General features: G+C 38.8%; 3 protein-coding genes across 3 annotated transcripts; 1 reads left to right on the plus strand and 2 right to left on the minus strand.

Moving 5' to 3' along the window:
• Window positions 1-6,150: 6,150 nt before the first annotated feature.
• Window positions 6,151-54,680, minus strand: EFHB (EF-hand domain family member B). Its single transcript, XM_024566246.3, has 14 exons — window positions 54,260-54,680; window positions 49,314-50,473; window positions 42,077-42,139; window positions 40,612-40,755; window positions 39,486-39,666; window positions 37,231-37,341; window positions 29,769-29,898; window positions 25,555-25,638; window positions 24,664-24,731; window positions 21,086-21,240; window positions 14,956-15,163; window positions 12,258-12,464; window positions 10,331-10,512; window positions 6,151-8,022 (listed from the first exon to the last, which is right to left on the minus strand). The coding sequence occupies exons 2-14, from the start codon at window positions 50,244-50,246 to the stop codon at window positions 7,849-7,851; spliced, it is 2,640 nt and encodes an 879-aa protein (XP_024422014.2). The 5' UTR covers window positions 50,247-50,473; window positions 54,260-54,680; the 3' UTR covers window positions 6,151-7,848.
• An 86-nt stretch (window positions 54,681-54,766) lies between these two features.
• Window positions 54,767-84,223, plus strand: RAB5A (RAB5A, member RAS oncogene family). Its single transcript, XM_024565764.2, has 6 exons — window positions 54,767-55,176; window positions 59,027-59,281; window positions 76,187-76,338; window positions 76,673-76,795; window positions 78,331-78,424; window positions 81,067-84,223. The coding sequence occupies exons 2-6, from the start codon at window positions 59,119-59,121 to the stop codon at window positions 81,180-81,182; spliced, it is 648 nt and encodes a 215-aa protein (XP_024421532.2). The 5' UTR covers window positions 54,767-55,176; window positions 59,027-59,118; the 3' UTR covers window positions 81,183-84,223.
• Window positions 82,704-98,715, minus strand: PP2D1 (protein phosphatase 2C like domain containing 1). Its single transcript, XM_024565920.3, has 3 exons — window positions 98,570-98,715; window positions 91,767-92,827; window positions 82,704-83,494 (listed from the first exon to the last, which is right to left on the minus strand). Exons 1-3 carry the CDS (start codon window positions 98,713-98,715, stop codon window positions 82,704-82,706), a joined length of 1,998 nt encoding a protein of 665 aa, XP_024421688.2.
• Window positions 98,716-115,055: the final 16,340 nt, after the last annotated feature.

The following is a 115,055-nucleotide window of genomic DNA, read 5'->3' on the forward strand; positions in this document are numbered from 1 at the left end:
CACATATAAGTTCTTTGGCTTCTTCATTTCCTATACTATTCTTAACCTCCCCCTGTCTCTTTTCTACCTACCATTTATGCTTCTTATTCCCTGTACCTTTTCCCCCATTCTCTTCCCTCCCCCTCCCCGCTGATAACTCTCCATGTGATCTCCATTTCTGTGAATCTGTTCCTATTCTGGTTGATTGCTCAGTTTGTTTTTGTTTTTGTTTTTTAGGTTCAGTTGTTGATAGTTGTGAATTTGTTGTCATTTTACTGTTCATATTTTTTATCTTCTTTTTCTTAAATAAGTCCCTTTAACATTTCATATAATAAGGGCTTGGTGATGATGAACTCCTTTAACTTGACCTTATCTGGGAAGCATTTTATCTGCCCTTCCATTCTAAATGATAGCTTTGCTGGATACAGTAATCTTGGATGTAGGTCCTTGCCTTTCATGACTTGGAATACTTCTTTCCAGCCCCTTCTTGCCTGTAAGGTTTCTTTTGAGAAATCAGCTGACAGTCTTAAGGGAACTCCTTTGTAGGTAACTCTCTCCTTTTCTCCTACTGCTTTTAAGATTCTCTCCTTATCTTTAATCTTGGGCAATGTAATTATGATGTGCCCTGGTGTGTGCTTCCTTGGGTCCAACTTCTTTGGAACTCTCTGAAATTCTTGGACTCTCTGGAAGTCTATTTCCTTTACCAGATTGGGGAGGGTCTCCTTTGTTATTTTTTCAAATAAGTTTTCAGTTTCTTGCTCTTCCTTTTCTCCTTCTGGCACCCCTATGATTCAGATGTTGGAACATTTAAAGTTGTCCTGGAGGTTCCTAAGCCTCTTCTCATTTTTTTGAATTCTTGTTTCTTCATTCTTTTCTGGTTGAATGTTTATTTTTTCCTTCTCCAAATCATTGATTTGATTCCCCATTTCCTTCCCTTCACTGTTAGTTCCCTGTACATTTTCCTTTATTTCACTTTGCATAGCCCTCACTTCTTCCTCTATTTTATGACCATACTCAACCATTTCTGTGACCATCCTGATTACCAGTTTTGAGCTCTGCATCTGATATGTCAGCTATGTCTTCATTGCTTAGTTGTATTTATTTCTGGAGCCTTGATCTGTTCTTTCATTTGGACCTTTTTTTTTTTTTTTGTCTCGACATACCTGTTACATTGTAAGGGGTGGAGCCTTAGGTATTCTCCAGGGTGGGGCAACCCACATCACTGCATTGTGGAGCTGTATGTGGGGGAGGGGTCAAAGAGGGAACAATGCCACTTACTTGGTTCTTGGCTGGCTTTCAGTCACTTCCTCTAACACCCACAAGCAAATTGGGCTCTTCTGGTGCTGATTCCAGGGTGAGTGGGTTTGTGTATGTTCTAGGACACTGTGGGTCTGTCCAACGAACTCTCCTGTGAGGCTGGCAGTTTCTCCCACCATCTCAACCTCCACAGGTATTTACAGTCAGAGGTTTTGAGGCTTTATTTCCCTGATCTGGAACCCTGGGTTGCTTGGTCTGTCTTGCTCCTGGATTTATCCACATGAAAACGTGGGACCTCCCATCCACCAGCCATAGCCTTGCCTGCCCTGGTCCTCTGGCTGCTGCCTTGCCACACATCCTCTCCACCTCAGCTGCCTGTCTCTGCCCCTCCTACCAGTCTGGATGAGTGTTTCTTCTTTAACTCCTTGGTTTTCAGACCTCCATACAGTTTGATTTTTCTGACAGTTCTGGTTATTTTTTGTTTTTAAATCTGTTGTTGTCCTTCTTCAGGTTATGCAAGGAGGCAAAATGTATCTACCTATGCCTCCATCTTGGCTGGAAGTCGTATGTAGCTTTTGTTATGATTTCAAAGGGACATGTAACCAGGATCACTCTCTCTGTGTTAGTTTCTCTGTTATCTTTCTTGGTAATGTCAACATTCATGCAGGTGATCCTTCTACTTAACAACTGTCTTCTCACTTTTTGAATTCCTCTCCTTCAATGATCCTGTTCTCCACTTACTTCAGTCACTCAGGCACATTGTCAAATCCTAAACATTGCTATTACCGACAACTCTGCCACCTTCAGAATCTCACTTAGGAGAATTCCACTCTCTGATCACCAACTCTTATTTTTCTAGCTTTGGGTTTTTGGTTTTTTTTTTAATAGTACATCTTCACAATTCTTTAACCCAAGGGGATGGTTCAATCTATTGACCCTGGCATTTTTCAGTACTATTTCATTTTTGAACTTCCTCTTAACCCATCTTAGTTTCCATGATACATCACTAGAATCACTTCCTCACATGCACTTGTCTCCTTTGTCCCTTCTTCCCACCACCTTATTCACCAGGTGAACTTCCAATGCTAACTAAATCCAGATCTCCACTTACTCCAGATCTGAAGTCCAGCAGGTGCATATGAAAAAAACTAATTGAAGAAAAATACAATATGAAGGGATACGTCTCACTTTCAATTTATAATTGCCAAATTCAAGAGAATTGGCAATTTTATTATAATTGACAAATTGGACTTCAAATATTTGAATTTCTGTTTTTTTGAAAGATACTGTTAAGAAAATAAAATACTAGCTAAAGACAAGAGAAAACATCTGCAAAACACATATATGATAAAGGACTGGTATCCAGAATATATAAAGAATTCTCAAAACTATAATAAGAAAACAAGTCAATAAAAAAAATAGACAACATATTTGAACAGATGCTTCACCACAGAAGATATGTGTGTGGTCAGTGATCCCATAAAGGATGTTTAACAGCATTAGTCATCAGAAATGCAAACTAAAACCACAGTGTGCAATTACTGCAGCCCTACTAAAATGGCTAATATATATTTTTTAAGTTGACAAGCCCTGGCCAGTGTGGCTCAGTTGGTTGGAGCATCCCATTAACCAAAATGTTGCAGATTCTACTCCCAGTCAGGGCACACACCTAGCTTGTGGATTAGATTCCTGGTCTCTGTGTGTATAATCCCCAATTTGGGCACATATGGGAGGCAACCAACTGATGTTTCTCTCTCACATTGATGTTTCTCTTTCTCCCTTCCTCTCTCTCTAAAAAAGCAATGAAAAAAATAATCTCTGGTAAGTATAAAAAAAAATGTTGACAATACCAGGATGCACTAGAAATACTAGAAGCCTCATAAATTCCTGGTGAAAATGGAAAGTGATACAGCCATTTTGGAAATTTCTGTTTCTTATAAAGTTAAATATATACTTGCCATATAGTTCAGCAATCTTATCCTTAGCTGTCTTCCAAAGGGAAATAAAAACTTATGTTTATACAAAACTTATATCAAGTGTTCATAGCAGCTTTATGCAAAATTGCCAAACACTGGAAACAATTCTTGACTGGTGAATAGATAAACACACAGTGGAACACAACTCAGCAAAGAAAGACTTCACTACAGTTCCTCGTGATGCCATGGCTGCATCACAAAAACATTGCACTAATTTAACAAAGCCTGTCCCACAGCGCTAGCTACTACATACTCCATGGTTCTATTTAAACACTTTGAAAAAGGCAAAACTATAGGCCCAGAAAACACATCCGTGGCTATGAGGGGCTGGAGTGGGAGGGGGAGATGTTTACTGCAAAGGGCACAAGGGATTTGGGGGAAGCGATAGAAAAGTTCTATATTTTGCTTGTGATACTGGTTACACAACCTGTATGTGTTTTTCAACACTCATGAAATTGCACACTAAAAAGTGTAGAATTTACTGTATATGAATGATATCTCAATATATCTATTTAAAAATCAATACAATTTGTTAGAACATCAAAAACAACAAATACCTAGGAATAAATCCAACAGAAGGTATACAGTAACTCAAAATGGAAAACCATAAGCATTACTGAGATAAACATTATAAAAATGTCAATTCCCCCAATACCCCCAAATTCCCCCAATTTCCCCCAATGAAATCACAATAAAAATCCCAGATTTTATGTGTGCATCTTAAAAAAAAATAGAATGAGGAGCTCTGCTCAAAGCATAAAGAAGTGATAGACATGCCATGATAGGTATTCTAAATTACCGAAAGCAGCAAGCCCATGGGAATTGTCAAATCTGCCAAAAATCAACAATGGACACCCAATTAAGAATCATGAAGATAAGGGCAAAACCAAGAAAAAGCCAATAAAATGAGTAAATGGAGAATGAAATGGTCCTTACAAGTGGGCGGGCTGAGTTATGACCCAACTAGGCCGTTGATTAGTATTTACTGAGCTAAGATGGTGCTAGGTGCTCAAATATCCATTACCTCCATCACCATCAGAAGCACCTTGCCAGGTGATAAGGAAGCCACTGTTATTTCCCTTTCATAAATAAGAAAACCACAGCTCTGTAAGGTTAGGTGTCTGTCCCAAGATCACAAGTCCAGTGAGTGACAAGATTTGTTATACAAATCTAATGGTCCCAGTTCGCTTCTCAGCTAAGGTATGAGTGGTTAACCAAAATCGCTGAGCTTCATGACACTTCGTAGCCAGACTTCATGGAGCATGGAGACCCAAAGACTATGTCATGCTAGGGACTATGATACTTGCAAACCAGCACTGCATAACTGATGCGGTACAGTTTGGGGCAAATTGTGTCATTGTAGCAAGAAGTAGAAAAAAATCTAAATAATGAATTAAAAATCTTTGAAGGTATGCAACTTGATTGAGATTATAATTCTTCGTGTTTTATGAACATAGGCAAAGAAATGTAAATCACAAGGCATTCATGTTCTACATAAAAAGAAAGTTATGTACCTGACAGCATCCTGAGCACCGCGAACAACCATGCACTGTTTGGTTTCAGGAGTCTATGTGCTACAGTGCAGCTGGTTTCACAGGTGGACCATCTGCTTTTTGCTGGGCAGCAGGAAGAGATGGCTGCTGCTTAGGGCAGCTTGGTCCACAGGTTAAAGTTGGCTTCTTCAGTGACAGGACAGCATATGCAAATGACATCAAGCAAACAGAGGAGATGCTGGCCTTAACTGAAGATAAACTGGAAGGTTTCCCACTGCTCAGACCTTAGGAAAGGCAACTTTTATAAAACCACAAGGGAGCGTTGGTGACACCATAAGCCGTGGAGGGGTTCTCAGGCAGAGGTCTGGCAAGCCAACGCCAGCCAACAGGCCTATACTAGGCAGAAGCAGCCTCAAGGTACAGCCTGCTGCAGTTTGATGTACATTTCAGTTAGAACGCGCTTGCTGTAGTTATGAGAGGCAGTGACCTCAGCCAATAGCAGGTTGCCAAGATGCAATAAGAAGCAGCTAGGCAAGGATTCAAGTACAGAAAAGAACCTTTCCATGTACGTAAACCCTTTTGAATATTAGGCGGTGAAACTTCTAAACAGTAAGTCAATTCAGACGCTTTTATGCTACAAAGCTTGGTAGTCTGGCTCTAGCTTTTTTAAGTAGAGCTTTACCCAGATAGGTATCACTATGTCCATCACCCCGAAGCCATCCTGCATTCAAAGCAGGGAGCAAACCATCAATCAGCTTAACTCGGATTCATGTAGCTCAAAAACCATCCCCACCACATGCCCCACTTTGACTCTAGGTGATTTAATTTATAGGAGAAAGAAATCTTCACAGGAGGTGAGTTTCTTAATCCTAATCAATTCCAAAGCAAGAAGCAATTGAAACAGCTCCTGGGCGCAGGAGTGAGAGGCCCACTCACAAGAGAATATTGACAATAGCCTGTGAAGCAGTGCATTCACTCAGTTCAGTGCCTGGAGGCTTGGATAACGTCAATAGGCATGAAGCTTAAAAATAAAAGCATTGTTTCAGATTACCAGAAACTAAAGAGACGTGACAACTTAATGCAGCATGTAATTGTGAGTTGGATCCAACCTAGACCATGAAAAATGTGTTTGCCATAAAGGACAACATTAGTATGATAAAGGATTATTGGATAAATTTGAAAAATGTCTGTAGATTAGATAATAATGCCATAGCAATGATAATTTTCTGACTTTGGAAATTACACTATGGTTGGTAATAGAATGTCTTTGTTTATAGGAAAGAGGAAATACACACAGGAGTGTTTACGAGTAAAATATGCATGTGTAGATTGGTGGGTAGGTGGGCAGGTGGATGGATGGATGGAGTTAAAGAAAACAGAGCTGGACAATAGTTAAAGCAGTATAACAGAGATTTTATTTACAATAAGGAAAAAGCGATCTCAGTATAGAATTAGGCTCAATTCTGAATATAACAAGGAAAAATGGGGATTTGTAGCCAAGATTGGGACAGGTTGGTACATAAAAATTACTAAGAAGAGACATCAAAGGTAGAGGGTGTTCTTGCCAAACAACTTAACAGGAGTTCTTGCTAAAGGTAAGCCAAGGTTTCACATATAGACGATGAGGGATGAGCAATTTGATAGGACATGGTGGAGGGTAGTAGGATATCAAGGGTGAGAGGATTCTCTCTAGACTTAGGAGGATTCTTTCAAAAACTGGGCAATGTAGGCCCAGTAAGGACAAACACAGAAGTCCAAGGTCAAGTCCTAGTCGAGAAGAGGGCTCATAGGAGCCTGATTAAAGTTTGATCAATGAGTCTGTCTTTGTCAATGAATGGAGAAATGGATGGATGGATGGATGGATGGATAGATGGACACACAGACGTAGATATGCTTGTAAATGTTTAACAACTGGCCCTTTTGGGGGGGGAATCCCTAATCTGTAACTTTGTTGGTTTCCTTAGTAGATACTCCCACTATAGTTAGTTTCACGCTGCCAAGGTGGGGTCACTGGACGCAGTGCTGGGAAGAACTGCTGGACTGTGAGTGGCAGGCTCCAGCACAGCCCCGTGTGATTCTCTGTGCTACCTTTGCAAATCTTCTGTAAGTCTGAGGTCATTTCAAAATAAAAAGTTAAAATTTTTCACACATATATAAATTCCCTAGATCATAAATCTATTAGAAAATTGTTTTTCCAGAGATTGGGTACAGCAAGGTTTTAAACCGTAGTTCTCTTTATTTAAGTAATGGTAGACTACAGTCTAACCACAATGTCTAAGTTAAACAGTACTTTTTCACACTAACAGACAACAAACAACGAAAGGTTAAGGTCCATCGCAGAGAAATATTGACAGAATTCACACTATGGATCATTTAATTAATCAGGTTATATTGCTGGTAAAGAGCTTCAGGCATGGATTTAACCCATGACACAGAAGAATCGCACTGTGCTGAGATCACACAATGCCCATCCTTGTGTCATCCAGGATGGGCATCACCTGTGTGTACCAAAGAACGGGGGCATGAGGGATGGAGTGATTCGGCACAATTTGCTGCTAAACACTCTCTAACGCTACATCGAAATGGTGGGTCAGCTGTGTCCTCTTCAGTTTCTTCAAGGACAGCATCATTTTCAGGCCACAGAAAGATATTAAAAACCAAAGGTCTGATGTCATTGCTGGAACTCAAGTTTTTGCTCTCTAAATTCTGCTCCTTGTGATTAAGTCTGTTTCCTCAGTTGCTCAAAAAAATCTAAAAGTCCGCTAGGCTTACATTTTTATAGTGACGCCCAAAGAGAAAATTAACAGAATGCGGAAGGCAAAAATTTTGTGAACACAGACCAGACTTTCAGACAACCAACTAAAATGCAATGAATTCTTAGTCACACCAAACATGACGAACTTCTAACGTCATTCCAAACTACACCTTCGGTGAAGCGCTTGTCAAGTTCTTTGGTGCTTTATAAAATAAAATAAAATAAATTTTAAAATCCGAAATCTAACTTATTAGCAATACACACAGGCATATGAGCCCTGCCACAGTGATCACTGATAACATAGTAGCTAAAACTGGAATGAAATGAACATTTTATATGACCACAGATTTAACAATTCTTTTATTTAAGTGAATAAACTCCAAAAATATCACATGGTCACTTTACACTTGATCCGGTCTGCATGTTGTAGCTCATCGAGAGCATTTCTAATGTTCTCAATACAAACTTCTCCTCTGTGATGTTTTTTGGATGCAAGATTCCATACATTCTCAAATTCTTCATCAGAAAGCTGGACACCAATGTTACATAATATCTGTGCAATCTAGAAGAAAACATGGAAAGTCAAGCCAAGATTTATGTTTATAAATTTGTATTTTTGCCATGTTTGTAACATGTAAGACTACAAATATTTACCCAAAAGAAAAGGTATGTGGGGGGAAAGGGAGGTAATTTGTGTGTATAGGTGTACTTATTACATATAAAGAGCAAATACCAAAATTCCAGGACTTTCATTTCAGGAAGAATGTTGTGAAGATGAATATGAGGGTGTTCAACTATAATAGCCAACATATAAAATTACTTCTTTCAACTCTAGTGTTTTTGGTTATTTTAAAGGGAGGCAGCCAAATTCCAGCAAAAAGAGTTAAAAATAGAACACCTGCTGGATTTGAGTTCCATCTCAGTCACTTCTTGTCACTACAATCTTCTGTCATGTAAGCCCCTTGAAAATTAGTTTCTCTTCTTTAAAATAAGAACGTGTATAAAACACCTCTAACGGGCCTGTTGCAAACTTTAGTTCCGGGGGTGCAACCGGCCGACAGATTGCGCATGCACAAGCAACTGAGCAGACTGAAATCTGAGCATATCGAAAGCCAGCAAACTTGGTTATTAATAACCACTCTGCAATAATAATTATTAAAAGAGATAAAGGAAGAGGGAAAACATGCTTCTCATGTCCCAGAGAAAGTATAAGAAAGGAAAGATTAAGAACTAGCAGTGAAAAGAAATGTTAGAATGAGTAGAGGCTATAAAAGATTTGAAACAAATGAACAAAAAAGAAACTAAATTTAAAAGAGGAAAAACATTTACTATAAAGTGTACAGGGGGGAAAAGAAAGCAAAGAGGGAAATGAAAGGTTAGACAGGGAATAGGGAAGCCAAAGAAATAGAATAGTTGCAGAATAAATCTATTAAACAGAATCTGAACAACAATTAAAAGACCCCCTGGAAATGAGGTGCCCTTGTGGGAAATTAACAGTATAATCAAATACACTTGAAATTCTGAAGAGCAGCTCTTCCAGCAGCTGCAGCTACACAGCAAAAACAGCTCAAGGTCCCTGTGCAGGGCTAATATTTTCCGGTGGCCAGCGGCAGGTGAACGCTGCGTGGTCTGAGTCAGCCTCGGGCATCCCAGAGCTCTTCCGCTTCCTTCCGCCTCCCCAGGAGGCAACCCTCCCAAGTTCAGCATTCCAATGTGTATTGATTAGCTAATGTAACACTGTTACAGAAACCCACATCTATTCCCAGGTTAACTCCAACCAGGCCTTTGGGTCTTCCTTTTCATCTCGAATTGTGAAATAAAGGACGACTTCCTAATTAAAAGAATTTTAGGCTTCATAAAACAAGCAGATTTTCGTGGGGAATTTTGTTTGTTTCTTCATTTGGCAACCCTGACCTTCAGCATCACGGGCCCTTTGAAGTGAATGAAGGAAGTGAAAATACAGACGAGGCGTGTCTCTGACCCCCTGGGAAGGATCCTGAGTTCCGTCTTTGTTACCAGCCAGGAGGTGTGGTCCTCTGAGCTTCTCCCTTCCTGTCTCCCCCACCTCAACAGAGTGAATCATTACAATGAATCCCTTATTAATTTAATATTTAGTAAGTTTTCAAGCCATCGCCCCTTCATCCGAAGTCCCAGAAGGCTTCATGTGTCTGTTCACATCATTTCTACCTCCAGCTCAGAAGGTCCTGGGGAAGCAGTTACTCGCTAGATCACCGGTGCAGTGCTAACCCCGCCGGTCCGACCAGGCGCTGCTGTTAATCCTAGGCCCTCTGAACCCCAGTGACTCACTGGCTGCTCCTGCTTTATTATCCATCTAGAAAGAAAATCATCTGGGACACGAGGACCATGTTTTCTGAGAATAAAAGAAAAAAGAAGAAAAACAAGACCGATGGGCTGGCACATAGATGGGACCCAGTATTTCAAATCAGCGCTGCTGGAGATCCCCGGAGCCTGGCCCAGCGCTGGCTCTCTGGTTCTAGAGGTGCAAGGACTGACACACAGTAGGGCTGATCCTTTTTGCTGCCTTTTTCAACTAAGAATGATGTTGAACGTTTTAGGAGAACATTTTCCTTTTTATCACAGGTCTCAGTGAATATATGACGTGAAAGTGATGCTTGCTATCCTAGACTAAATTCTACTTCCAGCATCGCACCAAAATGTCACAACCAGTTTGAACATCACCCTCGAGCATCATTTATTTGGGGATCCTGATGACTTCTGATGGCTAATATAAAAGCTCAAGTTTTATAAAGTCTCATAGTAAGTAGTTGTGGATATATACACATTCCTACATTTATGTATTGATGTCAAGCTGACATTTCTTTTAACCCTTTTGAAATAATACGCTGTACCTCTTTTTTTGATCTGGTCTGGAAGAAGTCTCTTTCAAACACTCCTTTCTGGCCGAAGATGCTAGGATGTAGTAATGAATAGGCATTGCCCTCTTCACCATAATCAATTCTATCACTGATACGGCGAATTCGGGGGGCAGGAATATCCGACCGAACGGTTGGAACACCATGGATGGGATAACCTAGGACATCGGTGAGGGAGGAAAACACACTTTGTGAAACTGAGCTGTAGAATACAGTAGCCAGCAGCCACATGCGGCTATTTCAAGCACTTGAAATGTGATTGAGATGTGCTATAAGTGCAAAACATACGCTGAATATCAAAGATTTTATACCAAAAAGTGAACTATTTAATTAATCACTTTATATCGATTACCCGTTAAAATGATAATGTTTTGGAGGTAAATATTATATACAAAAATATACATACTATTAAAATCAATTTTACTTGTTTTCTTTTTCTTAATGTGGCTACTGAAAATTTATAAGCACATATGACTCCAGTTATATTTCTATTAGACAGCATCATTCTATTTTTTTTAAACATTTTTTATTGTTGTTCGGGTATAGTTTTCTGCCTTCCCCACCCCTCCTCCCCTCCATCCCAGCCCTCCCCACCTCCCTCCCCTGTTTCTGCCCCCCCCTTGTTATTGTCCATGTGTCCTTTATCATTGTTCCTGTAAACCCTTCACCCTTTTCCCCCATTATCCCCTCCCCTCTCCCTTCTGGTCACTGTCAGCCTATTCTCAATTTCAGTGTCTTTGACTATACTTTGCTTGCTGAGTATTTGTTGATTAGATTCCTGTTAATGGTGAGATCATATGGTATTTGTCTTTCACCACCTGGCTTATTTCACTTAGCATAATGCTCTCCAGCTCCATCCATAGACAGCATCATTCTAAAGAACAGCAAAACCTCATTATGCCAGAACGTATAGCAAGTCTATAAAATCCAGTTACAAAAAATATGTAAATCCTTAATCATGTCCTTAGTCCAAAGAAGTGATCTTAACCAGCATAAAATAGTCTTTCTAATAACCAATGTTCATCATACTTGATATGGAGAAGTAGAATATTATGGGCTAAACTCTATCTTCCCCAGATTTATGTGTTCTATCCCCTAGAACCTAGAATGTGACCGTATTTGGAAATAGGGTCCAAATAGATGTAATTAAGATGAGATCGTACTGGAGTAGTCCCCTCATCTATTATGACTGGGATCCTTAGAGAAGGGGGCATGTGGCCACACAGACACTCACATAGGAGAACACCATGTGAAGATGACGGCAGAGATGAGGGTGATGAAGCAGAAGCCAAGTTGTGCCCACTCTGCCAGCAAACCACCAGAAGCTAGGGGAGAGTCAGGGAACAGATTCTGCCTCACAGCCCTCAGAAGGAACCAACCCTGCTGACACCTTGATCTTGGACTTCTAACCTCCAGATCTGTGAGATGGTACACTTACGTTGGTTAAGTCATCCAGTCTGTGGTAGTTGTTATGGCAGCCCTAGCAAACTCATAGATAGAGAATGAAGATAGTGAGAATTGTTTTGTAAGATCTCTTCAAATATTTGAAGGCAAATCTGAGTGTAGCTAAGAGTCATGTGGTTTAAAAGTCTCCTAAAGCTCGGTGACATCTGAATTCCTACAATGTATACCATTCAGTATTCTGATCTATGATGGTTTCAATTTCATTAATATAGAGAGAATCCTTTCACTGGGATCATCACCAACAACCGTTCAGTTCAGCCTAAACTTAGTGAGACCCTCTGGGTGCTTGGATACAGAATTAAATGAAAGATCCTAGACTTTGAGAAACTTACAGTCTAATGGAAAGAGGCTGGGGGACAATGCAAAGACAGATAAAGGACACGTCACTTCCACATTTGCTGATCATTTTAAACCTCAGCAAATACGGTGACATACTCACAAATGGAAGGAACGGCTCCTACAACCGCACTGATCTCAGAAGAAGAGGTCTTATAGTGACTGGAAACTTTATCGCTCGGCCTCAGAAGTGTCCGGAGGGTTTTTTCTGAGCTCCCACTTAAGACAATATCTTCAGGCTTTATCAGGAGAGTTGGTTCAGATTCTTCCACATTAGCCTCAGCAGAGTTTGCACAATCTGGCTTTCTACCTTTAAGCAAAGAGGGCAAGGGGAAGAAAGTACAGGAAGAAGTTACTACTTGGTTCTTCCAACTCGCAGCAAAATCATTTTTCCCATTTAGTTTCTTCCTGCTGGTGGAAACTGAGCTGGGGCTGGAGTAAACCCTCCACGGATGCCAGAACCCCCGTGTAGAAGAACAAGTTCAGGCTAACGTCATATACTAGGAAATTAGAACTTAGTCCAATGTTTCTTTTCTCCATTCCACTCATTTGACTCCAGAATAAAGCTTTTAGATCTAAAAGAATGAAAACGTAGAACCTATTTTTTTCTTTCTTCTTATTTTTAATCAGTGCTTATTTTCATATTTTACTTGAACTACAGGATTGCCAGAGTTGCTCCTAAGGCTCTGCCCTAGGAGGATATAGGAAAAGACATATTTAGAGTTGTAAATTCCACACATACCTGACCATGGAAGGGGAGCCCCATATGTTGCAACATTTGGAAAAATGATGAGAACTCACTATGACCTCAGAAGCTGATTGTAAATAACTTCCTTAAAATCAGTCTATAAAAGAAAACCCTGAAATTATAAGATTGTGGCCTGTTTTGCAGATTAGCTTTGCTGAATCAATTCTGAAATTTAAGAGTACATTCCTGACATTGTTTCAAACAGAGCTGCTAATTTGACAGCTAGCACAAGAGGGCGCTGTGGTCCTTCACGCTCTACAGGAACTCGCAGTCCTGAGAAAGCCCAAGCAAGCTTTGCCAAAGGCAAATGGTGCCCCAGTATGAGAGTGAGGTGGGAACCGTGGACAACCAGAAGACAAGCCTCGGTAAAGCCTGCACTCCCCATTCAGCACCTAACAATTCTTGCCCTGGAAGCATTCAGGCCCATTCCAGGTCCTCAAATCCCCTCCTCACCTCCACCACCCCCCATACACAAAAACCAGAAATCTGTTCAAATATGAAAAAAAAGTTCCTCAAAAAAGTGTTTGAAAGCCACTGTCTTAGAGTACTTACCCACCCCTTCACCCTTCCTCCAGAAGTCAACAGTAAGATAGAATTTGGTATAAGACAATCCCTGAGCCCCTTCTGACGCCCTGGCCACTGTCTTAGAAGATAAAAAAAATCTCAAGAATTCCATGGAAAATGGCTGACAAAGTCAGGACCCAAAATCCAGAAACGATTTGAAAGACTTGTGTGTAAACAGGCTTCTGCCTTCCCCCCACTACTCATTAGTTGTGCCAAGAAGAAAAAAAAAAACACACCCATATTTCTGAGAGCTTAATTAGGTAGAGAAGATTCCCCCGCTTCCCTAGTGGATAGACTAGCAGGCCCTTGCAGAAAGCCGCGACCAAGGAACACAAGTGAAAACAGTAGTATCTTCACTTTTTAGAAGAGAGAAAATAAAAATGTAAACAACCTTCTTAAATAGTCAATCCTCTCTAATAATCGAGATTCGAACATTAAAGCAAATGATGGATCGCTATATACCAACCAAATTAGAGGACTGTTTGAAAGAACACTCAGTGGAACATGGTTGCAGTAAAATTGTCTCCCAGCCTTGGCTGAGAAAGTTGCAAATTGGTGAAATCATTTTGAAAAGCAAATATATATATATACACACACACAAAGAGAGTTAACTTCTGGGATAATAATAACATTCATAAGAAGTGAGATATGATTAGAAACACAAAGCTGTTTGAGAGTTAATAATCATTAAAGCATTACCCATATTACTTTAAAACTGTCTGGAAACAACCTAAATTTTAAAGAGTGAAGAAATAGTTTCATAATTTATAATACAATAGCCTGAGGGAACTGAAAATGAAGTTTACAGAACACATAAAAGTATCTCTTCATTCCATAGAAATTTGAAAGTTAAATTTAAAAAAGAAAACAAATGAAAATGGTACATTCACTGTGAATTTAGCTATGTTTAAATATGTGCATATACACATACAAATATGTATATAAGTATATCTATATGTGATTAGTGATGTGGGAATGTAATATGGAATCATGAAAATATTTAAGTAAATGTAAAGATTATGGTTTTCTTTTTTTTTTAAAGATTTAAAAGATCAAATTTTCCTTTGTCGAATTCTACTTTACTTATTGACTTTCCCTGATGGAAGAAAGCTAATTACAAAAATGATTTTCAAACAGCTTTCTGTGGAACTATATATCCTATTTTGTGCTTCTGAATAACTTATTTTGCTTTTAATTTTTTTCTCTTAAAGGACTAATACATGATTCTAAATTCAAAAGATGCAAAATATAGATTAAACACTGAGTCTCACTGTCCTTCAGCTACCTAGTTGCCCCTCCCTGGAAATAGAAATGATATCAAATTCTTCCCTATCCTTCTACAGATATTCTATACATAAACAAGCAAGTAAATAAATATGTCTATAAGTGCATATTTTAAAATATATATTAAAGTTGAGAAGAGATGAGCTCCTAGAAAAATGAAAATATAAAAGTCCATTTAAGAATTCAGGCAAGTTTCAAAAATTACCTTTAATGACAACCCTCTCTTCATACTCTTTAAGAGGCATTTTATCTTTCCAGTTAAGAAAATTTGCAAATTCTAGGTAGTTAATCAGCCCGTCGTTATCCACATCACAGTAGTCAAATAGCAAGTCCAACAGCTTCTCATCCAAGTGCAGGAGGGCCTGATCACAAGCTTCCTGAAGCTCAGCTTTATCTATCACCCCGTCTCCTTTCTGTTAGACGTGAAGCAAAAAAGGTGAAGTGAGCATTGCCTTCCAGAGCAGAGTGTGCAACATCTATTATTTCATTTAAGAAAAAAAGAAAGAGTTCTATCATATAAATTCAATGAAGTGGTCTTATTTTTCACAAACAAGGAGTCAAATATTAAGTGAGATTGGTCTTCATTGTGTCAACCTAATATGTGCAGTGGTTTCAGCCCTGGTCGGAGCAGGGTGTGGCTCAGAATCTCTGTGAATTCTATGTAATAATGTTTTAATTTAAATCATGCTGTTTGCACTGTGGCAGAGCAAATGTGGCCACAATTCACGCTTGCCATTTCATCTGACCGATGTTGTGTACTTTTGACAGCTCTCTACAATGTTTCGTGCTTTCAAAGTGTTCTGGTGTCCCAATGGGGCAGTAAGTGATCCTCCACTTCACTACCTGGTAATGAGAAGAAATTGGGGAAATAGCAGTGAGCCAAGTCCAGGGAAGCAGATTCAAAGATAGTTGCTTGCTTGTTGTTAACACTCCTATGGGCAAGAGGGACCTGTTACCAATTTGGTGGTCAGCCCAGGAGGGGAAGTTTCCACTCCCTTTCAGAGAATAGTTAAATATAGGAGCACCTCCGCTGAGTGTAATAGAAGGGAAATTTATGCCGGCTCTATGGCTCTGGGCAGAAACTGGCTGATCCACCTGGGAGATGAGGAGGCAGAGCACATAATGCTTGTTAAGGAAGAAAAGAGCTGGAATGTCTTATAGCTCAGCCGTTCCTGTAGTCTCTGCAGCCAACCTTAAATCCATTTGGAGATGACAGTAAAGGATCTGAGTATATTTTAAGTGGGTCCTGGCTGTTAGAAGGGGGCTATGACCCTCTCAGAGAGATTTCTCTGAGACAAAATATAATGTAAACAAGAAATAGAAGAAGAAAAAGAAAAACGGTAAGAGAAAGGAGAAAATATAAACCAAAAAAAAGAGGGAGAGAGATTTCTCTGAGGCAGACCAGGGAAACCATAAATGACTCACTGGCTAGGGTTCAGCTCGTGTGCCCAGGATTGGATTTACAACGATGAACATGATCCCTGGAGACCAAGAAATGACCCAGTGGTTCTAAATAAATCCCCGTTGTCAGCTCTGTGGGCCTGGAAAATGTCCCTAGCCCTTATGTTGAAACAGAATGAGAATTTAAAACATACTCTTTTTTTTTTTAATGCATCTGTTGCTATTAAAATGTATTATCTTAACAAGGGAGCTACAAATGCCCTGGATTAAAGCAGATTCCTTTACAAAAGCCTCTGCAGCAAACCCAAGTCAACCAAAGACGCAAACCCCGCAGCCCCGACTGAAAAGCAATGTGGGCTGTGGCTGTTGATTCAAGAGGTCTTCAAAACTGAAATAGATGGTGTCACTAATGGTGACCTTGCGGCCCAGGGTGGGGCTTTGTGTAGACTGAAAACATCGGTGGTTTTTTCATTTGTGTGGCCTGATAACTTTGGTGGTTTCTTCCTTTGAGCTGTCTGCTGCCACCATACCACTCAAAACTGAAAGCATGTTTCTTACTCACTGGTGCAGAGCTTCTCTCCCCCTCTGTACCCTTGATCTCTCCCTTCCCATACCCCAACCTCAGCAGCTCTAAAAAGAAGGATGACTAAATGTGGGACTAAAGTCTCCCTGTCCCCAAGGGAGATCAAAGGCCACACACATCTACCCAAGTAGGCCGTGAAATTCAGTGGTGCAAAGACTCAAACTTTTGTGGCTTCTTTGGATACTGGTGCCAAAGTCATCATCCTACTCAGTCTGCAGGGTCGGGGAGAGGTCTAGATGCAGCTGGGGCGGGGGTGGGGGGGCGGACAGGGGCAGGGTTTGTTTGAAGTGGAGAAGGAAAGCTAGCAAGAGTATATTTCTGTGGCTTCTAATATGAATGTATAATTGATATAGATACTTTGCATGCCTGTACTGTGAATGTTCTTAAGAGCCAGGGCACTTATGATCAAGAAGAGCCACATGTAGAGAATTGCTAGTATCCATACCTAGGCGACCCCGCAACCCAAATGACCCCTTTGAGCTACAAGTCTCCATGACTAATGATTTTGCCACTTGGAGCCGCTGCAAATGAGAGGCAACTTCCACTTGGAAGTGCCCCTTGAGGTTTAAGACTCAGGGCTCCCTTCACCCCATAACCACATGGACACCTTTTGAAAAGCAGCTATTAGCCTGCTACTGAGCTCTTGTTGAAACTAAACACCTGACCCACGGAGGCCTTGTGACTTGCCAGACTGATCAACATTTTGAAGTGAGCTAACTTAGACTCCATGATTAACAAGGTAGGAAGGGCCTAACAAGCCTCAGTTGGGAAATGGTAATGATATATTCAAGAAGGCAGCCGGCCTGACCCGAGTAACATCTCAGCTTTACATGAAAAAGGGCAGCAATCCTTTGGGGAAAATTTCTGTTCATCTTTGCTACCTAAAGCAAAAGCCACTGGCTCAACAGGACCCTCACCTCAGTTCACAGAGGCTCTCCAAGTGCCGGGGCCTTATTCACTAACCTGAGAGCTAATGGTCTTCACTGGGCTGCTGTGGCTTTGAACCTCAGTGAAGCTACAAAGGACCCAAAATAGACATGGTCGCTCCACTCAGTGAACAGAACTCAAGGCCACTCTCAAGGTTCTGGGCAACACTCCCTTTGATGAACCCATTATAGTTTTACTGACTCTTGGACTGTTGCCAATGGCCTGCCGGTTTGGTTTGCCACTCGGAAAGCTATAGACTGAAAGGTAAAGACACTCCTTTTTGAGTCTGAAACTATGGAAACAAATCACGGTTACTGAATGAGCTATCTGGGTAATTCATATAGATGACTGTGAGAAGGGTCCATTCTCTAATGAGAATAACTGGAATCCAGCTTCTGATTGAACCTGGACCATCCAGATCGCCACCATTGCCGCCTAGATCCATCGTTGTACCAGACATGGCAACACAGCCACCCTAACGGACAGGGCATGAAGTAAAGCACCCGGTGTTTCTGGTGCAGAGGCTACCACTGTGGGCCAAACTGTGACTCCCGTCAAAGGCTGACCCACTTGATGAGGGAGGGTCTCATGATGAGGCAGGCACATCACACACGACACATTGCTCCACGCTCCTAGAAGGCTGACTACATCGAATCTTTTCTCATCTCAGAGCTGTTAACCGTGTTTTACCACTGTTGACACATTTTCAAGTTATGGAATTGCTATTCAATTCTAATCTGCCCGCTCCTGTATGGCCCATGAAATTAATCTGTCATGTGCTTTGCTTTCTGGACCATTTTCAGTCTGACAGTGGTGTGTGCCTTATAGCACAAAAGCTACTCAGCAATGAGTTAAGCAAGGTATTTAATGAACCTTCCCTGTCCTCAACCATTTACAGCCATCTGGTATTACTGAGCTCTGGAATAGCCTTCTCAAAAATTGACTACCTTCCTTATCAGCTCCTGCTCATACATCTTATAGTAAAGCAGTTTTGTCTCTGAATGCAGCTGTCCCCCAAAAAGGAATCCATTCATCTCAGCTACTTCCTGGATAACAATCAGAATAAGAGGAGTGAGAATTATATAAACCTATTTTGAAAATTTGGGACTCTGTAGTGACCATTCTTGGACACAATGCATTATTTTCCCCTCTAGATGTTAAGCTCCCTAAGTGGAAAGTCTACACATTATTCAGAATAACGTTTGACGGATTGTGAGAGTTCAATAAATAGCAGAACGAATCCTCTATTGTATTTGCTCTGTTTTGTTTTGTTTTGCCGTTAAATTAAAAATGGGCATTCTGCAATGTAAGATTCAAATAATCGAGAATTATCCTACAGCTGCAGTAGGAAGACCACGTCTTATTACTCTCAGAAAAGAAGCTCCTCAAGGACAGCGAGCGTTACATTGTGCAGATTAAAAGTTCACTATTTAAAAGGTGTATCGGCCTTAAATAATTCTCAGTAATTTCCTCCCTGTTTAATTTAATTTTATCATAAGAAATACGCCTGCTGGTTCACTAAGATAATCAACAGCTATTGAGATGATCATCTTGCCTATAATTACATTTAAAATGAAGATTATTTTAAAAGCAGAGCACTATCTATTGTGGTAGGTTTTCTTATTCATACCACTGCTATATAAATTTCCCTGGATATCATCTTTGTAAGACAATTGGATTTGAATTAAGTTTAAAATGTACTTATTTTAGCTTTTAATTCTGAAGAATCCTTTTTAAATTACCTGCAAATAGCCATTGCGGTCTATTAAGAACCAGAGAAACAGTTGAATACTTACATTTTCTTTAAACACAACTTTGTGAAAAATGTAGTTAATGACTGATCAGTGTGTCTACATAATTACACATACTTAAATGAGAATATTAACCCACTTTTCATTCATTAGTACTGCACAGGTACACAGGCCCTAATCTAAAAACAAATAAAATAAATGGACTTAGAATTAATTAGCCAATGAGTGATCAAGATTGTTTTAAGATAAAAATACAATGTGTAACTTTTTCAAAATTGTACTCAATAGTGGAAGAGAAATAGGAATATTATGTTTTTTCTTTCTGAGATAAGTTAAAATTACGCTGCTCTCTTTTTCTTCTCATATCAAGATTATGATACATTGCATCATCACAGATTTATTTATAAGCTTTTATTTGTTTATAGGAGAGTCATTCTAAAATGGTTCTGAGGCTTCCTAGGAAAATAAATACAATTGATAAAAGTAAAAATAAGTACAAAATAAAAACAGAGCCAAAACAAAAGTGAGGAAATCAGGGCAAAGAGAATACAGGATGGAAACAATTAAGATAAAACCTGAATAAGAAGATGATACAACATGTATGCCATGAGATCATGTTGACAAACTAGATGGGTTACCTTGAATTGGCTCTGAGCTTCCTGGTTGCCAAGTCAAAAAGTTATGGGCAATTATTACAAAATTCTTGTTGTTCTTGAGGTAAAACAAGCCAAATTCTTAGATTAAGCACAGTTATTTCCTGTAGAAAGAACTAGATTTCCTCACACGTAGGATGCACATGACAAAAATAAGTGGTCTCATGGGCGCACTCACAAAAACGGGCCATGTTTCACAAGCAGTTTATAAACAGTGTTCCTCAGTGTAGCCTAGAGGCATGGAACTTGATAAAAACAACCCTGTGATAACCTACAATGCTGTCAGGTAATTATGCAGCTCTAGACTGATCTGACTTTACCAAAAGATAAAATTTAGAGTGGCTTTAAAACTGAATTATTGTATATTGCCTTCTCAAAACCACACCCTGCTCCTCCAGGGGGAGAGAGAGCCTAAGTCTGATGGGGACCTAGGTTGACAGTACTACGGGTACATATTCAGATTTAGGTACAGGTTGTCTCTACCTCAGAAGTCTTCTTCAGGGCCACAGTACTTCCCTCCCCCTGCTCCCAGCAGACTATATTGAATCATGTACAACAGTGGTTCTCAAACTTGAATGTGCACCAGAATCACTTGAAGGGCTTGTTAAAAGCACAATTGCTAGGCCCCACCCTAGAGTTCCTAATTCAGTAGGCCTGGGGTGGGCGTTGCAATGTGCATTTTAAACACATTCCCAAGTGAGGCTGATGGTGGTACCAGAACCATACTTTGACAACCACTGATCTACTGCAAGAGTCAGCCAACTTTTTCTGTTAAGGACCAAAAACATAAATATTTTGGGGTTTGCAGGCCATGCAGCCTATGATGCACTACTCCGTATTTGTTATGCCAAAACAGCCATAAACAATACCTAAAACAAATACATGTAAAACTATTTACAAAAACTGGTGGTGGACTGGATTTGACCCACGGGCCATAGCTCCCTGACTCCCTGGTCTACACCAGCCTGCAGGGATCTGTAGCCCCATGCACAGACCAAAAAGCTCTGCTCTACTACTGGCCTTGTCATAGTGCCTGAAAGCTGCCAGCAAAGTATCGAAGTTTTGGTAGTTCACGCTCTTCAGGTGATGACGAACTGCTGCAACCAGGGCTCGCTGCCTCTCCTTGCCTCGCCGATATTCACCCGGCAGTCTATTATAGATGAGATCATCAGCACCTATTGAAGAGGAGGCAAAAAGTCTTTTATCTGAGCTTCAGTTTTGTCAATAGTCTTCCCATACTAAAGAAAGGGGGAAAGTGTGATTGAGCAACTTCTGTGAATGAAGACCTCATACCTAACTCCAACACGATAAAATCTTACATATAGGAAAGCACATCAAGTAATTGATAAAAATAATATTTCTGTTTTATGTGATTTCTCTGTTCAATGAAAACAATCTGTGAGATAAATTGTGTGGGGGAATCATTAGCCCTACTCAGCTGTCAAGTGGTATTCTTGACAGTGAAGGCCTGACTGCCTCTCAGCAGACATCTGTCTGCCATGCTGAGGATTGGAAAGCTGGGGTGATTCCATGTGGGGGCTACTCTGGATGCCTCGGAGTTGACTGCACCTCTGGAAGCCCTTGTAAAAACTGGGCTCAAATTCCCTATCCCCTCCTAATATGTGTTTCTAGTCTGCCTTCAGTCTGCAGATCAAGTTCCCATTTCTCAGCCCCGCTTCTCCCTGTACCACTACCAGCAGCACTACCCCACCCACAGCTCCATTAAACTAGAGTCCTGACCCATGATGACCCCCTCCATTATCTGGAAGTAATGACCTCTCCAATCCACCTGCTACACCACCCCCATCCCTGGCCATTGCTTCCATTTACCCTTCATGACTTAAAGGACCTTCCCTGAATTGTGACACAAAGAAAGTACAAACACATGCACAGCTTCTAAACCCATTCCGTGCCATTCTCTTTTGGAAAACATTCTTTGGATGTCAATGTTGACAGAAATCAGATTAGAGTTGACCATGCTGCCTCAGATGTGGTGGCTTGGTGCATGTCACCAGAAGAGACCTTCTGCCTCTGTTCATTTCCCTTTGACCTACACCCCTCCCCCTTCCTGTTTATTTGCAGTAGGGTCAGGCTGGCAGTTGAATGTCATACCCTGGATAGATTAACTTAAATCACAACATTGGCTGCAGTTCAAGGCAACTAATACTTACACCTACTCTGTACAAAGCTCTATATTAGGCTCTGTCAAGAGTCTCTTGTAATAGGTATTCATAGCACCTCTCAGTTTCTTGTTATAAAATCAGAAGCTAATCATGCATGCTCACCTATACTTAGAGTATAGGTGAGAAGCCCACAGCTAATGCTGGTTCCAGGAACTGGACAAGTGCATTAGACCAGGGACTTCTGCTATGGGATTGGCTACCATCGGACCACCCTGAAGAGTACAAAACACAAGTAAGGCTCTGCGAGAGTAAATCGAGATGGTTAGAGGTGATTTTTGACAAATAAGCATGGCTTCCTTTCCTTCTCCACACTTCTTTCCCAGATGTAAACCCTTTGGGTAACTATTCTGTATAAAGGAGGCCCTCGCTCTTCTATGAGATGGATCTTGGTTGCACATTTTTTATCTTCAGAGGCCTTCCCTCTCCATTAACATCCAAAGATAACCATTAACGGTTGTTTTTCCAGCTCCTCTCAGGTTTCCCACCACAACCCCAGCAGGTTTAGTTGCCTGGTGAGTGAGACATAGATTAATACCCGCTTCGGGCCTGGCTCTGAAAGAATGTTTATGAAGTGCATGTCAAATCACTTGCAATTACTCATGGGCCATGTCTAACAGCTGAAATGAGGAATACAAACTTCGGCCCTAAGAGAGAGACCCATGTCCCAGCTGTCACGCACGGCAGTCAGAAAAGCTGAGCAAGTGCCTCAGTTGTATTCAGCCTACAAACAATTCCCATCCTGCACCACTGTGCACCTGCCCTGGATCCCCCTTTATGCTGCCTCTGCCCTGGTGCATTCCAGAAGCTGCCCGCAGCCTTCGTGCCCTTCCTGCAAGCATCTTAACCAGTGACTCCAGATGCTAGAAAGGAGGCATTCTTTGTAAGGCTGCCTTTATTTGCCTAAGGAAGGATAAAGGAGAAACCCAGGCCTACTAAAGAAGCAAACATATCCTGGAAGCAGGCAGACCCTGGAGCTTCCCAAAGAATAAATGCTGTTTGTTGACCATAATAACAGTCACAAAATATTAGAACCTAGAGTAAACCGTGTCCATCCATGAGCTCCAGAAAAAGTTCAGAGAGGGCACAGAGTCCCCTTTCCCACTTAACATTACACGGCACCAAGGCTGGTACTATCCTTACATATTTTTTAAATTATTAATGTCAGTATCCTTCCTTTTCACTTTATAACACCATCTTATCATTCCAATTGTAAGGATAACATCGATCGGGAAATTTGCCAATGTTGTCCAAATGTCAGATTGATTCATACTACAAATTTTGGTGAAAAGTGCACTGCGTGCTAGATCCGGAGGGCCCAACAGACAGCAAGCCAGATGCACATGCAGCCTGCCCTCAGAGTTTGCTGCCACTCCCTACTTGGTTTCAGGCTAATTGATGAGCTTCTTAAATCATCTCTGTCCCCCTCGACAGGTGTCAAGAGCTCTAAGATGAACAGGCATCCATTCAACATACAACAGTTCATCTAAAAACAGAACCAAAACACAATCTCCTAACGTCGCAATTTATGATGCCCCAAAACTGTGTTGCATAAGGTCACATAAAGATAAGTGTTTATTTTATGAGTGAGTGGAATTTAGCTAAAATAGTTTCAGTAGTAGTCCTTAAACTTTAGTGTATATAAGAACCTACTAAGTCAGGCTAACTGGGCATGGGCCCCAGAAACCTGCACATTTAGTAAAGGCCCAGAGTGATTTCTGCAGGCTATTTTTTGAAAACCACTGATATACAGCCCAATCCTGGTCAGCTTTAGCATAGTTTTCCCTTTGGATGTCTGCGGTTTACATTGCTTAGAAATAAAGACAAAACCCTGGTAAGTTTCTAAAGCCACTTTCTGTATTGATTAATTGGTTTGCTGGTGGGGAGAAAGTAGCTCTTAATCATGTGATTGTAGAGTCCAGTGCTTTCTCGAACTTGAGTCTGCCTACAGTTTATCTGGAAATACTGTTAAAATGCAGTTTCCTGATGTGGTAGATCTGGGGTGGAGCCTGAGAGTTTGCATTTCTAAGAAGCTTGCAGGGGACAGGGGACACCGCTACTGCCAGGCTGCAGATCACACCTTGAGGAGCAAGGACCTAATACGACATTTAGTTCATTAAAAGGCTGCTTCACCTCACTTTGGCTTATTTAATACAGGCCACATTCACTTTCTAAATAAATATGTGCCCCTCAAGTGACTGGAGGTATTTGTTGCAACGGCTTTAATCTGTGCCTATCTCAAACATAATGTGAAAACTTTTTTCTTGTGCTACAAACTTTTCTCACTGATATTCACGTGATATCTTAAGCCTCTAAAATTTGAAGCTTTGAGAAGACAAGGTGAACTTAACTGCATACCACTGGTGGGGGGGGGGGGTGTTGTTGTTTGTTTTGTAAGGAGAAAGTCGGTATATTTACCGTAGTCCTCAGGACGGAGACAGGCTCCAAATGTGTGGTCTGGGGGAACATTCATTGTTTCTGCAATGCTATCAAAGCAAACAAATCCTTCAGTTAAAAAAAAACACTACATGCCATCCATGGAATTTTAAATGTTTGCCATATGTTTTTAATAGCCAGTATTTTCTCCCATAACCAAACTATGAAGATCAAACAAAGTTCTCACAGATCTTTTCTCTAATCTTCCACTTGCATGAACAATGGCTGAATGCTCTCACTGGCTTTCAGTAGCCCGGATTTAAAAAGAAAAAATGCAGGACATATTCAAAGCAGATTTATGGAAGTATAGAGAGAAAGACAGCCAGAGACCGGGAAGAGAAAGAAAAATGTAACACAATAAGTTAAATTTCTGAAACCCCAGAAATAAAGCTTTACACAAACTATAACCAGAGACATTGAAATTAAGAACAATCTGACAGTAACCAGAGGGGAGGTGGGAGGACATAACGGGGGGAAGAAGGGATGGGTTTTCAGGAACAACTATAAAGGACGCATAGACAAAACCAAGGAGGGGGATGGAATCAGGGGAGGGAGGTGGGGATGGCTGGGGTGGGGGAGGGCCAGTAGGAGGAAAATGCAGACAACTATAATTGAACACCAATAAAATAAAAAAACAAAAACAAAACCTCTCCCTCCCTCTTCTCTAAATGCCGTCTCCATCTCAGAGAAATCAGCACTTCCCTGGAGTCCCAAAATCTAAAGAAGCTGCTAGAGTTCCCTGACAGACACAAAAGGGTGGCTTTCTTACTTAATGGATGGGAACTAATAGAACACAAACCAACATTTACTTCTAGAGTACTTTTTAAATGCAACCCACAGACACCGTCAATTCAAAGTTAATTGTGAACTTACGGGTCTAAAACTTTTCCAAGCTTATGTTGAAACTTTTCTTTGAAATCATCAACTCTCTTGGATACAATCTTAGCTCCTCTTTTCCTAGAAAATTAGAAAATTGTCAGGTATCCCCACTACCTAAAGTATTCTTGGCTGCCAAATACATACACGGTAAGGAAAATACAGTACAATTTGAGCCATCAGAAAAATGAATCCAGTTTCAAAAGAAATTACATGCTAAAAAAGAAAGCTCTGTGCTCATTCTCCCATCATTCTTATATTCTATTATAACAGTAAGTTTGTAATAGAATATAAACTTTTGATAAAAGTATAAGACAAGCAGACTTAAAATTTTTCTGTAAACAAAACCAAATTGTTAATATTACAATATTATTATAAATGTAACTTTTAAAATTGCTAAAAGAAAATTAAGCACTGATTAAATAAATAAATAAATAAATAAAGGACATAAACAAAAACATCTAGTAAGCAAAAATATGGAGAAATTATAATACTGTCTAGTAATGAAAGAAATGTAAAATATAAAAGTGACACTTTTAATGTATTATATAGTACATAAGCATATATATATATATATAGAGAGAGAGAGAGAGAGAGAGAAAATATCTAAATAGGCCAAAAGTATAGTAAAACACTTGTAGATTTTTAGTGCAAATTGCTATAATCCTTTTGGAAATAATTTAGTAATATGATTCAAAAAGCATAAAAATGTCCATTCCCCTTTATACACATCTGGGAACAAATCATAAGAAGATACTCCATATAAAAATTTTAAATGTGGAAAAGTTATATTTATAAAAATGTTTGTAGCATCACTGACTAGAATGGAAAAAAGAAGAGAATCTCAATGTTCGATCATGAAGGATGATTATATTATGTCATATTAACAAGAATACACAGCCTGCAACTTAAATGTTGTTTATAAAGTGTACACAGCAATATAACATTATTTAATGTTAAGTGAAAAAGTATATAAAATGGAATTGCACTAGGATTTAACCTATGCAAAAATCTACACAGGAAGCCACACTAGAAACAAATACATTTCAAAGATAATAATGGTTGAATTAAAGTGACAAGATTACCGGTGATTTTATTTTGCCAACTTTCTGTAATATAATTTTGTTACTTCCTTGTGATTAAATGAATAAGATTTCTTTTGAGAACGGTAACATTACAAGACTACTATCTAATAACATTAAAATTAATAAGTTCTCTGTTGTTTTGCTAAGATTGAAAACAATGAACACGAAATTCTTAAAGTTTGTTTTCTTTTAAAACTATTCCCTGTGCTATAGAAATCTGGAGCTGAATAAATTCCTGGGGAAGAGTGACACTCTGTGGAGAAACAAAAAATGGACCATAAAGTGAGTCACCTCTCGTTTCTTCATTTACATTTCACTAGTTCAAAAAGGAGAGAAAGAAAAGAGTATGGGTAAAGTTAGAATAATTGGAACAAACGAAGCTGATAATCTAAAAACCAGCTCCAAGAGACATAATTAGGAACATGGGAGGATGATAAGGATTAGGACCTAAATCACGGGGTCTACGCTTTTCAGTTTAATACTGTCTGGAGTAAGTCTGTGGGAGAATCAGGAAGTATCTGTGAGTAGCCACGTATGTCAGAGTATCAATCACTGTAACATCATTACACGACCTCACGGCATTTGCTAAGCAACTCAGAATAAAGTCCTTTGTGTGCCCGTGACTTTTTTTCATCCAGAAACACACATACACACACCCCTATTGTTTGAAGATCCTAACGGATTCTTCAAACCAAAAGTCATAAACAGGATATAAAGAGACGCAGTTTTACAGAGGAAATGTATCTCTTAAAAGTTAAGAGTAAGCCAAATTTATGTTAAAATAGTAAATATCAAATTCAGAAGCCTTAAAATGTAAACAAACATGCTTAGCTCCAAGTTTATAATAGAAATCACACTGAATAATAAAGTAGTGAGTTCTTTTATAAAATCCAGCAAAATGAAGGGATAAACAGTATTATTTTAGCAATAAGTTTCCAATTAAGCTTCAAAATCCAAAATTAAGATCAAATAAAACACTGTTCCATAAACAATGTGTCCTTGGGGGTAGAGACAAGTTGGAAAGAAATGCACCATGCATATTGCCTCCTTTTATAAATTAAGTGTATCTTTATTCAGGTATAATTAACATATAGCATTGTGTTAGTTTTTGGAATACTCAGTGTATTTATCTATGACTACCCAAAATCAATGATAAATATGTCTTTATCAATAATCCAAAAGGCTCTGCCCTTAGGACATTCTTAGGGACTACATTGTTGTTAACGTGTTTATTTCATATCTTTTATAAATGGATAGGTTTGGATATCTAAGCTTTCATAACTGAATAAACCATATTTGTCATCTCCCTTTGAGTATTAATTTCTGTATTATAGTTAATTATAAATATCTATAATCCTTAAACATTTAAATCAGTTTTTCATGTTTTCCTTTATGTACAGTTTAACTACTTTAATAATGATAAATTAATGAATATTTGTTATACAAGATTTTCTCTTATACCCAAAAGAAAACTGTTTCACATGGGTTTACTATAACATTGTAAAATTCATTTTGTGTTTGTATGTCAGCATTACTGTTTTGAATAATGCAAGTATCAGAAACTCACAATTAGGGAGTAGGAAAGGAGTGGAAACCACTGTCTCAGGTCTGTGATCACAGAATCGAGTGCCCGATGTAAACCTGAAGTGGTGGTGAAGGGCAGCCCCTTAGAGCCGCACTGCCTGGGTTTCATTCCTACCCCTATTACTTCCTACCTACACGCTCTTGGGAAAATGATTTCATTTCTCTGTATGTCAGTTTCTTCATCTGTAAAATGAGTAAGATAAAAATTTTAGTACACCCACCCCATGGAGTTGTCAGTAGGATTAAATTAATAATAAATACTTAGCACTTTGCCTCCATAACTGGGAGATGATGTTTTCAGAGACCAGATGGGCAGGCTGGGTCACAAGTTGTGAAAATGCAACTTTGTGCCCACACTGGAGCCTGGACACCTGGAGGGCCGGTGTCTGCTTTAAAGAGGGCAGCAGGCAAAACAAATCCACTCCCACCTGGATGTGTAGAAGTATAGGCCCAGTATATTAGTTTTCTGTGGTTATTGTAAAAAATACTACCACAAATTGGTGGCTTTAAACAACAGAAATGTATCCTCACACAGTTCTGAAAGCCAGAAGCCTGAAATCAAGTATCAGCATGACTACATCCCCACCAAAAGTTCTAGGGGAGAATCCGTTCATTGCGTCTCCCCACACGGGGGCTGCTGGCATTCCTCGGCTTTCCTTGGCTTGAGGCCACATCACTCCAGTCTCCTCCTCCACCTTCACTTCGCTTTCTCCTCTGTGTGTCTTCCCTTCTGTCTCAGATCTCCCTCTGCCCTTCCCTTATAAGGACACTTCTCATTGGATTCAGGGCCCATCCAGAGAAGTCCAAAATGATGTCTTCATCTTAAGATCCTTAATTTAATTGCATTTACAAAGACTTTTTTCCCACAGAAGGTAACATTCAGAGATTCTGGGAATTATTTGGACATAATTTTTCAACCTACTAGACCAGTATTCCCAATCTTCTGACTTTATAAATATAGTAAGAAATATGGATTTTTATGGACCATCTCTCATTGTTTAATCTCCCACTGTGTAATTGTTAGCTTAGGTGTAAAATATAACACAGGTAATGAAAAACTAAGGAAGCTTATTTTAGTTTTCTAGGAAAGTCATCATATATAGAATGAAGGCGTAAAAAGATCAGTTTACAAGAGTTAATCAGATGCTCAGGTGTCCAAATAACTCTTAAACAAAACTGAATGATAAATGACAGGTCAATTATACGTGACATGGTTGTCTTTGTAGACTTTGGAAAGGCCATCGGCTTTAAGAAACATCAATAGGGTCGATCCCATAGATTAAAAACATGCGGACATGTCTTTATATTTGCTTGTAAAGGGAAAACGTAACTTTAGAATGATACGTATGCACATGCACACAAAGTATCATGATTATCTCTGGGGGAAGTGGACAGTTTGGAAGACAACATACGGTATATCTTTCTATTAATTTTATGTTTGAAACATGTCACTGTATTACCTCTTCAAAAAATAAACTTTTCTTTTAGTCCGTATGCCATGTACCTAACACTTGTCCCAGAATACAGTGTCATCAAACTTACATTTGTCGTTCGTGCAGCCAGTATGTAGTTTTTGCCATGGTTCGTCCATCATTACAATGTGGCGTTGGGACCCCGTACAGGTTAAACCTATGGAAACTGGATGGGTCATACTTTCGGTTCTTTGCTTCCCCTGTGGAAAGAAAGGGGAGATGTCTGACTTACGTGACACAGGTGACCTTGTCTTGAAGGAGGCACATTATGTTCTCATTGACAATGAAAATGAGAGTGGAACAAAGCATGAAAACTGTAACAGTGCAGGGACCTGCACACATTTGGCTGCAGATGATAGAAGCATTCTCCCATGAGAAGTGGGACACTGGTGGGACCGGAGTTCACTGTGTCACTGCTTGAAAAGTAAGTAGGGAAGTGATGTAGCAGAAAGTCATATTAATGATGAAAAATGCAGGCCCGATTAATGTTGCACAAATCCTGAAGGTCAGAGAGGTACGGTGCTGGGATGCAGCAGTCCTTTCTACTCCGCTAGGATCTGAGAGGTAGGTGTTTTGTAATTGCTTTCACTGAGATGTGGTGACATCATCAGAACACTGCAACCCTCATATTTCATGAGAAATAAATAAATCATGTGATTTTAATGAAATAACTCATGTAGGGCAATTGACAGTTGAGAAACCAACACGGAAGTCTTTGTATTTAAGACCTAATACCATAGGTTCTTCTTTGAAGTTGCAAATGGCCATTAGTTTCCTATTTCTAGATAAGAAAATGAGACTGGAACCAGAGATCAGTTCAAAGGTTAGGATATAATGAAGAGAAGATATTCAGCCTCACCAATAACCCAAATAATGTAAATAGAAGCAATCATGTGAAATCATAATTTGTCTCTCAGTTAAGTAACAAAAAAGAAGATTGACAAACTCACTATAGGAGAAGACATAGGGGAGTGAAAACTGTCATACTCTGTGGGTATGAGGGTAAATTGGGGGAGCTCTTCAGGTGGACAGTTAGGCCCTAAGAGGGAAAATTTCAAATGCTCAGAAATATAGGAATGTACCCTAAGGAAATAGATAATATTCACAAAGATATATAAACAATATTTTTTTACTATTGAAAAATACTGTATTGATACTGACATGAAAAGACAACCAAGACATTTCATATCATGGGTGTGTAGGAACAAACAGAAAAAGAAGTATACACAGTGGGGAGCAACACACACACACACATGAACAAAGAGAAACATCCATGATAGTTTCATCTACAGAAAATTGGTAACTGTGGGAGATATTCATTGTATTTTATATATTTCTCTGTAGCTTGCATTTTTAAGTATATTTTGTTTATTATGCTATTATACTTGTCCCAACTTTTTCTCCCCTTGGCCCCCCTCTGTCCAGTACCCCACTTTCCTCCAGCAATCCCCTGCTTAATTCATGTCCATGGGTCATGCATATAAGTTCTTTGGCTTCTCCATTTCCTATACTGTTCTTAACACCCCCCTGTCTATTTTCTACCTACCAATTATGCTTCTTAATCCCTGTACCTTTCCCCCCAATTTCCCCTTTCCCCCTCTCAGCTGGTAACCCTCCATATGATCTCCATTTCTGTGATTCTGTTCCTGTTCTAATTGTCTGCTTTGTTTGTTTTTGGTTTTGGTTTTGGTTTTTAGATTCAGTTGTTGATAGTTGTGTTTGTTGTTATGTCAATGTTCATAGTTTTTGATCTTCTATTTCTTAATAAATCCTTTTAACATTTCATATAATAAGTGCTTGGCGATGATGAACTCCTTTAGCTTTATCTTGTCGGGGAAGCACTTTATTTGCCCTTCCATTCTAAATGATAGCTTTGCTGGATAGAGTAATCTTGGTTGTAGGTCTTTGCTTTTCATCACTTTGAATACTTCTTGCCAGTCCTTTCTTGCCTTCAAAGTTTCTTTTGAGAAATCAGCTAACAGTCTTATGGGCACTCCTTTGTAGGTAACTCTCTGCTTTTCTCTTGCTGCTTATAAGATTCTCTCTTTATCTTTAACCTTTGGCAGTCTAATTACGACATGTCTTGGTGTTGTCCTCTTTGGATCCAACTTGTTTGGGACTCTCTCTGCTTCCTCAGCCTGTATGTCTAATTCCTTCCCCAAATTAGGGAAGTTTTCTTTCATTATTTTATAAATAAGTTTTCAATTTCTTGCTCTTTCTCTTCTCCTTCTGGCATCACTATGATTCGGATGTTGGCAAGTTTGGAGACGTCCCAGAGTCTTCTTATTCTCTTCTCGTTTTTTTGAATTCTCATTTTGTCATTCTGATCTGATTGACTGTTTATTTCTTCCTTACATTCCAATTCATTGATATGAACCCTGGGTTCCTTCCCTTCACTGTTGGATCCCTGTGGATTTTTCCTTTTTTTTTTTTGAAAGATTTTATTTATTTATTTTTAGAGAGAGGGCAAAAGAGGGAAAAGAGAGGGAGAGAAACATTAATGTGTGGTTGCCTCTCATGCACCCCCCACTCGAGACCTGGCCTACAACCCAGGCATGTGCCCTGACTGGGAATTGAACCAGCAACCCTTTGGTTCACAGCCTGCACTCAATCCAGTGCGCTATACCAGCCAGAGCTCTGTGGATTTTTCTTTATTTCACTTAGTGTAGCTTTCATTTCTTCCCTTATACTTTTGCCATACTCAAAGAGATCTCTGAGCATCCTTATCACCAGTGTTTTAAACTCTGCATCTGATAGGTTGACTATCTCCATTTTGCTTAGTTCTTTTACTGGGGTTTTGTTCTGTTCTTTCATTTAATCCATATTTCTTTGTCTCCTCAATTTAGCAGCCTCCCTGTGTTTGTTTCTGTGTATTAGGTAAAGCTGCTTTGACTCCCTGTCTTGGCACACTTGCTACTTTGTATGGGCCTTAGGTAATCATCAGGGTGGGGCAGCCTGCTTCAGTACTTTGTGGCTTTGTATGTGGGGGAGTGGTCAGAGAGGGAACAATGCCGCTGCCTGACCGCTGGAGGCTTGTTCAGCACTTGCACTGTTGGTGGGAATGCAGACTGGTGCAGCCACTGTGGAAAGCAATGTGGAGATGCCTCAAAAAATTAAAAATGGAACTGCCTTATGACGCAGGAATTCCACTTCTGGGAATTTATCTGAAGAAACCTGAAACATTAATTTGAAAGAACATAAGTACCCCTATGTTCATTGCAGCATTATTTCCAATCTCTAAGATATGGAAGCAGTCCAAGTACCCATCAGCAGATGAGTGGATAAAACAACTATGGGACATTTACACAATGGGATACTACTCTTCTGTAAAAAAGAAGAAAATGTTACCCTTGTGACAGCATGGATGAGCCTGGAGAGCATTATACTAGGTGAAATAAGTCAGTCAGAGAAAAACAAATACCATATGATTTCACTCGTATGTGGAATCTAATGAACAAACTGAACAAGCAAAATAGAGACAGACTCATAGAAAGCAGGCTGACAGCTCTGGGGTGGGGGAGGTTAGGGAGTGGAGGGATCGATCAAAAAGGAGAAAGGACTCGTGGACAAGGACAACAGTGTGTTGATTGCAGTGGGGAGGGGGTATAAGGGAGATAAATGGTAATGGAAAAAATAAAATAAGTAATTTTTAAAGAGGTTATAGATATATATTTATTGTTATCAAATAGTGTCCTTGACATATTATTTTTTAAAATATATTTATTGATTATGCTATTACAGTTGTCCCATTTCCCCCCCCCCACTCCACTCCATCCTGCCCACCCCCTCCCTCCCACATTGTCCCCTATAGTTCATGTCCATGGGTCATACTTATAAGTTCTTTGGCTTCTACATTTCCTACACTATTCTTACCCTCCCCCTGTCTATTTTCCACCTATCATCTATGCTACTTATTCTCTGTTCCTTTCCCCTCCTCTCCCTCTCCCACACCCCTATTGACACCCCTCCATGTGATCTCCATCTCTATGGTTCTGTTCCTATTCTGGTTGTTTGCCTAGTTTGCTCTCGTTTTTGTTTTAGGTGTGGTCATTAATAACTGTGAGTTTGCTGTCATTTTTACTGTTCCTATTTTTGATCTTCTTTTTCTTAGGTAACTCCCTTTAACATTTCATATAATAAGGGCTTGGTGATGATGAACTTCTTTAACTCGACCTTATCTGAGAAGCACTTTATCTTCCCTTCCATTCTAAATGATAGCTTTGCTGGATACAGTAATCTTGGATGTAGGTCCTTGCATTTAATCTTGGGTAATGTAATTATGATGTGCCTTGGTGTGTTCCTCCTTGGGTCCAGCTTCTTTGGGACTCTCTGAGCTTCCTGGACTTCCTGGAAGTCTATTTCCTTTGCCATATTAGGGAAGTTCTCCTTCATTATTTGTTCAAATAAGTTTTCAATTTTTTGTTCTTCCTCTTCTCCTTCTGGCACCCCTATAATTCGGATGTTGGAACGTTTCGAGATGTCCTGGAGGTTCCTAAGCCTCTCCTCATTTTTCCGAGTTCTTGTTTCTTCATTCTTTTCTGGTTGGATGTTTCTTTCTTCCTTCTGGTCCACACCGTTGATTTGAGTCCCAGTTTCCTTCTCATCACTATTGGTTCCCTGTACATTTTCCTTTGTTTCTATTTGCATAGGCTTCATTTTTTCATCTGTTTTTCGAACAGATTCAACCAAGTCTGTGAGCATATTGATAACCAGTGCTTTGAACTGTGCATCCGATAGGTTGGCTATCTCTTCCTCACTTAGTTGTATTTTTTCTGTAGCTTTGAAGTGTTCTGTCATTTGGGCCTTTTTTTTTTTTTTTTTTTTTGGTCTTGGCGCTTCTGTTACTTTAAGGGGCGGAGCCTTAGGTGTTCACTGGGGCGGGGTAATGCTGGTCGCTGTGCTGTGACGCTATATGTGGGGGAGGGGCCGAGAGGGAGCAATGGCGCCCGCCTCACTCTCCTCCGGATTTCAGTCTTTCACTCCGCTACCCACAATCAAACTGGGCCCCTCTGGTGCTGGTTCCCCAGTGGGTGGGCTTGTGCACACTCTAGGCCCCTGTGGGTCTCTCCAACGACCTCTCCCATGAGGCTGGGAGTCTCTCCTGCTGCTGCCCCAACCCCCAGGGGCGTTTTCAATCAGAGGTTTGAGGCTTTATTTCCCGGAGCTGGAGCCCTGGGTTGCGCAGTCTGCTTCACTCCCCACCGTTCGCCGGGTTTATCTGTGTGCAAATGTGGGGCCCTGGGGTGCTACCCACTGCTCTGCCTGCCCCGCTCTCTGCCACTCTGAGTCTGGCCCTCTCGGTTTATCTGCACAAATGTAGGGTTGCAGGGTCTGCTCGTGCTCGGACTGCCTGCCCCATTCGTCCCACACTCCGCCAGTCTCAGTCCCGCCACGGCTCTGTGAGTCCTCTCCACCCCGATGCCCGTCTCCGCCCCTCCTACCGGTCTGGATGAATGTTTATTTTGTATTTCCTTGGTGTTGGACCCCCTTGCCGTTCGATTTTATGTCAGTTCTGGTTGTGCAAGGAGGCGCAGTGTGTCTACCTACGCCACCATCTTGGTTCTCCCTACATATTATTTTAAGCTAAAAATTTTTAATGTATATGGCAGGTTCCCCAGAATCATGGAGAATATGATCACATTTAACTAAAGATAGATTAGTGGATGCTGGGTTAGAGAGATGTTTAATGTATCTCTGGTGAATGGCGTTTCAAGGTTACATTTACTTTTTATTCATTTTTTAACATTTAAACTCTGCACAATATTATGTATCTTTAAAATAAAAATTAAGTATTCTCATTATGAGAAAAATTAAGGACAACATTTAAAAGATTGGATTTCATGATTTTTCAAGTGGCTAATGAAACTTCTGTAAAAATCAGCACATGAAGTTAATTTCAGTCATGTTGCAGTCCATTAAAGCTCTTCAAAATATTGTTTTAAAGTTAACATTCACTTACCTCCAATTGCTAAGTGCACATAAGATACCTCATTGTAGGTTGGCTACATATATTCATCACATAGTTCTTTTTAAAACAACTAAAAGACATTGGATTAGACTGTGTGATAGATGCTAAACTTTTTTCCAAAAAATGAATAAAACATTTTCACAAGAGAGGGTGGGAAGGAAGGAGAATACAAGGAAGGGAGGACTAGAGGGAGGAGAGGGAGAAAGGGAGGGAGAGTCAAAAAGTAAAGGGGCGGAGATATGGAGAGAAGTCAAGGTTGTGAGAAGGAACGCGGTGACCACGTGGGTGGGAGCAGCGACAGTCTGCACGGGAGAGTAGAGACAATCTCAGGGCTGAGATCATTCGAGAGTGTAGGGAACCAGCAGAGATTGGTCGTGAAAGAAGAGAACAGCAGATTCCAGACAGTGAAACAGTGGGTATAGGAGACAAGTCCTAGCTATGAGCAAAAGTTCAGAAGGAAGAGCATAGAGAGGGAGTAAGCTGTGAGATGGTGGTGGAGGAAGAAAAGTAAGGAAATAAAGAAGGTCTCTGACTGGTGTGGCTCAGTTGGTTGGGCATCGTCCCACAAAGCGAAAGGTCACCAGTTCAGTTCCAGGTCAGTGCACATGCTTGGGTTGCAGGCCAATGTTTTCCTCCCTCTCTCTCTCTCCTTCTTTCCCCCTCTCTCTAAAAATACATAAATAAAATCTTAAAGTAAAATATAAAATATTAAAAGAAAAAGAAATAAAGGAGGAACAAGGGAGAGAGGTGTCTTAAGTTGCAGTCAAGGAAGAGTCTTGTTTCTCACTAATGGAGATTGAGTTTATGAATCATTCACAATTCAGCAGCTTTCTGGGACATATATCAGAGTCTAATTTTCAGTCCTCTATTATATCAAGACTCTACTTAACATCAACACATCAACGATTAAGTTGTGTTTTACAGCACTGTCAACATCTAGTGCCTTTTAGCTGTGCTTTAGAATAATTCTAGTAATAGGCTACCATTAATCAAGATGACTTAATACTACCATTAATAGTTATTGAGCCCTTACCATATTCCAGGCACTATGCTAAGCATTTTGCAAGCACTCACTACATCCTCACAATATTATTATCCAATTTAAGAGACAAGAATAGATGGTAATAGAATAAGTAAAATACCCAAGATCTAAAAGATGAGCTAGAATTTGATCCTGATAAATCTGATTCAAAATTTGTTCCCTTAACCACTACCCAATCAATATTCCTCATACAAAGCTAAGCACTTGGAATAATCCTAACATTTGAAAAAGAACAGTATTTTAAAGCCTAAAACCACTAAAACAAAATAACACTAACATTTAATCTCTCTTACCTGTTTTTTCATTTTAGTAATACATATATTTCCACATTTTATATACAAAACATGTTAGCATGTGTGTTCCCAGCTATTAAGGTTTAGGACCTTATAAGATATCACTATTATTATTGATCACCCATTACAAGCCAGGCACTTAACCTTATGCACATTATTTCTTTTATCCCTCTTCGCAAATCTGAGAGTCCCACATCCTTGGGCCGATTTTACACTAGAGGACACTTACCCACATAATAGTCATTGTGAGAAATAACATACAGATCATGGCCTTCCTTTCCTTCTTTAAATACTTCTTCATAGGATTTTGGTGGGTTCACCACATTGCTAGCGGATATTTCTGAAGAAAGAATTAAACACATCAGTTTTAAGGTATTTTGCATCTATTTATATTTGAATTAACTAGAGCAAATGACAATCAAGGTAAGCTGATAGAATAAGCTACATAGCGACCCTAGCAGAACACAAAGACAATATAAATGAAGATTTAGCAAGACAGACAGGACACAGCATAGGGGTTACTATCCTCATTTGACCTGGCTCACTCCCTAGAATTCAGAAGAAGAGCAGAACTCTGTATCAGTTAACCATTTAAGTTGTGCTGAGCCACACTCCAAGCCTGGTTAAATTCCCGATTCTGAGAATCTCTAGACAATTTTTATTTTAGTTTGTTCCAAATTTCTCACCATGATCTAAGCAAATTTTAATCACAGATCAGTCTCAGAAACCCTGATGCCCTATGGGGTAACTTGGTGCAAATTTTCACAGCTGTAGACTGGAGCACACACCCTGAGTTTGTTTCGATCTGAATATCCATCTTCAAAGTAGCCAAAAGTACCAAGGAAATTACTGCATCAGAGCTATAACATGTTTGTTTAGCAGGTATTTTCCCAGGTTGGTCCCCAGTCTCCTATCCGGTGAATTATTTTGTTTTCATTGTTCTACATGATGATTTTTAAATATAATTCCACTTACAATTCCACTCTTCTCTTTCAACCTAAAAACATAGGTGAATAATAACAATATATAATAATATATAATAATTAATAATAATTGATATATAATTATATTAACTAAATATATAATTATATTTATTATACATTAAATATATAATTATTCTTATAATTACAAACTATAATTCCATTTATAATTTCACTCTTCCTTTTCAACCCAAACTTGTTTTCTTTCTTTCGGATTTTGCCAAGAACTGAGTTCTGTAAACAGTTAAGAATACCAGAAGGGGGTGAATATGCCAGGGACTCAAAATAATCCTGTAAAATCCTGTAAAGCAGTACTTCTTTCTGATAGATGAACCACTATACTTACAAATACATATATACACATTTTGGAGCATTCTTTCTATTCTATATTTCAATGAAGTACACCTAGACAGTACTTTCCTCATTACATGAACTAATCATACACAAACCTAAGATATTAATTGCTGTAATGCCATGTCTACATAAATACAATTTATAATCCTATTAAAGAGAAATAAAAATATTTTTATCTGTTCTAAAACATTTCCATTTTTAATTTAAGAGCTGATACAATACAGTACTACTGCAGATTTTGCATTCCAAGAGACAGACTATCTGTCTCCAGGGTGGATGTTACTATGTTAAGGAAAATAATCTAATAGACTTTTTGGTGAAAAAAAGTCCTGGAGCAGAGCCTTAATGGGTGCAGAAAGACAAAGAGAATTGAATTTCTCTGCAGGATAAAGATAGAATTTGAGGTCTCTTGTAAGGCCCTGGAGACGGGGTAGAGACCCGAAAAGGACAGTGGAAGATAAATGTGAGAAACGTGTAAAGAAAGGCGCCCAGCGACATGGCAGGAGGCTAGACTTCAGAAGAAATAATGGCGTGTGACCAATTACATTACACGTTGCTGTTTGGGGAATGATGCGCTCCACTCCCTCACAAAGTGAGAGTGCGAGTCTGCTCTGTCCACTGCCTACACTGGGTTAGTGTGCGGGTAGACTCTGTGGGTCAGCAGGAGGGGAAGGAGGTGCTGCGTTTGCCAAATTTATTTCTTCCACGGTTTACTTCATGAAAGAGTTTCATAAAAGGTTAAGAGTTGGGTACTCACATCCTCCGACAACCACATGAAAAAAAAGAGCTAAAAGTTGTGAATACACCAGGGACACTGGTGAAAATAAAACCCAGGGAGAAGGACGTCCAGGGAGAAGGAATTGCAGGCTTCACAGCTGGTCCCAGAGTCCACTTTCCTGACTCTCTGTCCTGTCTTTCTATCATTTCTACTCTGCTCACCAAATCTCCACTCCAAAGCTTGAATTTCTACTGCTTGGCACACATACACTTTAAGCATTCTGGGTCTAAGAGTAACTTTGTCACTATGATCCCGTCTTTCATTCTTCCATCATCATTGGCACCATCACCAAACACCACTCCAATGGGGTATTTAATCCAGTTTTCTAGGAATTATTTTACCATCCCTCCTAGCCCCTTATTTCTTTACTACCTCTGACGACTGCCGTCCCAAATGTTGTATTGAGTACATCCAGGCCTTTCGGTAATCCTGGAGATTGATCATGAGATCTTCCTAATGGTGCTCGTTGATTACTAAAATATATTGATTCCTTTTTATCTTTAATTTTCTGTTGAAATGTTGTAATAGGCTGTGGGTTTATCAATTCCTTTGCCTAAAGAAATTACACAAAGCACTGATGTAAGAACAAAAAGAAGTAAAAATCTGAAAGCTGACACTCTAATTAACAGCTAGAGAGAAGAAAATATGATTGCAGAAAAATAAGGCCTCACCATTGCTTTGCTCTTTCAAAGAACTGTCCCAGTTGGGGCTATGAAGGTTAAACATGCCTACACATGAACTTTCAAAGGGGTTAAAGGTTTCAATAGGGTCAAAAGATTTATGAGAGGAGCTCCCAGGTACTCGACTTCAATATCCCAGAAACATGGGAATGGCCCTGGCTGGTGTGGCTCAGTGGACTGAGTGACACCCTGTGAATCAAATGGTCTCTGGTTCAATTCTAGTAAGAGCATATGCCTGGGTTGTAGGCCAGGTCCCCGGTTGGGGGCCTGTAATAGGCAACCAATTGATGTTTCTCTCCCTCTCTTTTTCCCTCCCCTCCCCTCACTCTAAATATAAATAACTTTAATTTTTTTTTTAAAGTGGGAATCACAGCAGAAGAACCACATGACTTCCATAAGCTTTCTTCTGAATCTAGACTGTCTATTCAATGAACAGCAAATAACTTTCAGGCCCCATCTCCACTCATTCAATGTATAATGTATCTAAGCATTCTGGCACTTCCTGATTTTTTTTTTCAAACTATAAAAGACAGTTTATTTAGAAAGTCGCTGAAGTAGAAGTGAGCTGTAGAAGAAATGGGATCAGGATACAAGTTACAGAGGCAAAAGGAAGGCCCTTGGAGCTTATGAGAGAGAAAGGTAAAGGGAACACTCCTAGGGAGAAGAAGAGGGGAAAGGAGAGACACAATTTTTTTTTTAAGTGTTCAAGATTGAGGGTGAAAAGGAGATTGGGACTGTGATTTCACTAATTCCTCATTTTTGCATTTTTATCTTGGTAAGTTAGTAGTAATATACATGGAAAAAAAGAAAAAAGGTACCGGTACTGAAATTTTAGAACTTATTCCATGTGTCAAATAAGGAGCAATTGGAGGATCATTTGCTCTTCCATAAAATACTCTCTCAGCTCCAGCAGGTGGATATCTGAAGTTGAAAAATTTTTTTGCCTCAGGTGGAGTAATTGGCTACAAACAGTGAGACAAGAAAATAGAATTAAGTACAGTTTTAAAAATATTAGGAATGATCAATACCAGCAATTTTCAATAGCTATATACTGCAAGAATTTTTAAAACATGCAATACTTGACTATTTAGTCAGGGGCACTGACCTGTTTTCCCTTAGATTGTCAAATAAAAAAACGACAATAGACAACACAACTGTAGCTATCCAAAGTGAATGAATCAAAATTATACCTACCGTATTTTTCGGACTATAAGACACACGGGACCGTAAGACGCACCTAGGTTTTAGAGGAGGAAAATAGGAAAAAACCCTGCTCCACCACTGCATCCCCCCCACCCCCCACCCCCGCCACAGTGAGCCAGGTAAGCTACATTCAGACTATAAGATGCACCCCCATTTTCCTCCCAAATTTGGGGGGCTGCGTCTTATAGTCTGAAAAATACAGTATTTTTGTCAGATTGGCAAATTTTATATATATATAGTGTTATATATATATAGTGGTATGCTGAGGAATTTTAGTAATTAGTTTATGTGTGCCATGATACAAAAAAGGCTGAAAATTGCTGATCGATACCATTCAATGAACAGCCTTTATTGCATGTGTATAGCAAGCACATGGGGACCTATATTTCCAAATAATTAAATTTTCTGAAATTTGGGGGTTTTTATAGAAGTAAACAATTTATTTTAAAAGTTATATTTAGCCCTGGCTGGTGTGGCTCAGTGGATTGAGTGCCGGCCTGCAAACTGAAAGGTTGCTGGTTTGATTCCTGCTCAGGGCTCATGGCTGGATTGTGGGCCAGGTCCCCAGTTGGGGGCATGTGAGAGGCAACCAATGGATGTTTCTCTCACACATCTATGTTTCTCTCCCTCTCTTTCTTCCTCCCTCTCCCTCTCTCTAAATATCATAGGAAATCACAGAACTGGAATTTTCACTTCCTTGAACAAAATCAACAAAAGACCTCAAAATACACTGAAGAACCCTGGCTGGTGTGGCTCAGTGGATTGAGTGACAGTTTGTGAACCAAAAGGTCCCAGTTAGGGCATGTGTCTCGGTTGCCAGCCAGGTCCCCAGTTAGGGCCATGGGAGAACAACTGGTTGATGTATCTCTTGCACATCAATGTTTCTCTCCCTCTCTTTCTCCCTCCCTTCCTCTGTCTAAAAATAAATAAATAAAATCTTTTAAAAAATACAGTAAAGAATACAAATCCACATCCAATGGATTTAAACAACTTTCGTAAGAAATGTTGAGAGTTGCCCATCTTCTAATGTTCACATGCAAGGCAAAAATATAAACACAAATGCATATTACAAATGCTCACCCTGGGAAGTTTTTCAGTCAAGCAGGTTGCAACTCTGTATCCAATCGGAGGAACTTTCCCTGCCTGAGGGGGGAAAAAACCATAGTTGATCATGGGGGGTGCGGTAAGGGAGGGGAGTTTGTTGGGAACATTTTGAAGATGCAACCTGTCACTCATGGCCCAGTGAATGTCCTTTGTTCATTTAATTCTAACTTGGATCTTATCTGTCCTTCTTTGCCCAAGGCCAAAATTATAACTGTTCATTCCCAGAAATGTACTTCATATCTATTTCTACTTTATCATTTCAAGGCAGCTAGTAGTCTTCGATCTCAGCTGGCTGCTCTTTAGGTCTGGTGCAGAGGTCTTGTCCTGGGAATTTTTCCTTTGCCATTCTTCAGGGCTAGGTTGCCCATTGCTCCCACCTATTCCTCCTTTTGGGTTAATTCCCCATTTCACTCAAGAAAACTCTTTAGTCATTTCTTAAGAAAGAATGCATATAAAGCCAATTTTTGATTCCTTACATCCTTGAAAGGATGCTCCAAGGGGCACGTGTGGGCAGGCTCCAAGGAGGGTATGCCCGTTTCCTAATATTTCTTATCTTTTTGTTTTAATGCCTGGGAAATATCTTTGATTTTCATCCTCCAATGCCTTTTTGAATTTTTATTTAGATAATCATGTTTAAGTGATGGGGAACTCAAGAGTTGGAAAATTTTAGTTTAGATAATAGTTAATAAGCTTTGTAATCAATGCATGTAACATGCTATTGTTTCCAGAACTGAAGGTATGACCCTCAAGTTGGAATCTGAATTTCCCATTAAAGGAATCCCATGTTGGGTAAAAAGGGTCCAGTTCCAGTATCCCTGCCATGGTTAGTCACTGGAGTGTGGCCTGGTAAATGCCGGGTAGATCCACAGAGGCAACAGGTGGGCATGAAATCAGGTACACTCCCCAAAGCATGTCTTCTTAAAGGGAGATGAGCCAGATACCTCCACAGCCACCACCCATGTGTACCATTTACTTGTCATACCTCTTTTGGTCGGGAACGGTTCTTAGTACTTCTTTGTTTTTCGTGACTGTGTCATTTTTTGAATATAAGCCAATGATTTTATAAAATAACTAATGTTTTCTTACCAAAGTTACACATTTTTTTTTGGTCAGGGATATCACAAAAACAGTGCTGTGTTCTTCTATCGGGGAGCGCACACTGTCAATTTGTCCTATTACGAGTAGTGTTAACTTTGATGTCTAAAGGAAAGTAAGGTCTGCCAGCTTTCTCCAGCCTAAAATTATCTTTCCTTTGTAATTAATAATTAGTCTCTGTAAATACCCAGTTTCTCACTAAACTTTTACCTACCACTGATGATTCTTATCAAAATCACTAGCACTAGATAGTTGCCAAACAGTGACTTTCTAGTTCCATCATTCCATCTGCATGATTACTTGGCATTACACTGCAAGAAAGCATTCTTTTCTTGCCATGTACTCAATCCTTCCCGTATTTATATCAGTATGGGCTCATGGATTCCTATTTTATTAAATAGTAATTTTACTCAATGCCCAAAGGACAATAGTGCGAGCCAGCAGCAGCCTCTTCAAGCTCGTCCCTATGCCTCTTGGACATACCTGTACTATTCTTTAAAAAGTTTCTTTTTGGCTCTCAAAGGTGATCCAAGTTGAAATACAAACTGCACCAGCCCTAAAGTCAGCCATGGCCCCAAAGAGTCCTGATTCCTTTTAATAGAGAATGATATTTAGAAATCAAAATCTGCATTTGGGTGTGCTTACTGTTACTAGAAATACACTGTTTCTAGGTCCTCTTAGAAGATAGAGTTGGGAAATGCATGTGTGTATGCAGAAATGTGTATCAATTCCATAATGTTGTGTTTAATTAAGTGTGTGTGCATACATATATATGGGTTTTGACATGAACACAGGCATAGACATAGACATAGCATGAGTTTCCACCAATACCTCCAATTACTATCCTGCATAGAAAAATTACTTCTATTCTTCTCATATTTGTAGGGTTTTTCCCCCTCATTGAGAAGCCTGGCTCCTATTGTCCTTGACATATTTACTTATCTGCTTAGGCCTCTATATGAAACCACTGCACTGACTACCTCCTTGCTCAGCCACATCCTTGCTCAATTCCTAACCACACCAGTGCCTCCTAACACAGCCACCTCTTCATTAGCCCCCAATGTTACAGCTTCTGGTGACCTGTTTTACTTCTCCCATGATTCGCTTCCAAGATTGAAGTCAACTTAGGAAGGCCGATACAAGAGTATTTTTAGCTGCTGAAGACCCACCCACCCACAATCATTATATCAACTTCTACTCTCCAAACTCAGTGTGGGCTAATATTATGGTTCCATCCTCGCACTGGGCCTTGGCCAAGACCACTGAGTTTGACCCATAGATACCCCTAATTCTGAATATCTCAGAGAAAAAACGTTAGGTGCGATAGCATCAATTTCTTTCTGCCCAGAAGGCCCTGAACTCATTCAGAAAATGAAACCACCCACTTCTCAGAATTCTGCAGTTTGGCTCTTTGCAAAATCAGACAAAATAAAATTCTGCACCTTTTTTTCCCCCAGTACTAGGGCTTGCATAACTAGCAGGTTCTCACAAGAATTACCAGTGGGTGACTCCTTTGCTTCCACCCATTCTCCAAATAGCTATCAGGTTTCCTTAGTATAGAACAGGAAAAAAAAAATAAGTCATCCCTTTGCATGAGTTTTTCCATATTACAAAATCATTGCTTTATTGGTCTAGACTCTCTAGACTCTAAGTTCTTTGAAAGCAGACACCATATCATTTTTCATCTTTGTAGACACAGTGACTAATCTAATCTCTAGTTGTTACAGACATTATAATTTGTTAACCTTTCTTTGAACCTTTTCTTCCTTCTTCATCTTTGTACTTCAAGGCTCAATACCATTTACCAATGTTCTTTGTAAGGTTCAGTTATTTTTTCCTGAATAACCCAGGGCTTCTGCCAGAGTCAGTACATTAATAGAGATCAAAGGACAGTCTCCAAGTTTCTTGAAGAAATGAGCATTATAGAGATTTTGATGTCCACCAAAGGCCCTTTCAACAGCTACCAGGCTTTCACAAAGAAAGAACATTTTTTACCAGACTCTTTTTAGTCCTTGAAGAGTACTCCAAAAATCTCCCCTCAGGCCACTATTTCTTGGAGACTTTTCCTGAATACAGATCCATGTTGCTATACCAGACTGTTTTTATTAAAAGGACTAGCAGGATCAACAGGGCCTCATAAATCCATCAGAGCAGACCTTCCCTTGCAGTTCAACACCAACTTGGGCAGCAACTTCAAACCATAGGAGGAGTATCCTTACGATGAGATGTGCCTGCTTCCCTTCTCCCAACATTGAATAGGCCTCTCATTGGGATGAGCTCCCCAATTCAGTGAATGCACCTTGCTGCAAAGCAGTTGTCCTCAGAGGTTGATTTTAGCAGGATCTTCACAATGGGAATTTCCATGTGAACTCTCCTCACATCATGCTTGAAACTGGGCTTTGACCTTACCCAAATGCACTCCCTCCTCTAAGATTGGATGAACTTAAGGCCATCAAATACTTCACCATCCCATCCCTTGCTCAGGATGTTGGAGGATCTCCTGCCCTTCCCCTTTCAGCTATAAGTTCTATGAAGCCTACAAGCAGTAAATACACATAATATAAAAATTGTTGCAAGTATAAATCAAATTGAAAAGATGGAAGGCTTCCCAATTCTTTGTATATACTAGCATTACCCTAATGCCAAACTCAGAGAGAAATAGCACATAAAGGAAAACCATGGTCCAATCATACAGAGGATCATAATGCAAAAATCCTACTAAAATACTGGCAAATCAAATCCAGGAATATATAATAATAATAATATGACCCAACCAAGTTGGGCTTAACCCAGAAATATAAAGAATGGTTCACTATTAGAAAATTAATAATTTCATTCTGGAGAAGATGGGTTTCAACAAATGAGAGAACTTTCCATATCTCAAGGTCTATTCCTGATTTGCAAACATTCTTAACAAACTGAGAGTGGATATAGGTGTCCTTAGCTTGATATATCAGAAATTTTCAGCAAAAAAAAATTATAATAATACTCAATAGGGAAGCATTAGAATCATTCCCATTAAAGTCAAGAAAGAAACCTTACTTTCAGTATCATATTATTGATCATAGGCAATGCAATGATATATAAAACAGAAATGAGGTATATGTACTAAAGAGGGAAAGACAAAAGTGTCAATATGATTGTTTACATAGAAAATCCAAAAGAAATAATGATAAGCAATTAAGACAGTTGACAAAAAATGGGGATTCTATCAAAAGTAACCTAACAGGGTTGGTCATAGTGGGTAGTCATGCCCCAGGCCCTTTTATGCCAGCCTTGTTGATTGTTCTAGCATATCTAGGTTAAGACACCTTTGAAATATTAGAAGTCACCTTGGCTGGTGTGGCTCAGTGGACTGAGTGCCAGCCTGAGAATTGAAAGGTCACTAGTTTGATTCCCCATCAGGGCACATGCTTGCGTTGTGGGCCAAGTCCCCAGATGGGAGTAAACAAGAGGCAACCAATCAATATATCTCTCTTGGACATTGATGTTTCTCTCCCTGTGTGTCTCCCTCCCTTCCCCTCTCTCTAAAAATAAATAAATAAAATCTTAAAAAAAAAAAAAGAAATACCAGAAGTGATACCCCTTCTCTAAGGGGGTGTAACCCTCAAGAGAACACACAGTCTTAACTATCTTGTAATCCACTCCTCACCTCCATGTAATTCTGCTTTGATTTCAAATGCATAAAAGAAGCTGCAAAACTGTTATTGTCAGGAGCATATTTCTCCCCAGCATATGTCAGTTTGACTCAATCTCTACAGGTTTGGACATTTCTTACATGGACAAGACTAACAAGAGTTCAGCAAGATGATCAGATATAAGAAGAAGAAGAAAATAAAACAAACATCTGTGGCAATTTTCAATCTCATTATAAATAAAATAAAAGTGAATTAAAACAATACCTAATAAATCATTATCAATTTTTAAAATGTAGTGGTACAGTCTTTTAGGAAGGGATTTGGCCACAGGAACTAGAAAAAGATCCATCTTTTGGCTTCTGCTGAAACTCTGTCCTAAGGAAATATTTCAAGACATATACAAACAAATACACATAAAGATGTTCATAGAATCTGAATTCTCCTTCCATTATGCCCTTCTAATAATGTTGCTAATTTTCTTACTGTCTAAAGCTAATTAATCTTTGTTAATCTCTTGTTAGAGATGTTTTAACACTGCTAGTCACTTTGTCCTTGACTCCCTTCCTTGTGTATCTCATGTAGAAGGTGGTTGTGAGAGTTAGGAGGAAGCAGAGGTTTTGGAATCACCCATGTTGGAAACCGGAAGCTCTTATCTGCTCGGGTGTGTCAGGCCTGAAGCCATAGACTGCAGAACCAATCCAGAAAGAAGAAGCAGATGTGGTCAAATGAGAAGAGAGTGGCTGGAGAAATCCAAAATGAGGACCAGAAAGCAAAGTGGGTCAAAGACACCCTGAGTCCCAAGAGGAACAAAAAAGTCTATAGCACAGACAAAATTCTTCAGAATCCCTGTGATTATTTCAGCTGAATGGTATTCTCAAATCTCAGTGTGCGGAATCTTTTATTCTCAGAATATCTTAACTATGCTTCCTTTATATTCCTCAATACCACTCTCTCAGACTCACCTCTTTCTTCTCTGATCTTTCTCCCATTTAATCATCCAGCCTTCCTTCCATTTATCAGATAAATATTTACCAAATAACCACTATAGGCCAGGCATTGTGATATGCCACGAAGCTACATAAAAATAAGATAAAATCCTTTTCTTCTGGAGCTCACCTACCTGACATTTCCTTCCCTGACCACCTCATAAATGTGTTACCCAAGATTCTTGCCTAGATTTCTTCTCTTATCCCCACCCATGGCTCCAATTGCCTCACATTACCGACTATTGTCATCCTGTAGATAATTCAAACTCAGGATAGCCAACCCCAGAGAGTCATCTGCCACCAATATGGAAGAGATCATCATCAACCTAGAAACTCCTAAGTCATCCATCAACTTCCTTCTTTCACCCATAGAACCACAACTGGATTGCAATTGGTAACAATATCATCTCCTAAAAAGTTCGCAAAAACTGCACACTCCTCTCTATTCTTTCCAACTCCACTTTAATTTCAGGCAGGTATTACTTTGCAATAGACTTCTAATTTTTTCCTGTCACCCAAAATCTCCCCCTTCCAACCAGTCCAACATTACTACTGATAGCAGAAATATCTTTCTACAAGGAAATTTTCTTTCTTTCTTTTCTTTAAAAAAAAAATGTCTTTTCTTATTAAGATCCACCATTGTTTCTGTATCCATATGTCTCCCCCTGCATTTTGGACCTTTAGCTTTCCTCCACCTATTTCTTCATCGTCAGCTCTTAACACCATGCGGGCTAAACAAAATTGCTTATCTCTCCCAAACACAAGAAGCTTTGGTCATGCTCTACACCTTTCTTTGCCCAAGATGCTCTAACCCTTTTCTCCATTTGACAAATACTGGCATCTTTCAAGATTAAATCAAATAGTGCTTGGTTTGTGAGCCCTTTCCCATCTCCTCCACACAGAGCTGTCCAATCTTTCTCCTTGGCTCTGTGCTTAGAGGTACACTTCTATTAAGGAAGAATCACATTCGTTTCCTATTCATTTTGAAATTTAAATTTGTTTAGTTAGCTGTCTCCAAATATTGGAGTGACTGCCTAACCCTGGAGGGTAGGGATCTTGTGCTTATTGCCCTGCACCCAGCATAGTTACCACCACAAGTCTTTGCTGAAATAATGAATAACTCACAGAATAAGTGATGAATGGAAAAAGAAACATGAATATTAGGATACAACATGTATCTCAGTGAGAGGACTGAGAAATGCAGACTGAGGAATGAAATGAAGGTCACAGGAAGAAATCAAGAGGAACCAACGGTGTGCACAGAAAACAAAGCTGACATCAAGGAAGGAAGGCAGAGAATCAGAGGAGATTGGACAAAGTAACGGCTGGACGGAGTCCAGTGGGACAAGGAATATCAGAATCCCAATAAAATCATTGCAATGTGACTCCACACTCCCCAAAAAGTCTCATCAGTTTATCATCTCTATAAAGATATGACTATACATAGTTCCCAGGGAAAATACTAAAATAAACAAAAACAAAAACAAAACTCACACTTGGCCAGCAAGGCATCCGATCAAAAAATTTCCCAGAGTAGATGGGTCTGATGCGATCTGGAGGTTCCACTCCTGGTTCAGCGTTTTCAGCCTCCTTTTTATCTCCAGGTTGTTGGGCAAACGGGCACTCAGGAGGTTCTATTACCAAGCCCATTTGGGGTTCTGTGTTCATTTCAGCTGACTCCTCTGGTCGGCGCAGCCCAATGTCCACCTCCACGGAAGGCTTCATCTCTGCACTGGGCTTCATCACCTCACAGGTCGACTCTTTTTGCAGTTCCTGGCTAGGTTCCACACCCAAAGCCGGCTGCTTCTCCACCGAAGCCCCTAGTCCTCGAGGGGCAGCAGCCACAGGATCTCTCCTGCTCCCTAGAGCCTGCGGACTTTCACACACCATGCCCAAGGGAGGCCGTGTTATCCTGCCAGAAGGCCCTGCCAGAAGACACTCATTTTCCAAACCCACTCTTTTTGGCAACATACCCAGAGAAGGTTTTGTTTCCTGTGAGGCTGAGACCCTGTTGACTCCTAAGTTACTCCTCCCCATGAGGGTCCCAGAAACATTCTGTCTCTTTAATCTTATTTCAAGCTCCTCGTTCAATGGAGATTTTGTTTCTGATGATGCCATCCTTTCCTCGTATTTATTACTGACCAAACGGCTCTCCCTCGATGGCGAAGCTTCTTTTCCTAATCCCACTCTGAACCCGAACCCCGTGGGAGATTTTGTTCCCATGAAGACACTCCTGTCTCCTAAATCGGCCTTTCCTCCGTGGGTTAAACCGACCTCCACGCTTAGGGGAGATTTCCTCTCAGGCACCCTCATTCCTCCTACCGCACCCGTGTCTAAGGGGACCCCTGTTCCTGGTTCGATGGAAGTTCCCAGTTCCTTCGGGGGGCCCAATCCTTTGGGGGACTCCACTCTCACGAAAGAGCACATCTTCGCTCCCCACGGCTTCCTGCCTACCACTTAACACCTAGCGAGTTCTTGGAGCCAAAGGAGGTGGAGATCTGTTTACCTCGTTACCTGGGAAACAGGGGCGTGGCTTGGTGGGCAATTCTTTCTCAGGCCGATGCTCGCCCATCTCTCCCTCTTTCTCGGTCTTGGTTTCTCTCCCTCTCTTTTTCTTCCTTCCTCTCTTATTCTTCCCGCTACCCACTTCGTTACTAGATTTGGAAGGCAAGAAAACTTAAAGGATGTGGTCTTGGACAGTGCATCAGAAGCTCACCAATTCTCTTTGGTTTCCCAAGCAATATAGTCCCTTCAGGACAGGATCCGCTTTGGGCTTCCTCCTAGTCGCTGGCCTACTCATTTTACTGGTGATCAGGGAATAAATAACACAGTTTCTGGTGGTGATCACTAATTTTAGGTGCTTCCTTGCACAAGTACATGCACACTGCATTTAGTTCTTTCAGCGCTAAATAACTATTTTAAATTATTATATTAAATTATTCACTTTAAGTTATATTGGGCATCTGCAGTATAGAAATATCTTGAAGTCTTTGAGAACCCTCACACTTTGATAACTAGGCTTTAAATCACATTTAAAGTGAATACATTAAATTTTGAGATGTGCTACACAATGTGCTTATTTAATTTTTAAGTGTTGTGGCAAACTTTGTTTTCAAGTATGCTTTTCCTTTAAATTGGGCTTACACTCTGTCAGGTTTTAATCAAAGTTTCAATATTCGGTGAATGTTTGTCCTGTTCTCCATATATAGAGGACATAGAACATCTAGCTTAGAATTTGAATGTAATTCCTAGGATTCTAGTCTTTTTAAGAACTCTATGAAAAACGTGTGAAGTCAAAACAAACTTTAAAAAGTGATTAGGGGATAACATTTGTAAAAACTGTTTACCATAATTTTCTAGATAGTTAATATATTCTTCTCCCCCTAAACACTTTAAATGACTTGATAATGTGTAAATCAAGGTATGTTGGTATTAAGTGTTCATTCAATTCTTTCGGTTTACAAATATCTATTGAGTCTCTACTTCGTGTCAGTGTTGGGAATGTAATGGAATATAAGCCAATCCCTATTTACAGAATTTATACTTTAGTGAGTATAGATAACCACCAAATAAATCAATAAATAAGATCATATCACATACTGATAACTTGTGAAGAAAACAGAAAGCTTTGATATGGAGGGAAGATACTTTATTTTTTATTTATTCATTTTGAGGGAAGCTACTTTAGAATTAATAGGCTTAGAAGTCAACTGATGTCAATTGGTCAATTAGTAAGTGACATTTGAGCTTGCATTATGCCCTGCAAAGAAGCAAGCTTTTTAAAATGATTAGCTCAAGTTTCCATACCCTTTCTCTCACTGCCTTGCCACCACCCACAAATCCTGGTTATAGTGTCTCCAGGCAGTCCAAGTTAAAAGTAAATGTTACCATTCATTACCGCCCATGCAAAGGTTTATTTTTCAAATACACAATGGAGGAATATACTCTGGAAGAAGAGGCAGAATATACAGGGTACTGCGGATGATTGAGAGAGGTGCTAGGAATTGTGAGTGTTTAGAGGGTTGAGGGCGGAGGGAGCACTAAGGGCAGCGTTCACCTCTTTATGACTGACTTTATTTCGGGCCCACCCGCTTTGTAGTTCCTTAACAAACTCTATCAACTAGTAGGATCCCACGTTTGATACTAAAATGTATATAATTATAAGTCCTCCTCAATTATCTGGGGTTAGGATTTTTTTTTAAGTATGGTGTGAATGGCATTATAAAAGCAAAACTTTGTCCTGACCGCTGTGGCTCAGTTGGTTGGAGTATTGTCCCATACACCAAAAAGTTGGAGGTTCGATTTCTGGTCAGGGCATGTACCTAGGTTGCAGGTTCAGTCCCTGGTCAGGGCATGTATGGGCGGCAACCAATTGATGTTTCTGTCTCTCTCTCTCTCTCTAAAATCAATAAACATTAAAAAAAAAGCTTTACTGTGGCATTTCTTTCTCTCCAAAATTACCACTGGATCTTAGAAGTGCTGGCCACTGGAGCAACACTCCCCCACGCCAAAAAAAAAAATAATAATATATATATATATATACACATATGACTAAACTATAAAATATTGTGGAATGTATCGGAGGAGGTGAAGTAAAAGACAAAATGGGTAGAAAGAAATGAAGAAGCAATATCCTAGAATGATGAAATTAATGAAACGGGAGTTCCTAGCAATTTATGTCAGCATTCATGTGTTATTTGTGAGGTCTGTTCGAGTCAAATATTCATCATTTGAAATGTAATACCAAGTTCACAAATATTTTTTTATCTCCCTCTTTTTCCTAAGTTCCAAGCGCTCTTCTACTATCTTTGTAACTTTCTAAATAAACTTTCACTTATAACTGTTTTACTTTTTATTGATTTTAGACATTGATTTGTTGTTCAACTTATTTATGCATTCATTGGTTGTTTCTTATATGTGCCCTAACCAAGGGATTGAACCCACAAGCTTGGTTCATTGGGACGATGCTCAGTCCATCTGAGCTACCTGGCCAGAGTCACTTCCCCTTATAATCTGAAAAAAAAAAAAAAAGTCCTCTGCAAGGAATTGAAATGATGAGTAAATTATGGTCTTGGCCCTTAAGAACTTTGAAATCCTAACGGGAATGAAAGACTGAGGAAAGTCTTCATTCCCTAGATTCTAGGCCCTCCTAACTGTAAAATAAAGCAAATGTCAAAACGATTATAGAAGTAAAACAAAGTATCGTGAAACTACAAAACAGAAAAGATAACTGAATCCTGGAGAAGTATCCTCAGCCACTGTCCAGGGAGTGGGCATCCTGGCCAAAGTAAGACCTGCAGCGATGGGTGGTAACGGCGCTCCAGGTGGAGAGAGCAAAGTGATCAAAAGACGCCCGGACGAGGACAGACAGGCCACTTTCTGGGAACACAGAGTAGACTGGTGTGATTGGGGGACAAAATAAGAATTTGGGGAGAGGTAGGCTATAGAAATAGCATGAAAGAAAAGTGGGTTAAGTCTAGAGCTGAAGATTTCTTGGCTCTATTTAGCAAGTAATGAGATACCATTGACCATTTTTCAAGTGTGACTGGTTGAAACGTAAAGAATGAACTGAAAAGGCAAGCGTGTACATTAATTTCGGTTTATTTAAATGCTATCCTGGCTCGGGTATAGGGATTAGATTTCATGTTGGGGATTAAAGAGTTTTCGGTGCTGGGATGAACAATGGTTCACAAGAAAAAGAAGGAAGAGCTGAAGATGACTCTGCCCTTCCCAGCCCGGGTGACTGGGAGGCTGGCAATCTATTTCCAAGCAGAAGCAGGTTTGTGGTGGCCTAGGTTTGATTTTGGACATACTGTTGACAGGCCAAAACTGATGTGACCTAACCTATTTCCTGATTCTTCCTGGGATTGTGTAAGAGGTATTATGTAACATATCCTATCTGAACAACCCCTCGGGGATAAAGTGCCACAGATACTATTTACCTGTGACACATTACACTCTTCTGGTTAGTAACTGGGTAGTTATCTGAAAGACTGGCTGTTTAAGGGCTCAAATCATCTTCGTTGCCTAACGTAGACTGAGCGCCCACGGAATACCTTCTCCCAAGTGCACATCCAAGACATTCACTATTGATGTCCTCACAGCAGAGCTATAAATGGTAAACTACATATGAAAAGTAGCCATTACCCTGAGTGAAAAATCAATTAAACAGCCTACCAAATTACAAAACGCCTTTTTGTTTTGTTTGGCTCTGCTTCAGATGCCTGGACAGACACTGCCCATTGTGAGATTTAACCAAAGGAACCTGTCTTCCCTGGGTCTGCGGTGGAGGGTAATGAATGTGTTCGGTTGTTTCTCACTAACTAGAACCGGGCCTCAGAACTCAGGTTCTTTGGCCAGCCTGCATGTTCAGAATTTCATCACCAACTCCCTGTTGACTTTGGACAAATTACACAATCTCTGCGCCTCAAATTCTTTACCTGTAAAACAGGTACGCCTCATCCAGTAATTCCACAACCACAACTGAAGACTGCTGTCTAGACTGCCAAAGTACCACTTAACTGCCTTTACTGGCCCACCCACCCCCGGGGATATATTCAGGGGCTCTCTCCTGCTAGACAGAGTCCGTAGACCGGTCGCTAGGGTTGGGGGGTTGCGGGGTAGGCGGAGAGGGACTGCGAGTTAATATCCACCGCCCCACAGAGGCTGGAGCAACAAACCCAGCTCTCTCCCACTGTGCCGACAGCAAGGAAGCAATGGAGTCGAGCCAGCCCGGGGACACTGGGAATGCACCACCGACGCCCAGATAACAATGGCGCCAGCGAAGGCGGGGCGCGCGCGCCGGTGGGGAGGCTGGCGGTGGTACTGCGCGGACCACGTGACACACCGAGCTCCGCCCCGCGAGCTCGCGCGGGGAGGGCTTTGAGAGGCCCGGACGGGCGGGTGCACAGGTCGGCCTGGCGGCGGCGGGAAGTGACGTACGGGCGCAGTTCGCTACGTGCCGCGACGTGGCGGCGAGGCCGGCTCCGGGCGGCGGAAGTGGCTCCCGCGCAGGCACTGGAGTGTTTGTGTTTTGGTTCGCGAAGGATCCCGCGGCTGGCCTGAGGGGAGGAGGCAGTGGAGGAGGAGGAGGAAGAATTAGTGGGAGCTCTAGCGCCGGCGGCGGCGGCGGCAGAGGAGGAGGAGGAGAAAGAAAAGAGGAAGGCGGAGCGGAGAGAGGCGGAGACCCAGCCCGACGGGGGCGGCACCGCGGAACAAGCCCCGCACCGTCCAGTTTGAGGGGAGCGGCGCGAGGAGGAGACGCCCCGCCGCCAAAGCCACAGCCTTTTCCCGGACTAGGCCTGGGACCTGCCGCCCGGAAGCTTCCTCCCTGCGGCTCTGCGTGCTGCGGTCTAAGGTAATGAAACCATCGCTCCGCGTGCCCGGGACGGGCTGGGACCCCTGCTTATCCGCTGTCCCCAGTCTGTCGGTGGCCTTGTCGGCACTCCGTCCCCCACCCCTTCTACCTCTCGCACGCCTGTGCCCTGGTCCAGAGAGCTGTTGAACCCGGCGTCTCATCCTGCTCTCCCCGTTGGCTCATCCTTCGAGAGGCTATGGGGGACTGGGATTTAGGAGCTGGCTAAGGGAGCGACGGGTGTCACTCTCTTCCCTTCTCAAGATGGCGCCGTGAAAGCGCACTGGAGGCCGCGGTTTCGCCGGCCCCCTGTCCTGGCACTCTTAGGGGGAGGGAGGTCCAAGCCAGAGCCAGGCCCGATTCGCGGGAGAAGGGCCGGAAAGATGATGGCCCAGGGGCCTGGCGGGCCCCGCTTGTTCCGGCGGTCGGAGTTTGGTACCAATTACTCCGGTACTCTTTCCAGAAGGAACCGGGGCCTACAGCAGGTGTGAGTTTGGGGAGCTCCGCCTACCCTCGACTTCCAAAGACCGGGTAATGGAGGGAGGAGAAGGCTCGTCCAGATAGGCTGCTTGGAGATTCTTGTCTCATCTAAAGAGGGTGGTGAACCTCAGCGTTACAGAGCTCTATAGACAACTAGGCCGCCGAACACGCTCACTGGGTAGAGACCATTAAACCTGCTCTGCTGTTCTGGAAGCCGGTTACCTCCGAGACTCAGACTTTAAGCTCTGAACGTTGTAATTCACATACTTGGTTTTTGTCTTTTGTTTAATGGAGTCAGAATGTTGAATCATTTGCCTTTCACAAAACTAGTAGGAAAAGAAACGTGTACAACGCAGTGATAAGGGACAGCTCCAAAACTTTAATGGAAGCTAGGGGCAATATTGGGGCAATAATATTGCCCCTATTACAGCTCAGAGTTGGTGTAAGCAAAAGTCATAGAATAGTAAGGCCCAGTAAATATTGGCTCCTGTTATTAAAACAGTTTTTATTAACTCTAGAATAGCAGTTATTTTCAAAACATTAAAATGCATTTTATGCAAAATCTTTTGTTTTGCAAGAGCTTCAGTAGTTAATAGTAAATGCACATAATTTTTCATCTTAATATTAAGCTAACTGTATATAATTAAACTTAGTTATTTTTCTGTTTGAAAGCCTCTGGGGAATCACAACCCATTTGAAGGCAAAGCTAAATCATAATTTTTTTAAATGGGAATGTGATGTTTTTCCTGATACTTTGGAAGTACAATGGAGTATGTTTCCCTTGATGAGTAATTTAATTTGCTGTTTTGTAAGGTAATTAGACAACCGGGAAGTATTTCAATTGATATTGTATATTATAACTGAAAGTGTGTTGGTGCATTTTCCGTCTATGATATTTTTTTTAAAAAATTTGTATTTACTGGTTTGAGAGAAACATTGATTTGTTCTACTTATTTATGCGTTCATTGGTCAATTCTTTTTTTTTTTAAGATTTTATTCATTTTTAGAAGGGAAGGAAGGAAGAAAGAGAGGGAGGGAGAGAAACACCAGTGTGTGTGTGTATTTTGCACCCCCCAGGAGCTGGCCTGCAGCCTATGCATGCACCCCTAGTGGGAATGGAACCCACGACCCTGTGCAGGATCACAGGCCTGCACTGAAACCACTGAGCCACACCAGCCAGGGCTCATTGGACAATTCTTATATGTGCACTGACCAAGGCTGAAACCCAAAATTTGGGGGAATCAGGACAACGTTCTCACCTACTGTGCTACCCGGCCAGGGCAGCATGATATTCTATTGATACATGGCCATTACCTCATCAAAAGGCCTCTACCAGTTTTCAGTCCCTACTCTGTGCCACTATATTAGAGATTTTTTTTTAACATATATTTTCTAATTTAATTGTCACAGCAGCTATGTAAGTTAGGTATTCTGGAATTAGAGACTTGGAAATGAAAGAACTTGCTCTGGCAGAAATTGGTATAGCTAGCCAGGTTAGATTCCAAATCTGGTATAAATTTAGGGTAGTGGAAGGGTTGGGGCATTTTTTTATTTTGGAAAAAATGTTAAATACACAGAAGTAAGGAGAAGAGTCTAAGAGAACCCATCACCTGGCTTTGAATCTCTTATGACCAGTCTTATTTTGTTTACATCCCCATTATTTGGAAGCAGTTCAGACATATTTCATTTGTAAATATTTCAGCGTGTGTTACTAATAAAGGACTTGGAAGCTGCTATTTAGATAAGGCAGAGGTGATTTTATTCTCTCAAATGTAAGGTCTTTCTCCGATGTGTTTATTAATGAATTCATTGTCAAGAGAGATTCTTATGTTAACTCATTTCATGGGGAAGGCAAATTTCTTAGGAGGTACCTAAATGAAATATGACAGTGATTCTAGGGAAAAAATTATCAGATTTAATAGTATTAGTAAGGACATGTTAGATTTTTGATTAAAGGTGGGAGAAAAGGAAAATTTAGGGTTGATTTGTGAGCAGATTGGAGTTCTTTAAATGATTGTTAATTTCTTTGGGATTGAAAATTAGAATTATTAGATAATAAGAGAAGACAAAAGTTACCGTTCAGGCTAGTTTTTTTTTTAATTATTAAGTAGAAAGTAATGACATTTAATTGTTAGGCCCCAAACTACAGGAAGTGTTAGTAAATAAGACACTAATAAGCTCACCATATAGAGAACCACAGTTAACACTTCCATGTATGTGTACTTGAGCATGTGAGGAAACAGTTTTAAGTCTCTTAGCCATTAGACACACAAACCTGGGAGCCAAACATACTTGTTGTTCAAGAAATGAAGAAGTACAAATTGGCAGGTAGAAAATAGTCATAGGTATGTAAAGTACAACATAGGGAATATAGTCAGTAATATTGTGATAACTGTGCAGTGCCAGGTGGGTGCACTAGAGTTAGGAGGAAGGGGAACACTTCATAAGTTATATACATGCCTAATCTCTATGCTGTATACCTGAAACTAAAATAATACTAAATTTCAACTATAGTTAAAAATTAAAATTTAAAAGAATTGTTGCTCCAAATCACCATTAATTAAACAAAAAACATGTACAATTTAACAAAGACCTTTACATAATAACAGCCAACATTTATTGAGCTCTTACATTCTAAGAGCTTTCATTTTATTAATATTCCTTAAAACTATTTTAACCCAGGTACTGTGGTTCCAGAACCTGAACTCTTGAATCACTTCTTAGTTACCTGGGTTTGAAACTCAGCTGTGTTGCAGCTCTGTCATACTAACTGTGTGACCTCAGTCGAGTTACTTAACCTCTCTCTGCCTGTTTCCTCATTTTTTAGGATTGTAATAGTCTAACTTTATAAGATCGTTGAGTGACTGACTATGTTAACTACCTGGCACAAAATTAAGGGGGTTTTTTGTTTTTGTTTTTTAAGATTTTATTTTTAGAGAAAGGGGAAAGGAAAGAGAAAGAGGGAGAGAAACATCAGTGTGTGGTTGCCTCTCACATGGCCCCCACCGGGGACCTGGCCCACAACCCAGGTATGTGCCCTAACTGGGAATCGAACCGGTGACACTTTGGTTCGCAGCCCTTGCTCAATCCACTGAGCTACACCAGCCAGGGCCCAAAGTTGAGTTTTTAATAAAGTTAAGCTTAAATTTTTTTTTTAAGTTCTGAAACTTTGCAGCATGATTTTAGGCTCAAATCTTAATGCCTTTACATTACTTTATTACAAAGGATTTAATGAATTGAACTAAATAGCATTCAGTGCCCAGTAGAGATTATAATTGTCATATAATAATATGTTATAGGCAAAATTTACTGAATGGATTCATATATTTATTTTACTTACTTGGATATTTAATTCTTTCTTGTTTCTTCACAGGTTCCTTTACCTCCAGGAAGAAAAAATTTACACCTTGCATCCTGGAAGTTCATTTAAGAGACTGAAATTAGGGACTTCTTTAAAATTTGGACATGGCTAATCGAGGAGCAACAAGACCCAACGGGCCAAATACTGGAAATAAAATATGCCAGTTCAAACTAGTACTTCTGGGAGAGTCTGCTGTTGGCAAATCAAGCCTAGTGCTTCGTTTTGTGAAAGGCCAATTTCATGAATTTCAAGAGAGTACCATCGGGGGTGAGATTTTCTTTTTTTCCCCTTCTTCATTTAATTGAATCATACATTGGCAAAAAGATTTTGCAGTTCCAGGTGTGATGATGAATACCTAAATAGGTAACTCGGTGAAGAAAAGAACTGTTCAGCATACCTCACGCTTTAAAACTTATCTTGATTCTTACTAACATCTTTCTACATTTTGATTTTCTGGTTATCCTTAAGATGGTTGTATGAGAGCTAAAATACAGATATAAACATGAGTAGATTTAATGTCCTAAGTAATGAGATTTGATCTGCTATCTATTTCTTGGTAATTATTAGAAGCTTCTTCGAATTAATACAGGTGTGTGCTGAATTATATTGGCTTTAGAATAGTGAAAGAATTGACCTTAAAGTTCTAATTCTAAATATTACTGGACTATTTGTAAAAATAAATTTTATTAAACTTGTTTAAGAATGCTCCTAGGATAACGGAAGAGAAAAAGTGAGTGATTGTTGGAGAGAGACATGAAAGGAAATGGGACCTGAAGAGACAGGTGAAAGAAAGAAGAGAGGGGAGAAGTAGCGTAGGCACTGCATACAGTTGTTGTGGTATGACCAAGGTGAGGGGAAGGTGATATGTAGGACAAAGAGGAGACAGTTTAACAGTTCGGTATAGTTAGAAGAAGGGAAATTAGATAATTGAATTTAATTTAAAAAATCACACCTATTATATGTAGTGGTGGGGCAGAATCGGAGGAATCACACAGCTTTAAGATTCACAATATTTTGCCGGAGACACGCAGTTAGGCAGTACACTCTATTTTTTCAGGTACACGTGAATTTATTTTAACTCATACATTTAAAAAGTCAAATTTTTGAAATATGTAAGACATATACCCACTGGCATGTAGTAGCTTCTTAGAATCCATCTTGCAGAAAAGCATAATTTTATGCTGTGCATTTCGTGTATGTTCTCAGGAAAGTACTCTTGAGAATTTTATTCATGGACTCAGACTCTTCCAGTACAATAAATTACAGAACTCTACTACCTCCTGGCTTTTCCGTATACATACAGGAAATAGATTACATAAATGGTATTCTCACTGAAATAGACTCAGCAGTATAATAGTATTTGTCAACCTCTTGTGTTTGTATAACCGTGTTATATCGTTTTAGTGTTACATGTTTTTATAGTGGGTGAGCATCAAAAAAGTAGTCCATATCATGGAGCTTTTATTTGGAATCAGAAAATCCTAGGACTTACTAAAAATTTAATGAGCAATATATTACACATTCTTCGTTAATACAGCTAACTGGCCCACATAGTAGGAAGAGTTTTAAAGACTGCTAGGTCATGTTCACCTACCTTTAACTGGAGCAGAACGTTATTTTAACTGGTTTCTTGGCAAGTGATTGTCAGTGGCACCATTTTCCAAAGTGCATATGTGTTCTAAGCTGAATACCTAGACCAGATAGGTTTGGGACTAATGATAATGCTACCCTCTCCCCCTTTCACAGTACACGTATTAAAATAATAAAAACACTGAAGTACCGTGGTAGAGAACTTAATTCCTAGGAAAGTTTTCTGGAGCCTGAGGAGTCTCAAGAGTAGAAGTTTTGTTTTTATCTTGGATACTCCGAACATCTTTTAAGTGTATTTTTTCCTAATGACATCTCAAGAATGTTTAAAAGTAAGATTTAATCCTATTTGAGTATATCATAAATACAGTTATTCCCTGGTGTATGTGTATATGTTAGATTAGATTATACCAATTAGATCGTCTGCATTTTTGTTAATGAATTTTCCAAAAGGATTTTTTGTTTATTCCTGTGCATAAAGCTTCCTTAATATTTTCTACCCATTCAGATCAAATCAGTCTTTTCAAATCAACTTTAAAAAGAAATTACATTTAAATTTTTGTTTCTGACTAATGGACAGTGTTTCACTGTGTTGACCACATATTAGTATTTTCAGGAGGTATGACAGAACCATTAAAGCTGTGAACACTGTTCTTTTTGTTTTTGAGGGGTTTGTTTTGGGGGGGGTTAGATATAATTGACATACAGTATTCTGTAAATTTAAGGTATAAGACATGTTGTTTTGATATGTTTATATAGTGAGCACTGTTCTTTTATGCTCTTTGCTAACAGCTCTTCACCTTTAGGGACTATAGTAGATTCTAAGCATTCAAAGATTCCAAGGTTTGAACTATTTAATAAACACCACGAAAGGTCCTTAACTTGTAAGTAATAGGTATTCTAGTTTTGGCTGATGTGTGATAACAGTTATCTAGCACATGAACTTGGCCATATATTTTGCATTTCTGTGGGGGTTTTTTTACTTGTTTTTATCTAGTTACATTAGTTGTGGCCTGAACTTAAAGTTTTTATCTCTGTGTTTTAAAGTAGAAATTATATGCTGCACTCTTGTGTAATCTACAATCTCATACTCATCAAGAATAGTGAAGTTTCTTCCGTAGTTTGGGTCTTCTAAATAAGATAGCTTGATTTAAGAATCTTTGTTGACTCACCACACCCCACACCCCTACCCCTTGATTCTATAGCACTCATAATGAGATTAGCTAGGTAGGTAGTGGGTTTAGCACTTTGGGGAAGTCTAGTTTATTTGTAGGGATTTGGAGTCTACAGACATTTATGTTCCTTGTGGTTGTCTAGGCAGAAGTTTGGCAAGGAGAATTAGGCCCAGAGGGGTTTTTTCTTGCTGTCTCATCTGGAGGCTCAGTAGCTCTGCAGTAAACACTTTCTGGTGATAGGGCTGCCATCTTTCACTTTATACTTTAATACCTGGAGATTTGAAAGATGTCTAGTACTAGAGTTCCTCTTGTCAAAGAAAAAACAGTATTTGTTTTTACAAAGGCATTTGCATGACATTTATAAAGAAATGGATCCTCAGTGTAAGGCAGGACAAGGTTAAAATATAGAATGAAACAGCATATAGTCATCCAACTCTTTTTTGCTTTTGAGACATGGTTTGATACCACAATTTAATTTTATATGCATTAATCATCAAAGAAATGTTTTACATACTGTAAAAGTTTAGGTTATGGAACTGTACATGAGAATATTGACAACATTCCTCTTTCTGGTACTATAATTTTTGAGCTTTAGTTTAGTTAGTTTTCAAGAGTGTTACCTGTTCCAGAACGATTTGCATTACCTGAGAACTTGTTAAAAATGCAAACTCCATATTTAACCAAAACACTGGGGTGAGGCCAGTAATTTTATGTTTTAACACATCTTCCAGATGATTCTGATGCACGTTAAAGTTTGAGAACCACTTCTTTCTGTGATCTGAGTAGTCATTATTACATTTACACTAAAGTCGTTCTCCCACAAATGGAGTCATTGCTTTTTTTTTTTAACTGTTGTTTTTGTAGGACTTTTAAAAAATACTGTTCATCCAAATACTCCAATTTGAGGATTTTGTACTGGTTTTATTGCATATTACCTGTATCTCTGCATGGAAACCCCTTTCTATGGATCTGGTGACTTGCTAGGCCTCTTTAATAAAGTATGGTCCCTTTTCTGTCCCATCAAGGATATTCTGCCTTGTCACTACTTTAAAGGAGTGAGAGTATCTATAGTTTTCAGTCATCGGTACCAATGCTGCTCCCCTTTGTTGCCACAAGTAATCAAGGACTGATTACTCACTAAATTAAAAGAAATATGTGTACCTCTTTAAAGTTACTTCCAGCAATTATTAACTCTTAAGTAGAGTGCCTAAAGTATTATTTCAGGGTTTTCACTGGAGGAACAAAATTCATTATACTTCTACATTTAACATCCATCTAATTTCCTGTGAGGAGCTAGTAGGACTTGTTTTTCTGTTTATACACAAAAACATCTAATGGGGAAAAATTATTGTTAAAATTAAGAGAGACAGGTTGATTTCAAAGTTATTAATGCACTCTTTTGTGATTTTATTACTAGGACTTTCTCAAGAGTAAATTATTCTGGTTAAAAAAGTAGAGGACCTTGTATCCTTATGGTTTGATTTTTTTTGTTTGTTTTAAATTTTTTAAAACATTTTACTTATTTTTTAGAGAGAGGGGAAGGGGGAGAGAGAAATGTCAATGTGAGAGAGAAGGTTGTCTCTTGCATGCCCCCAGCGGGGGACCTGGCCTGCAAGCCAGGTATGTACCCTAACCAGGAATGGAACCAATGACCTTTAGGTTCACAGGCTGTCACTCAAACTACTGAGCCACACCAGCCAGGACCATGTGGCTTGATTTTAAATTCTAGCGCTAATACTTACAGCAATCTTGGGCAAGTCATACCCAGCTTTATTTTTCTCTTTATGAAATGGAAATAATAGTACCTAACTTGAAAGATCTTTTTTCAAAGATTAAATGAACGTGTATATAAATGCTAGCACAATGCCCAAGCACAGAGTAAAATGCTTATTAACACTACCATGACCACCATTACTTTTTTCTGGGTCATTTTTAATCACTGATGATATTTTTGTTATATTGTTCATGACATGGCATCATGACTCTTCTCTGTTGTGCATAGCATTTGGTTTAGCATTTGACAGTGTTCAAGAATGGTCAGATTTTCATCTCTTAAAAGGTAAAGTTTCTCATCAAGAATTAAAGAACAGCCCTGGCTGGTGTAGCTAGCTCAGTGGATTGAGCACCGGCCTGCAAACCAAAGGGTTGCTGGCTTAATTCCCAGTCAGAGCACATGCCTGGGTTGCAGGCCAGGTCCCCAGTGGTGGGTGCGGGAGAGGCAACTGCACATTGATGCTTGTCTCCCTCTCTCTAAAAATAAATTAATAAAAAACAAAAAAAGGAATTATAGGAACAAATAAGACTTCAAGAACTATAAGCAAGTAGTTCCTAAATTTGAGCTTTCCTAAAAATGAAGTTTTTGCACATTCATTCAAGTATGTAACATGAGCATTTACAACTATGTTTCTTAAAATTCTGTATGCTAAATTCTTACTAATTTTCTCCCCTTTATTGGTTTCACAAAAGTGGTTAATCATACATATTACATTAAATGTATGTCACCCACATAAGTTACCTGTGGAAGTTTTCTCTGAGGGAGAAATTAAATAGAATACTACATGTATGCAGATATCAAAGTTGCTTCCTAAACTGAGAAATAAAAACCAGCCAGAAAATTTAAATTCCTAAACTGAGAAATAAAAACCAGCCAGAAAATTTAAATCTGAATAACTCATATTTTTCCTATAGTAAACATTTTACTATTGCCCTTCACTAATCTTCAGAAAGACTTATTTGTATGCCTACAATCTTTGCATTTATTTACTTGCTTTGTCTTTCTGCATCTGTATGTTGTTTTTAATTAAAACTACTTTTGAGGGAGGACAGAAGACGTAGAGACAACTACCACCACTGTATTTTTTTGACTCATGAGAAAAATGGTTATTGAAACATTCATTGTCTGATACAGCAAGAGTTAGAACTTGTGGGAGTTAATCTTTTGGTCTCAAGTGAAAGGATATTATCTTTATGCATAATATTTCCTTTTAGAAAGTACATAATTCAGTATTTGAGAGAGATTATATTACTCAGAAAAGTTGGTAGAGATTTATACCAATTACCATCTAAAAAATTGCATTTCAATAATCTTAATATCAATTCTCCAATATTCTAGATTAAAATATTATATGTGGCTACTTAAACATTGCTTTGAATTAGGAGACAGTAAGCTTGGTTCTAGTTCTGGCACCCTTTTATAAACAGCCCTTTTTACACATTTTTAAGATGAGCAGATTAAGCTAAATAGGGATTTTTCTAGAGCCAACTTTCTTTTAAAGTGTGTACTCTCCTCCATATTAAACAATACAATCAATACAATTTAACCTTTTTTTGTTTTCAAAATTTATTTCACATTTTGGGATCAGTTTTGGTCCTATCTCACTTAATTCATTGATGCGCTCTGGTGATGCTGAAGTGTTTCAAGCTGCTTGGTAGAGTGATTTTGCCAATTAGCTCTAGCTATAGTGAACTACCTTAGTTTTTGTAGATGTCATTGTTCAACTGACTTGAACTGCTGCTTTTATTTGGCTATGTACAGGGAGTTGAATGGACTTAGGAGGTGGTTTTCAGACCTCTCACGGGTTGTAGTCAGTGCTGGGTCTAGAATCATCTCAACCTATCTGGCAGCTAATGCTGGCAGTTGGTTGGGGCCTCCACTGGAGCTGACAACCAGAACACCCACAGGTGGCCTCACCACCTGGCTTGGGTTTCTTCACAGTATGCTGTCTGGGTTCAAGAATGAATGTCCCAAAAGTACCAGGTAGAAGCTGGGTAGTCTTTTGTGACCTGGCCCCAAAAGTCACGTAGATAGCATCAATTATGTTCTAGCCACAAACTCAAACAGGTTCAAGAGAGTAGTTTCAGTGTCAAAAGAAGAATGTGTTGTGAGAAATCTTGCTGCAGCCATACAGCAAGATTGGAAATACAATGTTTTCAGAAATACAGTCTGCCAAACTTCTCCCCATGTCATTTTATGAGGAGCATCCTCATTTTTCTTGACTATAATAGTATTCCATTGCATGGATCTCATCAATGTATATTTAATTCAATTTTCTAGTTTTGGATATACAGATTGTTTTAATTTTTTGCCTCTTGAAAGTACTGTAGTGAATAACTTAATTCTTAGTAGTTTCTCACATATTTCAAGTATTTCTGTAGTATAAATTCCTATAGGTTGATTGCTCTGTCAAAGGTTATATACATTTGTAAATCTGATAAATTTTTCCAGACTGCTCTCCAATCAGCAAAGCAGAAAATGCCTATTATCATATTTTACTAACTCAAGATAAATATTACACTTGTAAATCTTTGCTATTCTTAATGCATTGATCTCTGCATTTTTTATGTTCAATTTTCCCACAGTGAGGTCAAGCACCTTGACATTTTAGAGGCCATTGTATTTCCTTTCTCTGTGAACTGTTTATAACTTTATGATATTTTATATAGATTTATTTATAATAGTAATATTATATTCCATTTTATTTCTCAATATCTCTGGATTATATTCATATTTATTTTAGTAACTGATAATTATTTTTTTAATCATACCCTTATGTTGAACAGTTAGTGTTTTATATTTTTTGTTTGCTCTTTTAGGTAATCATGTAATGGTGCAATTTTTCCCCCTTTGGACTTATTTCTGTAAGATCAATTTCTGGATGTGGTACTGAACCAGAAGTAATTTTACCTCAAAAGGAACAAAAGGATTTCAGTCTTCATCACTTTTTTCCCTCCCATGGAGGTACTCCCAGTTTTGGGGGTCATCTTGGCATAGATAATTATATTTTGAGACTACTGGTTTCCTGTGATTGTTATTACTCTGGGGTTAGAGGCTTCCCCTGTCTCTTCTCCCTTCTTTAATTTGCCCTTTTTCATTTCTGTGTTGTAAAATTTTCAGATATTAGAACTCAGTAGATAGGCTTATTGCTAAGCTTTAAAGAGTCACTTTGAAGGCTGGTAATATTTTTAAAGATGTGGGAGATTCCCTTGAGGTCTGGGAAGCATTAAATGCTAGGTTCTTGACCCAAAAGGAGAAAGGGTATCACTAAGGAGAAGGGAGAAAGAGCTTCCTTTGCAAAATAGCCTGGACACTATTCGTGCACATTATCTTTGATTTTCTATAGTTTGAAAATGATATTCTTAGGTGTAGGTATTTCAGTACTTACCTTTCTTGGTGTTCGCTAAGTTTCCTGGATCTGTAGTTCTTCCTGGGATATTCTGGTGTTAATTTGCCAGTTAATTTGTTCTCTTTATATTTTCAGTTATAGATGTTCTAAGGCCTAAGAGTCTCTCCTTAGCTGTGTCTAGTCTTCTGATGAGCCTGTCAAAGGCATTCTTCATTTCTGTTAGTGTTTTTGATCTCTAGTATTCTCTTTTGGTCTTTTTCTAGGATTTCCATCTCTCTGCTGACATTGTCTATCTATTTGTATATTCAGTCTTCTTTAGCCATTAGAGCCATTATTACATTAATCCTAGTTTTAAATTTCTAGACCAATAATTACAACATCGCTCCTATGTCTGGTTGTGAAGCTTGCTCTGTTCCTTCGAACTGTTTCTATGCCTTTTAGTGTGCCTGGTAATTTTTTGTTCTAGCTGGATATGATACAGTGGGTAAAAGCAACTGCTGCACATAGATGTGGTGGGGTGTTATGGAGGGAAGGGAACCATTCTGTAGTCCTATGATTAAGTCTGTCTTTTTAAGTCTGATTCTATGTGTCTGGACAGTAAATCTCACAAGTGTTTGTCAGGTGTTTTTTTTTTTTTTTCCTCTCCCGTTAGATGAGACAGGATGGTTAAAGTCTGGAGTTAGAACTTTTCCTTTCTCCCCTATGGAAGGCTGGATAGAACTGGCTGGAATTGGGTATTACTTCCCCCGGTCAGTTAGATTCTGATAACACTTCAGCAGATTACACGCAGATTAACCAGTTTCCCTGAGGGCAGGCCTTGTTAAGAGCAGAGGATCTGGCTTATTTCTAAATGGGTCCTTTCTCCTAACCCTGGCAGAAACACACGAGGATTTTCTTTGACATTTACTCCGAGAACCTGGTCAAGTTCCTAGAGGTAAAACTCAAAAAAGTATGGTGGACCCCAGTATGACTGGGTCGATTACAGTTCAGGTTTTCCTACCCCAGCCCTGGTTTCATCAGATTTCTGCTCTGAGTTGTGGTTTTCTGTATCCACCTGCCTGTTTCTCTGATTTTGAGGGTAGCAGATTGCATTGTGACTTCACTTCTCTTAGAGATCCAAGGTGATTTGTTGACTTTCAGTTTGTTAAGCATTTTGTCAGGATGAAGTGGTGACTTCTAAGGTCCTAACACTTGGAACCAGAAAGAGTCGTTTTCTTTGCACATTATTGGAATTTAATAATATTCAAATTACTTAATGAAGTATCTCTTGTCTATAAGTAAAATGTCTTTCATAGACATATCTGTTAAAGCTACGTTGATTTTATTAACTTTTTCACTGTTGATATTGGGGGGCGCTGATACTAGTAAATAACTTCTAATAACCTCTCCCCTTTCTCACATGTCTTCACCTTTTCTCTTTGTAATGTGTACCTTCATGCTGCACCCCAGTCCAGTATTTGTTACATCTTTTTAGATAAATCCAGTGTGGTGAATAAAGACTTCATAAGGATGTGCCTTTGGTATAGTAAACACAGCCGCCTCTGAGCCTTCAAGGTTCATCAGTTCATTTCTGGGGTAATCAGGTTTGGGTCTCTAACTTAATACTCAACCAAACTCAGACTCCTAAGACTTACTTATTTTTTCTCCCAGGTGATTTGGGGGGTATGTTTATTAAAGCTGGTGACAATAAAATAAGGAAGGGCTTAGGATAGAAGAAGCAACAGGAGAGAGCGTAGGCAGGGCTGCTTTGGTTCACTGAGAAGTCAGAGAAAGGGGCACCTTGGAGACAGTTTCAGGGGTTAGTCCAGGATGAGCTGCTGCTGCCCATTGCTCCCTTGGTTGCAAGTGTGTGGGATCCCTTAGAATTTAGGAGATGCATGTTTCAGAGGGAAGAAGAGGGGGAAGGGAAAGGCACGGGTGTGCTCCTGGGATGGGGAGTGCACCCTAAGACTAATTTTAAAGAATTTGCATTAATGTAGTATCAGAAAACTATCATGACAATGTTCAGTTGGTGACATGTAACCATTAGTTTATGTCCTGGTTAGTGAATTCCCTCAGGAGAGTTGGGTGTACTTTTAGAGTAACTGTCAAGCTGTGATAGTAAACACACACACACACACACACACACACACACACACACACACAGAATTCTCTTACTCTTAGAATATGTCTGAAAAAATTACATGAATTAGTCTTACAGTGTTGAAATGATTGTTAATCTTCACCTCCTTTTACTTGGCTTTATGCAGCCAAGTAATCTTTCCTGTGTATTGTTAATAGTTCCCAAGATTGCAGTTCTTTTGGCAACAATTACCTTTAGATGTTGCACAGTGATTTTTGTTGTGGTAAAATATGCATAATATAAGATTTATGGTTTCAACTATTTTTAAGTTTATAGTTCTGTGGCATTAAGTACATTCACATTATACAACCATCACTACTGTCCATCTTCAGAACTTTTTCATCTTTCCCAAATGAAACTCTACCCAAACAACAACTCCTATTGTCCCCCACCTCTGCCCATGACAAATACCATTCTACTTACGTCCATGAATTTGCTCTAGGAACCTCATGTAAGAGAAATTATATCTGTCCTGTGGCTGGCTTATTTCGCTTAGCATTGTGTCATCGAGGTTCATATTGTAGCATGTCAGAATTTCCTGCATTTTAAGGGCAGAGTAATATTTTATTGTATGTATATACCACGTTTTCCTTATCCATTCATCCTTTGTTGGATGACTGGTTTTCTTCCACTTTTTGGTTATTGTGAATGATGCTGCTCTGAACATTGGTGTACAAATATCTATTCAGGTTCCTGTGTTCGCATCTTTTGGGATATCCACCCAGCAGTGGAATAGCTGAATCATATGTTTAATGTTTTTGAAGAATCTATACCACTTTTCATAACAGCTGCACCATTTTACATTCCCACCAGTAATGCACTAGGGTTCAATTTCTTGCTATTTTTGCCAGTTCTTGTTTTTTATTGTTTTGCTAATAATTGTCCTAATGGATGTTTTTGTGGTATTGATTTGCATTTTCCTGATGATTAGTGATGTTGAGCATTTTCTCATGTGCTTCTTGGACATTTGTGTATCTTCTTTAGAGAAATGTCTACCAAAATTTTTGCCCATTTTTTAATTGGGTTCTTTGGGCGTTTGGAGTTGTTGAGTTGTGTAAGTTCCTTCTGTATCAGTCCCTTATCAGGTGATACCGATTATTTTTATTTTTTTAAGAATGAATCCTATATGGTAGATGTTTATAGATCATCTCATAAGATGGATTTACTTTGGGGAGTATTGCCATCTTTTTATATATTGTATAGTAAATGTTTTTATGTTTTTGCCAGACTTTGGAAATATTTTCTGTTTGGGTTTAGTCACATGTGTACGCTTTCTAATGTGACTCTTAACTCTTCCCTGAATATGTTAGATATGTGGGGTTGGTCTAGTCTACTTTGCTGCCATGATTTACTGGGTACTCCTCCTATATATACATACAATTTTAATGGGTAATAAAAGTGGCCTTAGTTTTTATTTTGCCTCCTGTCTGTCCTGACCGTCCATATATTCTTCTCTGTACAATTTTATCATCTTCAGTGAGTGCTCATCTGTCTGAGAAAAGTCATTATATTAGATTACCACTGTTGATACTCATTTTCCCAGTAAACCAACTTCTAATTTTACTGCTAACTTCCGTACCTGGTTGTTGATGCTGCTTAGTCAGTTCCTGCTATTTCTTCTTCTTCTTTTCTTTTTTTTTAAGATTTTATTTTATTTTTAGAGACGGGGGGAGGGAGAGAAACATCAATGTGTGGTTGCCCCTTGTATGCTCCTAACTGGGGACCTGGCCCACAACCCCAGCACGTACCCTGACTGGGAATCCAACCAGCGACCCCTTGTTTTGCAGGTCAGTACTCAATCCACTGAGCCACACCAGTCAAGGGTATTAATTCTTCTTGATCCAATACTCATCGTGAAGTTTGGTCCAGATCCATTGAACTCTTACTGAATTACTTGGCTCTAAAAGCCTTTGCTTTCCCTACACATCACTTCCAAATGATGTCAAACTTGGATTTGATGATCACAAGATCCTGATCTATTGAGATCTTGAACAAGGCCCTTCCCCTCTATATAGCACCTTATATTTTTAACTTTCAGTTTTGACACGGCCTCAAATCCACCACTTTTGATAGTTTTACATAAGGGAAAACAGTCCTGATTCAACTACGGTGACACTAGTATTTTAATTTTTTTCTCTTCTGTGAAAAATTTTCCATTTGTGTTTTTACATAGGTAGATTTTTACTTTATAGCAATTAAATAGGTCATTTTATAACCATTTGTGGTTGGTTAATGTTGCTACAGTATTGATGTAGTTACATTTTGAGTCCCAAAATTTTAAATAGGTCATTTTTTTATAACCATTTTTAGGATTAAGGGTCCTTTGCTCTACTGACTGAGCTAGCTGGGCCGCCTTTATAACCATTTTTAAATTGCTACTTAATACTTACCAAGCCACCAGTGTCTTTTCATTTATACAATTAGGTTGTTTCCAATTTTTTGGTATAGAACGTATTGTTCTGCCTGCCCTGCCCTTCATACCATCTTTTGGAAATTCCATGATATGATAGATTAACAGGTAACAGCATTTCATGGCTTTGCCTGGTTGACAAAATTATTTCCAAAACAGTTATATGCCATCACCAGCAGTGGGTGTTTTTGTCACACTTTTTTTGGTAAGTTAGGAGATAAACTTAACATTTTTGCTGTGAAGATGATTTCGTTGGTTACTAGTGATACAGACTTTTTTCTTATATGTATTCCTTGTGTGAATTTTCTTTACAAATTTATCCTTGATGCTTTCAGAATTTTTTGTAACATTTATGTGAGCTTCCCACATATTAAAAACTAATCTGTTAACATTGATTGTAGAGAATTTCTTAAATATATTCTCTCCTGTGTTATGGGTGTATAATACATATTTTGCACACCTAGTCTCAAATTTTTGTGTAATTAAACCTCATAGTCATAGGATTTTTGGTTACTTCTAATAAAGTAATTCTATCAGATTTAATAAATAATTAGTTAAGGTTTGGGATGGTATTGATTCCTTGGTTTTTCTCTTTTTCACCTTTCTGTTTAATTCATGTAGAATCATTTTAGTTGTTAGTTTAAACTTTTTTTCTTAGTTCTTGGCCTTTGGCTGATGCTATTGATTTGCATAGTCTTTCCCCTGCCCACTGTTTTTGCAATGACTCCTCCTTGCTTATTATTTATTAAGTTCTTAACACATTCTGGGCCTTTGGTATTTGGAGATTTAACATTTACAGTTTCGGGTATTGTCAGATGACCCCAAGGTCTATGATTCAGTAATTTGTAGTTTTGCTGAGACTGAACTGGTGGTAGGTACTTGCCGCTAGGCTTGTAGACAGGAACTGATCATGTAGCTCAATGAGGGAGCCTATTAGACAGGCCAGCACCCGCATCTCAACGCAGCTTTGTTTTTCTCTACTTGTCGTCGCGTACACAGTAACTCTCGAAGTGATAAAAGCTGTTTCTTTGTGAAATATGGGCCCGAAAAGAAAACCAACTGCTAGTGCTGGTGATGGAAGTGAAGAGAAAATGAAGAGGTCTAAGAAAGTGATGGTTCTTAGCCAGAAAATAGACGTTTTGGATATATTAAAGTGTTTTTGCAGATTCAGGTAAGTTTGTGGTTGGTTAATGTTGCTACAGTATTGATGTAGTTATATTTTGAGTGCCAGAATTTATTTTTTTATAACTTTGTAAATGACTGGTAATGTATTTTTAGAAGCACTAAGGATATGAAGATGTCAGCTCTGCTTCACTGCATTTTATGGAGAAGTTAAATGCTGTAATAATATTTTGAAAACTTGAGAACTTTTGGGAATCATGATGGTCTTGCAGTGTATGTTTATTATAATACTGGGTTACTCTGTTCCCATAATGTATGTACTTGTGGCACTACAACATTTTAATTTTTCTTTTAAATCCTCACCCAAAGATATTTATTGACTTTGGGGTTGGGAGGAGGGAGGAGAGAAACGTGGATCTGTTCTCCCATACAGGCCCCAACTGGGGATCAAACCCGCATCAGGGGTAGGGGACGATGCCACCTGACCAGGGCTAACTGTTGCAATATTTTTTGATGTACCCTAAATCTTACTTCCTTGGCCTCTGACAGTAGTCTTTTTCTCTCCCAAAATTACACTGTCATCATACACAAAAGATTTTGATGGTATTTTGTTTAAGATTGTGTGAGTTATATAATACCGTACTTGGACATGTATGATGTGCTGCTGTATATAATGTGCCCCCTTATATTTTCCTCAGAAATTTGGGCCAAAAGGTGTGCATTATACATGGCAAAACATGGCAGTTTGAGTAGAAGCCTTTTGAAATGTCCATTTTTTTCCCATTTGGGAACTGTCTGTTGCAAATTGTAACTGAAATAGCCCAGAAGTAGTTCCACATATCTTGTATGAACTTCTTTTAGCAAATGGTTTGAACATTTATATGAGCTGGGATTTATATTAGATGTTGGTGAAGAATAACTAATAGTAATTTCTCAAGGAATTTCCAGTCTAAGAAAAGGGAAAGCTAATATAATCTTTTTTAAAAGATTATAAAAAGTGTGAAACATATTAGTGCACAGGGAAGTCTGGGAGCACAGAGGTAGGAGCTATTAAATAGTATGGGCTGAAGAATGGTTTCTAAGAGGAATTGAGTGAATTGATTGTTCTTGTTCTTTGTTAATATGATTGAGATCCATTCTTCTCCCAGCATTACACTGAAAACCTGGTTATTGTCAGTGTATGGTAAGGCTGTTGACTTTGATCTGTTCTAACCTATTTAAAGAACTCGTTATTATCTGCTTTTCATAGGCAGCAGCCTTTGGAATTTCATGTCAGTCTTGTCTCTTCCAAATAATGTCTATTTCCCACATTCTTTTCCTTTTATTATTATATGGATATCTCACATAATGTTAAATAATTGTGATGATGTATTTTCTTGTTTGGTTTCCAGATTTAGAGATACGGCCTAAGAGCTTTGCTATTAAGCAGAATGCCGATTGCAGGCTTAAGGATGGAGTGGACACTTGATAAATTTTAAGGAAAAAGTTTTATATGTATATTAGGAACACATGTTGATTCTAATACTCTTTTTAATATATTTAAATAATACACAGTTTTACAGTTTTTCTTCTTTTAGCCTATTGGTGTAATAGCTTTGTATTTCTGAAAGAATTTCTACTTGGGCATGGGTTTGGGGGGGGTGTTGTTGTTTTACTATATTTGTTTCTTTGCCTGTATTTTATTTGGTTTTGTACACGCATTGATAAAAAAGATTGGTAGCCTTTTGTGATATATTTAACTGGTTTAAGAATCAAATTATGTTTCCTTTACGGCCACATTAACTAATAGTTATTTCCCTGAGCCTAGAGTTGACTTATGAAAGTGTAAGTGAATGTTTTTACTACCAGTGTACTTTGTGGTTATTGAAAAGAGAAAACAAAGTCTGAATTGCAAATTATAACCCAGTTTTTTTTTTAGTTTGCATCAAAATTTACTTGAGAAAAAGCTTATATTTTGTGGTCCATTTCTTTTACCCCCTTTTATTAAAAAGGGGGATTGTCTTAGAGTGTAAATTTTAAGTGTTTAAAAATATTTTTTGATTCTATGGGAGAACATTCATGAAAATGAAAAAAAAAGTAACAGTGCTTTTTTGATATCTTTTATCGTAAATACAGGATTTTATGTTTTTTTCTTTTTAAAGATATTTATTTATTGCGGGGGGAGAAAGAGAGGGAGAGAAACAATCAGTGTGTGGTTGCCTCTCACACGCCCCCTACTGGGGACCTGGCCTGCAACCCAGACATGTGCCCTGACTGGGAATCGAACCAGTAACCCTTTGGTTCACAGGCTGGCACTCAGTCCGCTGAGCCTCACCAGCCAGGGCATAAATACAGGATTTTAGAAAATGAGTATTACTGCTAATGTTGTATGGGAAAAGAAGTTTGAATTAGAGTATATTTTAAATATGGCTACTCGTGAGAATTCACGGAAATAATTAGAAATGTAGCTTAAGCTTTCCCTAGCTTAAGCTACATTTCTAACTATAAGTTCGCAAAATTAATAACAATTCCATGCCAATTTGGGAGGAGTTGAAGACCATACCTTGAGCTAAAAGTAAAAGTGAAGAGCATACCAAGTTAATGTGAATGATAGAGCTGCAAGTGTTTAACTACCAAAGTAAGCAAAGGAAGGAACTATAAGGTACGGTTACTCTTGGCCAGTGTGCTGCTAAAAATGGCTGTATGTAGGTCTCGTTCATAACTATCTTTAGTGCAGCTAGCTACAGTTAGACATTTACTCCAGCATGTGGTATTTTAAAGCTAATTCACTTGATTATAACCTACCTTTTATAAAAATCTATGTATCTTTTCATCAGTGTCCATTGCAGCGTCTTTACTGATGTAAATTATTCGTAGATCCAAGAGAGTTATTTGTGATAGATATTTTACTTCATACTGTTCTTATGAAGCAATTCAGAAAAATGATAAAGTAATACTTTGCAGAATTTGACAGCAGCCTCTCAATTTTAAAAGTAAAGATAACATTACAAAATCATTTTTTTCTTATTGTTAAAATCTGAAAGGAGATGAAAAGGTACAAATCCAAAAAGTCCTGTGGCAGGCAGTGAAAGAGTTAATATTGAATCTGTATTTAGCAAATTGTCTAGATTTTAATGACTATAAAAATTAAAAGTGTAAATGTTTTGAAGGAATAGTAACAAAATATATTGATTTAGTGGTAATAGACTCGGACTAAAACCCTAGAGTATGCCAGTAAAAATCAAGAGAATGGAGCAAGGGGGCATAGTTTGGCAATGTAGATGATAGTTATAGATATGCTGGTTTTCCCCCCCATTTTTTAAGAATTTTAATAAATAAATTTCTAAAATTGTTTTATAGTTTTAAACTTACAATTTGTAAGACAATTTAAGAAAATATGAAGCTTATTTATTACAAAACTTTTAAGAATGTACGAGAAACTTTCAAACATTTTATTGTAAAGGTCATACATATATTTATGATATTAATCAATGTAAAAGCATGTATATTTAGCTTTGAAGCAGATCTTGCAAATATTTAAAGCCACTGTTAAATGTGTTTATGTAATAATATATCAGGTTTCTAGGTATTTTCTATATTACGAAAATATCAGGGGGGGAATGATAAACTTACTGCACATATTTTCTTTTTCAGCTGCTTTTCTAACCCAAACTGTGTGTCTTGATGACACAACAGTAAAGTTTGAAATATGGGATACAGCTGGTCAAGAGCGATACCATAGCCTAGCACCAATGTACTACAGAGGAGCACAAGCGGCCATAGTTGTATATGACATCACAAATGAGGTAAGTAGAGATGCTTGGTATAACGAAACTAGTTTGAATATCCGTTTGGGATATTCAAAGTTTTGATTAAAGATCTTTGAAAATCTTTTTTTTTTTTTTTTTTTTTTTTTTTTTTTTTGATAGTCAAGTACGACATTTTCTGCCAAAAGCTCTCGAATTAGAAAAGCTAATTTTTCAAAAAATGCAATAAAAGTGTCTTTAATAATACAGTAGTCCCAAGAATTTTTTTTTTGAAGAGTCACTTTGGACAGTCTTTAAAACCTTGTCACACAAGGACTTTCCCTAGCCATTTTTTTAATTTGTGCCTCAAAATGGCTGTTTATTTGTTTCCCAGGAATCCTTTGCCAGAGCCAAAAATTGGGTTAAAGAACTTCAGAGGCAAGCCAGTCCTAACATTGTAATAGCTTTATCTGGAAACAAGGCTGACCTTGCAAATAAAAGAGCTGTTGATTTCCAGGTATGTTGAATTTAACTTTTATTGGAAGGCGCACATTTATTATAAATTTTTCTTCTGTATCTACACTTGAATGACAGTTACTAGTTCAAAACCATGCAAATAAGAGAATATAAAATTTATTAAACATGTGATGTACTATATGTAATAAAATGCTTGTCATGATAAACCTGAATGTTTGTTTATATATCTTTACATAATTGTAATATATAAAAATTTATATTTTGTTGACCTAAACAATTATGAAATAAATTATTATTTACAATAAGTGCAGAAATAAATAAAAGCCAATTGTCTTCTACCCTTCTCATCCCTTTTCAGTTTATCTAATAATATATTTATCAACATGCATGTGCATACCCACATATCCTTACACTTGTGTGGTACACACACATAAACCTACACTCGCGTGGTTGTTCTTAAAAGGGCCTTCAAACGTGTTCCAAAAATCCACTTTGTGTGTTATCTAATGTAGCTAACTAGGAATGGTCCCTGGTGTAAAACAAGGAAGTACAGTAATTTAAAATAAAGTAAATACCCTAGTGGCTTAGTTGGATGGGGTCATCCCCATGCGCAAGTGAATGCATAAATAAGTGGAACAACAAGTTGATGTTTCTCTCCCCGCCTTCTCTCTCAAATCAATAAATAAGAAATAAATGTCTTTAATTAGACATTTTAAACCTTCTAATTTTTTGTTCTTTAGCTTTTCTACCAGAGGAGTTTGATTGTGGCCATTATATGTATAATATCAATGATTGGATTTTTTTTTTTTTTTTTTTTGATGATGGCTAGATAAAGGGAAGAAATAGTTGTCACGCCATTAAGTAGTAAGCTGAGCACACATGGTTCATTTGATACTAGTGACAACCATATGAGGTATAGAATGTTCTATTGCTCTTTCTAAGACAGTTACCTCCCTAGCAGAGAGTGGTAAATAGAGCACCTATAGTCAAAAGAGAGGCACTGTCACATTAGAGTTCAGAGGAACCTCATACCTCATTGTCAAATGGGAAAGGTAATTGGTTGATCTTCACAACAACAGCTGTGAGCATCAAAGGCAATAATAATATATATAAACTGCAAAGCATGACAAAAATGCTGTAACACAATTTTCAAAGGAATGATTCATGACATTCAGAATTAAAATGTTGCTTATAGAAGTCATTTAGAATTTATATGAGTATCATTTAGTGATTGAAGCCAGTATTACATACTTGGTTTCCCTTTGACTTCTTTGCAAATAATTAGCATAAGTACAATTGTCCGTTGAGATCAAAGAAATTTTTGTATTTAAAATAGGCTAAGTTTTTCCTTCTCTGGAAAGCAGATTTAACGTGAGACCAGACTAATCAGGCTGGGATAGTGTAAGAAGTAAGGCAAAAAGAAAATTATACAATACTCTGACATTTGTTTTACCTTAATTATTGGTTATAGATAATTAATTGGAATAGTAATAAGGAAGCCTCTTTTAATAACAAAAATAATGCAGGTGTAGTGTATGCAAAGGATATATCTTATTATTTTTGTTCTGTAAACAGGAAGCACAGTCTTATGCAGATGACAACAGTTTATTATTCATGGAGACATCAGCTAAAACATCAATGAATGTAAATGAAATATTCATGGCAATAGGTAAGATTAACTTTTTTTCAAACCATAAACATAGGCAAAACAAGTTATACGCTAGGGCATTTTTAGTTTGACTTTAAAAAAATAATTATTGGATTCTCTCTTTTCTTTTTTTAATGATTCTACAACTATTTTAGATTCATTTGACCAAGTATTCATTACTTTGTTAGTAATATCGTTAAATTTGATCAATTATTACCTATTAGGTTGTAAATACTTGCAGTTTAGTTTCTACTGAGTTAGAGGCCTGAATTCTGAGCTGATAGATTTCCTAAGGATTTCACTGAGAACTTTGAATAAATGTGTTTTTTTTCTATTAGGTTATAATAAACTCAGAGCCCTATTTTTCAATGCAACATGTAGGCATAATGAGGTTTTTCTCAGTGATCAATAACAATTTTCATCTCTCTTGTGCCCTGAACAGAGCACTAATTTTGTTTTTCAAGTTCTTTTTAAAACATTGATGTGTAAGTATACAGATGTATACATTATTTTAATGCAAATATTGCAGTAGAAAGTTTCAAAGCATGAAGCACAGAGGGAAAGGGAAAGCAAAACAACATCTATGCTTTGTATGAGCTCAATGGTCATTTGATCCTATGCAGCCCTCTTACCTTTCCTTCGAGGTACTTTTAACTGATGATGACTGCTATCCACAGTTGTTGAATGTAGGTAATAAAGTTGGAATAGTAATAAAGAAATTTCATTTTGTCTATAACAAAAATAAAAGTATTTCTGTTGACCCCCTTCCATTAGTTTTAAGGTGCAGATTCTATGAGAAGGGTCTACTTAGGTGGCTTTAACAGTTTTCTGCCCCTACACTATTCACGTGCAAGCACTCTTCTTGCACCGTAACGTTTTTTATTACACAGAGTGATTATTAACTGGATGTCCACATGCCTGTCCTCAAAGAAGGAATACTCTTTTATATTGAAGTCACACAAATTGACCAATTTAGAGCTGATTCAGAGGCTAAAGAAACCTCATTAAAAGCTGCAAGTACTGTCATAATATCTTTCACTAGATGAAAGAGTTTAATGATGGCTCATTTAGGAAAAAAACTTGCCTATTTATTGTATAAAATATTTTCCTGAGAAACTCATGCTTGCAGATATTAGGGAAATGCTAGCACAGTTGTGAAGAATTGTTTGGCAATATGCTCTTTTTATAAAGGGGCAAAAATCGATTGAGGATTTTTAGTTTCTCACAGTTCAATTTAGGGAGAAATTGGTAACCTGCAGTTATCCAGATACAAAACACTTTGTATCTGGTTTCACTTTGGTAACAATAAGATACGAGACTGGAAACAACGTCTTTTGAGATCCCTAAAATGTGTTTTAGTTTATCATCACAGTAAAAATTAACCAGTAGAAGCTAAAAGTTCTTCATTGCAGTTTATTTCCATCAGCTTCCTGATTTCACTCATATCTAATTACAGGTAGCCCTTGGAGAAGCATGCTAAAGTGAGAAATGACTAACCTAACTTGGTATTAACTGTAATAAAGGTTATAGTGCTAGTCTGCTCTTTATCCTGCGAGGCTTTGTTTGTGAATACAGTTGACTGGAAATTTACCATTTTATTACCATTTATAACACCATCTCCAAGAGCAGTTCCTAGAGAAGTGGCCCAAGGTAATGGCTTTTCTTCCCAGACCTCATTGCTCCTGGCTCCCAGATCCATTGACCATCCCAGCCTCTAGAATTCTAAAAATCTAGCACATCAAGGATCTTCAGATTCCAAGCAGGCAACATCTAATCAGTAGGAGCTGTGCTCCAGAGAACAGCATTAGTTATTCTGCTTTTAGAAGAGTAAACGCCATTAAGTGCTGGTTGAGGGGCAGGCCATGCTCATCTCACTCAAAATTGGGAAATAGTTTTTTGAGAGCCTGAGGAACAGTCTCACTTACTAGGTAGAGTTACTGGTGAATCACATTAGTGTTCTTAATCAGCTACAAAAGAGAAAAGTGGTAGGTATTTGAAGGGTGAAGTCTATAAGCCAGAAAGAAAATAAGAGATGTGATCTATCATAATTTTGGGTAATAATTAGGTAGCACAGTAGAGGACAGTTTCTGCTGGGGTGATATCCTGACTTGTTCCAAAAAGTGTTTGTGGCAGTCCAGAGAACATTGATACAAGTTGAGCTGCCCTTATAAACACATTTATTAACTTAGAGTTTTTAAAAATAATGATTATGAAATAAAGTACAACTTTTCTGGTATTGCTAAGTGAATTTAGTATAGTAAAGAATTTAATATAGCTCTAGTCAGGTTAAGTTTTAATTGTGTCAGCAACTGGTCCCCATTTACCCTTCCATCAAATCACTAAACTCCCTAAGAACAGTGACCAGTGTTTTGATAATTTAATAGATACTCAGTAAAGATTTGAACAGAATGAACATATGGTGCCCTTGACCAGTGTGGTTCAGTTGGTAGGGCGTCGTCCTGCAAACCAAAAAGTCCAAGGCATATGCCTGGGTTGCGGGTTTGGTCCTAGGTTGGGGTGCGTGCAAGAGGTAAATTTTTTTTTTAATGGACATGGTTATGTGATAACTTTGGGATAACCTAACTGGAAAGGAAGCTTATAGATCAGCAGATGAAAGTAATTCTAGTATGAATATTCTAATTATGTTTATTTTACTCTCTCAGCTAAGAAGTTGCCAAAGAATGAACCACAGAATCCAGGAGCAAATTCTGCCCGGGGAAGAGGAGTAGACCTTACTGAACCCACGCAGCCAACCAGGAGTCAGTGTTGTAGTAACTAAACCTCCAGTTTGAACCAGCTGGAATATTCTTCTGCTTCTTAAATATTAACAGTGGAATTGGAGCATTTAACAAGCTCAGTATGACTTCCAAAAGAAGAGACTTATGATAGAGTCAAGTTTCTAATACAGAATTATTTTAAGTGTTTTGAACTTAATTTTTAATAACATGCATGTGACCCTCTGACTAATGTTTCAGCAGTAGAAGGGGGAAATGAGAGCTGTGTGTACACTTGTTTCCTTGGAAGGTTAGGGGTAATCATTTCTCATCACCAGGGATATACATAGACAAACAACTATCTGAACTTACAGTTACCCAGCCAGATCTATGAAAAAGATTTCAAATTTAATTTGAGCTTTTCAGAAACATTCTTTTTTAAAAGAAGGTTCAAAAGGTATTTATGCTTAGCTATGGTATACAGGCAACTGGTAACTTCTCATAGTATCCATATTTAAAGTGTACATTCCACATTTTAGAAAATTAGCCGCAAGAAAACAGTCCCACATCTTCAGGGCAGGGTAAGGAACAAGCATTAGTGGCATTCAAATTGTAGGCAGTCCTGTTGTTTTAAGTGGGGTGTAAAAAAAATCAAATGTTAGCCCCATCTTGTTTTAGGAATATGAAAACTGATAAATGCATTTTAATGGGTAGTGTTATTTTCAAACATGTAAGCTCTTCAACAAAAGTGAAACAAACCAGGTGTCTAATTTCTGTTTAATCACTGTGGGCCATTATATAGGTTTAGTTGTTGGGGGTATGGAAGGGGCTTTTGTTCCCTTTGGACATGATATAGTCAATGCACTAACAATTATGTACATTCAAACTTGATTATTTTAAATTCAAGCTGTACTGTAAATAGGGTACTGCATTGTAGTCTCCATCTGTTTACTGCTTTTCTGTAATATTTAAGAATTGCTTAAAAGTATACAAAATGTACAGTTACTAAAACAGCTAATTTTTCCCTTCTCTTCCCCCTTTCAGTGGAAGGGGCTGCAGTTCCTACATGGCTAGAACCATGATAAACAATGTACCAGTAATTTGTAGCATAAGTATTGCAACATGTTAGTAACAATCTTGCAGCCTTGTTTTCCAAAGTTCATTTTATCTGGATCAGTTCGGTATATTGCACTAATTGTTTTAGGTATTTTCATTATATGAAATCTACCATGTGTCAGAGATGATTTAATCTATTTAAGTGTTGAACTGCTAGCAGAACTTGTATATTTACAGTAATTCAGAATTAGTAAGGAAAACGGTTCACCAGTGTTTAGTTTTATATTGAGGTGCCCAGGTTGGAATAAAGTGGTATAAAAAGCAAGTATTGGTTTTCTCTCTTTTTTGGCATGGAACAGTGAACATATATAAATGGTATTGTGTAACTTAAAATCTGCTTTTATATTTTCTTAACTACATTCTTAAAAATGATTTGTGTGGTATCGATGTATTATCCTAATACCTGGTTCATTGAAGAAATTGTCTTTATATTTTTGTATTCTGGATAAGCAGAACTTTTATCTTTTACTTCAGAAACTGATGCTTCCACTGAGAAGTATGACCATAACTGTAATGTTGTCTCTGGAGCCAGCCATTAAAGCAGCATTTACAAGTTCATGGCTGATATACTCAGCTGCATCTTGATAGAAACTATTAGTGCTTATTTTTTCTTTTTCACTTGAATCTTTTGGCACACTGTCTACATGTCTGTCAGTTTCTTCCTCACTGCAAGGATCATGATTAGTCATTTCTGGTAGAATTTGTGCGTTTCTAGGATCATGAGGGAAATACTGAGAATATTTTGAATCAGACGTACGTTCTTCAGAACTTTCACTTGACACACATTCTTCAGATTTACGTTGAAACAATACGTGGATATTACTGTCTGATTTAGTAATGCTCGGTTCTTTGATTGGGAAAAACAGAGGATATTCGGATGCTGAAGATTTGTTTTGGATGGTGGAATGGTGTGTTTCTTTATAAACTTGAAACATTGTTATTGCCAGTGCAGTGACTTCCTTATTATCCAGAACTTCCCAGAGTCCATTAGTAGCTACGATAAGGAATTGACATAAGTCATCTATAGGGACAGAAATAGTTTGAGGTGCTGGAATAATGAATTTTTTCAGTTTGGGATTTCCATGAAATCCAAGTCCTCTTGTAGTTTTTATTTGCCCTTCTAGGAGCCCATATGGTTCATTTGAACTAATAATTGCTCCATTCTGAAGTACTCTTCTTCTTTCATTTATGTTTCGCATAGTGTGTTCTTTAGTTAGGCAAAACCCTTGCCCATTTCTGCATAAGACTGCTTGCACATTACCTAAAAGATTATTAGAAAAAATTGATCCTAGAGATGTAATAATCAATTGCATCAAAGTATGCCGTTAACTTTATTAATTCTATGTGTCATTGCATAAACCAGTATGTGTAATATTGATATCATTAATTGGATGATTTATAGTAACTCAGACTGGGAAGCCAGTTTATTCCTTATTTTAAAGCAATTTAGTGTTTAAAATACTGCATTTAGTATTAAAATAACTAAAATTATAGGTACTGAAAAGTCAAATTTGTTTATGAAACCACTTCCAAATGTTACTTATTTTGTAGAGCCAAGAATTTAACTTTTTTATAACCAACATATATTCCATAGAGCAGACATTTTTAAATGTTTAAGTAAATACCTTTTCATTTAAAAACATAAACCTTGAATTTTTTTTTAAGTGGAATTTGATGATTTTATAACTGGTAAAAGTTAAAAACTGAACATATGTATGGGTGATGAAAAAAATTAAAATACCACTGTTAATGTCTGTCTTGCAAGGTTCCTGATGTGTGTGGCTAAAAAGAAATCAAGTCACTTACCCCTGTGGAGAAAAACTATGTATTATTAATGTATTAAATGGTTAATAGTTAGCCAACATGAAATTAAACCTTTTGATTGAGAACTGAAATCATGAAAGTTGATTATAGTTAATGTTTCAGATGAACCTGTTATATGTGCTTCATTGAAATCTTAAGAAAATAAACAATGCTCTGAACAGATTGAGGGATGGTTTTGTATTAGCAGTACTTTCTTTGGTTTATAAAAAGATGTGTTTGTTAGGAAAATTAATTTTCTGCAAGTTTTTAGAACATAATTGTGTATTCAAGCATAGTTCATACTTGATACGGAGTCATTTATAAAAGAGTATTTAAATTATTCTGAGGTGGGCTTAATGGTGTTTGAATATTATACCTTTGAGAATGACTGTTGGTGGAATAATGAAAATTACAGAATATTCTGGTTTCAAACATGGTGCTATACCCAAAATCAGAAGTTTATTGTTGCAGAGGTTCAGGTCTAAACCTCAAGTTTTTTTAAAAGATACTTTTTACTTTTAGAGAGGGAGAGAAACATCAGTGTGTGGTTGCCTCTCACGTGCCCCCCCCCCGCCCCCCACTGGGGACTCGGCCTGCAGCCCAGGCATTTGCCCTGACTGGGAGTTGAATCTGCAACCCCTTGGTTTGCAGTCTGGCACTCAATCCACTGAGCCCCACCAGCCAGGGCTAAACCCCCAATCCTTTAGGTAAAGGAATTTAAGTTTCAGAAGATTGAGGTCTACAATCTAGTGTGATGGGGCAGAAAGCGTAGGTTAGTGAGGGATTAGTATCAGGCATAAACTGAGCCTATTGGCTCTTTACATAATGGGAATTAAGGCATTGGAGTTAATGAATTGGACCAAAAGTTGAAGATATAAGGAAGACATAGTACCTCTTTTAAATTCAAATTTATTTATGTGTATACATACACATAAGTAGTGCAACTATAGCTCTGAAAACATGGGACATTTTGGCCCAGAATAGTCAGATCCTCTGACTTCCGAAATGTTTACTTATGTCACATTTCAAAGCCCATTTGGCAGAAAGAAAAAGCTTTATTTTTCTACTCAAGAGAATTTATTACAATTAATATTTAACATTAGAAGGGTAATAAACTGGTGTTTTGATTTTAGTTGCCTCTGCAGAGAGCTTGGTCTACATAGCCATGTGCCCTGTTCGCCTTTTTTTTTTAAATTGCTGTGCTGGAGAGTAGGAAATGCCATTTTGTCTGATTTTACTCTTCTATTACTATTTTCTAGAAGAAGGGACACTAAATCATGGTTACAGTTTTTGCCCTGCCGTTGACTTCCTGTCTGACTTCAGATGAGTTATTTAATTTCTTAGACAAATTCTTCATCCTGATAAAAAGGGAGATAGTGCCTTCCAGATGACTCACATTCTTGCCTGTGTGAATGGTGCATCAAGAGAAAGTGAAAGTGAAGAAAAGGTGCCTGGTACTTCTCCAACTATTCATGCATAGCCCAGGAAGTAGAGGGATAAGTAAGATTGAGGGCCTGGAAGAGTGTTAAATGGAACAGGTAAGAAAAATTGGATGTGCTAAGTCAATCATTTTATTTCCTGGACCACCTAGGGTTGCATATGCTGTCAGCTGCAAATGGGGTGGTTGAAAGGGGTTGATCATTAAGCTAAAAATTAGAATAAACTAATGAACAAAAAGCCCCAAGGAAGATGGAAAGTGAGGAAGATTTAAAAACAGCACTCTATGTCCATACATCTGCAAAACTGAAGGAAGAGAGAGGAGCAAGTCATAACTGAAAGGGAGGACAGACAGGCTTTAAAGTTGGGTCCCTGTAACATCTGCTCAGAGAATATGAGAATTAGCAATGAACTGTGATGAAGATCCCCACAAAAATTTTAACGAATCTAAGCATAAAGAGTTCACATTCTTAGACATAAAGTTATCAGTAGCTGGAGAAAGTGTGCTCTTAAGAAAATGTTACCAGAACAAAAATGGAATGGCTACTGGGAGAACATGTTAGGGACATTAATCGTGCAGGGATTAAGAAAAACTGCTCTGAAATGATACTTAAGCCTTTTTAAGATGTGTATAGTCGGGCAAAGTGTTCTTATGTAGAGGGCAATGATGGAACTGCCTCCCACAATTGCTGCATTATTTCCAACTTGTGAAAAGGATATTCCTGTGAACTTCAGAGGGACTTTGGAATACCAAGGGAATCCTGGGTCTGAATGGGCAAGATTTTTTTCAGATAAAGCTAGCAAAGCTACTTGATCACACCAGTTTTAAGGAAGAAGTGGAGAAAAGAAAAGTTTTATGTACCTAGCCAGGATGTGTGAGTGCCCTGGAATAAAAAGATGTCTTGTTTAGAAGAAGGAGCATGGGGAAAGGACAGACTTGGGAGCCTGTTACATTTGAACTTGAGTCCCAACTTTGTGTCCATGTGACCTTCATTGTCACTTTATGTACCTGAATAACTGACTTTCCACCTGCAGTGTTTTTTGTCAAGGTTATTGTGAGGATTTAAAAAAGTACTTCAACAAGTGGACACTTGATAAAGGTGTTCCGTGAAGGGGAAAGCAGGCAAAGAGTCTATTCAAAAAAGATTGAGACGAAACTATTTTATATCAGACCCATTTATATATATATATAAAAATATCTCTTATGAAATAGAATTATAGGTTAAGGGAGTAGGGAACAGTAAGTTAGGAAATGAGGAAATAGTTATTTGGGAAAGAAAAAGTAATTGAAAGCATAAACTAAGGAAATTTAAATGCACATGAAATATCCCTAAAATGGAAGCGTAACAGAAATGCATGTAAATAAATCATGCTAGAGAAACAACCTATCCAGTTTTCTTCAGGACTCTAGTTTTGGCAAAAAGAGGCTGAATATTAATATATGGACACCGGGCTTCCTGCTGAACACAGAAGAGCCTCACTGGTGTGGAGCTAGTTTTCACTGGATGTTTAAAAGGTCCGTTCACTATTTCAGATGTATTTCATGATTGTACATCTGGAGCCTAATGATACTTTACGCACCAGTCAACCGGCTGTCAAATATTTGTTGAATGTGTTCTCAGAATCAGGTTTGTATCTGTGTGAGTCCACTACCAACCACCAATAAAAGGGTAAGGGGGGATGGTAAAGTATGTAAAAGGTCGGTGTTATGTAAGAATATGGTTTCTTTCCTGCATGAAATAAGGTGGTTCTGGAGTTGAATTAGGTTTTACGGGGAAAGGGTAAGGCTGGAAATAATTTTAATAGCAACTTAGTAGACTACCATGAGTGAGCAAAATAAATCTTGATAGGAAAATGACAAAAAATTAAATGAGATCTGCAAATACAGCATCAGTCATGAATGAAGGTGAAGGCAACAGAAGAAGGAAGAAATACCCTAAAAATAGAAGACAGCTGGTGATGTTTATTTGAAGTAACAGGACTAAAGGACATCAACTCATCGTTCATTATATAGTGATGTAACCTTATTTAATACTTTGGTGATCCTCAGTCATCTCATTCATTAAAAATAAAACATGGTTATCCTTACCTCAAAGGTGGTGAGGATTTGATAAAGGAGGCTCTTGGTAACCTGGGGAAGAAGAGAAGGAAGGGGACTTGAGGTGGCCAACAATTAAGGAGTTGGGAATAATAGAAAAGAAGTGGGTAAAGCCCTGCTTCCTCTTTGGATCTCAAGTGGGTTCGTGGAACAGAAAACCAGACGCTAGGGAACAAAAGTAGCTTTATTAAGAGCAAATAGGCAAAGTACTGGAATAGCAGATACACTAAAATAAACACTACGAAGGAGCAGTAATGTGGCAGTCTGGGTCTCCGGTTGACTTTCCGCTGAGAACCAGAAACACCCTGGATGATTTGCATATACTTGTAGGTCAGATGCCTTGATGAGCTATTAAGAAAAGAGGTCTTCACAAGATTGTAGAGCAGGAGGCAAAACCTAGGACCTGTCCAAGGTGGGGAAAACTAATGGTTCTTCCCAACAGAGCTAGGACCTGAAAGTATCATGCCCTCACTGAAAACAGTGAACTAAAACATGCCCCTTACCACCACCCAAATTTTTAAAAAAAGACTTTCAAGCTGAAGCTGAACAGTGGAAAAGGTAAGGGAACTACAGTCTGGAACCGCCAGCCTTCATGCACAGGCATACCTTGTTCTACTGCTCTTCAGTGTGCTTCACATATGCTGCATTTTTCACAAAAACCCTCCCCCAGCAAAAAGATGGTGATGACTCGCGTCATTGCAGTGGTTTAGAGCTGACCTCACGTTTCTGAGGTTGACCTGTGTTTGTTGTCTGGAAAACCTCAAGTTGAGTTTGTTAGCAGGCAGCAGCAAATGCATGCTCGGGATAGCACAGGCCTCTGGTGATTCCCCCAAATAAAAAGGTAACTTCTGCTTCTGGCCAGTGACTGGATTCACCTTTCATCTGTGTTGAGGTGATTGAACTGGGTCTGAGGGCACCAAGGGAGCTGCAGTTGCCCTGGGACAGTACCATAGAGAAAAGCTGCAGAGACCCCAGAGCCCTACAGAGAAGCCTCTCCCAGTGTTCAGTAGAGTATCAATCAAGGGGTATATGAGGAAACGCCCCCAACACTGGCAAAAACTTAAAACAGACAACTATTTTAAAAGGATTAGAGAGCCTATCACCCAGGGCTCCCCTAGGGTTGGGAACAATGTCTGTTCTCACCAGTCAGACTGGAAAAACACAAATTTGTGGGTCAGTAGGAGGTGTACCTGGGAAGGTCTCACCTCAATAGAGGAAAATAATTAGCCCAAAATTGAGCACTATGCTGGACATGCCTGACAAATCATAGAAGGTATATCTAAGAGGATCAAACTATTTGGGAAATAACCATCCCAGAACGAAGCTTAAAATAATGTCCAAAAAAAGAAAATATGTCCCCATGCTAACCCCTATAACCTCTGAAAATGATCTTATTGCGGGGGTGGGGAGGAAAGTTTTGCAAGTGTAATTGAATCTTGAGATTATCCAAGTTGGTCCTAAGTCCAAAGAACAGAACCCTTATTAGAGAGAGAAGAGAAACACAGAGAGTGGAAAGCCATGGGAAGATGGAGGCAGAGACTAGAGTTCTGCAGCCACAGGCCAAGGAGTGCCTGGAGCCACTACAAGCTGAAAGAAGCAAGCATTTTCCCTTAGAGGCTTCAGAGGAAGCATGGCCTTGCCAACACTTTAATTTTAGATTTCTGGCCTCCAGAACTGTGAGAGAATGGATTTTTGTTGTTTAAAGCAGCCAAGTTTGTGTTAATTGGTATGGCAGACCTAGGAAATGAGAGCACCAGGCATGCAAGTAAGCAAGAAAATACTGCCCACAATGAAATGAGAAAAGCAAACAACTGAAACTAACTCAGAAATGACACAGATGTTGGAATCAGTAGGCAAGAACATTAAAAATTATTAACAGAATGCCCTATGTTTAAAAAGTTAAGTACAAACATGGAAGATAATTTTTAAAAAATGAAACTTCTAAGGACAAAAACTATAACGTTAACAATGAAAAATACAATGGATGTGATTAATGGAAAATTAGCCATTGCAGAAGAAAAGATTAGTGATTTTGAAGACTGCAATAAAAGTTCTAAAACAAAGCATAGAGCCAAAAAGTTTTTAAAAATGAAAAGAGCATTATTGAAATTTTGGATAATTTCAACTGGTCTAAAGCATATAATTGAAATTCCTTAAGGATAAGAGAAAACAGGGGCGGGACAGAATTTGAGGTACAGCACAATCAGTTTTGCTTAAAACTAATGATACAACCTTTAAACCATCCAAAGAGGGTAACCATATTATAGGCAGAGAGGAACAGTGATACTAGACAACAGATTCCTCATTGTAAATGCAACAGATCCAGCAATTCCACTTTTAGGAATATACCCAAAGAAGTTCAGAATAATATAGGCACTCGTGTGTCATTGGCAGCATTATTTACAATAAGCAAAATTTAGAACAGTGCAAGTGTCCACCAGTAGATGAGTGGGCAAAAAAGCTGTGGCACATTAACACAACAGGATACTACTCGGCTGTTAAAAAAAATTTTACCTTTTGTGACACCATGGATGAGGGACCTGGAGAGTTTTATGCTAAGTGAAATAAGCTAATTGGAGAGAGACAAGTTCCATATGATTTCACTTATATGTGGAATCTAATGAACAAAATCAATAAAATGGGAACAGACTCAACAATACAGAGATCAGACTGACAACTGTGAGAAGGGTTGGGGGTTGGGGAACTGGGTGGAAAAGGTGAAGGGATTAAAAAAAACTCATGGAAAATAAAATTAAAAAATGCCTTCATAGCAAGAAGGAGAGGAAGGGAAGGAGGGAGGGAGGGAGGAAGGAAGAATCTGTCAATCTAGAATTCTATACCAAATAAACACACATCTTTGAAAAAAAAATAGTGTGAATAGAGTCTTAAGATTCATCTCCAGAAGACACATGCTGTACTACAAACACTATTAAAAGACATTTTTCAAGCAGAAGGAAAATAATACCAGACAAATATAGATCTACAAAAAGGAATAAAGAGCACCAGGAATGGTAACTACATGCGTAAATGTGTCAATTTGTCTTACTTAAACTTACTTTAAATGCTTAAACAACAAAAATACATATATGTAATATACAGGGTCCGACAGAAGTAATACCTGCTTACATGTGGTTGGTAGGATAATATGAGTGTAATAATTTATAGTTTCAATTTGAAAATTTCACCTAAAATGTTATATAGTGTGCTTGAGTGTGATATTTTATGTTACAGAATTACATGCTTATAATTTTGTAATATAAAAGGGACATTATTTGTGCCCGACGCTGTATATTTTGTTAAGATGACAATACTTGCATTGGTCTGCAGAGTCAACATAATACCTTTTTTGGTAGAGATCAAAATATCCTAGATATTTTTGAGAAACTGACATGCTGATCTTAAAATTCACATGGAGCCCCGGCTGGTGTGGCTCAGTGGGTTGAGTGCCGGCCTGCGAACGGAGAGGTCGTTGACTCCATTCCCAGTCAGGCCACAAGCCTGGGTTGCCGGCCAGGTCCCTAGGTGGGGGCATGTGAGAGACAGCCAGTTGATGTTTCTCTCACACATTGATGTTTCTCTCCCTCACTTTCTCCCTCCCTTCTCTTCTCTCTAAATAAATAAAATCTTTTGCTTTTCCTATGACTAAAAATTGAAAAAAAATAAAATTAAAATAATACAGTAAATATTTGAGAATATATACCCACAAAATTGAGGCATGAACTGTTGTTTTCTGTAAGGTGAAACTGATGCTACTTGGCCACTGAGCACAAGAGTGGCCTATTGGAAATGTATTATCAGAAAAACCAACCAGTGGACCAAATGAACACTTATACTAACAGCATTCAAAGAACTTTCCATTCTCTTGAAAAAGAGAAGTGTGAGGAATGTTTTTTGTTTCATTCAGATCTAAACAAATATATTTGCTTTGCCTTTATCAACAGCTGTATCGCTACCCACTTAGGAAATTTAATGTGTTGAACACATTATTTCATGTATGTGCCTCCTTGGTAAACAACTGAATTTAATTGTGTGCCTGCAATCTGCATTTAAACTGGGTATTGGTCATTTCTTAAATTGGTCAATGCAATTTCTAGGCATTAAGAAGTCATGAAATAATTCTGGAAGCATAAGAGCCTTCACTGCCAGGAATAAAAAATGTAAAGGTTGTAACCTGGCATTATTCAATGTAACATACCAGCGTTTGCAACATGTAGTTCTCCAGAAATTGTTTGTGACATCCTCTGGGAAGGGAACCTCTTTGACCAACCGTCATGACCAGCGATTCCCCTCTGATTCCTCTTGGCATAGGGGCTCTTAGTTTTGCATTCCAGTATACAGGCAACTGCAGAACAGCCGCTCCATCGAACCCTGGATACTTCTTTCCTTCCAAGACGTAAAAGCCGATCCATTCTCCAAAATGCTTTTGCAAAGGCTTTGTGTATGTTCTCCTGCCCACACCTCAACTCTTTTGTTTGTTTCTTCATAGAGAAGAGGTTTTCTATAGCTCTGTATTCTTCCCTGAACACTGTATGAAAGGAACTGATTAGTTTTTGCTCGTTAGTGGTCATTTGGTAGGAAGGATCAAATCTGGAAAGTTGATGGAGAAGCAAGACTGGGAGTTCTGTCGATGTGAAGTCTGCTGCTGAGGCACCGTGATGCCCATCAAACAAACCGAAAAAACACACATTGGGTTTATTGCCAAAATTATTCACCACAGTGAATTTATCATTCATAGCAACTTTCCATGCAGAATTCCTGTCATTGCAAATGGCTACTCCTTTAATTAACAGATGGCAGATTTTCTGTGGATATATGGAACTGCTAGGAATGTTATCAATAATATTATAGTACGCTGGTATTTGTTTCTTCCAAAGGAGTTCAACAGCATTGTTAATGTTCTGTAGAACTTTTTCGGTAAATGTACAAGATGACAATAGTTTAGTAATTGTTAGCTGTCTCTGAACAGCAATCACTGAGGGTGCTGGCTTACTTCCACCCTTCCGTGTAAGACCCAGTGTGGCCAGAGCTGCGTGTTGTTTTTTATGGAGGAAAAGTCCAGGTAGGTCAATTTTGCGCTCGCATAAGGAACAGGGACATGTGATCACTTGATCAGAAATCTGGTCGTTATAGTCTTCATAGTCGCTTGATTGTGTCTCCTCCTTCTTTTTAAAATGCTTTGTTTCTGGAGGTAGGATTTCCTCATCCAAATCAAATGTTGATCTTCTCTCATCCCATTCCCTTGATTTCCAAAACACTCTGCAAAAAAGATTAAAAAATTGAGTCACATTCCAGGAGTGATGCGCTGAAAATCTCTTCAAACAGACCTTTATCTTCACAATTTGCTTTGGTTCCTCACAATTTTATATGGGCCTAGAATTGAATATTCTGATGCATCTTTCTGTGATTCCCCCCAAAACCACATAGTAAATACTTAATAAATTGGTGATTGACCTGTGTATGACAGAATGAAGATGCAAAATCTCCACAGAGTCAGGCAGACACCTGAGAACAAATGCTCAGAGAACCCAGCCCAGTGTTTAACCCCAGGTATATGGATGTACATGCTTGACACTAGGAATCTGATTTTGAAATACGAGCATAATTACTTTTGTACTCTGTTTTGTCTTGCTTAAAATACTTTTGTCCTAATTAAAGGGTTCGCAAGAAAATGGGAGATGCTAAAACCAAATTGCGTGTAAGAACAGAATTTTTTAGGTCTGCAATGGAAAAGAGGACTGGACTGAGGAGGGGGAGGAAAAGATGTGGAGCTGGGTGGTAGATTTCTGGAGAGCTGCCACCTTTCCTGCCAGAAGCACCCAGAGCACTATTCAGCACATGAGACATTTCCATTTATTTTATGCGCAACTTCTAAGGCATGGGATCTTTGCAAGGGCCTATGGAAGTATTAGAGACCTGAGAAAAATGCTTTGGTTATAAAATACTTCAAAATCTGAAACATCGAAGTCAACAGCTTCAAGTGCTATGAAATGTGGCATTTTGAAAACTAGATAACTTGAATTCAACTCTCATACATTTTATTTGATATGAGTACATTCAATGCATTAGATGTAACGAAGGGTAGGGCCTACAGAAATAAGAATGTCTGGAGAACACAGGGACTTAGAACATCCTAAGCATCATAATAGGTATTCAAGAATGTTGATGGTTTAGATAAGAAATGAGCCCCTCTCATGTCCTCAATAATAATAACAAAGTAATTATTATTATATAATAATAATATATAATGAAAAATGCATTTTTAAGTTCAATATACAAGGATACAAAGTAAAAACAAAAGAACGTTCTATTTGTCTCTCCATCCCACTCTAAACTCCCAAATCTCAGTTCCAGTAGAATTAACAGCTTGTTATCTTTCCAAATATGTAGTGTATATTTGTAATAGGTATTACTATATAATAATTTTAAATATTACTAATAATATATTGATATATGGTATACATGATAGTGATATATTAACATAAATATATTGATATATGTATAGCATACATATATAATAATATTAATGTAATCTTTTCTGAATTATAAGTGGGATCACAGTTTGCATACCATCCTGGAATCTGTCATTTTTACCTGATACTATATTATGACCTCATATTGAAAGTTTGAATACAGACAGACAATATACTGTGAACAATGTAGACTTTGGATTTTTTTAAACTATCTTAACTTACTAACTATACGACCTTAGTCAAGATATTCAATATCTCAGAGCATCTGCTTTTTTTATCTGTAGCATCAACCGAGATACATCGTGAAGCAATTAGTGATAGGGGACACTCAAAGAAATGGCTGCCCCTCCTTCGCCAAGTGAACAGGACACTGAGAACTGTAACCAGTGAAAACACACTACTTACAGACATGAAATTTCAGTGCTTAGGGAGAAATGTATTCTGCATAAAACTAGCTGAAGAAAATATCAGTAAATCAATGGGAGAGAATTTTTCAAAACAGAAATTTAATCTGAGTATTTCAGAATTAAGTACTGTGCATATATTAATATGTTGTGATAAAGTGTATAAATATCATTGCCTGCTTACAGTTATGTTACTCACTTTAATTAATAATAAACTGGACAAATAAAATGCACAATTTTGAGAAATGTCAATAAATTAAAAAGGAATGCATAAATAAAATAGTGGCTATAGAAAATAAGCAAACATCTTTAATATTCTTGGCAACAGAACTTTCACCCTATAAACTATGTGAAAATCTCATCTCTAGGAAGGAAAGACTTTTGTGATGAGTGGTAAATAAAATGGCTCACTATGTGATAGGCACGTGGGCTTTAGCAACCTTTATATATGGTTTACACATGGCAATATAATTCAAAATTAAAGAGACAAGCAAAGCTATGATACGTTTGAAGTGTTTTTGCTGCTTTCCTAATTTGTATTTAATTTCCTGAAGTCACAACTGCATTAGATATAGCTACTCATACCTACAGAAGAACCTTACTTACAAATTCACTATATAAATGCTTCTAGAGCTATTAGCATATTAGCAAGCCTCCCTGGCTCTGTCTAATCAACACATTTTTGTTTCATTTTTTATGGAAAAATTTAAAGTTACATAGAAATTGGGAGAAAAATATAATGAGCCCCCATATACCCATCACCAGTTTTAACCATTATCAACATTTTTTCACTTATTTCATCTGTGTCCTCAGCCACTTTATTCTATTTGTTTATTTTTTATAAGTTTTTTTTATTAGAAAGAGGGGAAGAGAAAGAGAGAGAAATATCAGTGTAGTTGCCTCTTGAGCTCCCTGTACTGGGGACCTGGCCTACAACCCAGACATGTGCCCTGACTGGGAATCGAACTGGCGACCCTTAGGTTTGCAGCCTGCGCTTAAATCACTGAGCTACACCAGTCAAGGCCTATTCTATTTAATTTTTGCTGGAAAATTTTAAAGCCAATCCCCAAATTATGTCACTCTTAGATACTTCAATCTCATCAACAAATTTGATCAGCATCCATTGACTTCTTCAATCCCTGCAATAGGCCAACTACTGTGCACAGAGCAGAAGATGCACAGACAGGTCAGCCTTGTGTCCTACCCCTGAAGTTACAGGGGAAGAACTTGCAGTGCTGCCCATATGCTCATACAAAGGGTTACACAGGTCAGATGGAGCCCAGGACAGAGTCCCATTACAGTGCCCAACCAGGGGCCTACCCCTTCATTCTAGGTGGAAAGGCATTATGAGATCTGAGAAGCTGACCTAGAAAAACTCATGATTGAGAAGTCAGGAGGAAGTCCAAAGCAAATCCAAGGGAAATGCCTGTTAGCAGCAGGAGGAAGAAGACCCAGCAAAGGAAATAGACAAGTAAGTAGAGAAGAAGGGGAAGAGAATGGATACTGGCAAAGTTTTTAAGCTCTTCTAACCAAAATGTATATTAAATATTTCAATTGCTACTATTTGGTAACATGCAGGTAAAGGATACAATTTTTCTGAGGCTTGATGAACTATTGGAAAAATATATAATACACCTTAATAACTATTTTTTGACCTTGACTCAATCTTTTCTAATAGATAGCCATAATACAACTCTCTTGCTCAGGGAGCCATTCTTAGAATATAATGTCGTTTATATATTCATTCATTCATTCAGCAAATACTTGAGTGTCTGCAATAGGCCGGGTACTGTTTGGTTTTCTGGAGATATAGCAGTGAACAAAATGGGCACAGACTGAGAAGCAGCTCATATTCTGATATGAGAAACAATATAAATAAAGGATGCATGTGAACATAGTATCAGACACGCAAGTACTGTTATAAAAAATATAGCAGATCCGGAGTACAGAGAGGAATGGAAGCCCTGTTTTGTATAAGGTAGTCAGAGGAATACATCCTTCTTTCATGCACAGAGTCTAACAAGGACCCAAGGTTTCATTTGGTTACTAAGTAGGTGGAGGAAAAAGAATATTGCAAACGTAATTGCTCATTGATTACATTTGTTATTCAGTAAAAATGAAGAAAATTTACTTGAAAGCACTATTCTCTTCCATGTTCCTTTGGCATTGTTACTTTCCTTTGCCCTCTCTTTGCCACCTATCCCCAGCGCTGTTCCTCCAGCTTGGGTGGGGGTGGCAACAGCAATGGTGGGGACGTGCTGTTGGTGGTGGTGACGGCCGTGGCGGGGGTTCCACTGACACACCTGTCTGCATGGAACGTTTACTACATCACCTGGGACCTCAGTCAGAACTCACTTTATGAGTTCAACAATAAGGTCCCAAATTCTATTAACAAACTAGTCTTTGAAATTTCGGAAGGAAGAATTATTCATTAAATACATTATCTTATGCTTGCATAATAAGATAAAAACAAAACAAGCAGAGTGACTATCAAGTAAGGTTTGTTTTTTGTTTTTTGTTTTCTTATAAGTCCTGGCACTTTTAAAATAGTGATTCCAAGAGACACTTCTTAATATACAAACCAGTTGCCTTCCCACCGACATATATCTAGGGTGCCTCAGGCTGTGTCTCCAGGACACCCCCTCCTACCTGCGCTGTAGAGCCTGCCTGATCCCCCTTGCTGTTCCGGGTCACAGCCTGCAAGTTATAGACCTTTTCTGGACTGTCCTTTTGTGTCTTGAGCCTGCCTTCACTCCTGACCAATATCTTTAGTCTATAGGTTCTTAATCAACAGCTGCTTTCCACTCTCTCACCCCAGGCTAGATTAGAACTAGAGTCCTGAATCGGCTTGCTTGTGCATTGAAGAGATTTGGACAAGCTCAGGTGCTTACTGGACATCTCCATGGGGATGTATCACAGTCAACTCAAAGTTGTGTCCAAAATGGAACTAACTACTTGTCCTCCAGAATCTTCCCCCACCATTAGTTTGGTGAGGCTGGAAACTACTTTTCCAGAAACCTTCCCTGTGTGGTTTCAGGTTAAAGTTGGCCGAGAAAGGAATCAGGAGTACCACATCCGAATGCCATCGTGGTTCAGTGAGATGACCCACAGAGGCAGAGGTGCCTGGTGGGTTCCAGCCCGTCCTTTCTCCCTCTGCTGTGCATTCAGCTCTTCCTACAGGCCCTGCTGACCAACAGCAGCCCCAGATCCATCAGCAGACGCCTGCCTTTGGCCCCGTCAAGGCAAATGCTTCCTTTAGACTTCTCCATCAGCCTCCCCTTTGTGGTCCTTCTTTGGTGGCTGGGCCATCCTTGGCTTCTCAGACTGGCTGGTTAGGGACTTCGCTGGTCCTCCAACTCCCCTCCAGAGGTCTAATTTTAACAATGAATTCTTTTTCTTTTTTTTTTAATTTTAGAGAGAGGCGTAGGGAAGGAGAGAGGGAGAGAAACATTAATGTGTGTTTGCCTCTCATGCACAAACGGGACCTGGCCCGCAACCCAGGCATGTGCCCTGACTGGGAATCGAACCAGCGACCCTTTGGTTTGCGGACTAGCACTCAATCCACTGAGCCTCACCACCCAGGGCTCAACAATGAATTCTTTATTCTGTAGTTCCTACGGTTCAGCTTTACTAATTGAACCCTAACTAAAACAGGCACCGCCACCACCACCCTGTCCTCCCTTTCAGGATATATGCGTTAATCATTCAGGCCCATGTGAGGTCCTTCTTCAATATCTCTCTAATCACCCACTTGCCTCCTTCCCCCTGCCACCACTGTATCAGGGCACCAGACTAGTTTGCCTGACTTACTGCACTAGCCTCCTACCTACGCCACCCACCTCCAGTCTGCTCACCTCTCTGCATCCCCCTTGGAGCAGCAGACGTGATCCAACTGCCTTGCTGGCTTCCTCTTGTTCTCGAGACAAGCTCCTTAAAGTGTTTGAGAAATCTCTGCCTCCTTGGCTTCCAAAAACCTCTCATCATTGTTCCCTCACCCCATGCCAATACTGTGTAGAGACATTAAACAAATCTTCACCCGTTTGGTAGGAAATGCTATGGGACACTTTTAATCTGAACGTCTTATTATTCGATTGCTTTTTAATTCACACCACGGATGCATGTACTGCATATTCATTTCCAGCAGCTGCATCACCCTCGTGCCACTGTAAGTGTGGGGAGGAGTGAGGCCTCTTCTGCAAGCAAGTCCTGGGTCTCCTGCAGGCTCCCGCTCCCTGGGGTGGGACACCTCAAGGGTGGCTGTGGGGCTCATCTCTCACCTCCAAGTGCAGCTCTCAGGCTGTGACTAGGGTAGTAGCAAAACCCCCTTACAGAAGTTAACCAGTGACTTAATGTCAGCTTTTTTTCCAGAGAAAAACAGTGACAACATATTCCATATGAAATGAAGGGGGATGTGGTTATGTCTCTACACGGGTCCTCGGTAACTTGTTGTCCTCCAAGGTGTATTTGTTGTCAGTTGATTTTGTTTATTATATTAATTGATGATTTTATTGATGCTATTTCTTTGACTTAAAAACATGTTGTACTTTTATCTATTTATTTGATACCCAGTTAATGCATTCTTCTTTTTATAACGTTCAAACCATAAAGAAATATGTAGAGGAAGAGCAGAGGTCTCCCTTTCCTCGAGGTAAATGCTGCCCAAATTCAGGTGTGTATTGTTCCAGACTGGTTTCTACCTATTTTCATATTTACAAGAGAACATACACAACCTGTTTTTAGACGTAGGTTTAATTTGCATACAGTCAGCTGCACAAATTCTAAATGTACAGCTTGATGAGTTTTTATATAAGAATATGTTTGTAGGCTCCATTACATCTTTTTTAAAAAAAGTATTTATTTTGAGAGAGAGGGGAAAGGAGGGAGAACAAGAACAGGAGAAACATTGATGTGTGAGAGAAGCATCAGTTGGCTCCCTCTGACATGCCCCCCTACTGGGGACCTCGCCCACAACCCACAACCCAGGCATGTGCCCTGACTGGGAATAGAACCAGCAACCTTTTGATTCACAGGCTGATGCTCAATCCACTGAGCCACACCAGCCAGGGCTCCATTATATCTTGCTTTCTGTATTTTTAAATTATCTTGGCAACATAATCATAATATTATTCTATAAATGTTATCTGCCACTAGTATGAGGAGGGAATTTAAAAACTTTTTTTATGGGAGGGAATTTTTTAAGTTAGTAACTATCAACCTATCTCATTCTTTTAAATAATTTTTACTTTATTTATTTATTGTGAGAGGGGAAGGAAGGGAGAAAGACCAATATGTGAAAGAGAAACATCCATTGGTTGCCTCTTGTGTGCCCCCAACTGGGGACCTGGGCTGCAACCCAGGAATGTGCCCTGACTGGGAATCAAACTGGTGACCTTTTGGTTCGCAGGTCAGCACTCCATCCACTGAGCCACACCAGCCAGGGCTGTCTCATTCTTTTTAACCGCTGTATTATATTCCATAGTGAATGAAAAGATGTAACAGATCATTTAGCCATTTACACATGATGATGGAATTTGCTTCATATTATAACAACATGACAATGAACATGATCACATGTGTACAAGCTCCTCTGTACTCGTGCTAGTGCGTGTGGGGTGTCCAAACCACAGGAAGTCTGCACGCCGAATGGAAGGAACAAGGGCCTGGGGCAGGCAGGCTGGACTCCAACCCTAGCTTGCTGCTGACTCGCTGGTGCTTTTAGATTATTCAGCCCAGTGTGCGCCACAGTCTTGTCAGCTGGGACATAGAGATAAGAACGATTGCCTTGCTAGAATGGTGAGCAATGAGAAACGTCTGCCAAGTGCTGAGCACAGTGTCCAGGATAGATACTCGAAAGTAATGGTCATTATCATTAATAACATTGAATATCCCCACATTTCACCATCATCTTCGCATATGTATTTCCATTAAAGTCTCTCCCCCTGGGCTGCTGTCACCTATTTACATCCCTCTGCCTACTTAGAGCCCTATTTATGCCTATCTCTATCCTTGCCACCCTAGCTCCGTGTCACCTTTACCGGGACACACACGTATACAAACACGTGTACAGATAGGCATTCACACGCCCATACACACACACATGCTTGCTTAAGAAGCAACTCGAACAAGAGAGTAGGCAGGAAACGAGGTATTTCAGACTCTTTCAGAGTCCAAAGCCTTTCAAACTCTTGAGAATATCATGTGTCCACTAAAATGGTAACTTGTACTCAGTTTGCTCAAATATAAAGAAAACAAATAAGGTAAGTTAGTAAGGTGGAGGGTTACATAATTAATGTACAAAAATTAATTTGAAAATATAAAAAAGAACATATTAGATATTACAAGAAAATAATTTAATTAGGAATGAAAATTTTAAATTTACATTAAAAAAACATAAAACTCTAGAAGAACATAAAGAAAATATGGACAAAGGCAAAGGCCTGCCTTGCTTTCGGATTGGAAAACTCAGTGTTGGACAGATGTCCCCATAAAAAGGGGGAAGGCAAACCATTCCCAGGGAGAAGATGTGTACAACACATATCACTGACAAGTATTCAAATCCAGAATATGTAAAAATATAAACAACTCAAACGAATCAATAATAGAAAGAAAAACATTCCCTCCCAGAAAGGCAGAAGACTTGAGAGGCACTCATAAGAGGAAATACGATTAATTAATAAACAGAAAAACTGCTCCACCTCGGATTTATATATTTATAAATTTATATGTTTTTCAATTGCTATTTCATATGCACCGTATTGCACCATGCACTAGAGTCTGACCATCCCAAATATTGACAAGGATGTGGAATCGTGAGAATTCCTGATACTCCACACTCCTCATGGGCGGAAAATCAGCGCCATCACCTCAGAAACAACATTGTACTATATTGTAAGTTGAAGATGCACCTTTCCCAAGGGCCTATGGGTCGAAGGGTCACCTCCAACTATGGCCTGTGGGCCAATCTAGCCTGCCACCTGTTTCTGTATAGCCTGCAAGCCAAGAAAGGTTTTTATGTTTTTAGTTGGTTGAAACAAACCAGAGGTGTATTTCATGGTATGTGAAAATTATTCAAAATTCACCTATCAGTGCTCAAAAGGAAAATTGTATGGGGACACAACCACGCTCATTCATGTAAACATTGTCGGTGACTGCTTTCGTAATATAACAGCAGAATTGCCACAGAAACTACAGAGCCTGCAGAGCTTAAAACATTTACTGTCTGGTCTTTTACAGAGAGAGTTTATCAACCTGTGTCCTACCCTATGCCTTAGCCAATCCGTTTTGAGTTATTTACTCTATAGAAACTATTATGTGTATTGTACCAGGGAACATGCATTAAAGCAGTTATATTAGTGCAGTTGATAATCATGAAAACTGGAAACAACTCAAATATCTATCAACAAGAGTTATCTATTTCTGCAGAGTAAACTACCACAAAGTAAACCTTACTTTAAAAAAACATATATTTATTCCATCACAGTTTCTGTGGATCTGGAGTGCGGGCACAGCTTAGCTGAGCCCGTACAAGGCTGCAGTCGGATATTGGTCAGGGCTGGGTTCACAACTGGAGACTCAGCTGGGGCAGGGTACACTTCCAAGTTCACTTAGGTCAGTGGCTGTGTTCATTTCCTTACATTTTTAGGACCCTGGCTTCTTGCTGCCTGTTCACTAGAGGTCATCCTCATTGCCTAGAGGCTGCCCTCGCTTCTTACTATGTGAGCTCCCAACATGGCCTTACTTCTTTAAAGCTAGCAAGGGAGAGAGCATGCCAGCAACACTGGGTTTTATGTAATATAATCATAGGAATCCCCTTTGCCATATTCTAATGGTAAGGAGCAAGTCACAGGAACCACACACACTCAAAGGGAGGGGAATTCACAACAGTGTGAATGTGAGAGCTGGTGGTCACTGGGGGTCACCTTTCCGTGACTGCCACAAGGAGAATGGATAAACAAATCATGATGTACTCACACAATGAAATATCATGCCTCCACTCCATGGGTGGAAGCAACCACTCCAACCACCCACAGCATGGAAGAATATCAGGAAGTCAGTCCATATCGATCAAAAGAACTGCCAGTCTCAATGCATTTATAGGGGAAGTTTCCATTCATGTGAAGGACCTAAGCTTGCAAACTAAACAATACATGTTTAGGATGCAGATATATGTGATAGAATGATACATAAAAATAAGGTAATGATAAACCTAAATCCAAAATGGCACTTATCTCAGCGAGGCCAGAAAAAGTAACAGAACTGAGGTCTTCAAGGTAATGCTCACTAGATGCTATGTACATTATTCTTCATATTATCACTATTATATTTTATATATCCTTTAAAATGTTACTTTGTGCCAGTTCATTATTATAAAAATGAATGAGGCAGCATTGTGTTTATTGTGCTCAAAAATAACTGATTAGTTCTCTAAACGAGTTGTAAGTACAATAGCATACTAGAAAGCCTATACAAAATCCTATTTATTTATAAAGAGGTCAAATAACTGTTGTTTCATGAGAAAAAGCAGACTATAGGTCTGCATAAATAGAATGGGCTGATTAATGTAAAATTATACAGATGCATAAAAAATAGCTAGAAAGATGTTTATCAAACTGCTAACATTAGTTTTATCTTTCTAAGAGATTTTACTTTCTTCTTTTTGCTTTGGTATATAGATTTTAAGTGAGAATGTATCATTTCCTCCCTCCAAATTAAAATATTTTCAAATGAAATAAATCTATGTCCTTTATATATTTTATGTAAAGATTTTACACATTTATATATTTTTAAAAAATAAGTCAATTTTTAAAATCATAAATATTGTACTTGCCCCTTATGAAAGTGGAAAAAGTAAGGAAGTAAGTGAGCTCTCAAGTGAAAGTGTTCTTTACCTCCTTCCTCAATCCACCATCCAAAAATAGACTCACTGGATGACATGAGTCCTTCCAATACAGGTCAGAAAACAAGTTGATTATATTTCACATATTCTCATTTGATGCTGTTTGATAATTTGCTTTTAACTTAGCAATAATATTGTTTCATATCAGTTCACATAGGTCTGCCTTGTTCTTTTGAGAGCTACATAATATCTGATTGTATGAGTATACAAAGAGTTACTTAATATTTTATCTATTGATGGACGTTCAGTCGTCTAACAGCATTTGCCTTTTACAAATAATGCTACAACCACAGCATTATTGCAGAGGAGGTACATCTGTCCTCAAGGTAAATCCCCCGTAGTAGAATTCCTCTGTCAGGGACTAAAAGCATTTTGAATTTTTCAAATTTTTTCAGCAACACTTTCTTGAGGACATACTATGTGGCAGTTACTGTTTTCACCGGGGATTCCAGGTGAAGAAAACGAATTCCTTCCCTCAAGAAGAACATGTTCAAAATATTGTCACCTATACATTTTATACCAATTTACATCATTTTTGAGAGTTTTCGTTCCTCTACCCTGATTAATAATGAGAATTTTAAAAACGGAACTTTATGGGTCTTTCTTTTGCATTTTCAATTAACTGAGAGGTTCATGTTTTTACAAATATTTGTAGGGCTCTAGACTTTTCTTTATCTATGAAACATACTTTTTTTTCCTATTGTGTTGTTGATCTTTTTCTCATTGATTAGGAATCACCTTCCATTTACTTTATTTCTATTTACTTTACTTCTATTTATGTTATTAATCACTTTGTAACATAGGTGTTACTTTTCTATTTTGTTTGTTTTTTCTTAAGACACATTAATAATTTCTCTAAAAACAATCAAACTTCTTTAAAAATAAAAGTAAGCCTAGGGGGATAAAAGGGAAAAAAGAAACTGGGACAATTGTAATAGAATAAACAATAAAAAATATTATAAAGTTGCAAAAAACCAAATAAGTAGCTGATACAATATAGGAGGGAAAGAGCAAAGTGGGAGGAGGGACACCACCCAGCCTCAAGACTGACTATAGAGCTACACTCATGGAGACAATGTGGTATTGATGAAAGAGCAGCCAAATGGATCAATGCCACAGAGTGGAGAGCCCTGAAACAAACCTACGCAGATATAGTCAACTATTCTTTGACAAAGGAGAAAGACAATTCAATGGAGAAGGGATAATCTTTACAACAAATGAGGCTATAACAACCAGAAATTCTCATGTAGAAAAAAAAGAGTCTAGACGTAGATCTTACAATGTTCACAAAATTAACTGAAAATGGTTTAAATAGCTAAGTGTAAAACACAAAACTCTAAAACTTCTAAAAGATAACACAAGGGAAAAATCAAGGTGACCTTGCATTTGGCAGTGACTTTTTAGATATAAAAGTACAGTCCACGGAAGAAAATGTGGTTAAGTTGAACTTCATAAAAATTAGAAACTTCTGCTCCGCAAAGGACACTACCAGAACAAAAAGACAAGCCACAGTTTGGGAGAAAATATTTGCAAAACATATCTGATGCATTACTACTACTCAAAATATACAAAGGGCTTTTAAATTTCAACCATAAAAAACCAAACAACCCAATTTAAAAATGGCCATAAGATACGAATATTCATGAAAGAGAACATACAGATGGCAAATAAACATGTGAAACAATGCTCAATCGAACATCCATGTCATTAGAGAACTGCAGATTAAAACAACCACTATACAGCGATTCGACTGGCTCAAGTCCCAGACGAAACACGGATAACACCAAATGCCGGGGAAGCTGTCGAGCCGCAGCAACTCTCACCGGTTGCTGGTGGGGATTTAAACTGGTGCAGCTGCTCTGGAAGACAGCTTGGCAGTTTCTTACAAAACTAAACATGTTTACCACACGTTTCAGCAACTAAGCTCCTTGGTATTCACCAGACTAATTGAAAACTTACATCCACACAAAACCTGCATGTGAGTGTATAAAGCAGCTCTATTCATAATTGCCAAACTGGGAACCAACCAAACTGTCCTTCAGTAGTGAATGAATAAATAAACTTGATACATCCGTACAGCTGAATATTGTTCAGTGATAAAAAGAAATGAGCTATCAGGCCAGGAAAAGACATGGATGAATCTTGAATGCATATCTAAATGAAAGAAGCTAATAATATTGTAGCAACTGTGTGGATACTAGCTTTTCAATTTTTGTGTTGAGCACCTACAGCAGCAGGCATTAGACCTAAAAACAAGTGGCCGGTCTCTACACTTGAGGAGCTCAGTGTCAAGGATAAGACAGACACACATATGTATTACTGGATAAGAACAATGTCAGTCAGAGCTTACCATGTGCGGGACTATTTCTAAGCATTCTATCTACATTGTCTCACATCCGTGCAACCCTGCAAACAGACACTATGAACCCATTTCACAGACAAAGACACTGAGACTCTGGAAAGTGAGTTGCCTTGCCCGGAGGAAGTGGCCGAGTTGGGAATCATGTTCGAGCTGTCAACCAGCAAAATGGGTGACTTTCCTATTACTCCAGGGAAAGAGGTAAAATTAATTCATTTCGGAAGAAAAAGACAGTGATTCATTTTACTTTAGTAAGTCTGATGCTTAGTATTTGAAACTTTTGAAGTTCAGATACACTACCCAGTCTTTTTTCTCATTTTACTGTTCTTTTCTTGCCTCTTCCCCACAGAAATACATTCTTGAGCTTGTCATTCTCCCAGAGAAGGTCAGTCAACCTCATGTGGCTCAGTGAAAAGGTGGCCAGACTAGTAAACAGGGAGAGTCAACCTCTCTAGTAGGCTGCCCTTGTTCAGCTTAAGACTGCCTGTGAACTTCAGGTTTACTAGATGTTTCACAACTATGATCATAAAGGTTAAGGCAGCAGGCACCTGCTGTGTGGAAGAGAGTTATATTTAGTAGTCCTTTAGGAGCTATCTCTGGATATCACGGAGATTTCTGGTACAGGCTGTTACTGTTTGAGGGCGTCTGGGCCTGCGGCGGAGAAAATGGAGTGGGTGGTTTGCTGACAGTTTTTATAAATACCCCAGTATTTATTTAATGGCAGAAACACACAGAGAGAACACACAGAGCATCAGAGGAAAGAACACAGCTTAGCTCCATTCATCGTCTGGGCCCAGGACCAAGCACTTTTAGTTTGTTCTGAGGATCGGCCTCTGGAGCCAGCTGCAACCCTGTGTCTGGGGAAGTCACCTGCCTGCCTGCTGGAGGAGGAAGGAAGGAAGGAACAAAGAACAATGAAGCCCTTATTAAAAGCCAAGGTTTTTTTGTTTTGTTTTGTTTTGTTTTTTAAATTTGTTTTCTAGTCATGTCGCTCCTCCGTTTGAAAGCTTCTAGTAGCTCATCGCTGCTTTTAGGATAAAGGTCAAAAGCCCTGATATGATAGACAAGGCTCTGCGTCTTCAGTCTCATCTCCCCCAGCTTTTCTCTTCTTTACATTTCCTCCAATACGCCCTCACTTTGCCCGTCTCGGGCCTGTGCGCGTGACTCCCTCCACTGCGAATGCTTTTCCCTTCACTGCCATTAATTCTAACTCATTGTTCATTTCTCAGCTAAAACAGGTCCTTCACAAATTGAACTTTAGCATCATCAGAAAGGAACCTCCCACTGCCTCAAATGAAGCCTCCGTCCTTGCCAACCGCCTTCACAACTCATACTTTTCATTTGTCACGTTTCTAATCGTGTATTTGTGTAATTATTTACCTCCTGACTGTCCAGTTCTGTCTTGCTTGCCAGCTTTAGCCCAGGGCCCATGCAGATATGCCTGCCCTGCAAGAAGAGTTCTGTAAATATTTGTTAGATAAATAAATGAACAAATGAAATAAGTGTTTGAGCACTTAAATATTTTGTTTTTAATAAAGGGAGCAAGAAAGATACTGATTCTCTTCCCTTTTCCTCAGTTGTTGGCAGTGCCTTAGTCTGAATGTAGGTGCCCCATAAGCTGGCCAATAGGAGGGCTAAGAGAAGGAGGGTGGAAATGAGAAGCTCTTAGACTCTACTAGGACCTTGGCCACCACGCAGTCTTACCCTCTACAGCTGTGCTCTGCAACATGGTAGCCGCTAACCACATGTGCGTTTAAATTTAAACTAGTTAAAATTAAACACAATTAAAATTTCAATTTATTAATTTCACTAGCCACATTTCACACGTGGGCAGTGGCTTCCCTGTTGGACATCACCAGTCTTGAACATTTCTATTATCACAGAAAGTTCTGTCGAATAGTGCTGCTCTAGAATAAAAAAATCTCTTCTATACAGAACATGGGATTCTCAACAGGGTGAAAGAAGAAAGCCCGCTTTCCCTTCTGCTTTTAAGTCAGGAGGTGGGGAGAGACCCTGCATCCATTCCAATGATCATTTGTATTACATGTGATAGCAGGTGCTGCAGCTAAAGCTGTTTCATCTGCAAGTGGTGCTCCTTGTTAGGGTCCTTAGGAAGATTAAGTTAGGTACGACGCATGTTCAGGCCCCTAGTTGACCCTCTATAAATGGTAGCCACCATCCTGAACAGCTGAAAATTAAAGTTCTTAAGAGCAGGAGAAATACTGGTGCAAGCTCCTTAACTTCTCTGAGACTTACGTTCCTTGATGGTAAAATGGGAATAATACCTTTATTATTAGTAAGGAATAGGCAGGCTATTTTGCTAAAACGACTTAAGCACAGTACCTGGCACGTACCCTAACACTGTTAGCTGTCCTTATTTCCTTATTGTTGAGTGCTATAACAGATTTGAATTTCTCGTCCATCAACTGAGAAATGGGATTCCAGCTGTTAAAACATTCCAGGTATGTGCCTGAAGATGTGTGGATGTGGCCAGTAGTGCTAACTTCCCGAAACTTCCATTTGGTTTTGCTGCAGGCTGGGAGCCCAACCTGTAAGTCAAACTGTTAGTAAGTCATTAAATTCCCCTTGGTCACACCCACATTTCTGAGATGCCTGTGACTTCTCACCAGGCCAAGGAACACCTCACAGAGGCTACATATCAGAGTTCTACGAAGCAGATTGGTCGCCTTAAATGATTGATCTTGATGTAATTTTTCTGTTTGGAACTCAACTAGATTCTTCCAATTTTTCCTATCAATTCTGCTGGCTCTGTTTTCTTCCAAACTTTGTATTTGTTTCCATCAGCGAACCAAATTGCAAACGGGATATGTATGTTTGTATTTGGAGGGCGGAGAGTGAGGAGTGGGGAACAAGGGAGGAAAATGATGTCTCACCTATTCATGATGTCAAGAACAAAGCAAGGGAGGAAAAGTGGGGGTGGTAAAAAAGGGATTCCTGATATTTACTGAGTACCCATCATTTGCAGACGCTTTTTTTTCTTATAGACTTTCTTTTTGCCTCTGTTTTTTCTTATGATCTTTTTTGCCTTCTTTTACATTTAATTTTTAATTCAAAGTAATACGTGTACATGGTCAAAATGTAATTGTATTTAAAGTGTATTTTCATTCAAATTTGGAGTGTATTTTCATCTAAAAATGTGAATGACAGCAAATGTAAAAAATTTCAAAAATTAATATTATTTTTTATGTTTCGAAAAAGCTACCTTTTACAATATTATAAAGGACCTATCAAAACTAAAAGGCAAAATGAAGTTATAGTTAATCACTATCAAATTTTTTAAGACATTAAAATTAGCTGAATAGCTTATTATTTTAAAAAGTTCAATGTCTTTTAAAGTCATTTTAAAAAAATGTTCACGGTTTTGTTCAATGTTCATCTATTTGCCAATGAAAAAACTGATGTCGCACTTCCCGTATGTAAAGTTTAGATCTATACACATGTAAATTCAGGGCAAAATAAATTGTTTAATATTACGAAACGTTCCTCAGACACGGTGCAGTGTCAGTGACTACTGTGCTAATTTATGAGTGTCTTCAGAAGCATGAATTGGAACACAAAGAGAAGCAAGAAAAGGGCTGCTTGGCACTCTGGGAAACAATACTTTGTTATGCAAGAATCTTTAGCATTCATGCTAAGAAGAAGGGCTTGACAAGTTAATTAATTTGTCTTTTCTCTTACCTAAGCATTCCTGCCACTCAAATCCTTCCTGTGCTCCTACATTGTGCCTCTCTCACTTGCAAAACTTCTCAGAATTCTGAATCCAGCACTTTCTGTTTGAGGAACTAGGCCAAGAGATGGGAGGAAGGTTGTCTCCCTGGGGCTTGATACTGTTAGCTAGAAGGGTGAGTGTCTAGGTTTACTGGGTTGCCCTGTCTGGTGCTCACACGAAGTGACAAGTGACAGAGGTGACCCTCCTCCTCCTACCACCCCGATGCTGCCTTTGAATGTTTTTGACGTGGGTAGATCACAGAGTAAGGACTCCTCTTGCCTGAGGCTAACGGTGATGCTGTTTTAAAATCTAATTAAAGACCAAGCAATCTTTGATGGGGTACAAGACTACTCTTAAAAAGCACTACAGTGAACTTTCAGCAAAGATTGAGCTACAAGGTCATGCTATAAAAGCACTCCTGCTCCAAACATTTAACATCGATAGTTTAAAAACGAAATATAAAAGGAAATGTAAATAAGATGGTGACCACTCCCTCACACTATACTCAGCAGTTGATTGAGATGCAACAGGGCCCAGCTGTGAAAAAACAAGGAAACTAAAAGAACGCAAAGGAGATACCTTCACAAACACGAGTTAGGCACAGAGGTTTTAAATGGGGCACAAAAGCAGTAACCATTAAACAAAGTATGGTAAATCAGACCAATAAAAGTAAGAACTTCTGTTCATTGAAGAACACTATTAAGAGTGGAGGGCAAGTCACAAGCTGAGAGAAATTTGCAACACACACATCCACTAAAAGGTTCAAATCCGAAATATAAATTAAAAGTCTACCACAAATCAATAAGAAAAAGACAAACTAATTTTTAAATGGGCAAAAGATGCAAAGGAGGATACCCAAAATGCCACCACGCCAACGAAAATGTGTTTAACCTTATTACGTGTTGTGTACATGCTAATTAAAACCACCAAGAGATATACCACTATACCACCACCAAAATGGTGAAGATTAAAGAGATGGATAATATCAAGGTTTGATGCAGATGTCCAACACTATCATTTTCACACCCTGCAGACAGATATAAGTCGGTGCAATCACTTCGGAAGACTGGCAGTTTTCCTATGACCCAGCAACTCTGCCCCCAGGTACGTACCCTGGAGAAATGAATGTATATGACTGCAAAACAGCATTATAAGAACATTCATAACAGCTTTATTCATACTAGTAAAAACCCAGAAATGTTCATCATTAACAGAATGGATAAACCGTGGCATAGCCATATAATTGAACACTACACAGCTATGAGAAGCGACACCCACCTACGTGGAACAGCACGACGGGTATTATAAACATAACACTGGGTGGGCCAAAAAGTCCGTTCACTTTTGTCCTTAAAATAAACGGCCCATTTTTCATTTTCCCCAAGAACTTTATTGACTTGGATATTTTGAGTGTGTTGGCTGTTTCCCATGTGGTATAACATTGATTGTTCTCAAGTCATGTCCCGATTTGATCGTGATCAACTTCAACTGGTCTACCCGACCATGGAGCATCGTCCAGTGAGAATTCTCCAGCACAAACTTCACAAACCACTTTGACACGTTTGGTCAGTCACAGCACCTTCTCCATACACTGCACAAATCTTCTTTTGCATTTCAGTTGCATTTTTATCTTTTGTGAAATAATAAAGCATAATATGCTGAATATGTTGCTTATTTTTTTCACCTTCAATATTAAAATGGTTACACAAAAATTCATCAATTTTGAGAAGTTTTGCTTTCAAATGCACGCTGATATACCACTGGTCACAAGACAATCTGAAAAATTGTTTTGAAAAAAAAAACGTTTTGAATGAAGTTAAAGACAATTAAGCTCTACTAGAGGCATTGCACGGAAAAACCGAATGAACTTTTTGGCCAATGCAATAGTACGCAACAAAATCCGTGCTCTGTGATTGAGAACAGGCAACACTAATCTATGATGATAACAACTGCCTTACACCAGGCTAGAAAGGGGCAAAAAGAAGCCTTCTTGATTATTGGTAAATTAATATATCGATCTGAATAATGAGTAGCTAAGTATATGCATATAAAATTTCATTGTGCTGGATAATTAAATTAGTGCCCTTAACTAAAGATGTAATATCTTTTTAAAAAGTCTACTAAAAAAAATAAGTATCTCAGAACACAGAGACAAAGGAGTAAAAGCAGCTGAAAATACATGATGAGCTCTGACTCTATTCTTTGTTTCCTTTTTTTTTCTTTCTGTGTAAAAGAAACACAAATGTCTATTTTTTTTAATTTATTGATTTTTAGAGAGAGAGAGGAAGGGAGAGAGAGAGACATCAATTTGTTGTTCTATTGATTTATACGTTCATTGGTTGATCCTTGTATGTGCCCTGATGGGGATAAAACCTGCAACCTTGGCATATCGGAACGATGCTCTAACCAACTGAGCTACCTGGCCAGGGCCAAAAATGTCTATTTTTAAAAACAGACAGAAAATACCAATTCAATGTCAAAGTTGTCATTTTTCCTTACAGACTTTCAAAAAATATTAAACTCATCCTAACCAGATATAACACACTTGTTGCAAATCCTATAGATTTGAGGCCTTCCCTAATTGGAAGATTGGATAAGCAATGCTTTAGATCCTCTCTAAGAGAACTACTATAGTGTATGTTCAGCAAGAAAAAGAAGCAAACCTAAATTGAAGGAGTATAGGGCAAGAAACTGTAAACATGGTAATTGCTAAAATATGTTGGCATAAATATATTAAATATGTCATCAACTGCAGCATTTTCAACTTTTTTTATTTCATGGCACACATAAACTAATTATTAAATATATATATATTTTGCCAATCTGACAAAAAAATAGGCGTAATTTTGATTCATTCACACCAGACATCTATTGTTGTGTTGGCTTTGTCATTTTTTAATTTGACAATCGAAGGGAAAAGAGGCTAGTGTCCCTGACTAAATAGTCAGGTATTGCATATTTGAAAAATTCTCATGGCACAGCATTTGAAAATTGCTGATCTACTGCATGTCATGGACTGAATTATGCCCCTCCCCCAAGTTCATAATCCTAACCCCTCAGGATGTGATTATACTTGAAAATCAGGTTATAAAGAGGTAATCACAGTTAAATGAGGTGGTTAAGGTGAGCCTTAATCCAATTTCATTGGTGTCCTTGGAAGAAGAGGAGACTAGGATGCAGATGCACGTAGAGGGAAGAGGCCTTAGAAGAAACCAACCCTGCCAACACCTTGATTCTGGACTTCTCATCTTCAGAACTATGAGGAAATATATTTCCGCTATCCAAGCCATCCAGTTTCTGGTACTTTGTCATGGCAGTCGTAGCAAACTAATATGTTGCAGTAAAATAAGAAGTTGGTCTGTGTCATAAAAAAATATAGATCAAAACAACAATAAGAAAGATGGGAGTGTCTGGTGGGCAGTTATAACACACTGATATCCTGTTTGGTTTCCAACCACGTAAGAGAAAGAAGTGTTCTTTCCCAGAATACTGCACCTTGGCAGAGTTGAGTAGTTGCAATAGAGACTGTGACCCACAAAGCCTAATCTACGATCTAGCTCTTTATTTTATTTTTTATAATATATTTATTGATTATGCTATTACAGTTGTCCCATTTCCCCTCCTTCTCTCCACTCCATCCTGTCCACCCCCTCCCTCCCACATTCCCCCCCTATAGTTCATGTCCATGGGTCATACTTATAAGTTCTTTGGCTTCTACATTTCCTCTACTATTCTTACCTTCCCCCTGTCTATTTTCCACCTACTATTTATGCTACTTATTCATTCTCTGTACTTTTCCCCCCTCTCTCCCCCTCCCATTCCCCTGTTGATAATTCTTCATGTGATCTCCATTTCTTTGGTTCTGTTCCTGTTCTAGTTTGCCTAGTTTGCTTTTGTTTTTGTTTTAGGTGTGGTTATTAATAACTGTGAGTTTGCTGTCATTTTTACTGTTCCTATTTTTTCTTCTTTTTCTTAGATAAATCCCTTTAACATTTCATATAATAAGGGCTTGGTGATGATGAACTCCTTTAACTTGACCTTATCTGAGAAGCACTTTATCTGCCCTTCCATTCTAAATGAAAGCTTTGCTGTATTAATCTTGGTTGTAGGTCTTTGCTTTTCATCACTTGGAATACTTCTTGCCAGGTCCTTCTTGCCTGTAAGGTCTCTTTTGAGGAATCAGCTGACAGTCTTATGGGAACTCCTTTGTAGGTAACTGTGTCCTTTTCTCTTGCTACTTCTAAGATTCTCTCCTTATGTTTAATCTTAGGTAATGTAATTATGATGTACCTTGGTGTGTCCCTCCCTGGGTCCAGCTTCTTTGGGACTCTCTGAGCTTCCTGGACTTCCTGGAAGTCTATTTCCTTTGCCAGATGAGGGAAGTTCTCCTTCATTATTTGTTCAAATAAATTTTCAATTTTTTGTTCTTCCTCTTCTCCTTCTGGCACCCCTATAATTCAGATGTTGGAACTTTTAAAGATGTCCTGGAGGTTCCTAAGCCTCTCCTCATTTTTCCAAATTCTTGTTTCTTCATTCTTTTCTGGTTGGATGTTTCTTTCTTCCTTCTGGTCCACACCATTGATTTGAGTCCCAGTTTCCTTTGCATCACTATTGGTTCCCTGTACATTTTCCTTTGTTTCTCTTAGCATAGCCTTCATTTTTTCATCTAATTTGCTACCATGTTCAACCAATTCTGTGAGCATCCTGATTACCAGTGTTTTGAACTGTGCATCCGATAGGTTGGCTATCTCTTCCTCACTTAGTTGTATTGTTTCTGGAGCTTTGATCTGTTCTTTCATTTGGGCCATTTTTTTTTTTTTTTGGTCTTGGCGCGCCTGTTACATAAAGGGGCAGAGCTTTAGGTGTTCCCTGGGGCGGGGTAACACCGGTTGCTGCATTGTGATGCTGTATGTGGGGGAGGGGCCTAGAGGGAGCTATGGCACTTGCTCCACTCTCTGTGGGATTTCAGTCACTACCTCTGCTACCCACAATCAAATTGGGTCCCTCTGGTGCTGATTCCTGAGTGGGTGGGCTTGTGCATACTCTAGGCCCCTGTGGGTCTCCAAAGAACTCTCCTGTGAGGCTGGGAGTTTCTCCCACTGCTGCCTCAACCCCCACAGGTGTTTTCAATCAGAGGTTTGAGGCTTTATTTCCCCTCACTGGAACCCTGGGTAGAGTGGTCTGCTTCGCTCCCCTGCCATTCCTCCTGGTTTATCTATGCGCGAATGTGGGGCCCGTGGGGTCTGCTAGCTGTTGCACTGCCCACCTCGTTCGTTCCACAATCCGCCACGTTGCTGGGTCCACCAGCCACCTTGCTGCGAGTCCTGTCCATCCTGGCTGCCTGTTTCCACCCCTCCAACCGGTCTGGATGAAAGTTTTTTCTTTATCTCCTTGGTTGTCAGACTTCAATGCGGTTCGATTTTCTGTCAGTTCTGGTTGTTTTTTGTTTTTAAATTGTTGTTGTCCTTCTTTTGGTTGTGCGAGGAGGCACAGTGTGTCTACCTACACCTCCATCTTGGCCAGAAGCCCGATCTAGCTCTTTAGAGTAAAGGTTCACCCAACCCTTCTCTACAGGGTTTATTTTGTAAATGTTAAAAAGCATGAGCAAGAAGGACAGTTGGGAAA

The sequence above is a fragment of the Desmodus rotundus genome, chromosome 8 (assembly GCF_022682495.2).
Source record: "Desmodus rotundus isolate HL8 chromosome 8, HLdesRot8A.1, whole genome shotgun sequence".
Taxonomy (NCBI): Eukaryota; Metazoa; Chordata; class Mammalia; order Chiroptera; family Phyllostomidae; genus Desmodus; species Desmodus rotundus.

Coding starts and splice junctions, on each gene's coding strand:
- RAB5A (XM_024565764.2), top strand. CDS start 59,119: ATGGCTAATCGAGGAGCAACAAGACCCAACGGGCCAAATACTGGAAAT. Junction 59,282..76,186: donor TCAAGAGAGTACCATCGGGG/GTGAGATTTTCT, acceptor TTTCTTTTTCAG/CTGCTTTTCTAACCCAAACT. Junction 76,339..76,672: donor TATATGACATCACAAATGAG/GTAAGTAGAGAT, acceptor TTTGTTTCCCAG/GAATCCTTTGCCAGAGCCAA.
- PP2D1 (XM_024565920.3), bottom strand. CDS start 98,715: ATGAGCCCCACAGCCACCCTTGAGGTGTCCCACCCCAGGGAGCGGGAG. Junction 92,828..98,569: donor CTGCTGGAAATGAATATGCA/GTACATGCATCC, acceptor TCTTTTTTGCAG/AGTGTTTTGGAAATCAAGGG. Junction 83,495..91,766: donor ACTACATGTTGCAAACGCTG/GTATGTTACATT, acceptor ATAATCTTTTAG/GTAATGTGCAAGCAGTCTTA.
- EFHB (XM_024566246.3), bottom strand. CDS start 50,246: ATGTGCTCTTTCGTGAGAGTGGAGTCCCCCAAAGGATTGGGCCCCCCG. Junction 21,241..24,663: donor TCTCCGTCCTGAGGACTACG/GTAAATATACCG, acceptor CCTCTTCAATAG/GTGCTGATGATCTCATCTAT. Junction 12,465..14,955: donor AGAGAGGGTTGTCATTAAAG/GTAATTTTTGAA, acceptor CTTTGCTTAAAG/GTAGAAAGCCAGATTGTGCA.